The 144,179-nt window shown below is 32.1% G+C and overlaps 10 protein-coding genes, 1 non-coding gene and 3 pseudogenes across 25 annotated transcripts; 11 read left to right on the top strand and 3 right to left on the bottom strand.

Moving 5' to 3' along the window:
- The first annotated feature begins 26,477 nt into the window (after positions 1–26,477).
- LOC110650759 (cysteine-rich receptor-like protein kinase 25) lies at positions 26,478–29,380 on the top strand. The gene is made up of 7 exons (XM_021805883.2): positions 26,478–27,321; positions 27,461–27,604; positions 27,765–27,886; positions 27,964–28,174; positions 28,269–28,506; positions 28,664–28,811; positions 28,897–29,380. Exons 1-7 carry the CDS (start codon positions 26,583–26,585, stop codon positions 29,173–29,175), a joined length of 1,881 nt encoding a protein of 626 aa, XP_021661575.2. The 5' UTR covers positions 26,478–26,582; the 3' UTR covers positions 29,176–29,380.
- A 3,405-nt stretch (positions 29,381–32,785) lies between these two features.
- Positions 32,786–44,317, top strand: LOC110657476 (cysteine-rich receptor-like protein kinase 44). 4 transcript variants are annotated; one of them, XM_058130419.1, is made up of 7 exons: positions 32,786–33,880; positions 34,021–34,143; positions 34,226–34,437; positions 42,931–43,141; positions 43,245–43,479; positions 43,612–43,762; positions 43,852–44,317. In XM_058130419.1, exons 1-7 carry the CDS (start codon positions 33,064–33,066, stop codon positions 44,155–44,157), a joined length of 2,055 nt encoding a protein of 684 aa, XP_057986402.1. In that variant the 5' UTR covers positions 32,786–33,063; the 3' UTR covers positions 44,158–44,317. The 4 variants fall into 4 exon arrangements, with proteins under 4 accessions (XP_057986402.1, XP_057986401.1, XP_057986400.1 ...); XM_058130418.1 differs by lacking the exons at positions 42,931–43,141; positions 43,245–43,479; positions 43,612–43,762; positions 43,852–44,317 and adding exons at positions 34,570–34,780; positions 34,876–35,110; positions 35,239–35,389; positions 35,480–35,902 and having other exon boundaries at positions 32,844–33,880; XM_058130417.1 differs by lacking the exons at positions 32,786–33,880; positions 34,021–34,143; positions 34,226–34,437 and adding exons at positions 41,234–42,212; positions 42,347–42,460; positions 42,544–42,752.
- Positions 44,318–47,693: 3,376 nt separating this feature from the next.
- On the top strand, positions 47,694–57,457 carry LOC110652961 (cysteine-rich receptor-like protein kinase 44). 8 transcript variants are annotated; one of them, XM_058130413.1, is made up of 8 exons: positions 48,030–48,212; positions 48,301–48,709; positions 48,816–48,938; positions 49,022–49,233; positions 49,405–49,615; positions 49,722–49,956; positions 50,085–50,235; positions 50,325–50,746. In XM_058130413.1, exons 1-8 carry the CDS (start codon positions 48,183–48,185, stop codon positions 50,628–50,630), a joined length of 1,677 nt encoding a protein of 558 aa, XP_057986396.1. In that variant the 5' UTR covers positions 48,030–48,182; the 3' UTR covers positions 50,631–50,746. The 8 variants fall into 8 exon arrangements, with proteins under 8 accessions (XP_057986393.1, XP_021664274.2, XP_021664273.2 ...); XM_058130410.1 differs by lacking the exons at positions 50,085–50,235; positions 50,325–50,746 and adding exons at positions 56,747–56,897; positions 56,992–57,440 and having other exon boundaries at positions 47,694–48,709; XM_021808582.2 differs by having other exon boundaries at positions 47,694–48,709; positions 48,819–48,938.
- A 4,370-nt stretch (positions 57,458–61,827) lies between these two features.
- On the bottom strand, positions 61,828–63,601 carry LOC110657454 (polyphenol oxidase, chloroplastic-like; annotated as a pseudogene).
- A 4,012-nt stretch (positions 63,602–67,613) lies between these two features.
- Positions 67,614–70,497, top strand: LOC110657478 (cysteine-rich receptor-like protein kinase 25). 2 transcript variants are annotated; one of them, XM_058130415.1, is made up of 7 exons: positions 67,614–68,559; positions 68,749–68,867; positions 68,957–69,144; positions 69,227–69,437; positions 69,553–69,790; positions 69,880–70,030; positions 70,119–70,497. In XM_058130415.1, exons 1-7 carry the CDS (start codon positions 67,850–67,852, stop codon positions 70,416–70,418), a joined length of 1,917 nt encoding a protein of 638 aa, XP_057986398.1. In that variant the 5' UTR covers positions 67,614–67,849; the 3' UTR covers positions 70,419–70,497. The 2 variants fall into 2 exon arrangements, with proteins under 2 accessions (XP_057986398.1, XP_021670390.2); XM_021814698.2 differs by having other exon boundaries at positions 67,614–68,636; positions 68,754–68,867.
- Positions 70,498–72,259: 1,762 nt separating this feature from the next.
- LOC110657481 (cysteine-rich receptor-like protein kinase 8) lies at positions 72,260–76,526 on the top strand. The gene is made up of 7 exons (XM_021814699.2): positions 72,260–73,040; positions 73,398–73,514; positions 73,662–73,852; positions 73,938–74,148; positions 75,414–75,651; positions 75,739–75,889; positions 75,992–76,526. The coding sequence occupies exons 1-7, from the start codon at positions 72,260–72,262 to the stop codon at positions 76,286–76,288; spliced, it is 1,986 nt and encodes a 661-aa protein (XP_021670391.2). The 3' UTR covers positions 76,289–76,526.
- A 3,369-nt stretch (positions 76,527–79,895) lies between these two features.
- Positions 79,896–84,052, top strand: LOC131170370 (cysteine-rich receptor-like protein kinase 8; annotated as a pseudogene).
- Positions 84,053–85,974: 1,922 nt separating this feature from the next.
- Positions 85,975–88,960, top strand: LOC110641354 (cysteine-rich receptor-like protein kinase 10). Its single transcript, XM_058130402.1, has 7 exons — positions 85,975–86,952; positions 87,170–87,286; positions 87,390–87,580; positions 87,672–87,882; positions 87,985–88,222; positions 88,306–88,456; positions 88,567–88,960. Exons 1-7 carry the CDS (start codon positions 86,181–86,183, stop codon positions 88,870–88,872), a joined length of 1,986 nt encoding a protein of 661 aa, XP_057986385.1. The 5' UTR covers positions 85,975–86,180; the 3' UTR covers positions 88,873–88,960.
- A 1,101-nt stretch (positions 88,961–90,061) lies between these two features.
- LOC110641355 (cysteine-rich receptor-like protein kinase 10) lies at positions 90,062–94,556 on the top strand. 3 transcript variants are annotated; one of them, XM_058130406.1, is made up of 7 exons: positions 90,062–90,890; positions 92,587–92,727; positions 92,855–92,976; positions 93,183–93,393; positions 93,505–93,733; positions 93,813–93,948; positions 94,021–94,556. In XM_058130406.1, the coding sequence occupies exons 1-7, from the start codon at positions 90,731–90,733 to the stop codon at positions 94,339–94,341; spliced, it is 1,320 nt and encodes a 439-aa protein (XP_057986389.1). In that variant the 5' UTR covers positions 90,062–90,730; the 3' UTR covers positions 94,342–94,556. The 3 variants fall into 3 exon arrangements, with proteins under 3 accessions (XP_057986389.1, XP_021648739.2, XP_057986390.1); XM_021793047.2 differs by having other exon boundaries at positions 90,092–90,890; positions 93,502–93,733; XM_058130407.1 differs by having other exon boundaries at positions 90,747–92,271; positions 93,502–93,733.
- A 1,648-nt stretch (positions 94,557–96,204) lies between these two features.
- On the top strand, positions 96,205–99,501 carry LOC110641353 (cysteine-rich receptor-like protein kinase 10). 2 transcript variants are annotated; one of them, XM_021793042.2, is made up of 7 exons: positions 96,209–97,186; positions 97,508–97,648; positions 97,780–97,901; positions 98,065–98,275; positions 98,384–98,621; positions 98,701–98,836; positions 98,908–99,501. In XM_021793042.2, exons 1-7 carry the CDS (start codon positions 96,355–96,357, stop codon positions 99,238–99,240), a joined length of 2,013 nt encoding a protein of 670 aa, XP_021648734.2. In that variant the 5' UTR covers positions 96,209–96,354; the 3' UTR covers positions 99,241–99,501. The 2 variants fall into 2 exon arrangements, with proteins under 2 accessions (XP_057986383.1, XP_021648734.2); XM_058130400.1 differs by lacking the exon at positions 97,508–97,648 and having other exon boundaries at positions 96,205–97,234; positions 97,750–97,901.
- Positions 99,502–100,417: 916 nt separating this feature from the next.
- LOC110641361 (cysteine-rich receptor-like protein kinase 10) lies at positions 100,418–104,223 on the top strand (annotated as a pseudogene).
- A 4,837-nt stretch (positions 104,224–109,060) lies between these two features.
- On the top strand, positions 109,061–112,316 carry LOC110633810 (cysteine-rich receptor-like protein kinase 10). The gene is made up of 7 exons (XM_058130401.1): positions 109,061–109,992; positions 110,144–110,278; positions 110,403–110,524; positions 110,641–110,851; positions 110,974–111,211; positions 111,520–111,670; positions 111,761–112,316. Exons 1-7 carry the CDS (start codon positions 109,185–109,187, stop codon positions 112,091–112,093), a joined length of 1,998 nt encoding a protein of 665 aa, XP_057986384.1. The 5' UTR covers positions 109,061–109,184; the 3' UTR covers positions 112,094–112,316.
- An 18,007-nt stretch (positions 112,317–130,323) lies between these two features.
- LOC131170702 (cysteine-rich receptor-like protein kinase 11) lies at positions 130,324–133,371 on the bottom strand. The gene is made up of 6 exons (XM_058130403.1): positions 132,413–133,371; positions 132,161–132,220; positions 131,878–131,999; positions 131,570–131,780; positions 131,169–131,406; positions 130,324–130,758 (listed from the first exon to the last, which is right to left on the bottom strand). Exons 1-6 carry the CDS (start codon positions 133,227–133,229, stop codon positions 130,539–130,541), a joined length of 1,668 nt encoding a protein of 555 aa, XP_057986386.1. The 5' UTR covers positions 133,230–133,371; the 3' UTR covers positions 130,324–130,538.
- Positions 133,372–141,674: 8,303 nt separating this feature from the next.
- On the bottom strand, positions 141,675–141,781 carry LOC131170914 (small nucleolar RNA R71). The gene has a single exon (XR_009141678.1). It is a non-coding gene; the product is annotated as a small nucleolar RNA R71 (small nucleolar RNA).
- Positions 141,782–144,179: the final 2,398 nt, after the last annotated feature.

Below are 144,179 nucleotides of genomic sequence, written 5' to 3'. Positions count from 1 at the left end.
CTATATTCATTTGAGATAGATTTAATTTTTTTTTATTAGATAAATTTATATTTATTAATTAAAAATAAATATGAGATTCTCGAGATTTATTGAGTCTTATTTTTTTCTCTTATTAAAATTTTTTTATAGTATTTAAATAAATTTTTTGACTATTTAAAATATAATATGCATATTTAATTTCTTTAAGTTAAAATATTTTTATTTTTGTTATATGATATCATTTATTTATATAATTTCTTTAAGTCTATAATTTCTTTAAGTTATAGACTTTATATATGATTTTTATAAAAATCATTTTTATTTTTTTATTAATAGAGTTTAAGATGTTTCTTATGCGGATCAAAATTTTTAATATTTGTGTAAATATAAATTATTATATTAATAATTTAATAAATTTAAATTTAAAGTGAATTATTAACATTTTTTTATACAAGTGATTAATTATTTTTAAATTTTTTATTAAATTTTAATCATTTATTACATATTTAAAAATTGAAATTATATAAATTAGCTCAGCTTTACAATTCAAGGACCCTCCCATGTTAATATAATGTATTTAAAATAAATAATTTTAAAATATTTTGTAATCAAATTAAATTTTAAATAAAAAAATTAATTGATAAAATAGATTTTTTTTAAAAAATCAAAATTTCCATCTCACCGACTAGAATAATCCTATTGGATATAGTTATCATACTTTTTAATATTAATATTATTGTTTGTAAATATCGTAAAATTGTTTTGAAGTTTTGTATTTAAAATATGTTAAATTAAAATTAAAGTGTTTTTTTTTTAAAGTACTAACTTATAGTTTTTCTTTTCATTATTTATTGTGGTCACTAGTGGAATCTATTAAATATATTTTTATTATTAATAAATACTGAGTGTAATGGTAAAATTTAATAAATTTATAATGATGGAATTTAAATTTAATTATTAAAAAAATTATTGAAAAAGATAATATGAACTCTGAAAATATTAATCTTTTATAAATAATAAAATGGAATACCCTTATGAATAAGAAGCATGCTTTTATTTTTAATTTTATAAGAAAAGATGAATATAACTTATTTTGTTCAGGAAATATTTAATAATTTTGTCATTGAGAAATGACTATTGACTATAATAGTCATTTCTTACGATAGGATTATTAAAATAAATATATAATTATAAATTTTGTTATATAATATCATTTATTTTATTATTTAAATAAATATATGATTTTTATTTGTTATATTATATTTCTTTTAATATGAAAATAAATAAAAATTAAATAATATAAGAAAAATGTAAATAATAATATAATATATATACATTCTCTATGTAATATGGAGATATATATATAAATTAAGAAATGAGTAAAATAAACTTTTATATTAAAGAAGTAATAATTATTTGAGAATAATTTTAATTTACAATTTTTTCAACTAACATAATAAGCATTCGGATAATTATCATACGCAGCTATTTAATTTTATGCATATTTTTATTCAAGTAACTGAACTTTAATTTTTTTTCATAATATTTATTAAACTTTAATTTAATTTCATAAAAATTATTGTGATTGAAAATTAAAATTCTTTATACTAATTTATTGACCTGTTAATTATTTTATAAATAAAATTACCTGATTAATTATTACTGATGGACCATAAATAAAAAAAAAAGAGAGATTTGATAGTAAAAGAAGTAGCTAAATATAATTTATGTATCTTTTTTTTTTTTTAAATTAATAAAATAAAATAATTTTAATTATAAAATAATTAACAGATCAACATATTAAATTAATTTATTAATTTTTAATTTTTGATCGTAATAATTTTTTTTTTAAATTAAATTAAAATTTAATAAATTTTATAAAAAAATTAAAATATAACGACTTTTAAAAACTACCCAAAAAGTTGAGTGATTCTACATCATGGTGGTGGGTGTGAAACTATTGTCAGCTAATTCTGTAATCCGAACACGTCTTCACGCTTTGACAAGTAAGATTCCTTGTTAATTTATGCTTTTGTGGACTCAAAGATGATTGGATCTTTTCCCCGACATATATATACTCCACTACGACTTGTGGGACCGCCCCACATCTTGACCCCTAGCAACCATAAAAAAAGGCAGCACCATACATTTACGTTAGGTCTGTCGTTAGAAATATCAATGGATAAAGTTTTCGTGATTATTTAATTTGATTAAATTTTAATAAAATAAATTTAAATAGTGAATAATAAATTTAAAATGAATTTAAGTTTAATATTTAATATTTTTAATGAGTTTGGATTGAATTTAAATTTTATATATTAGTTATTTGTTATTAAAATTTATTTATGTGAATATTAAAATATATATTATTTATAATAATATTTATAAATTTTTATATATTTTATTTTATATAAAATAAAATTAAAATATTTTATAAAATTATTAAATTTTAAAAATATAAATTATTAATAAAAATAATTTTTTATATAGATTATTAATTAAAATATATAATATTAAATGGATTCGAATATTTTTTCGGTAATAATAATTAGATTTAAGATGAATTCAGATTTTAAAAATATTAATCAAGTTCCAATTCGAGTAGAATGATTTAAGTAAGTATTGTACCATTGTCATCCCTCTCTGCCATCCTTATGTGGGGATTTAAAATCAAATCCATTTAATTCAAAATTAAAATTAATTAAAATCAATTTTTTTAATTAAATTAAATTAATGGATTCAATTTAATCATATTTAAAATTGAAATCAGATGTTTTTCATTTAAAAAAAATAAAGATTGAATTAAATGAAAATTAAATTAAATTAAAATTAATCAAGAATTATTTTATTTATTTCTAAATTTTTTAATCCTTTACATTGAATTCGCTGATTCTAAATCAAAATCAGTCTGAACAAAAATAATGGCAGGTCTATATAGGCCTCCTGCCATTGAAAATGAATTATGAGCCACCATTTGGGTGGAAGACTTACTTTTTGATAATAACACATGCAAAACATAGGAAAATAAAAATTAATAACAAAACCCAAAATCAATAACATGTTCCACCTTCTCAACTACCTGCTTTGATAGATGAAGTTGAACTTGTCCTTCGAACATTTATTTAATTTATTAGTTATTAAATTCCATTAAATTTTATTTTTATTTAATATAAATAAAATTTATCAAAATGTATTTTTAATTATATTATAAAATTAAAATTTCAAGTAAAATAATTTTTAAGTAAAATATTATATATTGCAATTTAATATATATATATATACTAATTTCTATTTTAATAATCTATATAATTTAATAAAAAGATTTATATATATTATAACATATGAACAGTAAAAATTATTATTATTATTATTATTAAAACGAGAACAATATGTAGTATTTATAGATAAAAGTAATTGATTATTAAAAAAAATTAATATATATATACTAATTTCTATTTTAATAATCTATATAATTTAATAAAAAGATTTATATATATTATAACATATGAACAGTAAAAACTATTATTATTATTATTATTAAAACGAGAACAATGTGTAGTATTTATAGATAAAAGTAATTGATTATTAAAAAAAATTAATATACTTTTAATATCGAATCAAGATCGCTATCTTTGAATTGAGAAATTTCACCTTATCAATTTGAATTTGGACTAAAATATATTATTTGAATATTCTAAATGAAAATTAATTTGGATTTTATTCAAATTTCATTTAATGATAAGTTTAAAAAGTAAATATTAAAAAAATATATTTTTTTTTATTCATAGAAAAATGGGCTCTTTTTATAATATAGAGAGTGGGTCCTATATAATTATAAGGGATGATGCCATGTGCACTGGGTATACCTAATAATCTCTCGTACAATTACTTTTATTTGAGTATTGATGGATGACGAATCCACTAGAAATAATTCCGACTCTCTAAAACTCAAATAAATTGCAGTTAGGGTGAGTAGAGTCGAATCCACAGTGACTGATATTTTACCAATTCTCTGAAAGCCAAGTAAACAAGATAAAATTAAAATGGGGGGGATTTATGCAAAATATAGATAAATTAAATTAAACAAATATAGATTAATAATGAAAAATCAAATTATGCAAACATCTAGCAAGGGCAATCTTAGTCAAGTTCAGAAGTTGATCATCGACACAAAGAATAATCTTAAAACACTGCAATGGATTGGTTATAATTATTGAAAACGCTTATAATAACCTAATCTTTCCTTAATTTTAGATTAATAGGTCATGTGCCTATGATTAACCCCTTATTAACAAACAATCCTGACATGCGCCTAGGATTCAATACGCTAATATCATAAAGAACTAGAAAGAGCTGACCCTAACCAATAAGATCAACAAGCGTGATTGTTCATATTAAATTATATATTCCTATAACACAACCTAAAAATCTGGGTATAATCAAATCATGTTACCTGCCACTTATTATCAAAATATCTAAACAATTATAGATTTAGATATTCAATTGGCGAGTTAATATCCTATCAATTGCACAATGAGCTCTTATTGCGCAATCAATAAAATAACAATAAACAAGGATACAGAGAATATATATGTAGACACCATATTTTGGTTGACCCTTAAATGCATAACTTAATATACAATTTTCTTTTAAAGTTGTAAATTGAAATTTCAAATGTTTTCTTGAATGAATTTTTCATCTTAATGTTATCCATCTCAACTGATGACCCGATCACTGGCCGCCTTTATGAACTCAGCAATAGTTTGTCTTCGGAATAACTCGATCTAACATTCAAGTTAGGTTATTTTCCGATCTCTTTGTCTTTATCCGATGTGTTTGGATCGATATTGGATCTTCGGATCATTTGATCTTACATGCTATTGTTTTTCGATCTCACTTTATTCAAATACCTCAAAATTCCAAATCTGCGTATAGTTTTGTGATCAGGCATCTCATTCGAATTGTTCAAATATTTCTCAACAAAGCTAAGGTTTTATCTGATCTTTAAATAATGATTCCAACCCTAATAAGCTCAAGTCATTTTCAAATCTTTACAATTCTCACTCTTCAAATGTTTCAAGGTTTCAGTCAATCACAACACCGTCCGATCTCATGTTCACGTGTAATGGTTTTCTGATCTCTTGAAGTGGCCTGATGTTTTATGATTAATAACCAGTCTCAGGTTAATGTTCAACTTTATTCAATTGATTAAGAGTTAATTCTATTCAGTATTTAGGCAATTTGGTTTGGATGTTTTCTGATCTCATCAAGAAAATTGAGCATGAAAAAGACTTAGATTCATTTCAAAATAGAAAATATACAAATCATTCGGCAGGAGGGTCTCCCCTAACCTGCTCTTCAGGTACATTTTCATCATTCCCTCTCTTCTCTCAGGCTCCTCCTTGCTATCTTCTTCTGCTCTCGGGATGAGGTCCTCCATCCAGGAGAAGTCTTCCTCAGGATAGCGCTTCACAAGCTCGACCATGGACCGGGACAATGGTTGTAGAAGGTTCAGGTCGCTCACTCGGTCTGGCCACTTCACCTTCGTTCGATGTCCACGAGATGTGAACAGAAGGAGGACTGACAGCTCTCTGACCGTAGGTATCACTCATTTTCGAAGATTAAAGCTTATTGGAAAAATAAAATTGGTTGGAAAAAGATTAAAGCTCTTACCGGAGTATAAAACAATGCCGGAAAACTTTAGAAGGTAGGAAAGAACGTAGTAGTTGCTCAGAGAATCTCAAAATGGCATAAGTAGGCAAATGGCCAACACTCTCCCCTATTTATACTTGTCCGAGCATTAAATGCTCATGTAGCCCTAAGAGACGCATCGGTTAATGGGATTGAACTGTTATGATGACTCATCAAAGGTGAATTCTAGAAACGTGGTAGGGAGATCGGATGTTTAAAGAGCGGTCAGGAGAGATCGATCCATGAGTTTGAATTGTGAAGATCAAATTAGACACAGTCATAAGAGATCGAAAAATAATGCAATAATAAAATAAAATAAATAATCAATTTTGAACAAATAAAACTTCATTTCATTTCCAAAATGTCATATTACATCATTTAGGCGATCCCTTAAGATTAACAATTACAAATTTCCCTCCACTACATTCTACCTATCTTGTTCCTGCGGATCGAACCACTCCTGATTTCAAGATGTCGTTCAAGAGATACGTGGAGATCGGGAGGGTAGCTCTCGTCAACTATGGCAAAGACTACGGGAAGCTCGGTGTCTTCGTCGATGTCATCGATCAGAACCAAGCTACGATCTGGACCCCCAAAATGGTGAGGAGCCAAATGAACTTCAAGAGGTGGTCACCAATATTAAGATTGAAATTAGCGGTCCTCTTGTCAGGGATCGGTCTGCAAGCCATACTAATGAGCCGATCCGAGATTGGCGCGGTAGTCAGTTTTGACCTTGATAGGTCAATTAGTCCAGTTCCCTCACCATCATCAGATGATGCCCTCATAAACCTCTGATCACTGGAATTGCTCATTTTTAGGAGATGAACAAAGAAAACATTCAGAAAAAGATTATGGCGGTTGTCATGAGAAGAATTCTTGCCAGAAAAGCCAAGAACGGAAAAATAAAATATTGGAAATTCACCAGAGAAGGAAGGTTGTGAGTATGCAAAGGACAAAATTCTTCTGCATATATATAGGGCCTTGGCATTTATTGCATGCAGAACTCGAAGCGGTTCATCGGTAATCGAAGAATTAATTGCTTTAAGAGGTGAGGAAGGGATCGAAAATTAAGATCGGGAAGAAAAGAGATCAGATGCAGAGAAAGCCGAATTGAGAGATCGAAACAAGAGGCCTCAGGTCTACCAATCATAAAAGAGATCGGCCAAACTGAGAAATCACCTATAGGGATCAGAAGGCTTAGAGGATCAAAATCACCTTCAAGTTTGTAAGATTAACTCCTCACCATCGGATCTCAAATGGTTAAAGCAGCCCAGTACATCTCAATTTATACCATTGATCACACTTGTAAGGACAGATTTGAGACCTTTAGATCAAAAGTAAATAACTAATTCAACACCTTTGGCTCCCAGCCCTTGGATCTATTTTGTAAGGCAGAATTTCTGATCGTTGGATTAAAGAATGAAAGGACAGAGATTCTGAACCAAATCCTGACCCTCAATCTTGATTCTCTTTAATTCTAAGACATCAGATCATGTACTTTTAAATCCAAGCCCTCCATCTCCTCCTGCTGGAATCCTGACCCTCTGTTTTGAGTACCCATCTCCTATAAATACCTGCATGCAATGTTATGGAGGTAGCGGTGATTATTAAGGAAAAACCCTGAAATTTTGCTATAGCTTTATTTTCAATCGGAAACTCTCAAGGTTCCTAGAGACTTTAGAAATAAGTTTTCTAAAGAATCTTACCACGGAAGTTATAGGCCTGGCAATCCATACCCTGAACAACCGCGCATGGTCTTGAAAACTCAATCACCGCCTGTCAAGAAGATCTCATTTTCAATCATTTGTAACTCCTCAAAGTCACCTTACCGTCTCAGTTTTAGTGGCTCCAGATACACGAAGACATCGGTACCAGCTTACTCGTTATTTCAGCCTTTTCCACAGGTAAGTGCTCGACTTATCATTCTCAAAAGTTCATGACATAGTCTTTGTTAGATCCTTCATCACAACAAGTCTTTAGAATAAATTTACGTCGAATTGGACTTGTTTCTCCTTTTTGTGATGTTGGCGAGTTTTACCTTTTATTTTTATGTCATCCTTAATTTCTTTATGTTATTTCGTGTAAAAAAAAAAAAAGAAATATAATTCAGGATACTGACATTCTGTAAGTATCGTAAGGGGTACGGATGGGAGAAGACAAAGTGGAGATTCCCGATCAGGATAAAAATGATTAAGAATAGTACAGACAAATTGAGAGGTTAGCCACTCAGGCTAGCTCTGGAAAACAGGAATGGGGTCGGGATTCGAAATTAAGCTAGGACAGGAAACCTCCGAAATAAGATGTCTAGAAGACTCCAAATGAGGAGTCGTAATAAGCTGAGGAAAGTTCGGTAAATAAATCATGAGATCAGAAATTAAAAGTCTGAGATAATATGAGAAACGAGAAGCGATGCGAGTGATGCTCTCATATCTAATAGGGTTAAACAAGTTCGGTCTCACGACCGAGACCTTTTAAAATTCACTTTTAACGAATTAGAAGAGATCCGGAGAAAATCCTTACCCGAATTCTCTTAATAAAAATCCTAATATGTACATTTTAAGAGATCGGGAAAGAGTCCTTACCCGAATTCTCTTAACAAAAATCCTAATATGTACATTTTAAGAGATCGGAAAAGAGTCCTTACCCGAATTCACTTGGTAAAATCCTAAATAAAAAAAAAAACATTTTAAGAGATTGGGAGAGAGTCCTTACCCGAAATTTTCTCAGCTAAAACTCTAACAAAAACATTTTAAGAGATCGAGAGAGAGTCCTTACCCTAATAAAAACCTTTTAAGAGATCGGGAGAGAGACCTTACCCAAATTCTCTTATCTGAAACCCTAACAAAAATATTTTAAGAGATCGGGAGAAAGTCCTTACCTGAACTCTCTTAGCTAAAACTCTAATAAAAACATTTTAAGAGATCGAGAGAGAGTCCTTACTCGAATCCTCTCAACGAAGGTTCTAATATATACATTTTAAGAGATCGGGAGAGAGTTCTTTCCCGAAATCTTTTCAATCAAATTTTAACACCTAAATACTGAGGTGCATAACATGAGCCGAAAATCCCCCTCAGTCATTACGAATCTTTAGGAACCCAAATGACATCTCTTTAGAATTAGAATCCCAATTCAAAGCAGAAAAATAAGATAAAATATGTAACAAATCAAATAAACCAAAACACCAATTTACCGTAGGGTCATCCCATGTACCCGTGTTCTTGGGAAACCCAAAATGGTGAGATATTAAATGCTCCTTTTGTCAATAATAAGGACCGACATCATGACTCCAACTCCCCCAAATTATCAATCGTAAGTTATTAAGAGCACATCATTAAATTTGTCGACACTCGTTAAGAGACGAGGTGGGGTGCCTAACACCTTCCCCACCCGTGAACGGACTCCGAACTTAGAATCTCTATTTCGGAAGTGGTTTTTATTTTCAGTAATGGTTTCCTTTAATTTCCCTTAAAATTAAAGTGGTGATCCTCACTTTTTCCACTTCGGTGAGAATCATCTGGCGACCGCAAAACTCTTGCGACAGCTTGGTGACTCCACTAGGGAGATAGACCAAAATAACCCTGTCTTAGAAGTCCAAAGAGCAAATTTAATTTTGTGCTCTTATGAATCGATAATTATGGGGGTTAACTTATAGAATTAGAAGTTTTAATATTTTGATTATTACTATTATCTCTAACAGTTTTGTTTGTTTCATTTATTGCAGTAATCCTCGTCTAAATTCCCTGGAATAAGGAAGAGGTAAATGTGTTTCTTTACACACTGATCACCTACACGATGTCCTTACACATTTTAGCCCTATACCCAAGCTCTCTCACCCTTTAGGGAGTAGGAGGGAGTCATGTAGCGGTACCCATGGGTTTTTACCCCGTTAGTATCTATGAAGACTTCTGCTCAGATTAGAACTTGTTTCACTTATTGTGATACCCGTGGATTTTTCCCGTTAGTATCATGATGGTGAAATGAGGCTCTACTGTTTAGAGTAGGAACAATTTGGGGACCTGTGGCTTTAGAAAATTAGACCTTGAGCTAAACCGTCACATTAGTCAGAGCCTATAATAAACCATCCTTGAGGGTAGGACCATCCAATTAGATAGTACCTACTTGGGGTCATGGTTACCCTATTTTAGGACAAAAGGGACATGCTTGCTTTCACCTTACTCTGTTTATATTTTTTTAAACTTCTCTTAAATAACATGAGGGTAATTTTGAATCACGTTGCCAGGATAATCTAAACACCTTCTTACTTTGATAGGTGTATAGACATTATCACGCAAGCAGTATAATTCAAAAGTACCTGAATTTACTCTGTTAACTTATTCCCTCCGCAGGTATTATAAATTGGTTTCCGTCGAGGGTAAGGAAAACTTTAAAATGGCATCTTCGAGCTAGTCAGCCGAAGAGGTTTCAAAATAGAAACAGGATACTCAACGAAGATTCAAATCAATCCATGACTCAGAATCCTTACAGACTGGCGTGATAGAAGTAGAAACCTATCCGTTGCCTCCATTAGATCCTAGTAAAATTGAGTTCAGCACAGCCGGTTTCGATGACTTATTAAATAGTTGGAAATCATTGCCCAATCATGCCTAGACGCAGTTCGAGGAAAAATATGAGAAGATTGCCTCTCATGTTATCTACTTGAAATCCCAGTTATAGAGTATTTTCTTTCAATGATGTTGATATGACACCCACGATAGAGGAATACCAGAAGCTGCTGGAGATCCCTTATGTAGCCCAGAATCGTATCTATCTCCACCTTGATCACAGACAGACATGGAAACTGTTCGCGCACATAATAGGAGTCCTAGCAGAAGAAGCTAAAGTAAAAAAAAATCGTTAAGGGAAACTCGTATTGGTGGCCTTGGATTTACATTAAGAAGCATTTGGACCAGTATATTTAGGGTAAGAGATGGGATAAGGCTTTATCAGTTCTAGCTATGGGGATTTATGGACTGGTTTTATTCTCTGGACCTTTGGAAATTGTAACTCATAATGTCATGAAATTGTTTTAGGCAGTGGAAAAATAGAATGTCAACCCAATACCAGCCATTCTCGCTGAGACCTTCTTGACTCTAACATATTGCTGGCAATAGGGTAAGGGAATCATTAAGTGTTGCATCCAGTTGCTATATTTTTGGATCCTCAGTCATATCTGTCCACTAGAAACTAAGGGTCTAACCTGGTACTCTGATCAGCCCATTATTGAAAAGATGGTAAAGTTAGTAATAAGTTAAAAGGATGAACAACAATGGCAAGAGCAGATTCTAAGTTTTAGTAGTCACAATTACTACTAGAGGAAGTTGTGGACTACGGGCCAACCCATCTTGATCATTACAGGAGGTCATCATTTCCTACCATTGGTGGGGTCAACCGGATGCACGAGTTATATCCCAGCCATGGTAATGAGGCAATTAGGCTTGACTCAATTCATTCCCAATATTGAAGGATTTCGTCAAACTCATTTCTATCATGAACTAAGTAGAGAAGACAAACTGAAAGCTTTGCGCAAATCCTGGGGAAAGGTGATCTTGATGGAACGGTCACCTAAAGGGCCGAGTACAACAGAGGAATATTCCCTATAGAGAAATAGGAGAGACAAGGAGTATTGAATTTCCAAACTAAAACGGTCCAGGGAAAGCATATCTCACCAAGAAGTCTGTTTGGAAGAAGTTAATACTGGATTGGGTAGTCCTCTTCAAAGTTCGACCATTGAGAACTAGCAACTGAAAGAACGCATAAAACAGTTAGAAGATCAACAACAATGTTGGAAAAGGAAGTAAAGAGACTTAGAGAGGAGATGACGGTAGAAGAAATGGAATATGAGGGATGGAAAGCCCAATGGGAAAAAGAAAAGGCTTCGCTCCAAAGCACAGTAAAGGAGAAAGAAATACAAAATGGTAAATTACGAGAAAGATTGGAATATCATGAGATATTGGTGGAAGAATACAAGCAAAAAAACAAGAGGAGGAAGCTTGAGCTTAAGGATCAGGCACAATTAATCAAGGATATCTCAAAAGAATGTGCCAAGGAAAGAAAGGAGAAAGACGGACAAACCACCCTTTATCAAGAATTGTGAGGGAATGTCAACCGGTTAGAAAAGATGATAGCACAAGGGAAACAAGAACTGTTGCCTGAATCCGAATATGCTTTAAAGATATTCAACCCTGCGAAACAAGAAACAAGATTGTATGAGTATCTCAAAAGATGTCATTGTATTCTAAAGAGCCTTCCTGAGCCTAGGCAATAGCATAATACTATGTATTCTTTACGAATAATAAAACAGTATTCTGGAATCTTGAAACTTATGAATGAATAGTATAACTCTCGTGGGATTTATCCTTGTTAGAGCTATGCGAAAAGACGTATGCGCCATATGAATAAGTATCATAACCATGCATATGCCCCGTCATTCACGGTTGGATTATCGAATGATGCCATTATAAAAGTAATGCAATTTACCCTTGGCTGACACCATTTTGGCAATTACTTGTCGCAATATCCTTTGATCGGCCAAAACTTTGGTCACCATAAAATTATCTGTAGAAATAAAACTGATAATGCACTCTTTTCCACAGGAAACCAATATTGCTCCCAAAGCAAATCCAATCCAACAACCAGTTGTACCACGAAGAGTTTACTTAACAAGATCCCGAACGAAGAGGATAATGGAAGAGCAAGAACAAGTGTAGAACCTACAGGGGCAAGTTTCAGAATTAAGGGAATAGATCTCAGAGTTAATGAAGATGATGAGAGAAAGGTCCCAAAATAAAGAAACCAACCGACCAACACCGGAACCAAATTTACCAGAAATTCCCCCACTTACAACAACAATTGATGCTTATGCCCAAAAGCTTCATGACCAAGCCTGAACTTCTTTCACCTTCCAAACTCCCATTCCTGACCTAACAATTACCTTCAATCCAACATTCCCAAGTAGTGAATTATCTGTCTCTTATCACCAGGCTGTCCCGAATGCAGAATTTCATCCTTCAACACCAATCCCTTCTGTTCACCCTATAACCAATTTTCTAACTGGGGGAATAGCTCATGCAATAGGAGGAGAAAATAGAGAGAAAGAAAATGAGAAGTTCTCTGCTCTTGAGGAAAGACTAAAAGCTGTTGAAAGGTTAAATATGTATGACTCAATTGATGTATCTTCACTGAGATTAGTACCAGATGTAGTGGTACCGCCAAAATTTAAAGTCCTGAAATTCGACAAATACAGTGGAAGCTCCAACCCACGCTTCCATTTGGCCACCTACATAGCTAAGATGTTCGCTCTTACAGAAGATGACAGACTCTTAGTACACTTCTTCCATGAAAGCCTTACAGGGGCAACCTTACGTTGGTGCATACAATTGGATAGGAGTAGATTACGCTCATGGAAGGATTTGGCTGATGCTTTCCTCAAATAATATAAGTTCAACTGTAATGTTGCCCCCACACAGAGAGACCTCCAAAACCTGGTGCAGAGAGAAAGGGAGAGCTTTAAGGAGTATGCCCAGAGATGGAGAGAAAAAGGCAGCTAAAGTTTATCCTTCGGTGACAGACAATGAACTCCGCTCTCTATTCATTGAGACCCTGAAGGCCCCATATTTCAATTTAATGATTGGGAATACCTCAATAGTTTTTCTGATATCATTCAGATAGGGGAAAGGATTAAAGCAAATCTCCGATTGGGGAGATTATAAGAAGTAGTAGGGGAGAGTTCTGTGAAAAAGCCTACCAATTTTGGGAAAAATAAGGAAGGGTATGTGCACTCCATTTCAAAATAGACTCACCTACCGCCACAAAATAATTTTCGCCCGTACACTCTAGCCCAAAGTCCATACCTTCCAGCCCAAAACTCAATGGTAGCAAATGTTCCTCCTCCATTCCTAAATTATTCTCGCCCACAATATCCTCCCTAAGCTGCCTACAATCCCAGATCATCTGACCAAAATGCTCATTTCAGACCACCTACTCCTCAACCTGGTCCAAGATCATTAAGGAATTCTGATCCACCGTTACCACTCCCACTCAGTGAAATTTTCCATTACCTGTTGGGTATCAATCAGATAGTGCCCATCCCACTAGACCCCGTCTAGCTTATTTTGGATTTATCATGGTTTGAGAAGGAAATTTTCCTTAAGATTCTAGCTTGCTTAAGGATGTCGCTAATTGGCTAACTTGGTTCTCCAAATTTTGCATGCTTGTCCTTGTCTCCTGTTGAAATTACGGAGTGTTAGTTGTAAGAGACTAAACTATATCCTCGAGAGACATACCTGATTTTGAAGAATTTTGTTGAGGTGGGGTAGGTGGTCTATGCTGGAAATGTTGGAAATTTGGTGCTCTAGACCCATAGCTAAAATTAGGATGATCTCTTTACCCCGTATGTATTTGAATATGGGTCATACTTCCTTTGTGGTGGGCTAGGAAAATTCCCAATGGCATTTGCTTGTTTAGGGGCATCTTCTTGCAAAGTGGGGCACATATCCGTGGTATGACCGATATAAACACAAATCCCACATGCCTTGGCTTATTGTACACTCCCTACAACCAAATTGTGATCCAAAGAGGTTAGTTGATTTAATTTACTCTCAAGGGAAGACACATTATCTCATTAACCCTTCTTAAGGGTTCTTGGCAAACCCAAATTGTTGGGAATTTACAGCCATGGTGGAAATTAAATCACGTGCAGTTTGGGGTGTTTTGTTGACAATGGCTCCTCCACTTGCGACGTCCATCATCTTCCTCTCCATAGGTAGCAATCCCTCATAAAAATAATGTATAAGGGATCGGTCTGAAATTCCATGTTGAGGACAGCTTGCACACAATCTCTTGAACCTCTCCCAATATTCATGGAGGGTTTTCGTGTCCCGTTGCTTAATACCACAAATGTTTCTTCTTATTCCAATAGCTCAAGAGGCAGGAAAGAACTTATCGAGGAAAATGCTAACCATACCTGTCCATGAAGTAATAGTCTCAAGAGGTAGATAAAATAGCAATTCCTTGGCTGCATTAGCTAGAGAAAATGGTAAGGCCCTCAGTTTAATTTGCTCTTTTGTTACCCCTTATGGCTTCATAGTTGAAGAAACTATATGAAATTCCTTAAGATGTTTATGAGGATCTTCATTCTCCAATCCATAAAAAGCAGGCAGCAAGTGGATTAAGCTTGATTTCAACTCAAATGGAGCATCCAAATTCGGGTAAGTTATACATAAGGGCTACCAGTTGATAGGAGGGGCTACTAGCTCTCTTAAGGTTTAATTTTCATGAGCATTCTCTTCTCCTTGATCAGATTCGCTGGAAGAATAGGGTGGTTTAGGGGCTGTTTCTTCTTTAGCGGCTATAATTGTAGATGAAGATGCTTGTTTTCTTAATTTCGCTTCTTTTCTCAACCTCTTGGCTGTTTTCTCTATCTCAGTATCGTATTGGAGTTCACTTGTACAATCAGACCTGGTCATCAAAGAATAAAATCAATTAAAATTAGTCCCCAACAATGGCGCCAAAATTTAATGGGTGTCGAATCCACCAAAAATAATTCCTACTCTCTAAAACTCAAATAAATTACAGTTAGGGTGAGTAGAGTCAAATCCATAGGGACTGATATTTTACCAATTCTCTAAAAGCCAAGTAGACAAGATAAAATTAAAACGGGGGGATTTATGTGAAATATATATAAATTAAATTAAACAAATATAGATAGATAATGAAAAATCAAATTATGCAAACATCTAGCAAGGGCAATCTTAGTCAAGTTCAGAAGTTGATCATCGACACAAAGAATAATCTTAAAACACTATAATAGATTGGTTATAGTTATTGAAAATGCTTCTAATAACCTAATCTTTCCTTAATTTTAGATTAATCGGTCACGCACCTATGATTAACCCCTTATTAACAAACAATCCTAGCATGCGCCTAGGATTCAATCCACTAATAGCATAAAGAACTAGAAAGAGCTAACCAATTGTTAGTAGTATACCCTAGAGTATATCATTTTGTATGTATCTTGTACATATTTTATTAATAAAAAGGCAATTTCACTTTTCCGTTTACATAATACATTTATGTGTAATTGAAAAGGTCCATTGATATTTTGTTAGAAATTCTATTCTTAAGTTGTTAAGAATATAAGTGATAGTATTTCTAGAACAAAGTATCATAAATTGGTTCATAATTGAGGATACTTCATAAAGGACATGACTTATCCAGAAAGATTGTAATCATGTTTGTTTTCAAGGTATTTATATGAGATATAAATAAGATTGAGTGGTGAGTCTCATGCCACATAACAAACATGTAGGCACTTATACATGATAAGTAGGCCGAACCAGTGATGCTTATAACAAGCACATGGAGTTTACTCTTGTCAATGCATTGTCATTTATCATATCAGTGCATATAATCTTTAGACCTGAGATAACACAGTTATCTTGTATATAGGTGGTTTGAGTTTGATACTGCTTTCATACTTGTACTGTGTATGGGTATATGGGCATGTGTTAGCTCCTACTAGTTATATATGGAGATAGGTGTTGATCAAGATGGAATCCATTACCCTAAGTAAGTAGGGATAAAATCTTATGTTCATTTAATTATTCTTGATATTTCAAGTTCCTGGCCAGGATAGACAGATTTAGTCAGAAAAGAGTTTCTGATAAGAAAATCTAGTTAATGAAGAACTGAAATTAAAAGAGAACATAATGTTCATAGTAATTGGGGTTTGACATTAACCATGACTCTAGCTCAAATTGGGATTTTGTAACGGAGAGATTCTAGTGCATGGTAACATATGATTAAAGGTTCATTTAAGATATTCCTTATTACTGATTGGGTGGCCATGGCATACTATGCTATGTGTCAACCATGGTCAATGAGATGCCTGAAATGATTTAGTAAAATCATTTATAGTAAGAAAGAGTTCTAATGATATTAAGAGTTAATATCATTTCTCATTGCAAATAAGTAATGAGCCTAGTAAGTCATACATCTACACAGGCTAATCACCATTTAAAATGTGATTTAATTGATTAATTAAAGAGTTTAATTAATTAATTAAAGAGCTTTGATTTGCAATAAGATTGCAAAGTCCCTAGCATGACTTGAAACCAAATCTAGGTTATTGGATGTATAGTATAAATTAAATTTATATTTAATTTGATTAAATATGAATTTAGTTATGAAAAATTAATTAATGAAGATTAATTAATTAATTTATATTTGATATAAATTGATTTAAAGAGGAGAAATTATAATTTTGGGTTGAGAACTCAAATTAAAAGGTAAGGGCAAATTGGTCTTTTCACATGGTGACTCATGGCACCATGAGATGGTGACACGTGGCACCATGAGATGGTGACACGTGGCACCATGCCACTTGTCTTCCTATGATGGAAGATCACATGTTATGATTTAAATGGAGCTTGACACTTGGCTTCATAGGATTAAATCAAGCAATAACAATATGGGATCTTGTGATGACATGTGGCAAGGAGTTAGTGAGAGTTTGACCTAAGTATATAAAGAAAAGTAATAAAGAAAAAATCACTTCTCTCTCTTTTCTCTCAAGTTACCGTCACTTTTGGTGTCTCCTTCTCCTCTTCAATTTCTCAATTGATTCAAAGGAAAAAAAAAAACTTTGATTTCCTCTTGAATTAAAATTATTAGAAAGTATTTCTAACTCCCAATACATTCTTACAACCTTCACAAAGCATAAATCCCATCTCAAAATTGGTTGACAAGGCTTGAGAAGCCAATCTAGGGGCTGCCATTGCAATTTTGGTGTGTGCTTATGGTGGACAGACTAGAGGGACAACATTTGGGGTTCTAAGTACATCCTAGGAGTTGGGATTGCATCAATTGTGCATCAAGAGGTTAGTACCTAAAAATCCCTCTTTTAGTTAGGGTTTAATTAAATTAAATGTTGATTCATAATTTTTAATGACAAATGAAATTTTAATGCATGCTAAAATATATTTTGGTATGCAATTGGGCATTGGAAATTGATTAGGATCATAAGACACTTGGTATGGTGCATGTAACCTTAGAAATAATTTTGAAATTCAAGGTTCTAATGCCCTTTAATCCATATTCCACTCCTTCAATTGGTATCAGAGCCGCTATATTTGCCATTAAGATTGTTTATGAGGATTAATTGTGTGATTGGATCAAATTTGGATTGATTTGAAGCTGGTTTGGGTGCTCAAGAGGGTGTGTTGGGCGAGATACACACCCCAGGGGCGTGTTGGGTTTTGGGCTTATTTTTGGGCCCATTATGCAATTGTTGTATATCTTAAGGCCCATAATTAAGTCCATACCTAATTAAATTATTTAATTAAGAATTTTAATGATACAATTAATTTTTGAAAATTGTTTTCAAGGTATTAAATTTAGAAAAAGTTTTCTAAATTTAAAATTATTTGAATGAGATTCAAATTTAATTTTGGTTGAATATGTGATATTCAATTTATTTTAATATGTATATTTTATTTAATTGTTAAATTTTATTATGCATGATGGATGATCATGGGCAATAAAAGACCAATGTGATTGGATTTATTTCTTTTATTTTTCTTTTGGATGTAAAATAATTAATTTTATTTTAGTGGCATGTATTATAAATAATATAATAATTTAGGTTGTAATTTCATTTATTTGAGGACTTTAAAGTCCATATTCTTGTAAACTCGCCTTGGTATGCTAAGGATTACAATGTAATTGGATTGCAAGAAGAACAATAAGGTAAAGAGCATTTGTGGGACCAGTGGGAGGAAATCAAGATCAAGGGTTGATTATGTACTCCTTCAGCAACTCTTGTAAAATAAATGAATGAAATACACCTAGGAATGCCCTGATTCAATTCTTGGTGGCTCAGAATTGAATCCCTTAGAAAGTCCTTGATCATACCATATTATTTGTTTATCCATGTATGCATGAGATGTGTATGAATGTATGCAAGTATATGATATATGCATGCCAATTGGATAATGTGCAAAGTGAGACCATAATAGTAATTAGGCCGACCACAAAATCTTCCAAGTAAATGATTAAGTTGGTAATGGTATAATTATGGTAATTATATCATGGCCCTCTATTGAGGCAATTATTTTAAGAAATTTTAAATACTTGCATTATTAGCTATATAAGCTTAGAAATAATGCATTAATTTAAGAGATTTTCTTAAGAATAATTGTTAAGTATAAGATGTTGTAATTATGTAAATAGTTGGTGGCCAATAATGGATGTGCCTGAGGAAATTAAAATTATTTGCATGTTTACTGGCTCAATGGGATCAACTTAACTAATGCAAGATAAATCAATAATGGATGTGCCTGAGATTTTGAGCATTAGGGGCTAAATAAATGATTGAACCTCATATGAGATGTGATGGGCAAGGAGTTGCTCACTTATAGTTTATTGTAATTCCAATAATGGATGTGCTTGAGGATGATCAATAAGACTATAAGAATTCAGTCACCTACTAGAAATCCATCCAACTAGGATTTTCGTTTTCCACTTTGGAAGTGTAGGATTCGCCAAGTTAGTGGGAGGACCAATTTGATTAAAAGACCATAATCATTTTGGTTAATTATTTGATACATTTACTAATTAATCTAGTTATTTTTTACAGTTAATTTTTCTGATAATAATGAGCACACAACAACCACCACCATCCAATATCCTTGCGAGCATACTTGATCACAATAGGTTGATGGGACCTAATCTTTTTGATTGGCTTAGAAATTTAAAACTTGTCCTGAACCTAGAACGTATTGGATATGTTTTAGATTCAAAGGTTCCTGATCCCTTACCTCTAGAGGCCACTCAAGAGGAACTAGACACTTTGGACAAGTGGAAGGAGCATGATATGAGAGCCAAATGTTACATGCTTGCTTCTACGATTAATAAGTTATAAAAATAGCATGAAAATATGCAGAATGCAAGTGAGATCCTCCTTCACCTGCAAGAGTTGTATGGTGAGCACAGCAGGAATGCTAGGTATGAGATATCTAGACAGCTATTTCGCATGAGGATGTCTGAAGGACAGAATATAGGAGATCATGTCCATAAGATGATTCGGCTTATTGAGCAGCTGGAACATCTTGATTTTCACATGGATTTCCAGCTGCAGTCGAATCTGATCCTTCAATCCCTACCTGAGTCATTTGGGAATTTTGTGACAAATTTCCATATGATAAAGCACGTGTGTACTTTGGCTGGGTTGCTTAACATGCTGGTTATTGTCCAAAAGAATATGCCGGGCAATAAAGGAAAAAAGGTGGCTTTGATTGCATCTTCTTCTTCTGCTGGAAAGTCCAAAAAGAAGAAGGGAAATAAGAATAAGAAACCTTAAATTCCTAGACCTTCTAAAAAGATAGCCATACATAAGGGTAAGACCAAAGCTGACAAAGGTAAGGAAAAGTGTTTCCACTACCAGAAGGATGGGCACTCGAAAAGGAACTGCCCAAAGTATCTTGCTTCTTTGAAGGACAAGAAGGATAGACCTTTAGAAGGTATGTCTCTGTCTTGTTATTTAGATTCTGATGATACCCATAGTTCATCTGCAACTTGGGTTTTAGATACTGGTGCTAGTTCTCATATTACTATTGATATGCAGGAACTAGTAAGTAGTAACAGCTTGCAGTCATGAGATATTAGACTCAGGGTTGGCAATGACTCAACTGTTGAAGCTTTAGCCATAGGATCTAAATCTTTATACATGAATGGACATGTTTTGTATTTAAATAATGTTTTGCATGTACTTGATGCTTTTAAAAATATCATTTCTATATCTAGTTTGACTAGAAATTGCTATGAATTTCAGTTCACAAATGATGTTTGCAATATTTATTTTAGAGATAAATATGTTGGCTCTGGTTATATACATGATGGACTTTATTATTTAGACAATAATGTTAAATACAAATCTAACGTAAGCAATCTAAATGAATGTAATGCCATGATGAAAATCAACTCAAGTTTAAAATATATTTGACACTTAAGATTAGGTCATGTTGCAAAAAATAGGATTGCAAAGCTGGAGAAAATGGAGATTTTATCCTCATTGGGTTCTGAACCTACTCCAACTTGTGAATCTTGCTTTCAAGGCAAAATGACGAGATCACTTTTTGTTACACAAGGGTTAAGAGCTGAAAATATTTTGGAATTGATATATAGTGATGTATGTGGTCCATTTAAGGAAATGGCTAGAGGCGATTTTCATTACTTTATTACCTTTACTGATGATAAATCAAGGTTTGGGTATTTGTATTTGATGAAATATAAACATGAATCCTTTGAAAAGTTCAAAGAATTTAAATGTGAAGTAGAAAATCAAACAGGAAAAAGTATTAAAACTCTTCGATCAGATCGTGGAGGTGAATACTTAAGTACTAAATTTGATGAATACTTGAAAGAGCATGGCATTGTCTCTCAACTGACTCCTCTAGGAATGCCACAACTGAATGGTGTATCTAAAAGGAGAAATCGTACCTTATTAGATATGGTACACAGTATGATGAGCTATACTGATATGCCAATCTCCTTTTGGGGATTTGCATTAGAATCAGCTTTGCATATTCTAAATAGGATTCCATCAAAATCAGTCTCTTCCACACCTTATGAGATATGGCATGGAAGAAAACTGAGTCTTAAGCATATTAAGATTTGGGGTTGTCCAGCTTATATTAAAAAGCTGAACACTGATAAATTGGAAACCAGACCAGAAAAAGGTCTATTTGTTGGATACCCAAAAAAAAGTTTTGGATATTATTTTTATTTGCCTGTATCACAAAAGGTTATGGTAAGTAGAGATGCCATATTTCTTGAACAACAGTTTATTCAAGACGGTGGCAAAGGAAAGCAAATAGAGTTAGAATTGGAGAATTCTGACCAACCAACAGATCAAATGGATATATATCCATTTAGTCAACCTACACCTATTGATGAAACATCTACAGTGATTCCTCGCAAATCGACCAGGATATCTCACCCACTAGTGAGATATGGTTTTCTTCCTGAAGATGAACAAGATTTGTTTACTCATGAAAAAAAAGATCATGGAGATGATCCTCATACCTATGAAGAAGCTATATCAGATATAGATTCTTCAAAATGGATTGAAGCTATGAAATCCAAAATTAATTCCATGCATAAGAACCAAGTTTGGGACCTTGTTGACCCACCTGAAGGTATTGTACCTATAGGGAATAAATGGGTTTTCAAGAAGAAAATTAGTTTTGATAGAAAGGTAGAGACCTATAAAGCAAGGCTAATTGCGAAAAGATTTCGCCAAAGGCAAGGAATCGACTATGAGGAGACTTTCTCGCCTGTTGCCATGCTTAAATCAATTAGGATTTTATTAGTAAAAGTTGCATACTATGATTATGAGATTTGGCAAATGGATGTCAAAACAGTTTTTCTCAATGGAAACATTGATGAAAACATTTTCATGGAACAACCTAGGGGTTTTGAATCCCAAGATGGTTCCAAAGTATGTAAGCTAAAACGATCTATTTATGGGTTGAAACAAGCTTCGAGGAGTTGGAATATCCGTTTTGATGAAGTCATTAAATCATTTGGTTTTATCAAAAATATGGATGAGCCATGTGTATATAAGAAGGTTAGTGAGAGTGCTGTCACTTTCCTTATTTTATATGTAGATGACATTTTATTGATAGGTAATGACATAGGTATGTTGACAACTGTCAAGGTATGGTTGTTAAATACATTTTCCATGAAAGACTTAGGGAAGGCAACCTATATTCTTGGAATTCGCATCTATAGAGATAGAGAGAAAAGAATAATTAGTTTATCCCAAAGCCTATACTTGGAAAAGGTGTTAAAGAGGTTTAACGTGCTTGATTCTAAGAGAGGATTGTTACCAGTAAGACATGGTATCCACCTTTCTAAAGAGATGTCTCCAAAGACACCAGAAGAAAGAGATAAAATGGCCAGGATTCTATATGCTTCGACTATTGGAAGTTTAATGTATGCAATGTTGTGTACTAGGCTAGATATTGTATATGTTGTTAGTTTGACTAGCAGGTTTCAATCCAATCTAGGTTTGGAATACTGGATAGCTGTCAAGAATATCCTAAAGTACTTGAGAAGAACTAAGGATTTATTCTTGATTTATGAAGGTGGTGACTTGCAATTGGATGGTTATACTAATTCTGATTTTCAATTAGATATCGATGATAGAAAGTTTACCTTTGGGTTTGTGTTCATTTGTAATGGAAGTGCAGTCAGTTGCAAGAGTTTCAAACAGAGTACGACTACTGATTCCACTACAGAGGCCGAGTACATTGCTGCATCAGATGCTGCAAAAGAGGCTGTTTGGATAAAGAAGTTCGTGACAGAACTTGCAGTAGTTCCTTCTATTGAGTCAGCAGTTCCTCTCTACTGTGACAACAATGGAGTGGTCATACAGGCTAAGGAACCCCGGTCTCACCAGAAATCCAAACATATAGAAAGGCGCTACCACATTATCAGAGAGATAGTTGGGCGAGGCGATGTAGCCATGCAAAAAATAGTATCAGCCGAAAATCCAGATGATCCATTCACAAAGCCTATGTCACAAACTCAGTTAGACCGACTTCTTGAGAAGAAGGGTCTAAGATATTGTAATGAATGGCTCTAGTGCTAGTGAGAGATTGTTAGTAGTATGCCCTAGAGCATATCATTTTGTATGTATCTTGTACATATTTTATTAATAAAAAGGCAATTTCACTTTTCCATTTATATAATATATTTATATGTAATTGAAAAGGTCCATTGATATTTTGTTAAAAATTCTATTCTTAAGTTGTTAAGAATATGAGTGATAGTATTTCTAGAACAAAGTATCATAAATTGGTTCACAATCGAGGATACTTCACAAAAGACATGACTTATCCAGAAAGATTGTAATCATGTTTGTTCCCAAGGTATTTATATGAGATATAAATAAAATAGAGTGGTGAGTCTCATGCCACATAACAAACATGATAGGCACTTATACATGATAAGTAGGCCAAACCAGTGACACTTATGATAAGCACATAGAGTTTACTCTTATCAATGCATTATCATATATCATATCAGTGCATATAATCTTTAGACCTGAGATAACACAATTATCTTGTATATAAGTGGTTTGAGTTTGATACTGCTTTCATACTTGTACTGTGTATGGGTATATGGGCATGTGTTGGCTCCTACTAGTTATATATGGAGATAGGTGTTGATCAAGATGAAATCTGTTACCCTAAGTAAATAGGGATAAAATCCTATGTTCATTTAATTGTTCTTGATGTTTCAAGTTCTTGGCCAGGACAGACAGATTTAGTCAGAAAAGAGTTTCTGATAAGAAAATCTAATTAATCAAGAACTGGAATTAAAAGAAAACATAATGTTCATAGCAAATGGGGTTTGACGTTATACATGACTCCAGCTCGAATTGGGATTTTGTAATATAGAGATTCTAATGCATGGTAACATATGATTAAAGGTTCATTTAAGGTATTCCTTATTACTGATTGGGTGGCCATGGCATATTATGCTAGATGTCAACCATGGTCTATGAGATGCCTGAAATGATTTAGAGAAATCATTTATGGTAAGAAAGAGTTTTAATGATATTAAAAGTTAATATCATTTCTCATTGCCAATAAGTAATGAGCCTAGTAAGTCACACATCTACACAAGCTAATCACCATTTAAAATGTGATTTAATTAATTAATTAATTAAAGAGTTTAATTAATTAATTAAAGAGGTTTGGTTTACAATAAGATTGCAAAGTCTCTAGCATGACTTGAAATCAAATCTAGGTTATTGGATGTATAGTATAAATTAAATTTATATTTAATTTGATTAAATATGAATTTAATTATGAGAAATTAATTAATGAAGATTAATTAATTAATTAATTTATATTTGATATAAATTGATTTAAAGAGGAGAAATTATAATTTTGGGTTGAGAACTCAAATTAAAAGGTAAGGGCAAATTGGTCTTTTCACATGGTGACATGTGGCACCATGAGATGGTGACACATGGCACCATATGATCTTGCCACTTGTCTTCCTATGATGGAAGATCACATGTCATGATTTAAATGGAGCTTGACACTTGGCTTCATAGGATTAAATCAAACAATAACAAGATGGGATCTTGTGATGACATGTGGCAAGGGAGTTAGTGAGAGTTTGACCTAAGTATATAAAGAAAAGTAATAAAGAAAAAATCACTCCTCTCTCTTTTCTCTCAAGTTGCCGTCACTTTTGGTGTCTCCTTCTCCTCTTCAATTTCTCAATTGATTCAAGGGAAAAAAACTTTGATTTCCTCTTCAATTAAAATTATTAGAAAGTGTTTCTAACTCCCAATACATTCATACAACTTTCACAAAGCATAAACCTCATCTCAAAAATGGTTGACAAGGCTTGAGAAGCCAATCTAGGGGCTGCCATTACAACTTTGGTGTGTGCTTATGGTGGACAAACTAGAGGGATAACATTTGGGGTCCTAAGTACATCCTAGGAGTTGGGATTGCATCTATTGTACATTAAGAGGTTAGTACCTAAAAATCCCTCTTTTAGTTAGGGTTTAATTGTATTAAATGTTAATTCATAATCTTTAATGGCAAATGAAATTTTAATGCATGCTAAAATATATTTTGGTATGCAATTGGGCATTGGAAATTGATTAGGATCATAAGACACTTGGTATAGTGCATGTAACCTTAGAAATAATTTTGAAATTTAAGGTTCTAATGCCCTTTAATCTACGCTTCCACTCCTTCACCAATAAGATCAACAAGCATGATTGTTCATATCAGATTATATATTCCTATAACACAACATGAAAATTTGGGTGTAATTAAATCATGTTACCTGCCACTTATTATCAAAATATCTAAACAATTACAGATTTAGATATTCAATTGGTGAGTTAATATCCTATCAATTGCACAATGAGCTCTTATTGCACAATCAACAAAATAATAATAAACAAGGATACAGAGAATATATAAATATTGCAGAATTTAAAGAAAAGAATTAAGGTTAGACCTCCCAACTTGAATGAACCTTGACTTCGATTAACCTTTACTAGATCAAAGAAGAATTAGCCACACATGGCTTACAAAACGCGCAAAAGAGAAAATAAAAGGAATTTTGTAATTTCTGGAATGATCCCCTAAAACCTGCGTTCAGCCCCTATATAAAACATAAGAAGTCCTAATAAAGGGAAAATTCTAACTAACTTTGGAAAAGAGAGAAAAAGTAGGCATAAATAAAGGAAAATTTAAAATACAATCTTTCCAAATTTGGGCATGAAATCAATAAAAATAGAATCTTCAGTCGTGCATTTGACTCTGCCTCTGCTCTGTATCCACGCGACCTTAAGCCGTGGGCACGGCTTAATGGATAGATTCTGAAAACTGGCTCATAACATGCGAAATTCCAGCCAACAGTTCAAATATTCACCAAAAAATCTAAAATCTCCACTTTTGCAATCATTCACCGTCACCTAGCCAAAATGCACGAAACCAAATAAATTCCAACATATTTATTCCAATATTTTCCCAAAATATTAAGTAAAACCAATAAAATATATGCCTATTATGCACATTATCAAGAATAAAGTATATTATTTTTTAGTGCACTGAATATACTCTATAATTTGCCATTTATTATATGTTTCTTCCTCGAACAACCACAAGGTGCACGAACTTTCCTACTTGTCACAATCACAATGTGCACGATTACTTTCTTCACGTCAAAATTTGCATACGGTGAAACACGATGGCACTTTGTGATTGAGGTGTTGAGCTAGCTTTATTACCAGCACTCTATTCAATCCAAATATCTAAACTGATAGATGTAGATGGTAAAATCAAAATATTTGAGTGTCTAAATATTCATGTTTCATGATGTTGAAATTCTTTGCATTTCTTAGCTTGCTTAGCTTGCTCAGCCATGGAATTGAAGCTACCAAAGATCCAGTTGAGCTCTTGTGCCCAGGCACCAGTACTGTCACCCCAAACACCACTTACCAAGCCAACCTTGATCTTGTCCTTTATTCTCTACTCTCCAACGCTACAACCAAAAATGGGTTCTACAAATCCAGTGCGGGCCACAGACCCTCGGACATCGTCTATGGCAGTTTTCTCTGCAGAGGAGATCTCACAACCGAAAATTGCAAATATTGTGTGGCAAATGCTACTAAAGATATGGCCCTTGGCTGCTCTGGGCACAAAGAAGCCATCATTTGGTACGACCACTGTATGGTACGATACTCCAACAACAATTTCTTCTCCATCATGGAGCTGAAGCCTTCTGTTATCAAGACGAATGGAGAGAATATATCACGCCCAGATTTCATAGTAAAACTGCGAGATATAATGAATCAGTTGGTTTCCTGGTTGGTCAGGCACTCTCAGTCATCGGACAAGAAGTTTGCCACTAGGAAGGATAAATTTGCACTGTTTCAGTTGTTCAGCTCTGCGGAGTGCGTACCTGATATCTCTGCATTTAATTGTTCAGAGTGTTTGAGAAAAGCCATTTCATATCTTCCAAGTTGCTGCAGTGGAAAAATAGGGGGTAGGATCTTACTTCCCAGTTGTTCCATTCGGTACGAGACATACTCTTTCTATAGCAGCCCAGAAGGTATGGAGCTATACACAATTCCATTCGCTCTGTACTGTCTTGGATTCAAATTCCATTGATATGTAAATCATTCTGCAAAGTAAATTTATTTTTCTGTTGAATCTCCTCATTTTTTTTCCCTTGGGGTGGAGGCATGCAGCTCATGGTCGCGCAGCTTTGTTGCGAATCATTGGTGCCGTTGCTTCTTCAGCTGTTGTTGCGATGGTGGTTTTTGCTGTAGTTTACAGGTTCTTTAGAAGGAAAAGGTTGAAGAAGTCCAGCAGTAAAATAGATGAAATAATTGGTAATTAAACAGGAAACAAATAATAAATTGCAATTTTATGCAGACTCAAACTCAATACCTAATAGTTTGGAAAATGATTAAGCATCCAGCTAAAGCTGAAGATATCTATACATTATTGCTGCTATTTCTAAATTTTGGCGTAATTTTTTTGCGTGTGTAGATCGGAGTGAATTTTCAAATATAGAATCTCTGCAGTTTCGTTTGAGTGCAATTAAAGCTGCGACCAATAACTTCGATAATCGTAACAAGCTAGGTGAAGGGGGATTTGGTTCTGTGTACAAGGTCAGTGAATTCTCTGTTTTACAAATACAAGCATCATAGTTTATAAGTTCTAACATAAGTTTTAAATGCTTTTTCAGGGTACCCTTCCTAACGGACAGGAAATAGCTGCCAAGAGGCTATCTAAATGCTCTGGGCAAGGTGCAGAGGAATTTAAGAATGAAATTGAATCAGTAACCAAGCTTCAACATAGAAATCTGGTAAGGTTGCTAGGACTCTGCTTTGAAGGAGAAGAAAAGATACTTGTCTATGAGTTTGTGCCCAACAGAAGCCTGGACTACTTTTTATTTGGTTAGCAATTAACCCCGTATATGCATGATTTTCACCATCTATTTGATTGAATGAATTGTATAGTTTTTGTGCAATCTAACATGAAATTATACAGATGCTGTAAGGAAGGATCAATTGTATTGGCCAAAACGATACAAGATTATTGTGGGAATTGCTCGAGGACTTCTTTACTTGCATGAAGATTCTCGGCTTAGAATTATACATCGTGATCTCAAGGCTAGCAATGTATTGTTGGATGGTGACATGAATCCAAGAATTTCAGATTTTGGGACAGCAAGAATATTTGGTGTAGATCAAATTGAAGGAAGTACAAATAGAATTGTTGGAACATAGTAAGTTACAAATCCTTCTTCTAAAATCAGTATTGCTTAATGTTATATGCTCTATATCATATACCTGTGTACGTAATGACCAAAAAAAGAAAGTGATCAGATTGCTAATGAGGATTGAAAATGTTTGTTGCTGCTTTCTGACGATTTCATTTTGCAGTGGCTACATGTCTCCGGAATATGTAACATTCGGAAACTTCTCAGTGAAATCCGATGTTTTCAGTTTTGGTGTCCTAATTTTAGAGATTATAAGCAGCAAGAGAAACAGCAGTTCTAAATCAGAATCTGGTGAAGGCCTTCTAGATATTGTGAGTGACTTTTTCCCCATTTTCAAGGATAGAAGATACTGTACATTCTAAAAACTTAAAATGTGACTTGGTTGAACTTCTATAGGCTTGGAGATATTGGAGAAATGGAACACCTTTGAAATTAATGGATCCAGCTTTAAAAGAATCCTGTTCCATAAATGAAGTGATCAGAGGTGTCCACATCGGTCTGCTATGTGTTCAAGAAGATATGGAAGATCGACCAACAATGGCAGCGGTAGTTGCTATGCTCACTAGTGATACTACCAGTCTACCTTTGCCTCGGCAACCTGCGTTCACCAATTCTAGTGATGTAGAGTCATACAAGCCATGTTCTACAATCTCAGATCAACTAAATACTTGCTAGTCAATTGTGTATTTATATATAGATACTGCAAGTGAGCGTACGCTCATTCCTCTGTCTAATGAAAGGGTAAATAGAAATCTAAAGTGTGGCCCTTAGGGCATTGGCTAAATTGTACAAATGTTAGATTGAGCAGGAATCAAATAATCTTAGGATTGGTATATGCATGATGTTTTAATGTGATCGTCCTTGTTCTCATTTGGGTTCATATTGTCAGAGTAAACAATGTCATCCCTTTACATGTGAGTCTCATCATATATATTATAGTTTGGATTCATGACGAATTAAGTTTAAGTAAGAATTTTCTACCAAATTCATAGCTTCATAATATAATTTTTTTATTAAAAGGCAAGTCTCAAATTAGATTAGATAGAATCGAATCAAATTCATAAACAATTTATTCATTTATTTATTTGATGTGTATCACATGGTATTGGATTTGCTTTTTTTTGTGCCATTTGCTATTCTCTTTCCTTGTGGGACAACGAGCAGTCTGCTAATGCTTCCCTTTTCGATTAAAGGATAGAAGTGCAACATAAAATTAAATTTATTTATTATCTATTTTGAAAAGTGACCATAACATCTTTGCTCCTTTTTATGACAATAATGGTACTCAACTTTTTCAATATTTGCACATTTGGAAATCTTGGAAAACTCTTATTGTCAGGAATCAAGTTCTCCCTCCCTAACATGTCATAGCTTTAAATCATCTAGAGGATTTCATTTTTGCTTTTAGTGTTTTTATCATGGTTTCTGTTATGGCACCTACTCTTGGACCTTCAGAGCCTCAAGGTTGGAGACCGCCACCTGAAGGTTTTCTAAAAATTAATTTTGATGCTGCCTTTCTCTTCTCAAAACAATTCAGGGTGTCATAGCAGCTATATGTAGAGACCACCTAAACAATGTTATAGGTTGATTGTGCAAAGGCTTAAATGTTGTTCTTAACTCCTGATAGCCGAAACTTTGCCATGTAGAGAAGCGATTAGTTGGGCTTATAATAGAGGCTTTCGTTGCATTTGGTTTAAAGGGGGTGCTGTTTTAGTTATTCAATCTTTAAATGGGTGTTCTCCTCCTCTGGAAATCTCTAGTCTGACTGTTGATATGGTTTGCTGGTTTCTTTTCAGAAATTAGTTTTCATTTTGTTAAACAAAATTATAATTGAGCCGCTCATAGTGTGGTCATCAAAATAATGCATGGTACATCCTTCACTTGTAATCAACGGATGCAAGTTAACTTTGTATTAGACTCTATGCCTTGTTAATCAGTGAATCTTTCTTTCGACCAAAAAAAAAAAACTGATCTAACCTCTAAATAATTTCAATTGAGGAGTTTGATTTTGAATTGAGAACCTTAACAATTAACACTGTTTAGGGTCTCTGCATTGAAATTAAAATTGAAATTTATAAAATCAATTAAGATTAATTTGAGATCATAATCTTTATAACATCAATTGAAATCACCGATTTTCCAACTCAAAATTGGCCAATGATAAATCAAGGCTATATGGCAGTAACAAAATTAATTAATTATTTTTAGTTGAATATGCTTAACTTGCTATTTATTCGATAAAATAAATTTTATTTAACATTATTATTTAAGCCACTATTAAAGAAAGTATTTATTTTTACATTACATTTAATATATTCTACTCATAAAGTCTTCAGAATAGCTAAATTGCCTTTACAAGCTACTTTTGTCCATAAAAAAGAATGCTTTTTAGAAAGCAGATAATGGTTTACTTATTCTGCAATCTTTTTCCTGTTTTCAGTCAGCGACTGTTGTCCAGCATGCTTTGAGGGGGAATACCTCAGCTTTGCAAATTGCGATTAATTATATTATATTATATGATTTTTACATGCATGCTCCAACTTGCTAGTCTTACCAACCGTTTTCATATTTTTCAAGTTAAAAAATACCATTGATTATCTAATAGGATTACAGATGATCTTATATCCGACCTCTGTTTTGATCGAAAGTTTGATGAAAAACCCAGCTCCCAAAACAAATTTTTCTATAATCTTTATTTTTTTTTTTCCCCGATTTTACTCCAACCACCGTCTGCTCTCATTTCAACTTGCAGTATTTCTCCTTTTCAACAAAACTTTTCTCAATTTTTCGTATCGTGCTACTCTTTTCTCTCTGGTTTACAGAAGACCCCGCTGGTGATTGTCTGCATGAGGTAGAAGTTTTCATCTTTGGGAGGGCAACCACACATTCAATTGGGAGGAATTTGGAAGGAATCGTTGGGCATGAATTTGTTGACCCACTGCAAGTACTCTGGAATTCCATATTTCTCAATGAATTTTGCTTGATTGCATCTTCCCCAAATCCATTTTTTGGGTTCTTTAGATTCCTAACTCTATTAATTCCCCGTATATTTTGGCAAAAAAATACTTTAGAAATATTTTAGCAATTGACATCGGTGGACTGAAACTAGAGTTGCTAACCACTATTTCAAACTCAGAAGAAACAGATGCAATCTTTTCATGAATGTCGATTACCCGTAGACAATTGAATGTCGAGGCGTTAGCACCCAATTGGCCACGCCTTTGACTTGTGCTCTTTAAACAACACAGTAGAAACTGTTGTGTGCACACATGTAAGGGAAAAATTATACAATGAAAATGTGCGTACTTCACCGTAACTATTGATTATAACGAGTCTAACCATTAACTATAATGATTCTTACTTGAATCTCATCATAATAAATAATTATAATAAAATCGTTATATATATATATATATATATATATATATGTTCCACTGGATAAAAATTCCAAGTAAGGGAATTTCTCATCAATTCCAATGGGCAGTTTCTGGGCAGTTTCTATGGATCATGATTTTCTTTATGAGCTCCTGTTGTAATTTATTGAGTTCAGCTCATGCTAGTTTCATAGAAATTTCAATTAGATTGCGGTCAACTTTGTTAGTTGCAAAGTTGGAAAGTTTGGTTATGTTCACATTATTTTCTTTCTCCTGTCCATTAATTGATTTGTTATACTTCTAAACGTAACTTCAAAGGAAACATCATAACTTATATTTTTGTCTATTAAAAGGATATCTTGATTAGCGTAAGAAATAGAAAAAAAATAAAATCTTTAGTTTTAATTTTTCTATTTATTTATTTTGAAATTAATGCATAGCTTATCCATAAAATACTTTTTCTTTTTTCAACTGAAAATGTTAAGTAGCATGGTCTTGTCAATTTTCTTTTATATACAGAAATGCAAAATAATTCATGTTGTAGTCCGTTATAAAAACAATTAAATATAACTCAATATTATGATAAAAATAAAATCTGGAATCTCTTAATTGACACTGAATATGATAAGTGTATGATATCCCTATTTCGTTTAAATTGCAAATTCATTTAAAATTTTTCTGATTGATTTTAAATCATTTGAAATAAATTCCAACAGTTCCGAAACCATTAACATGGGAGAGAATTAATATTAATAGAAAATTTCTTCATTAATATTTTAGAAAAGTCTAATATATATTATATTTTTTTCACTTCCATCACCATCCATTGGTTGTCGCACAAGTCTCCCTTCTAGCATTTAGATTTTTCAATTTTCCACTGGGACCATTTCTCCTCAGCATTTTCTACTTTCTTTCCCACCTCATTACTCAGAAGATAATTTCGCTTGACTTGACTTGAGAAATGACCCCTTCGCCCAGCTGCCAACGGCCTGTATTTGCATTTTTTCGTATAACAGTCTCATAAACCTTAATTAACCAGTAAACAGAAAGGGCTTCCATATATGTGCTCCCACTGCTATTATAACTAGTGCGATGTTGATTACATATCGAGAAAGAAAGAGGGGGAAATAGCAAAATAGATTTTTTTTTTTTAATCATCTTTGTCGAGCAAACGAATTTGATCCACCAAATGATCCCCATTAAAATTTCCTTAGTCTTTCCCTTAATCTTGCTTGGCGTTACCATTACCTCTGAAGCGCAGCCCACATATCTCTATCATATTTGTCCAAACACAACCACTTTCAGCAGAAACAGCCCCTACGAGGACAATCTTAAAACCGTCCTGTCTCAACTTTTGTCGCCCGCACAACGCCTCAATGGGTTATCTAATACACCTTTTGGGAAAGAGCCAGATGTTGTCTATGGCCTCTCTCTATGCATTGGAGATCTTAGCACCGACATCTGCCAAGAATGTGTCTCCAATGCGACAGAGAAGATTGCCCAACAATGTCCTATCGAGAAAGAGGCCATAATATGGTATGATGAATGCTTCCTGCGTTATTCAAGTCAATCTATCTTATCCAAATTGGCAGAGCGCCCTGGGTTATATATGTGGAATACACAGAATGTCTCAGACCAAGAACGTTTTAACGAGCAAGTGATGATAACCATGAACAGAACAGCAATGAAGGCCGCAGGTTTTCCAAAAGGTGCTATAAAATTTGCTGTCAACGAAACAAATTTTACCACGTCTCAAACACTGTACACCCTCGCGCAGTGTACACCGGACCTAACCGAATCCGATTGTCTTCAGTGTCTTCAGACAGCTATCTTACGTTTGCCAGATTGTTGTAGTGGAAAGCAAGGAGGAAGAGTATTGTTTCCGAGCTGTAATATTCGGTACGAGATTTATCCATTTTATAACGCAACCGGATTTCATAGTGAGGCAAACACTGAAACTGAGGTCACTGAAGCACCCGTCTTACCTCCTCCACCTCCACCTCCAGGTTCAATAACAAGACCTGAAACTAAAGTTGAAAAACGAAGAGGAATTGAGAAATAATTAATTAGTAATTATCGTCTTCTTTTTTAATTCGGTTTCTATATCTTAAACTATGATATTACAAAGCCAAAATATTCATTTCAGGAAGGAAAGAAGGCGAAAAAGCTCAGATTAAAGTCATTGCAAGTACTTCTGCAGCGGTTTTAGTGTTAGCGCTATTCGGTTCCTCCATTTATGCCATATGGAGAAGGAAGTTTCTTAAAAAGGGTACGGGGAAATTCTTTCTAGCTAACAAGATATCACAACGATTATATTACCTTTATTTATATTAACAAAATGATTACTGCAGAGGAGAAAGAAATTAGCCAAGAGGTTCAATTACTTGACTTGGGAATAGGAAGAATTGGAGTTGACACTTTAAGTAAAAGTACTCAAGAAGAAGAGATGCAAATGAGCTCTCAGGATTTTCCTATGATTCCGTTTAATATTGTATATGAAGCAACGAAGCATTTTTCTGGTGAAACCAAACTTGGAGAAGGCGGGTTTGGCCCAGTTTACAAGGTAAGCTTGATTATTAACTCGAGCATTAACTCTCAGCTTATCAGATCGCTAGCTTCAATACTTACAATGATAATTTCGATAGAAATACATCCTTGTTTTTACAGTGCAATATTAATTGAAAAATGCTTCCAGGGCACATTCGTAGATGGCAAAGAAGTGGCAGTTAAGAGGCTCTCAACAACTTCTGGTCAAGGACTACAGGAATTCATGAATGAAGTCACTTTAATTGCCAGGTTACAACACAGAAATCTAGTCAGGCTTCTAGGATGTTGCCTAGAAAAAACTGAAAAGTTGCTTATCTATGAGTATATGCCCAACAAAAGCCTGGATCGCTTTATTTTTGGTTCGACTCTTAAACTCTATACGATCATATACTGGAAATTAATGGAAGGTAGAAAAGGTACTTACTAACTTGAATTCTGTGCATTTGCTTCTCAGATTCAAACATGGGTTTACTTCTTGATTGGCAAAAACGCCTTTGCATCATCAATGGGGTTGCCAAGGGTCTCTTGTATCTGCATGAAGATTCTCGACTTAGAATTATTCACCGTGATTTAAAAGCTAGTAATGTTTTGCTCGATTATGAGATGAACCCGAAGATATCAGACTTTGGAATGGCAAGGATTTTTGGGGGAAATGAGAACAACAGTACAAAAAGAATTGTTGGAACATAGTAAGTGTGAACAAAGCTTTCCTTCTGTAAACCTTCCTTCAAATATATTCTAATTCTAAATGATGAACAAAACTTTCATAAATTTAATTGGTAGCTAATGTTATCTAGTTTCCCATGAATTCAATCAGTGGATATATGTCTCCAGAGTATGCTATGGAAGGACTTTTTTCAGTAAAATCAGATGTTTTCAGTTTTGGAGTTCTGATCCTAGAGATGATTAGCGGGAGAAGGAACAACCGATTTTATCTTTCAGAGGAGGGTGAAAGCCTTCTTACTTATGTACGTTCCTATCCCTTTCTTTCTCTTGAATGAAAGAATACTAATATTATCATTTGGAATTGAACATTTGGAATTCCATGTTATTTTTAGGCATGGAAATTATGGTCTAAAGGTGAAGGACTGGAATTGATGGACCCGTCACTTGTGAAGTCAAGTGTGGCGGCCGAGGTGCTGAAGTGCATCCATATTGGATTGTTGTGTGTGCAAGACGACCCAGCAGAGAGACCTACTATGTCATCCGTTGCTGTCATGTTGGGAAGTGATACCCTAACGCTTCCTCAACCCAAACAACCAGTTTTTTCTATTGGGCAATTTGTTGCAAGATCAACTCCATTTTCAAGTTCCAAAATTTGTTCTGTTAATCAGATAACTCTTTCAAATGTATCACCACGCTGATTGTGATTTAGTAACTCTTTTCAAGTGTATATATATATGTATTGTGCCACTTCCATACTGTGTATTATTGCATTTTTAACACTTGTATAAAAATTTATTAATGCTGTTATTTATATCCATATAATGTCTAATATTAAGAATAATCTAATTAGTAGATTTTTTTTTAATTGTTTAATTAAGAAACCAAATTTTTAATCATAATCTCATTACTTTTTCTCTCTTTTCTTTAGAAGTGAGAACTTTTCAATTTAGATTAAAATATTAAATAAATCGATCAAATTTAAAAAGTTGTTTAAATTTATTAAATAATTTAATTTAATTCAATTTTATTATTTAATTTTTAAAATATTCAATTAATTTGGTTTTTAGGAAAAAAAAAAGAAAGAAAAATCCGACCAGGTAATTACAAGTTAAGCACGCCATCCTCACCTCTGCACTTAATTAGCTCTCTGTTTCTTTCAAAATGGCTAACACCGCCACCATGGCCACCGCAACAACAGCGACAATCATAACGATCGAGTCCATTCTTGAACAAAAGCCTCCAAGAACACAACAATAAATCCACCAAGATTTTTGACACTGAAGTCGCTGCGTCACTGGAGTTGGGTCAGCCTGAATATGGACGTCCACACCACCAACGGGTTGTTGTTGAGTAACGATTGTTAGATTGTTAAATACTATTTAAGTTCAGAGATAAAAAAAATTAATTTATCTTTATAAATTATTAAAATTTTGTATATACGATTAATGTATAAATAGAATGATAATATTTAACTTACTTTTATAATTTATAAAACTAGAAGCTTAATTATATTTATCTTCAATTCTACGAAGTTTCGAGTTTGAGTTTAATGGGAGTTTTATATGAAAGAAAGAAAATTAATACACAATGAAATATACTATAAATGACTTAAATTTTTTGTCTGATTAGTTTACTTTCCATTTTCTTTGTCAGTTTCTGTTGCCATTTAGTCATCCAAGTCATGCTAGTTTCATAGAAATTTCAATATTAGATTGCAGGTCAAGCTTGTGAGTTGCAATTTATAAAGTTTGGTTATGCTTTTACTTTTCATTATTTTCCTTCTCTAACTCTTAACAACTATATTAGTCATATTTGTTTCCATTAGTTGATCTGTTATCCTCTAAATTTTTTTTTTTTTCAAATTCTAATCTTTAAAGGTATAAAATCTCTACCTGAGAGATTATTAGATATTTCCATTACAAATGTATCATTTCTCACAATTATATAAGACTCATTCTTTATATTATAAAGATGATCCATTTTTCTATAAGAAAGTAAGTACTGCTTTTGTATACATTGAGAGTGTTCTATAATCGCTAAATTATTAAAATAATATAATAAAATTTAATATTTTAATATTTTATTAATATTTTAAAGTGCGAATCGTTGGACTATTAAATACAATTTAAATTCGGACCGGAGATGAAAAATTAATTTAATTCTATAAATCATTAAAATTTCTTATATATCATAAATAGAGTGATAATATTCAACTTATTTTTATAATTTATAGGAAAAGAAGGTTAACTCATCGGTATATTGTAATTGTTTTTAAAATTGCGAACTCTTAAATTGAAATCTTAGGTGGAACTTATTATAAAAAAGAAAAGAGTAATGCTAAATTGATCAAATTGATTCGGATCAAATTGGGCATTATTGAAAGCCAAAAATTATAATTTTTATCCTTATATTAATGCATTAAAAATGGATAGAAATTACAACCATAATCTTTATTGTTGTTTTCTTGAAAAGTGATGTAATCCAAGTTGTCCAATAAATATATTTCTAGCAGCTAGAGTCTCTGTTTATTATTTGATAAAATTTTAATTTATTAATTAATTTATTTTTATCGACAATACAATTAATATAACATTTAAATCCAAATATTTTTATTATAAAATATTATTAAAAAAATTTAAATTTTAATTAAAAATTTTAAGTTATTCAAAAATTTATATATATCTACTAATTATACTATGTAATGTTGTAATTTTCAAATAAATTTTTAATTTTATAATATAGTTAATATTTATTTAACATTATACTAGTTAAAATTCGATTTCACTCTAGTTGAACCTCAAACTCTTAATTATATAATTTAATTGATTTTCGATCAGGTTGAATTTAAAAGCCTTGATGATTACCATAAAACAAATGTCATGCTGCTTTTAATTATTTGGCATCAAAAAGAATTTTAAATTCAAATTATTTTTATTGTAAAATATTATTAAACAAAGTTTAAATTTTAATTAAAAATCTTAAATTATTTAAAAATTTATATATAACTACTAATTATAATATGTAATGTTATAATTTTCAAATAAATTTTTAATTTTATAATATAGTTAATATTTATTTAACATTATACTAGTTAAAATTCAATTTGACTCTAGTTAAACTTCAAACTCTTAATTATATAATTTAATTGATTTTCGATCATGTTGAATTTAAAAACCTTGATGATTACTATAAAATATATGTCATACTACTTTTAATTATTTAGCATCGAGAGGAATTTGTTCATTAACTTTAGGAATTTCCAATGATAGCTAGATTAGCTTTTATATATATATATATATATATATATTCTTTTTAAAATTTGATACTTTTATATGTGTGGAGTAAGGGATGAATTTACAGGTAAATGTACAAACGGTTCAATCATTATTTAAAATTAAAAAAAAATAATACAAAATGGTTGATTTTTGTGAGAGCAATTTTTTTTTTTAATTACAAAAAAAAAAGAATTTGAAATGATTGCTTTTTTCCTCGAGCAATTTTTTTACTTAAAAAATATAAAACGAATCAAAACCATTGCATGGAAAATTTTAACATTTAAATATCACCCAATCAATTAAACATCTTTACATTATTTTCTCTCCTTTTTTATTGATATTGAGCAATTGAATAGTTATATGGTTGAATTCAACTACTATTTAATCTCTAGTTAAATAATATGAATCAATTATATATATAATTATTGTATAATTTAATGAAATATAATTAAGAAGCAATTAATAAAACATCTAGTGTTATGTACTTATTATATAAAGCACACATAGCATATTTAATTATAATATGTTTCAAAATTGATTTAAGTATCAATTGAATTATGAGGAGCAATTAATGAAAAATGAAGAATATATTATAATGTTATGTGCTAATTATATGGAGTTAATGTATGCATAGTAAATTTAATTGTAATATATTTAATAATTGATTTAAGTATACTAATTGAATTATAATAAGCAAATAATTACAAATGTATCACATATTACAGGGACATGTACTAATTATACGGAGATAAGATATACATGATACATTTAATTATAATATATTTCACAATTGATTTAAGTACTAATTTAATTAAAATGTGCAATTGATGAAAGATTTAGCGTATATATTATAGCGCAATGTACTAATTATACAATGTTAAGGTGTACATATCACATTAAATTATAATATACTTCATAATTAATTTAAATACTAATTGAATTATAATGAGCAATTAATGAAAGATCTAACATGTATTATAGTGTTATATACTAATCATATGAAACTATAATTTGCATAGCACAAATAATTTAAACATATGATTTAATCCATACGCTATTTCATATTTAATTCAATATTATATTTAAGAAAAAAATGTACACTATTAGTAAATCAATATTTTAAATATGATAATTTATATTTTTTTAATTTTTATTATAACTACAAACATGTTATTGTCTTATTGAGTGAAATTTGATAGCATTTATTAAATTGTACCATATAGTAGGGATATATATATATATAACATCATCTTTCAAAAGAAAAAGAAAAAAAAAAGCAAATATTTACATAATGCTACAAGAAATTAGGACAAAAATCATGATTTTATTTATTATTATTATTATTATTATTATTATTATTATTTGTTATCGGTTTTCATGGATATATTATGAATTAATTAATGAAATAAAAAATAATAGGCAATAAATTTTAAAAAGTTGTTTCATTGGAAATATACTGCATTGAAAACAAGCATTTTGATTAAATGCTTCAAATATTATCTTTCCCCAAACTAAAGGTTATTAATGTAATTACATTAGAACATTTAGTTAATACAATTTTAATAAATATAAGTAAAACGTCAAAAATACTATTATACCCCGGCCCTATTGATCTGCCGTGAAGCATTATTGAAAAAGAAAAAATAATACATAATGAAATATAATGTAATTATAATGATTTAGATTTTTGTCTAATTTTTTTTTTATTTTTAAAGTGTAAGAAATGAAAGTCTTGACTTTGAGTTTTTCTATCTGTTTATCTTGAGATTAATTATATTTATGGTGAAAAAATAATTAAATAAAAAGACTATCAGTCAATATGTAGCTCACTAATTATTATTTAACCCGTTAAATCTCTATTAAATAAATTTTAAAAAAAAAACTTAAATTATTTCATTTTTTTAAATTGTTTTTGAATTAGCTCCTCCCTTTCCCTGAATGAGCTGAAAAATCTGCATTCAAAAGGGAAAGAAGTCATACTTTAAGTTGGTATTCTTCTTGAACTGAATATATCAAGTAGCCAGGCATTGTCAATTTTCTTTTATATAGAAATGCAAAATAATTCATGATACAGTTGTAAGATTTTGACCGGTAGTATTAATTATTGTATCAGTTAAAATCAATTTCTTCGATATGGCATGATATTAATTGATATTTATTTTAATTAAATTAAATTAATTATATAATGATATTTGATGGACGTATCAGATTAAATCTTAAAGATATATATAGATTGGTCATCTCTCTACCCATAAGATCACATACATTCTCTTTCATAAAGTTAGAAATATTAGTCATCTCAAGAAAGTCTTTTATCACTAAAGTTTTGTATGTAAATCAAGAAGGGTCAGAAGGGAGAAATCAATTTATAAAATTAAAAAGTCTTTTTCAATTATTGCCGTAGATCTATTAAACTCTGTATTAGATATATTTTCTAGATCTAAAATTTACTTATTCAAGATTTATTATTAGAGTGATAGTTAAATTTTATATTTATGATTCATACTATATTTATAACCGTTATGATTTATTATGAATTATTTTACAACCGTCATTGTAAAAACAATTAAATATAACTAAATATTATAATAAAAATAAAATCTGGATTCTCTTGATTAATACCAAGTCGCCTCCCCCCACTCCCTTTCGTCTCTCTCTCCTAATTAGTTGTCTTTTCCGTCTCCCTTCTAGTCTTTAGATTTTTCAATTTTCTAGTATTTTAGAAAAGTCAGCAGTTCCTACTTTCTTTCCCACCTCAATAGTCGATCGGATGATAATTTCGCTTGATTTGACTTGAGAAGTCTTTCCTGTATTTGCATTTTTCCAAATAACAGTCTTATGCATACATATGTTAATTATGATGATCTTTTTCTTTTTTTTCTCAGAAAGAAAGGTGGGGAAATAGCAAAATAGTTTTTCTTTCTATTTTTTTTAATCATCTTTGTCGAGCAAAATAATTTGATCCACCAAATGATCCCAATTAAAATTTCCATAGTCTTTTCCTTAATCTTGCTTCGCGTTACTATTACCTCTGAAGCGCGTCCCACATATCTCCGTCATATTTGCTCAAACACAGCCACTTTCGCCACAAGCAGCACCTACCAGGCCAATCTTAAAAATCTCCTCTCTCAACTTTCGTTGCCCGATGCCCTCACTGGGTTCTCTACCTCCTCTTCTGGGAGTTACCCAAATGATGCCCACGGCCTCTCCCTATGTTTTGGCAATCTTAGCACGGACATATGCCAAGAATGTGTCACCTTGGCGGTAGGGGAAATCGTCCAACTATGTCCTATCGAGAACGAGGCCATGATATGGTATGCTGATTGCTTCCTGCGTTATTCAAATCAACCTATCTTACCCGTCAGGGTACCGGACCCGATGATATATATGTGGAATACACAGAATGTCACAGACCAAGAACTTTTTAACGAGCTATTGGAGAAAACCATGAACGAAACAGCAGAGGAGGCTGCAGCTGCAGCTGCTTCAGTTGCAGGTGCCCCATTACGACGTAAAATATTGGCTGTCAAAGAAACGAATTTTACCACGTTTCAAAACCTGTACACCCTCGCGCAGTGCTCACCGGATCTATCTGACGTCTTTTGTCTTCAGTGTTGTCTTCAGTGTCTCCAGATAGTTATCGCAAAATTGCCAAACTGTTGTAGTGGAAAGCAAGGAGGAAGGATCTTATCTCCGAGCTGTCACATTGGATATGATATTTATCCATTTTATAACGCAACCGGATTTAATCGGGAGGTTTATCCAACTTATAATACAACTGTGGTCCCGGCTTACCCTCGTCCTCCTCCTCCCGATGAAATACCTCCAGGTTCAATAACAAGAACTAAAGGTAAACAGTTGAAAAATGAAGAGGAAATGAAAAATAATATATTAGTAATTAGCGTCATTATCGTCATCATCCTTTTTAATTCCGTTTCTATATTTTAAATTATGATATTACGATGCCAAAAATGTTCATTTCAGGAGGCAAAACAACTCAGATTAAAGTCATTGCAAGTACTTCTTCAGCGGTTGTAGTCCTAGTGCTCTTCGGTTCCTTTATTTATACCACATGGAAAAGGAAGTTTCTAAAAAAAGGTATGGCGAAATTCCTTCAACCTAGCAGGATATCACAACGATTATATTACCTTTCTTTTATATTAACAAACTCTTTGCAGCAGAGAAGAAAGAAATTAGCCAAGAGGTTCAATTACTCAACTTGGGAATAGGAAGACTTGGAGTTGATCATTTAAGTAAAATTACTCGAGAAGAGATGCCAATGAACTCTCAGGATTTTCCTCTGATACCGTTCAATATCATATATGAGGCAACGAAACATTTTTCTGATGAAGCTAAACTTGGAGAAGGCGGGTTTGGTCCAGTTTACAAGGTAAGCATGGTTATTAATTGACCATTATTGCATCTAGCAGAAAATCACACAACAAATGCACGGAGCTTGTCAGATCGCTAGCTCCAAATTCCCATACTTCCACAAAGAAAAATGAAAATATCGGTAGACATACATCTTCGTTTTTACAGTGCAATATTAATTGAAAAAATGCTTCCAGGGCACATTAGAAGATGGCAAAGAATTTGCAATTAAGAGGCTCTCAAAAACTTCTGGTCAAGGACTACAAGAATTCATGAATGAAGTCACTTTAATTGCCAGATTACAGCACAGAAATCTTGTCAGGCTGTTAGGATGTTGCCTAGAAAAAAATGAAAAGTTGCTCATCTATGAGTACATGCCCAACAAAAGCCTCGATGCCTTTCTTTTTGGTTTGATTCTTTAACTATATACTACCTGTTATCATCTACAGGAAACGAGAGGTAGAAAATGTACTTTGCTGATTTGAGTTCTGTGTGCATGCATGCTTCTCAGATTCAAGCCTAGGTTTACATCTTGATTGGCAAAAACGCCTTGGCATCATCAGTGGGGTTGCTAGGGGTCTCTTGTATCTGCATGAAGATTCTCGACTTAGAATTATTCACCGAGATTTGAAAGCTAGTAATGTTTTGCTCGATTACGGGATGAACCCGAAGATATCAGACTTTGGATTGGCAAGGATTTTTGGAGGAAATGACAACAACAGTACAAATAGAATTGTTGGAACTATGTAATTATGAACATAACTTTCCTTCTCTAAACCTTTGTTCTTCAAATATATTCTAAATGATGAACATAACTTTCACAAATTAAATTGCTACTTGCTAGCTAATTTTATTTAGTTTCCCTTGAATTCAAACAGTGGATATATGTCTCCAGAGTATGCTATGGAAGGATTATTCTCAGTAAAATCGGATGTTTTCAGTTTTGGAGTTCTCCTGCTAGAGATGATCAGCGGGAGAAGGAACAACCGATTTTATCTTTCTGAAGAGGGTGAAAGCCTCCTCACTTACGTATGTTCCTACCCCTTTCTTTCTCTTGAATGAAAGGATACTAATATTATCATTTGTAATTGAACTTTTGGAATTCCATATCTTTTCAGGCATGGAAATTGTGGTCTAAAGGTGAAGGATTGGAATTGATGGACCCATCACTTGTAAATTCAAGTGTGGTAGCTGAGGTGCTAAAGTGCATCCACATTGGATTGTTGTGTGTGCAAGACGACCCAGCAGAGAGACCTACTATGTCATCTGTTGTTGTTATGCTGGGAAGTGATACCTTGACACTTCCTCAACCCAGACAACCAGTATTTTCTGTTGGGCAATTTGTTGCAAGATTAGCTCCATTTTCAAGTCCCAAAATTTGTTCTGTTAATCAGGTAACTCTTTCAAATATATCACCGCGCTGATTGTGATTTAGTAACTCTTTTCAAATGCATCATTTGTTGTTATTCAGCAAACTTATTCAATACTTTACATAATTCTTGTAATATATATATTTAAAATTGTAGCTTGGGGGCTAGTTTGCAGAGCACATTCATATTCGAAAGCCGATAGAAATTTCTTAAAGAGGATTCTAGCAATACTTTCTCACATATTCTCTTTATACACTTTATATATATATATATATATATATATAAAATTGATCTAAATGTTGGAAAAACAGAGGAGATGAGCAAAATTTGTATTTCATTGAAGACAAAATAAAACTCTCTCAAACACAATATAAAAAAGACAGAGATGAAGAGAAAAACATATTTATATATTAAAATAGAGGATATATAACCAGTTATATTTAAAACAAGAATTTTTTTTTCTTTATTTTGGTAGCTTAAAACTCCTTTCTCAGCAGCTCACTTTTTCTCTTTGCTCCACTCTCAAATTCAACAGCAAGCTCTTCTTGAAACATTGCTTGTTTTAGCCAACATATGCCCATACTTAGATATGGTTATATTTTTTTTCTTTTACACAATAATTTTAATCTAATTATTATTCAAAAATTATATCAACTTCCTATCAGATATGATATGAAACATATTTTATGATTTAATAAAATATTATTTTTACTAATTTGAAATCTATTTGTGATTTATAATTCTTTTTCCATATTAATAAAATATTAATGCTGTTGTTTACATCTATATAATGTCTAAAATTAAAAATGAATCTCCTAATAGAAATTTTTTTTAACTTTTTAATTAAGAAACTAAATTTTTAATCATAATCTCATTATTTTTTCTCTCTTTTTATTTAAAAGTGAGAACTATTCAATTTAAATTAAACTATTAAATAAATCCATCAAATTTAAAAATTTGTTTAAATTTATTAAATAGTTTAATTTAATTCGATTTTATTTTTTTAATTTTAATATATTCAATTAATTTGGTTTAAAAAAAAAAAAAAAAAAAATCCGACCGGTAACTTACAAGTTGAGCACGCCATTCTCTCCTCTGCCCTTGGCTCTCTGTTTCTTTCAAAATGGCTAACGCCATCACTACCGCCGCTAACACCACCACCACCAACAACAGCGATCACAAGGATCGGAGCCTTTCTTGAGCAAAAGCCATTAAGAACACAACAATAAATCTACCAAGATTTTCGACACTGAAATCGCTGCACCACTGGAGTTGGGTCAGCCTGAATATGGATGGACCACTAACGGGTTGTTGTTGGGTAACGATTGTGTGAGCCTTGGGTCTGGCTTAATGGGATTCCAGTCTCTTCATTTGTCTCGGATGCTGATTTGAGTTGCCTTAATATGCTAGATTCGAGGTTATCATCTAATTCGAGCAAGAATTTATTTTTTTTTTTTAATTTTACACATTTCTATTAAATTCATCTCCATGATTGAGGAAAATGTTTTAGGTTTTCCTAATTTCCTCTTATTTTGTTTGAGAGAAAGTAGAGTAAGTGATTTCTTAATTTTCTTTAAATGGAAAAGATATCTTTTCCTAATTTTCAATTTAATTTTTTATAATTAACTTTTAGCACATTCAATTGAATTTTAATCTATTCAATTTGATTTTTAGTATTGATTTATCAATTTTACTTATTTTTATATCAAAATAATTTATACTCAGCAACACCTTCTTCCATTGTGAATTCATTGGCATCTTCCTTCCTCTACGGTGAACCTAGTACTCCCTTGCCGATGGTGTAAATGAACCGAGCAGAGTTAAATATCCATAAGCTTAAATTGGCCTCGTTTAGAAAATGAATTCTAAATTATTTAAGTCAAATCAAACTTTTTATCAAACTAACTCTTAAGCTATTTATGAATAACTCGACTCATTTACATAATTAGTTTTAAATTTAGAGGTATGAAATTTAAACTCCATAATTTTGATTAACTTTCATATAAGAAAATTTAATTTTTGTAAAAAAATAAATTTTAATTACAAATAACTATATTTAATAAATATTATATATATATATTAATTATAAATAATATATTATTTTTACAATATTTATATATAAGATAATCTATATTTATAATATAATCAAACATAATAATTAATATAAATATTTTTAACCGATTCATAAATTTGCGAGTCTTAACAAGCCAAACATTATAAAGTTTTAGCTTGATATGCTTATTAAACGAGCCTAAAAATTGAACTCTCAGCTAATTTTCTAAACGAATTGAATTGAGTTGAACTTTTATTGAATTGAATTGAGTTAAACTTTTATCGAAACGAATCTCGAATAGTTTTCAAGCGGTTTAGCCCAATTACACCCTACTCCACTGAAAAAAAAGTGTACAGGCTAGAAATAATCCCAGAAGCAGCATAGCTCGGACTCATTGAGTTGTGACCTTAATAATATTGAAAATTTTATTTAAAAAATTATTTTGTCATCTTAAAGTTCTTATAATTAAAGAATATTAAATACATTTATTTTCATTGGCTTTTTTAAATACATCAACAGGTCCACTAAATTCATATAATATTAGTTTTGTTTTTCTTTTATAAAGATAATTCTCACCGAACTAGCTTGCGTTTTCTTTATGAGTTGCTTGTTGCCATTAAGTCCAACTCTTGCCAGCTTCGTAGAAATTTCAATTAGATTAGCCGTGAGTTGCATGTCAATTAGAAAGTCTGGTTATGTATGTTTTCATTATTTTCTATCTCTCGTTCTTCCAACTATCGGCTATATTTTTTTCAATTAATCGATTTGCTCTCCTCTAAAATTTAACTTCAAAGGTCTAGAACCTCTGCCTGAATATAAAAAATTTAAAATTTTAATATTATATTAATTACTAAATATAAATTAATTTTATTTTTATAAATGATTAAAATTATCTATATATATTCAAAGAAAAATAATAATACGTAATTTATTTTTATAATTTGTACAAATAAAAAACTATGTTAATAATTAATTATAAAGACCACTATAGTTTTGACATTAGCCAATGAACCAAGAAAGTCTTTGCTTTCAAAATTGGAAGAACTCATACGTTAAGTTAGGCTTTTTTTTTTCTTTTTAGCTGAGCACGACTAAGTCTACGCTAGTTTTGTCGCTTTTATTTTTTCAAATAAACAAATATAAAAAATTAAAATATATATAATTATATATTTATAGATATATTCTATTATATATTTTATTTCTTATGAACGAGATTTAAATAAAAAAAAATTTCCTCAATTATAAAAACAAATAAATATAACTAAATGAATGAAAATAAAATCTAGAGTCTCTTAATTAATTCCGAGTAGCTCCAGATTTTTCCTATTTGTCTTCCGTTAGATAAGATCTCATTAGCCTTAAGTTCTATCACTATCTATGTCAAAGTTTTTATTTTTTATTTTTTAAATAATAAAAAAATTTAGGTGATGAGAAACTCTTCCGATATGAAGACAGCACATGCCATCAACCTAATTAAAAGATTACAGTAAAGTATACAGCTACCATTGGTAAAACTAGATTAATTTCACATCCATTAGTCGTCTTTCTCGTCTCCCTTCTAGGATTTATATTTCTAAATTTTCCACTGGGATCATCCTTATATTCCGCTCTGACGTTTCTACTCTCTCCCACTTCACTGGCATTAGTTTATTGACTTGCTTTGAGAAATCTCCCCTGCACCAAGCCTCCCTCATTTGATCCACCAAATGATGCCTGTCAAATTTTCCTTAATCCTTCCCTTAATCTTGGTTGGCGTTACCATTACCTCTGAAGCACAGCCCAGTTCTTTCCCTATTATTTGCTCAGACGCAGCCACTTTCACCAGAAACAGCACCTACCAGACCAATCTTAATACTCTCCTCTCTCAACTTTCGTCGTCGTCCGCATCAAGTGTCAATGGGTTCTATGCCTCATCTTCTGGGAGTGAATCAGATGTTGTCTATGGCCTCTATTTATGCTTCGGCGATATTAGCACCGACATCTGCCAAAATTGTGTCACCAATGCGACAAAGGACATCGTTGGACAATGTCCGATTGGAAAAGAGGCCATGTTATGGTATGACAACTGCTTCCTGCGTTATTCAAGTCAACGTATCGTGTCCATCTTGGCACTAAACCCTGCTTTCTTTATGTGGAATACACAGAATGTCACAGACATGGAGCGTTTTAACGAGCTACTGGCGAAAACCATGGGTGAAATAGCAAATGAGGCTGCAAATGCTCCATCGGGTGCTAAAAAATTTGCAGTCAAAGAAACGAATTTTGGGTTTCACAAACTGTACACCCTCTCCCAGTGCACACCGGACCTATCTGCCGCAAACTGTTATGAATGTCTTCAGAGTGCTATCTCAAATATTCCAAGTTGTTGTAGTGGAAAGCAAGGAGCAAGAATCTTGTCTCCGAGCTGTAATATTCAGTATGAACTATATCCATTTTATAACGAAACCGGATTTTCGCGTGAGATTTATCCTAATTATAATTCAACTGTTGTCCCGGGAGGACTTGTCTTCCCTCCTCCTCCTCCAGTTCCAGGTTCAATAACAAGACCTGAAGGTAAAGTTGAAAAATAAAGAGGAAGTGAGTAATTATCTTCATCCTTTTTAATTCAGTTTCCATATCTTAAACTATGATATTAAAAAGCCAAAAATGTTCATTTCAGAAGGGAAAGGAGGCAAAAAAACTCAGATTAAAGTCATTGCAAGTACTTCTGCAGCGATTGTAGTGTTAATGCTGTTCAGTTCCAGCATTTATACCATATGGAGAAGGAAGATTCTTCAAAATGGTATGTGGAAATTCTTTCCAGCTAACAGGATATCATAACGATTGTATTGCCTTTCTTTTATATTAAAAAACTCTTTACTGCAGAGGACAAAGAAATTAGCCAAGAGGTTCAATTACTTGACTTGGGAATAGGAAGAATTGGATCTGACCCTTTAAGTAAAATTACTCGAGAAGAAGAGATGGCAATGAACTCTCAGGATTTTCCTATGATACCGTTCAATATCATATATGAGGCAACGAAACATTTTTCTGATGAAGCCAAACTTGGAGAAGGCGGGTTTGGCCCTGTTTACAAGGTAAGCATGGTTATTAAATCGACTATTAATGCATCTAGCCGATAATCACACAGCTAATGTCCAGAGTTTATAAGGCCACTATCTCCAATTCTTCCACAGAGAAGGATGAGAATTTCCACAGATATACAACTTCCTTTTTACTTTGCAATATTAATTGAAAGATGCTTTCAGGGCACATTAGAAGATGGCAAAGAAGTTGCAGTTAAGAGGCTCTCAGCAACTTCTGGTCAAGGACTACAGGAATTCATGAATGAAGTCACTTTAATCGCCAGATTACAACACAGAAATCTAGTCAGGCTCCTAGGATGTTGCCTAGAAAAAACTGAGAAGTTGCTTATCTATGAGTACATGCCCAACAAAAGCCTCGATTTCTTTATTTTTGGTTTGATTCTTATACTCTATATTACCTGCTATAATATACTGGAAATTAATGAAGGGTAGAAAAGGTGCTTGCTGATTTGAATTCTATGTGCATTCATGCTTCTCAGATTCAAACATGGGTTTACATCTTGATTGGCAAAGACGCCTTGGCATCATCAATGGGGTTGCCAAGGGTCTCTTGTATCTGCATGAAGATTCTCGACTTAGAATTATTCACCGGGATTTAAAAGCTAGTAATGTTTTGCTTGATTATGAGATGAACCCCAAGATATCAGACTTTGGAATGGCAAGGATTTTCCAAGGAAATGACAACAACAGTACAAATAGAATTGTTGGAACATAGTAAGCATGAACAAAATTTTCCTTATGCAATCCTTCCTTCTTCAGATATATTCTAATTAATGATGAAGAAAACTTTTATAAATTTAATTCCTTACTAATTTTATCTAGTTTTTCATGAATTCAAACAGTGGATATATGTCTCCAGAGTATGCTATGGAAGGATTTTTTTCAGTAAAATCAGATATTTTCAGTTTTGGAGTTCTCCTATTAGAGATGATTAGCGGGAAAAGGAGCAGTCGGTTTTATATTTCTGAAGAGGGTGAAAGCCTCATCACTTATGTACATTCCTATCCTTGTCTTTCCCTCGAATGAAAGAATAGTAACATTATCATATATAATTGAACATTTGGACTCCAATATCATTTCAGGCATGGAAATTGTGGTCTAAAGGTGACGGATTGGAATTGATGGACCCGTCACTTGTGAATTCAAGTGTGGCTGCTGAGGTGCTAAAGTGCATCCACATTGGACTGTTGTGTGTGCAAGACGACCCAGCAGAGAGACCTACTGTGTCGTCTGTTGTTGTTATGTTGGGAAGTGATACCATAACACTCCCTCAACCCAGGCAACCAGCATTTTCTATCGGGCAATTTGTTGCAAGATCAGCTCCATCTTCAAGTCCCAAAATTTGTTCGGTTAATCAGGTAACTCTTTCAAATGTATCTCCTCGTTGATTGTGATGTTATAAACCTTTTCAATTGCATCGCCCAAAAGAATGGCAAAACTATTATTCAGCAAACTCTATTGAGTACTTTGCGTAGTTCTTGTAATATATATGTTGAAAATTGTAGCTTGGGGCGTAATTGAGGAGAAATTATTAGGTGCAGTGTTTTTAATAATTAGCGTTTAATAAATTCATGCTTCACCTTAAACTAGTATAAATTTACAAGGCACCCACGTATCTGAAAGCTTCAGGTTAAACATATTCTATCATGTTAATAAAGTATTATTTTTAAATTTTACTGATTTTAAATCTATTTATAATTTTTATTTTTTTATTTACTACATTAATTTTAGTTTTCTAATAATTTTAAGATTTTCCAATGAATGAGTTAATTAATCATAAAAAAAAAAGCCTGTAGAGCGAATTAATTAATATTTATAATGAATCGTTTTCTTCTAAAGGCAACCAAACCATTAAAGGTGCGTTGAATAGGTTCATTGACTATTGCATTTAAAAGCCGCCGTTGATTCGTCAATGAACCGCTTTGTAAGAAAAAATTATAGGCGTTTCTGAAGAGAGGTGCAATGATTTTAACCCAAGTCTTGACTTGAGTGAAGTCTAAGCTCAGTAAAGAACTACCCCACATACACTGCCAATTTAATAAAGATCCATAGACAGGTTTTTTAACATTTTATTTTATTTTATTTTTCAAAACGACTCTAAACAGTAAAAAGAAATGTGCATAAAATGAAATATGTAATCATTGAAAGGGATTTAAAAAGATAGAAGCGTTTTAATTTAAGATTTTTAATTTTAGGTTAATAAAATTTTTGATTTTAGAATTATAAATGAATCAAATTATTTAAAAATTACTTAAGACTTGATTATAAAAGCTTAATTTAGTTTAGCTCATTTAGAAAATAAATCAAGTTCTAGCTCAAATTTTAAACTCGTTTAATAAATAAGCTATGCGAGTTTAGTAGTATTTAATTAAGAATAGACTTATTAAATAGATTCACGAACAGACTCATTTATAAAAATATTTATATTAGTTATTGTATTTCATTATATTATAAATATTTATTATTTTATTTAAAAATGTTATTTAATAATAATATATTATATAAAATTATGATATAAGTAATGTATAAAATATATTTATTAAATATAGTTATTTGTAATTTAAATTTAATTTTTTATGAAAATTAAGTTATTTTTTATATAAGAGCTAATTAAAATTAATAAGTTTAAATTTTATAACTATAAATATAAAACTCATTTTGTAAATGAGTTGAATTATTTAAGACTCAATTCAATCCTCCCTTTATTCACTTATATGTATAGCTTTTTGAAAAATTATTTTATCTGTAATTATTTGTCATTTTAAAAAATTAAAAAGCATATATTTTTTTTTAAAATTTTATCTTTATCTCTACTAAACACAATTATAATTCATATTAACGAATCTCTTAATTAAGATAAAAAATAATTTAATTAAATTAAAAAATTTTATTATAATTTAAGTGATTTAATAATTTTTTTTAATCACTAAGTAAAATTTTTAAAGACATAAAATAAATAAAATAGAGAAAGTATATTACTGCGTTGATTGTGATGTAATAACGCTTTGGGATTTTTTTTTTTTTTAATTTATTTGACTGTTTTAATCGATTATGGCATTATGGACTCTGTGAATTAAAAGCAATTACATGATATTACCTTCATTTCATATAAGATAATTTATATGAATAATAAATTAATATTATAATAATAAATCAATAATGATGAGTCTTATAAAGCAGTTTAAAAATAACTTTTTAAAAAAAATTAAACTATGTTCTCACTTAGTTATTATCTTATTATTAGTTTGTCATTAATGTGTTAATCCTATATGGAATAATAAGGGTATAATATAATTTTTGATGATTTAATGGGTCTTATGGGACTGTGATTTAATGGGTTATGGGCCTATGGACTCTTTGATTTAAGTTCTCATGGGACTTTGATCAATGGGTTATGGCCTTGCGAGAAATTTTGAATTTTTTTTTTTTCTGTTTTAATGAGACGACGATGAAATCTAAATCTTAAAAAATATATAATAAATATTTATTATTAATTTATTAATTAACATTTAGTGAATTAAATAGATATATTAATTAAACCTACTCTTATGTATTCTATATTAATTGTATTACGTACCCATACAACAATTTAAGAGTATTGTATATCAGATAACTATGATTTGCAGGTAGTGCACAGTTATATTTAAAAGAGAAAAAATGATCGGACCATCTTTTTCAATTAACTTTTTCAATTAAATTTTCAAGTTTGTTTAATAATTTCTCCTTTTAGGCTTCGGCTTAATAATTTCTCTACATAAATGTTCACAAATATTTGACTGTTATCCCCTAAAACTCTATGAAAATAAAAGAAAAGTCATCAGGAAATAGTATCTTGTCATTTAGAGCATATTACAAACAGGGATTGACATTCAATCCAACGTTTTGCATTTTGATTTTTTTTTTCTCTAAATTTTAAATTTGAGTCCTATAAGCAGGATTTTTTTAAAAAATTTTAATTGAAAACCTTAATTTTTAACCCTAATCCCTGCATTATGAGTTTCATATTTAAAAGAAGCATTAAATTTATAGGATGTTTAGTTTAAATTGGCGTGAAGTCATATTCGGTAATATTAATTGTTCTAGTAGTTATTAGCTTTTTTTAATAGTTATTAACTATTAGATATTAATAATTAGTAGTTAGTTATTTATATAATAATTTAAAATAGAAGTGTTCGATTAAAATAAGCTGTTAAATATAAAATAATAGTATTATCTTATTAATCCTAATCAAAATATTCTTTCAACTTTTAAAAATTAAGAGAAATAACTTTTCATAAATTACTCTCTTAGCATTTAAATATTAATATACATGTAATATCATTAAATAATATAAATAAAAAAATAATATTTTAATTAAATTTAAAATATTAAATACTACCTTAAAAATTATTTTTAGAACCTAAATCCAATCTTTATATTCCGTAAAGTCTCCCCTCTAGTCCATTAATTCATTCGTCCCTACCAACTATCACCCCTCTCATGGCTTCCTCTTATTACAAACGTAGCGACACTTCCCGCGTCCACCATGAATCCATGGACATCTCCCATCGTCCATCACAAGCCCACTAAGCATAAAATGATTAAGTATGAACTTTAAATAATCAAACAAATGGAACATTTTATTTTAAAAGCAAAATAAGGTAAAAATATTTATAAAAGTTTGGTGACAGTCAATGGAAACACCTTTTCTTATGTTAACGTGGTGGCTCAGATCAAAAGATTGAATTAATTGGATGAGTTCAACAAATATAGCTCTAATTAATGTGATTCTGTTGAAAATCCGTCACTTATATAATTTCAAACAATATATATAAATTATTAATTAAATGAATTCAATGGTATACATATAATTATAATCAGATTAGGTACATATTTAAATATAAAAAATAATATAAATTCTAATGCGTTTAATAAAAAATAATAATAAATTCTAATACGATTCGAAATGAATTCAACTACTAGTTTTTTTTTTTTTACACATCCATCCCATCCATTGGCTGTATTCCTAGTCTTCCTTCTAGCATTTAGACTTGTTCAATTTTCCGCCGAAATCATCTCTGTATCCCCTTAGCTGTTTCTACTTTCGCCTACCTCTGATGATACTTTCGTTTGACTTAGTTCATTGCCTTGGTTTGAGAAATCATCCCTCGCTTGACATAGTCATAACTGTATCGTAAACCTTAATTAACCAGTAAAAAAGAATGCTTATAAGCAATCCCTCTGCCAATATGACTAATTTCAATCTTGATTACATTTTTCTGAAAGAAATCGAGCAAAAGAATTTGATCTGCCAAATGATCCCTCATAAATTTTCCTTATTCCTTCCCTTAATCTTGCTTGGCTTTACCATTAACTCTGAAGCACAGCCCACTTATACCTATAGTATTTGCACAAACACGACCACTTTCACCGGAAATAGCACCTACCAGGCCAACGTTAATAATCTCCTCTCTCAACTTTCAACGTCCGCCGTACGCCTTAATGGGCTTTATACCTCATCTTCTGGGAAAGACCCAGATGTTGTCTATGGTCTCTCTCTATGCTTTGGCGATATTAGCTCCGACATCTGCCAAAATTGTGTCACCAATGCGACAAAGGACATCGTTGGACGATGTCCCATCGGAAAAGAGGCCATGGTATGGTATGATGAGTGCTTCTTGCGTTATTCAAGTCAACCTATCTTATCCATCTTGGCATTGTACCCTGCTGTAAGCATGATGATTGCACAAAATGCCACAGACCCAGAACGTTTTAACGAGTTACTGAAGAAAACCATGAACGAAACAGCAAATGAGGCCGCAAGTGCTCCATCAGGTGCTAAAAAATTTGAAGTCAAAGAAACGAATTTTACCACGTTTCAAAAAATTTACACCCTCGCGCAGTGCACACCGGACCTATCTGGCTTCGATTGTCTTCGGTGTCTTCAGTTTGCTATCTCAAATTTGCCACTACAAGGAAAGCAAGGAGGAAGAATCTTGTTACCGAGCTGTAATATTCGGTATGAAAATGATCCATTTTATAACGAAACCGGATTTCAGCGTGAGATTTATCCTAATTATAATACAACTGTGGTCACGGGAGGTCCTCCTCCAGCTCCAGGTTCAACAACAAGAACTGAAGGTAAAGTTAAAAAATGAAGAGGAAGTGAGAAATAATAAATGAGTAATTATCGTCATCCTTTTTAATTCAGTTTCTCTCTCTCTCTCTCTCTCTCTCTCTATATGTATATGTATTATAAAAGCCAAAAAATGTTCATTTCAGGAGGGAAAGGAGGCCAAAAAAATCAGATTAAAGTCATTGCAAGTACTTCCGCAGTGGTTGTAGTGTTAGTGCTGTTCGGTTCCTCCATTTATGCCATACGGAGAAGGAATATTCTTAAAAAGGGTATGGGGAAATTCTTTGTAGATAACTGGATATTACAACCGTTTTGTAACCTTTCTTTTATATTAACAAACTCTTTACAGCAGAGGAGAAAGAAATTAGCCAAGAGGTTCAATTACTTCACTTGGGAATAGGAAGAATTGGGGTTGACCCTTTAAGTAAAAGCACTCGAGAAGAAGAGATGCTAATGAATTCTCAGGATTTTCCTATGATACCGTTTAATATCGTATATGAAGCAACGAAGCATTTTTCTGATGAAACTAAACTTGGACAAGGCGGATTTGGCCCAGTTTACAAGGTAAGCTTGGTTGTTAATACTGCACTACTAATGCATCTGGTAGATAATCACAAGCCAATGCACAGAGCTTATCAGATCGCTATCTCCAATACTTCCACAAAGAAAAATGAGAATTTCATTGTGCAATATTAATTTAAAAATGCTTCCAGGGCACATTAGAAGATGGCAAAGAAGTTGCAGTTAAGAGGCTCTCATCAACTTCTAGTCAAGGACTACATGAATTCATGAATGAAGTCACTTTAATCGCCAGATTACAGCACAGAAATCTTGTCAGGCTCTTAGGATGTTGCCTAGAAAAAAATGAGAAGTTGCTTATCTATGAGTACATGCCCAACAAAAGCCTCGATTTCTTTATTTTTGGTTTGATTCTTGAACTCTGTACCACCTACTATCATATACTGGAAATTAATGGAAGGTAGAAAGGTACTTACTGATTTGAATTCTATGTGCATTTGTGCTTCGCAGATTCAAACACGGGTTTAAATTTTGATTGGGAAAAACGCCTTTGCATCATCAACGGGGTTGCCAAGGGTCTCTTGTATCTACATGAAGATTCTCGACTTAGAATTATTCACCGGGATTTAAAAGCTAGTAATGTTTTGCTTGATTATGAAATGAACCCGAAGATATCAGACTTTGGAATGGCAAGGATTTTTCGAGGAAATGACAACAATAGTACAAATAGAATTGTTGGGACATAGTAAGTATGAACAAAACTTTCCTTCTATGAACTTTTCTCCTTCAAATATATTCTAAATGATGAATGAAACTTTTGCAAATGTAATTGCTAGCTAATTTAATCTGGTTTCCCATGAATTCAATCAGTGGATATATGTCTCCAGAATATGCTATGGAAGGACTTTTTTCAGTAAAATCAGATGTTTTCAGTTTTGGAGTTCTCCTTTTAGAAATGATTAGCGGGAGAAGGAACAGCCGATTTTATATTTCAGAAGAGGGTGAAAGCCTCATCACTTATGTACATCCTATCCCTATCCCTGTCTTTCTCTTGAATGAAAGAACTCTAATATTCTCATAGATAATTTAACATTTGGATACCAATATCATTTCAGGCATGGAAATTGTGGTCTAAAAGTGAAGGATTGGAATTGATGGACCAGTCACTTACGAGGTCAAGTGTGGCGGCTGAGGTGCTAAAGTGCATCCACATTGGATTGCTGTGTGTGCAAGACGATCCAGCAGAGAGACCTACTATGTCATCCGTTGTTGTTATGTTGGCAAGTGATACCCTGACACTTCCTCAACCTAAACAACCAGCATTTTCTATCTGGCAATTTGTTGCAGGACCAGCTCCATTTTCAAGTCCCAAAATCTGTTCTGTTAATCAGTTGACTCTTTCAAATGTATTGCCACGCTGATCGTGATTTAATAACTCTTTTCAAATGTTTCATCTGTCATTGTTATTCGACTGTGTCCATTCAATACTAGATATAACTCTTGTAATATATATGTTGATAATTGTAGCTCAGAGACTAGTTTAAAGATGAGATTGATGTTGAAACTATTTTTTTAGAAAAATATCATTAATTTGAAAAAATAATTTTAAAAGGTTGTTGTATTGTTTTGAAATTTTTTACTTAAATATATAAAATTTTAATAAACCGACAATGCTCTCAACTCATCATCCTCTATCACTTAACCTTCGGAGATGGCTTGCTCGACGGCACCAGCTACAAGGTCCGGTCCTCCGAGCTTTGGCGTGTGGCTCAATTCCTCAAACAAATCCTTCTAGGAGATAGCCATTAAATTTGTCATTGAGAGACCAAAGAAAGGGAATACCACTAGCTTCAAGTGTTTCAGCTAGACCAAGCCACGATCAAGTTGGGCTTGAAATCAAACTGAAATTAGCTTGATTAAATTCTAAATTGAAACAATTAACGGTTCATGATTTTGAATTAGAACAAAATCGTCTTGGAGGAGGGCTAGTCCTAGTCTCCCTTGAACCAAACTGAAATCGAAAAATTAAGAATTTTTAGACATTGAATTGTCTCAATTTGAATCAAAGGGGAATGGAACATTTAATTTTTAACTATCATATCATCACTACTTCTTTCGCCAAAAGATCCATCCATTCTGGGGAGAAATTCTGAATTGTAACAGCACAGAAAAATTCTTGATTAAAAACTAAAGACAAATGATGTGAAACCAGGCATGGAAGACAAATTAAAAACTTATGGATAACTAAAAATATTCTTGATTATTCAACAACTATTGAAATGCTTAATGTGCGAACTCTACAGAGGAAGTAAAACCTTCCAAAATAGGAAAATCCTGAATCACAAGTTGGGAACCAAGAGCTACTTGCAGAAAGAGAATAAACAAATCCTAGTACTTTAAATCGAAAAGCTCAGAAACAGAATATATCCATAGAAAATATATCCATTGCGGCTTTTGGATTTTATTTTGTGAGGTTCTGTTCAAATGGGTCAAATCTCATTATTAGATGGAGTGATGGACCCATTCTGGTCCTCATATTCAGTTGTGACCTTAACATGGAAACTTCCTTAACAGGTTTTCTCTTTACTTTCATTTGGCTTTTTCATGAGTGGGACAAAATCCATAGCCAAATCAATAGAAAACAATTGAGGCCTTTTTTTTCCAACTCATGAGCAGTTCAATTACCTAATCGCTTGATAAACAAATTCTTCACATTAACATCATCATCTAGAATGGTATCTATCTTCTTGGTGGTTTAGCATGCAGTTCCTGGGTTTGGCCGAGTACGGGTGGTTTCGGCCTACATGCTTTCCGTCGGGTTGTTGCCTCTACAGGGGAAGATGGTGCGCTGCGGCTGCAGCGAAGGAGCTGGAACTCCAGTGCGGGTTGTTATCCGATCTTGCCTACGGTTTGTTGTTTGGGTTATATGGTCCTATGAGTAGCGTGGCCACGATCCCGCTTCAAATTGAAATCGAACTGGATTTAGAACTGATTGGGTCAAAACCAAAATGAAACCGGTTAAAACAGGAGCTAGCTTTGAATCGGATCGAATCATTTTATCGTTTGGTTCATGTTCATATATTTTCAAAAATTGTGAATAGGCAATTACAAATTGGATTGAATTGACAGTTTTGAATCAGATCAAATCGACGATTTAAATATAAAAAAACTCAATAAATACCTCACCCTACTCTTAATTCATTAATATAAATCTTAAATTCTCTATACAATTATTCTACATACTCTCTTTAATTTTTAATACTCTCTCAATTTCTCTCAAATTTTCTAAATAATTATTTTTTACACTCTTTTTAATTTCTAATACTCTCTCAATTTCCCTACTTTATTATTTTATATACTCATTAAAATTTTCAATATTATCTCAATTATTCTATTATTATTTTATATCCTCAATAAATTTTTAATACTCTCTATTTTAATTTTTTTTTATCTCTTTTATACTTTTTTTAATTATTAAATTATCAAGCAAATTTTAGAAAAAAGACAAGCAATAAAATTGAAAACTTTGATTCTTCTAAATCCCAAGAGGATATACAGGCAAAATTAAGTTCATGAACCTTCTTTTAGTTTCTTTAAAAAAATTACTTTTATCTCTAATTTTTTAATTAAGTCCAAGTCTTTTCTTATTAAATTTTTCTTAAAGATGAATTAATTTCATTCTTTTTTTCTTATTTTATTTTGATGGAAAGATTTCTAAGAAAAATTGAAATATTTTTACAAATATAACTTAATTCTAAATCAATAAAATTTTTCTCTTATTTTTTTTTTATCTAAATTGTCCCCAAATTGCCCTCCAAATAGTTTGGAACCGTCCTTTTTCGAATTACCTTTCAAACCGTTTTAAACCAAGACTTAAACCGAAATCGATGATTCAGAAACCACCTTCCAAACAATTAAATGACGGTTTAGTTTAAATTTATGATTTCATTAAATATGAATCAGTGATTTAGAAATTGTTACAAGCTATTCCTGAACTGTGACTGCTCCTATCTACAGGCCTTGCTTTGTAAAAAAAAAAAAAAAAAAAAACCCCTTGAGAGTTGCTAAGAACAGAAGAGATGACCTGGTACGATTCGCCTTCTAAAATTACAGAAGCAATCCAAGCCTCAGTTGAAATTCTAGAAACCCCTATAATATTAGTTTTGACTTAGAATTTATATATATATATATATATATATATATATATATATATATAAAGTTAATTCTCACTGTTTTGTGGCAGGTTGAATCAGTTGAATGAATGATCCCAATCAATGAAACATTAACATCTGATCACATTATTTTTTTAATTAATTGAAAGTTACTAATTGACTTTCCTGCAATCGACACATAACTAGTCGGTTGTGCTATTGTTTATTTCAAATAATCACCCAATTATAAATATTAATATTTAAATTTTAAATCAAACAAATTATTTTTAAAGAAAACAAATTATATATTGAAATTTAACTATAATTACTTTGATTATAATTTATTTATAAAATTTATCAAATTACTAATTCATATATAATTTAATACATTGTTAACTATAAAAGCAACAAATGCATTCAAGTAAACATAAAATATTTGAGAGGATGCTCCCCAAGTAACTAAAACTAAAAATTATTAAAATCAAAGTTAAAAAAAAGTAAATGTACTCAAATAAAATGTAAAATAAAATGTAAAAATTAATTAATATAATATTTATCTATTAGAAGTAATTTTTATATTCAAAAATCAAGACAGCTGATGGATTAAAATATTTTACTTTTACTTCTCATTATAAAACTAACAAATGGATTGAAGCATCTCTATTTGGCAAGTGGGGAAGTCATTATTGTGAGTTGATAATATTCTACTGGCCTACCATGTTCAATTAAAAAAAGGTAATGAAAATAACAAATGGATTTTTTTTAATATATTTAATATAAATTTAATTTTATATAAAAATAAATTAATAATCATTTAATTAAATATTTAATTTTATGTAATAATAAATTTAATAATCAATAAAAGAAAGCATCAATTTTTTTTAGAATAAAGACAGCTTTATTAAGTGCCTGTTTAGTTTATCCGTTGAATACAGCGGATAGTTAATAGCTGATAGCTGATTTATGTTTTGTGTTTAGTAAAATTATATTTAACTGTTACTATTGATATGTGAAATTACTAATAAGGGTATATATCATATAATTTATTTTATTATTTAAATAAATATAAAATTATAAATTTATTATATTATTAAATTAAATAAATATTATTAAATTAATATATTATATCATTTATTATATTATTAAAATAAATATATAATTATTAATCTATCGCATTATATCATTTATTTTATTATTAAAATTAAAAAATAATTATTTTAAAAAAATAAATTTAAAAATATAAATAAAATAATAAAATAATTATTATTGTTAATAAAAAAAATTATAATTAATTTTAAGTTTTTAGATATAAATAAATATTTTATATTTTATGTTATTAATAAAAAAAATATTTTAATAAAAGTTGAAATAATGAATAAAAAAAATAAAAGTATTAATAATATTAATTTTTAAGTTAAATAAAAAATAATAATATGATCAAAATAAAAAATCAAATCAAATCTAAAAAAAAAAATGATATAAATAAAAGATTTGATGAGTACCAAATCGATTACTCAGAAGTTATCAACTTTATTTTTTTAAATTCTTAAAACACTCAAGTTCACTTGATGGTGTCTATCCAACAGGTGAACCAAAAGTGTTCACATCAGCTAAAACAAAAGCTAAAAGGCCTGGAGGAACATTCTCCATCTAGGTTTGAACAGACCCAACAGCAGAAAGCCTCTTTTGCAAGCTGGAGAGCCACAGGATTCCCCATCCGACGAACAAAGAGGAACTTAACCGAGTGCAGCTGTGAACCAAGATCATCCTTAAAAGGAAATTTTGTTTTTCTCATGATCATCAGTCTTGAACAAATTCAATCTTGATACCACCAATTCTAACAAGATCCTTACCGTACCTAGGCACCAAAGTCAGCACTACACTATCATCATCTTCAGCACCCAAATCCTCCAACAAATCTGTAATCCCTAATCTCAAACATGTCTTCATTTTATTCCCATGCTTTTGTACATGAGGCACATTCACAAAGCTTCCTGCAAACTCAGACTTGTCTGGTCCACTAGGTGAATCATGCTTATCATTTACATACACATCAAACTTCACCATTGCATTTCTTTCAAGCTCTATCCCATCGATCACTAAAATTTCCTCTTCCTCTTCTTTCTCTCTTTGGCTTCTTGATTTCTTTGGCCTCCTAACCTTTGCGCTTATCACTTAATCCAACACTAAAGGGAATGAACTTATTGGTGTCAAATTTTGTGTTTCAACTGCTTGAGCTACCTGGCCATGTTGATGAAAAACCTTGGCCACTTTCTTGATTAACCTTCTTGGTGTTGGCTTGGATTTCAGCCAAGGGATATCAACTTCTTGATAAGCATATCCCAGTTTTTTATAGTCAATACAGTCCCTAACCTTTACACGAACAAGTTTGGCATTCTCATCGTAAAAAAGAAACGCTTCATCAAGCCAATCAAGATCAGTGATTTCAATTCGCTTGCCTCGTAATGTCTTCCATATCGCCCACATTCGATCAATGTTGGAGTGATGAGCAAAAAACACTGGATCTCTCCCAGCTGAGTAGAAAATTCCCATGTCTTCACAATTTCGCTGGGTGTTGTCCACAGCCCAGTTGTGTATTGTATTGTGTGGGACCTGCTCATTGGAACAGGGTCCAGGGTCTGGACGATGGCCGGCAGGGTATGAATATCCGAGAAAGAGCTTAGCAGTCTTGCCATTAGAAAGTAGAAACCATTTGCCTATACATTATGGTAAGATTGATAAACACTTGAGCTTGGTTTGATGTGGGGTTTTCGGTGCCATTGTTGTCAAGATCAACTAGTGTTGGTGGCTGGTGATTCTTGTTGCGGTAATGGTCATAGAATGGTGATTTAAGGTTAGCATAAAGGGTTGGCAATCGCAGTCCTTCAGGGGAATCCTAGTTCCAATAAGGCAAAGCGAAATTTGGATCATCAATCAGTTTTCCCAAGATTTTTTCATGGAAATAGAGATAGTGTCTATGAAAGGGAAAAAAAAGCCACGAGCTGTGAACTTGATACTTTAAGTCTGGAAATCCTAGTTGGTGATAAGCGCCATCACAAGAAGCGCAATGAATATTCGCTTGTTGCTTAAAGCTACAAGGATCATCATCAGGGAGAGCTTTCATGAGCTCAATGGCTTTGGAGTACTTGGCTATATAAGCATCATCAACCAAATGAGCTGCGGGTCTAATGCGCAATGGGGAGTTTGAATAAGGAAGCTTAAAGTCTAATATGTTTGTGGATGGTGGAGGACAGCAGTTGATGGGTTTGGCACCATGCGGTAAGTGTACTTTGCCACATTTGGTTAGGTCTGAGGCTAAGATTGGCTTAGCAAATGGGTCACCAAGAGTGGTTGCACCACAGAGTCCTCCTAGGCCAATGAGTACATCTCTCCTAGTGACAGGGTTTTGGTGATCATCAATTTTGGCTTTGCAAGAAATTACCCTGGGAACATAGGGATGGTTTCGGCTTTTGGTTATAGAAAGTTCAGATGTGTTTGGGAAGGAGAGGCAGAAAAAGAAGGAGATAGACATAGTAGAAGGTGCAGTAGTGGTGGAAGGAGAGAAAGAACCCATTCTTGGTTTGTGCGTACGTTGATGATAGGGAGGCACTAATGATTAAACGAAATTCCCAATGCTTTTATAACGAAATGGCTGGGCTTTCAGACTATTTTTAAATACTAATTTTTATGAATATTTTTTCTTTTACAGATATTTGAAGATTATTAAAATAGATAGAATAATATCTAATCTCTTATATTATAAGAAAAATAATTAATTAAGTTAATAATTTTTAAATAATGCAAAAATACTCTATATATACGTATTGCCAACTATTCCAAAGTTTACAAAGATTAACAGTAACAGACATCATGTGAGGAAATAAGAGCAGGAAAATTCCAAGTTTTTGAAGATATTGAAACATATATCAACAATTGAAATTCAATTCATTTCTGCTTTGATATTTTAATTTCAAAATTTTCAAAAGGGGAAAATTTTAGTTTTCTATATCTTAGAACTCAGATATAAATGATCTATTTAATATTATTGTTGGACTCGTTGAAAAAAACATTTTTCTTTAATTTGATATGTTTTCCATAGTCTATCTAAAATTTTATATAAAAATATGAATGAGAGAGCAAATTTGTGAACCTTTTTATTATTTACAACGTTAAAATTTTAATTTCACTCAAATAATAATAATAATAATAATAATAATTTAGCATATATACATATACTTCACTTTTTGCTTCTTTTCTAATATGATGATTTTGAGATCAAGACTAACTCTTTGGTTTGTGCAAGTATTTGTTGATTAATTCTTTCTAGGAAGAGAGGTGGACTTTAGGTGTGTTTAGATTTAGTAGTTTTTTATAAAATAAATATGTACAAAATTGAAAATTTTAATATCAATAATGATAATAATAATTTATAAATTATACATTTATTAGATAAGTTTTGAATTCTTTTATGAAATCATGATTTAGGTTTAGCATTGATAATGGAGTAATTATTTTTGTTGGGAGAATAATGGAAGGCGCTTCTTTTTAGTTTCCACAATTAAATCTTCTTCTATTATATAGCTTAGCTAAGCTCATGCACTTGAATTAATTACCCTATTGTTTCAGCCTTCTTTGTTTGGTGTTAACTAATTAAGCTAAGTTCTAACCTTTAATTGCACTTTATTAGAAAAAGTATAGTATTGCTTACCCATGAGAAATCATTTTCTTCTCTAGCTTTTAGGGTAGAGGAAAGGGGTTGGGGGAGGATCATTGAGTGCTAGTTCTGGTTCCTTGTTCTGATCATGACAGAGCTCACTACTTCAATAAATATCTTATAGGGTTTATTACTCATAAAATATAGGGCTCTATTTGTAAATAATTATAATATTTAGAATCAGTTTGTAAAAATATAAGGACTTATTTATAAATAATTGTAATATTTAGAGTAATTTGTAAAGTATGAGAACTTATTTGTAAATAATTGCAATATTTAGAGATCAATTTATAAAAATATAAGAACTTATTAAGGATCAATTTATAAAAATATAGGGATGAATTGTTAAAAAGAATATGAAGTTTAAATCAAAGGACTAAATTGTAGATTTTACTAAATTTCATAAACTTAGTTGTTTCATATTGAAAATATGATAAAAGACATTTTGATAGTTTTACTAAAATTAACGGAAAATTAATAGTAATCTTAACGACAATAATTAATTTATTAGTTTATTAAAATATATGTCAAGAACTCAATAAATAGATTTTAAAAATTAAATAATTAAGAGGGTATTTAGTTTAACTTATGAGTCAATCAACTTTACTTATAAGCAGAAAGTTATAAGTAAATGAAGGTGTTTAGTTTGACTACTTACTTTTTACTTTTGACTTAAAATATATTTTTTAACTTATGAGTTAAATTAAAAATAAGTAATTAATTATTTAATAAAATTACTTTAAAATAACTTTTAAATAGTTTAAGTGTTTAGTTAAAAGGTGTTTAAAAGTAATTTAATTTATTGAAATTACTAAAAAATATATATAATTAAGTATTATAATTATTAAAATGAGGATATTATTAATATTTTTAAAAATTATTAAGATAATATAATATTTTTTTATTAAAAAGTAATTTTAAAATAAATAAATAAATTATAAATAAAATATTCTTATTTATTACTTTTAATTTATTTTAAATAATTTTTTTTAATTTATAAATCAAATTAAATGCTAATATAATTACAATTTTACTTATAAAAAATTTTTTTAAAAAAAAGTTAAAAAACCTACACACACAGACATACATCAAATTTAAAATGCAAAAAAAAAAAAAAAACAGAAGAGAGAGAGAACAGAAAAAGAAAAAAAGTGTTAATAGTTGGTGTTCGAGAACTTCTGGACAAGCACTACAGCAATTTCATGAATTAAAAAAAAATAAAAAAAAAAAACAAAAAAATGGAATTTGGATTTTTTCATTTTTTTAGATATTAGATATATATTATATGTATATACTATTTTTCATGATCATACGAGATTCACTCTTCATTTTCTAAGAAAAGTTTACTCTTTTATGAGGGAAGAAATTAATTTTTAATATTTTTAGTGTATATAATAATTAGCCGTCGTTCTGGGCCGCATACTGAGCAGTGATCGTAAAACTTCCTTTGCAGGTTTTCTCTTTACTTATCATTTGGGCTTTTTTAGGAGTAGGACAAGATCCATCAAACAGCCCAACCAATTCATATACCCTTATAAATACGGGTTTGTGACGAGCATCATCAGCTTAATTGATGAATTATATTGAATCATATTTTTTTTATTATTTTAATTTAATTTTTAATTTTATTTAGAGTCAAATTAAAATTGCATTGAATTTTTACTGGATTGAAAATTAATTTTATACATAAAAATTTTATATAATATATATATATATAATTTAATATTATCCTTTCTCTCTATATATTTTCTTAAAAAAAATTTAAGCATAAATATATTAAATTACCTAATAAATTTAATATATTTATACTTAATTTTTAATTATATATATATAACTTAATTATTTTTAAAGGTTATATAATAAAAAAATAATTAAAGCTTAATTATTTTTAAAGGTTATATAATAAAAAAATAATTAAAAGGGATTAATATATTAACTATTAATTTTAAATCTTAAAAGGTAATTCAAATATGGATTTCCATAACAATAATTGCATAAATTTATTGAAAAAACTGAAATCTAAATTGAAATTAGACGAAACTAAATTAGAATTGAAATATCTACGATCAAACTTAATTGAAACTAAAACATTAAATATGAAGAAAAAATTTCTATTTAATCATTCTATTTTAATGAAATTAACCATTTTGTTCTCCTAATTTTAAAAATACATTATTTAGTTTTTATATTTTCGTTTCATTTACTCTTTAATGTCTCCAGTTATTTTATAAATTAGTTTGAATTTTATCTAGTCCTTGATAGTCTCTCTATTTTCTAAGTTTTTAATTATTTGGTCCCATAATAGTAAATTTTTTTTCCTTTAAATGCATTTATTAATAAAAAATTTTATGCAAACAGGGCGGAGGGATTAAAGAGTATACAAAATAAAAATATGAAAACTAAATAATATATTTTTCAAAATATGAGGTGAAATAATTATTTTTTTAAAAAGTAAAAAGGTTAGTTAATAATTTTTTTAAAAATTAAATTAAAATTATATTGAAATTTTAGTTGAATTCCACAAATCCTTATAATATTAGTTTTGACTTAGATTTTTTTTTTTTTTATGAAGATAATTCTCACAGTTTTGTTGGCACATTGATTCAGTTGAATGAATGATCCCAATCAATGAAACAGTAACATCTGTTTTTAATTAATTGAAAGTTACTAATTGACTTTCCTGGAAGCGACACATAACTAGTAGCTTATCCTATTGTTTATTTCAAACACTAACACTTCTTAGAAATTACACCCAATTGAAAATTCCTGCTAAGATTATTCAGTTGCCCAATATTGTTGACCCTCACAAGTTTGTTAGCCCAAATACAATCTTTAAAACCGATGCAGAAGCAAAATTGCAGACAAAAAGAGGTATTAGCTTGCCTTATAAATTGGATATATAGTGGTCCAGAAGTAAATCCTTTGGAAAAATAATGGCTATGATTTTGACCAAATTCTAAATCACTCCAAGAAATTGCCCAATAACTGAGAGAATATGAATTGATTATTTGCATATGCGCTAAAGTCAAGCTCAACAAGACAGAATGATTTCGGTTACAAATTGGCTTAATTCAGGACATTGGCAAATCACTCAGAAAGGGCAAAGACATGGGTCTGTTCAAGAGGGTTGCAAAAATCTTTCAATTGCTTTTGCTTTATTTTTGGGTTGCTAACCTTGTTGATTTTGCTCAAGCTGATCCTCCTTATCCCCTCTGCTCAAACATTACTAATCAGAACAGTTCATTTCAGAGCAATCTGAACAGCCTCTTGGATTCTCTTCCCTCAAATGCTTCTATTTCAAAGCTTTATGATTCCTCTACTGGACATGACCCAGATAGAGTCTATGCTCAATATATGTGCCTCAACTATGTAACAAATGACACTTGCAGCACCTGTTTAACCTTAGCAACAGATCATATCAGGCAATCCTGTGCAAACAATACAGAAGCAGTTGTATGGGAGGAGGTATGCCAATTACGCTACTCGAATCGAAGCTTCTTAGGCCAGTTGGATGTTTCAGGCAATCTTGGATTAGATAACAAAAAGGATGTTTCAAATCCACAACAGTTCAGATCTATAGTGAATCAAACAGTGAGTAATCTGATCAAGAAGGCAGCATTTAATAAGTCTGCTAACATGTATGCTACTGGAGACGTCTCCTTCATGGATGCAGAGAAACTGTATGCTCTAGTGCAGTGCACTACAGACTTAAATTCAGCTGACTGCAATACCTGCCTTCAGGTTGCCTTAGCAAACCTTTCAAGTTGCTGCTCTTCTTCTCGTGGGGCACGCCTTCTTAGCCGAAGCTGCTATATAAGGTATGAGTTATACGCCTTCTATAATGGCGAAACTGATGAATCTTCAGCTTCTGCACCAAATCAGGGGACGGGGAAAAGTAAGTGGTTCTAAATGGTGTAAAGGCTCAAGATTGCATATAATCATTCTTTTTTTTATTAATTGAGAAATTTATATTAATGTACTAAAAGGGATTTTGTTCTTCACCTAAGTGCAGGCAAGCAAAGCAAGATATTGATGATTATAATCCTTACAATAACATCAGTAGTTCTGGTGGTTGCAGTCTTGTCCCTTTTCTGCTGTCTTTCTATGAAAAAGGGAAATAAAAAAAGTAAGGATATATGTTACAATAAAAACTTCTTGTTGGTTTCCTTTCTTGTATTGATACCCTATTTGACATCATGACTGCTTTTTTCTCAGGGAAGAATGAGATTTCAAGTCAAGAAGTTCAATTGCATAGCATTGCTGAGAACCAAGATTTTCAAGGAAGGGATGGCCTTGGAGCTAGGGAATCTGGGTTTATAGATTTGGCATCCATACATGCAGCTACAAATAATTTCTCCGAATTGAATATGCTTGGACAAGGAGGTTTTGGCCCTGTTTACAAGGTAAAAAAAAATCTGACTGTATTTTTCGGGCCTAAACAAGTTTAAGATATATTATTTTACTCTAAAACTATGATTTTTGAAGGGCATATTGACTGATGGAAAGGAAGTAGCAATCAAGAGGCTTTCAAGTTTCTCTGAGCAGGGCACAGAAGAGTTCACAAATGAAGTTCTGCTAATAATGAAACTTCAACACAAAAACCTTGTTAGGCTTGTCGGTTTCTGTGTTGATGGAGAAGAAAAGCTGCTTGTCTATGAATTCATGCCTAATAGCAGCCTTGATGTTATCCTTTTTGGTTAGTCCTTTTTATAAATTAAATCATTTGGAAATTTTAATTTAGTGTTCTTGATCTTAAAATTTTATATTGATTATGAACCTTTACCTTCATTTCTGCTATAAATTGTCTGTAGATCCCAGGAAACGTGCTCAACTGGATTGGTGCAGACGGATTAATATTATAAACGGGATTGCAAAGGGAATTCTTTACCTTCATGAGGATTCTCGGCTTCGAATTATTCATCGAGACCTAAAACCTAGCAATATCTTGTTGGATAATGATATGAACCCAAAGATTTCAGATTTTGGAATGGCAAGGATTTTTGCAAGCACAGAAGGAGAAGCCAATACTGCTAGAATAGTTGGAACTTAGTAAGTACCCTTCAGCCTTTTCCAGTATGAAGTCCTTCCTTTCTTTAATAATCCTAACCATTTCTTTTTTGACCCATTTAATGGAATAGTGGATACATGGCGCCAGAGTATGCTATGGAAGGACTATACTCCACCAAGTCTGACGTTTTCAGTTTTGGAGTTCTCTTGCTTGAGATCATAACCGGTAGAAGGAATAATGGATTCCAAAAATCAAAGAATGTTCCTAACCTTACAGCATATGTAAGTTTATATTATTGGTTTAAATTAATTACTCATAAATTAACCTTGCTAGATATATAATGCTTACACCAGCAAAATTATGAATCAGGCATGGCATTTATGGAACAGAGGAAATGAGAAGGAGTTGATGGACCCATTGTTGAGTGATTCGTTTTCTGTTGATGAGTTCTCAAGATACATGAATATCGGATTATTATGCGTTCAAGAAGATGCTTTTGACAGGCCTACCATGTCTTCTGTTGTTTTGATGTTGAAAAGTGAAACTGTAACTCTTCCACAGCCTGAAAGGCCTGCCTTTTCTGTGGGGAGATTCACAGGCCATGATTCTGCAAATCCTAATGATTGTTCCGACAATGGTTTAACCATTTCTTGTGCTTTGCCTCGGTGATGAAACTGATGCATTAGTTGTAAAAAATATTAACCAACCTGCCTGATATACGTAAATTTATCTGTGTTTCAATTTGAAATTATGGGACTCATTCTTTTTTTTTTTAATTTTCTTTTATTTAACAGATTCAAATTTCGAGTCTCCACTCTCTAATTCTATCAAAAATGAGTTGAACATGAATAACAAAAGCATACCATGTGATAAATAATAGTGATTGAGCATGTTATAAATGGGTACAAAACCAGGAAATATAAAATAATTGGGAGAAATGTGCGATCCTATTGGACGGTGCAGGAGTTTGGATTCACAGGCTGGTTCCAGATTACACCCCCAAAAGAACGTAGTATAAACTTGATTTTGAGATATGTGAAGATTTAGAAACACAACATGTGCAAGTTCTATTTTTCTTTATAAAAAAATTATGTTTTTTAAAAGAATCTTTATTATTCCTAGAGTCCTCTTCAGCAAGCTTGACTTAAAACTATGGGTAGATCCAGTTATGGTCTGGTTTGCTAATTATTTTTTTTTTAAATTAAATTGAAATTAGATTAATTAGTTTTTTTATAATTTTAATTTAAATTATAAATAGACCTACCACCATTCAATTTAATTTAAAATCAGATTAAAATCTTTTTTTATCTCTTTTAAAAATAATTTAATTTTAATTAAAATAGTAATATAAATTAATAAATTTTAACTCAGGAGTCATCTTCAAGGGCAATGACATCTGAGGATAAACGAAGTGCAACTTGATTCTTGGGATTTGATACACCAAAAGATTTCGAATTCAGATTAAAAGAAAAATAAAGGTCAAATTGGGTTTACTTTAAAAAGAAATGATTAAATTTTACGAAAAGGAACATTGTATAGAATAATAATAATAATTTTTTTAGTACTTCAAATTAGGGAATAAAGCATTCTGAATTTCATATTAATAATACTTTCTTTGGAAATTTTTATATGATGAACAAGTGCCCCATGAAATAGTTTATGCCAAAATATAGTCAGCGACTTAATAATTATTTTGATTATTATCTTAATAAATATTTCTTTGTTTCTGATTAATAATTTTCTGTTTGTATACTGTTGTATTATTAAATGAGCCACATGAAATGGCTTGTATTTCAATTAATTTTACGTCAAACTCTATGGATTTGTGTCAGGTGCCTGTAAAATAATATGGAACAGTTGCCTGGAATTCTTTGTCATGTAATTTCCTGGAGAGCATGGCCGATAAAAAAGAAATTTAAACAAACCTTGGTCATCATATGTAATTATATATTCTAATTTTTCACCCACCATTGTGTCAAAGAATTCAAATTTCTTGAAATTTAAATCCCAAGTCTTCAAAGAAAATGGAACACAATACATGCTTCAATTGTAAAATTTGTGTAAATGAGACAAAATACGAGTAAAACATTTCATTATATATATATATATAATCTATGCAAACTCTCAACATTCAAATTTCAATAGGTTTATTTATATTCTTTCATACCGTATGAGAGTATTGACTAACATTGGGCTAAATCTTTGTGCTAGCATCACAAAATTCACAAAAAATATGGGTGTTGACTTATCATCATATCAACGCCACGTGTTCATGATATGTCAGCCTCAGTTAATAATAACGGTTTGGACTGGGGCATTTTTTATGCTTTTCCCAAAAATCGCCATAAAATTTTGTTGGCTTTCTTGGGAAGTTTCCGTGTAACCTGTGACATGGCCATAGAAAATGAAAGATGATGCAGCAGCAGCAAATTTTGACTGCTCTTGCCACCAGTTTTAACCACACCCTTATCGCTTAAATTAGTGATCCAGTGGGATCTGAAGATGAGAAAATGGACAAAAATGCACTTTCAGCTATGCTTCTCTTCATCATAATATTTTTGGTGCTATCTACACCCAGTAAAGGTTCAGATCCTTTCTACACAGATTGTTCAAATGGTACATCTACTAGTAACGATTCTCTCGACAGCTTATTTGAAAACAACCTCAATCTGTTGCTTGAGAACTTAACTTCCATAACTCCATTAACGGGTTTCTACAACACTTCTATTGGAGAAAACCCTGACAGAGTCCATGGCCAAGCACTTTGTAGAGGAGATACCAATGCCATAACTTGCCAAACTTGCGTCAAGGCCGCAGGTCAACGGCTTCTGGAGGCTTGCAACAGCAGAAGTGCAATTATATGGTATGAATTATGTCAAGTCCGATACTCTATCCAGTCATTTTTCTCGATGCAAGTTTACACTGGAAAGTATGTGGACCGGGAAACTCAAGGGAAAAATATATCCAATCCAGATCATTTTAATGAGGTTTTGATGTATCTATTGAGAAATATCTCAAATGAGGCTGCATATGATGCTTCAAAGCTGATGTTTGCAACTGGGGAAGTGAAATTTTCGCAGGAGGAAACAATATATGGTCTTGTACAGTGTACCAGGGACATCAAAGAAGCTGATTGTCTTAGTTGTTTGAATCAAGCTTTTGGAGATCTTCATGGATGCTGCTATGCGAGTCAAGGTGGAATTATTCTCAGCAGAAATTGCAACGTGAGATATGAGCTGTATAGCTTTTACGATGCCTCAGGAAATTTATTGACGTATCCTACTTCAAAAGGTACAAGAACTGATTTTTTATTTTCATTTTTTTTAATAGATAATCTGTCGATAAATTGAATCTTCCACATTGAAACTCATTGTTTTACAGCAAGAAATAATAGTACCATTTTGTGTGTTAAATCTTTTAAATTATCGCCCATTAATACAGCCCCTTGTTTCCTTTAAATTAGGAACCTGAATTCTAAGAATTTTAGAAGGATCCCTGCCTTTCTAGTTTCAGCTGTACATGTTTAGAGCAATGTTTATGGTTAGTAGTGTTCCTTTGGTTGATCTAGTTAAGGAAATCTATACTTTCAATCATAAGTTTTAGAGGGTTAACCAGAATTAAAATGCAGTTCTCTGCTTTGCAAAGCAGGGGATAAATGGCAGGGGTGGATGATTGCGCTTGCTGTGACTATACCAACGCTTGTACTCATGGTTCTCATTGGGTCTTGCGTTGTCTATCAGAGACAAAAAGGAGGACAAGAAGATGGTAAAAAATCATCCTTTGTTACATTAGCTTCCCTTCTTTTTGTGTCCATCAGAGAGTTGGAGTTCTTTCTGAATGGTCTATATTCACTTCACAATTTACAGAACCATAACTCGAGGTTGTTTCTTTTCCTCTTATTCTTTTTTGAAGATGAGAAAAAAAGCCAGCTTGCATTATTACAGGAACTGGCAAGCCCTAAAGCGATCTCGATGACACAAGCAAGTGAGTTGATGAGTTCTGAGGAACTACCTTTCTTGGATCTATCTATTATAAGGGCAGCTACAGACAACTTTGCAGATACAAATAAGCTTGGGCAAGGTGGGTTTGGCTCTGTGTACAAGGTAAAATCAATTGTTTTCAGTGAAAGATGGCTTCAGAATTCGTTTCCATGGATTTAATTTGTATTCTTGACTGCAAAATTTTCAGGGTGTGTTACCAGATGGAAAGGAAATAGCAGTTAAAAGGTTGTCAAGGAAGTCATGGCAAGGGTTAGAGGAGTTCAAGAATGAAATCATACTAATTGCAAAACTTCAACACAGAAACCTTGTCAGGCTAGTGGGATGGGGCATAGAAGAAGAGGAGAAACTGCTCATATATGAGTTCATGCCCAACAAGAGTCTTGATTTCCTTATTTTTGGTCAGTTCCATCTTTCAATTTCTAAGATTTATTTTTTTTTTTTTTTTGTTTTTTTTTATTTTTTTAATTTTTTTTTTTTTTTTTTTTTTTTTTTTTTTTTTTTTATTTTTTTTTTTTTTTTTTTTTTTTTTTTATTTTTTTTTTGTTTTTTTTTTTTTTGTTATAATTTTTGCCTCTGCCTCTTTTGCCTCTCTCTTTTCTCTTTCTACCTTAAATCTCATTTCAAATCTTTCTCTCTCATCTTTCTTTCTATTTAGTCTCTCTAGCTTGTAATTAACTAACTAACTAACTGAGCTTGTTTAAAAAAATGAATCTTCAAGAGAAGAGAGAGATTTGATTTTTGCTTTTTCCCTTCAAATATTTTTTTTTTTTCTTTTTCCATTTTTTTTCCTAAATCCCTCTCCCTCCAAGTCAATTTGATTGAAATTTTTTAATTTTTATCATATTATTTTTTCACATTTTATCTCTCTCTTTATCTCCTTTATCTGCAATTCCTTATTCAATTCAAGACCTATATCTATCTATCTATCTTCTCCTCTCTCTCTCTTCCTTCTTCTATAAGCCTTTTCTTCTTTTCTAGTTTCACATGCCAATGCATATGATATTAGACATCATGATAGTGTATGAGTGAGGAGAGGAGAGAGCTTCTTAATTCTTTTTTTTTCCTGCTTAGAATAGTAAGTAACAGATGGATTGGATAATCTTTGTGGAGGATCCCCCCTTCCCCTTCTCCTCCCATAAAAATCCCCCCCTTTCAACAAAGCCTTCATTCTTCCCACCCCCCATTGATAATTTTCACTATTAGTTGGAGAAAAAGAGAGAAGCTCAAATTGCTTGAAGCCATTTTTAACAGATTTTTTTTTTTTTTTTTTTGTTTTTCTTGTTTTGTTTCTCTCAAAACTCACAATCCCTCTAGCTTTATGGGAATAAAGTGTCGGTTGTTTCAAACAAAGAAGTGGAGAAAACTCACATTTCATTACTTCAATACATATGCATATATAGCATTACAAAAGGTGCATCAGATCACACATTTAGTTACTGTTTACATCAGCTTTTCTACCTAAAAACAAAGAGCCATACTTGGCCATACTTAGCCATACTTCCAAAACTAAAAAACTAGACAAAGTACATTAAAAAAAAGATCTAATTTCTGCATAATGTAATAGCAAAAATGTCACAACTATCATCATAAAGTAACAAAACTTGTGCATATTTTAGTTAATATCAATATAGATTACATATTCAAAAGGATGCCCACATTTTAGATTCTGAAAGACGCACACAAGTTGATTGGAAGACGTATTTCAACATTATTGGTGGAATAGCAAGAGGACTTCTTTATCTCCATGAAGATTCCAGGTTTAAAATCATTCACAGGGACTTAAAGCCTAGCAATGTATTATTAGACCATGAAATGGTTGCCAAGATTTCAGATTTTGGCATGGCAAGGATTTTTGGTGAAAATCAGAACACATATATTACTAGAAGAGTTGCAGGAACATTGTATGTAATATTTCTTTTTTGTTTCATTTGATTTTGCTTGTTATTAATAAAATTTCTTGATATAGCTAATGCTTATTTCCAAAACAGTGGATATATGTCTCCAGAGTATGCAATGGAGGGACTCTTCTCTATAAAATCTGATGTTTTCAGTTTTGGAGTTATAATACTAGAGATTATAAGTGGAAAGAAAAATAGTGGCTTTTACCTCACAGAACTTGCCCCAAATCTCTTAGCATATGTGCGTATAAACCTCCTCTCAATGAAAATTTCCATTCAAATAATTTTTAATTTTGAAAATAATTCTATCTCTTTCATATGTTAATCCATTTTAAATTTGCAGGCATGGCGATTATGGAATGAAGGAAAAGAACTGGAATTTATAGATCCTTTATTGATGGAAACAACTCCAATAGAAGAAGTTGTGAGGTGCTTACATATTGGACTTTTATGCATACAAGAAGATCCAGAAGATAGACCTACCATGTCATTTGTACTTGTACTATTGGGAGGTGAACCAATTGATCTTCCTGAGCCAAAACCACCTGCATTTTTTACAAGTAAAATGGTTTCAGTTAATAGGCCTTTGACAACTGATCCTTCTGTGGATCAGATAGATTCTATTATCTTACCAAGATAAACATTGATGACATGAATGATTTGTTGGTGTAGCAGGATAGTGAATCAATTATACACTAATGTTTTTCTTTTCAAAATTTTTGTTTGATGAGGTCAGCTAACCAGTACTCATCAGATAATACTTCTTTCTTCTTTCTTTTCATGGAGATGAGGCATTAGTTGTTGGACATACTTGTAGAGAAGGCACTTTATGTGTATAAAACATTTAAGTGCTTCAATAAGTGTTGTGCCATTGGTCCTATTAATTTGATTTTAGTGTTGTCACTGATAAGATTTTTTGCAATATTTGTAGTTAGAAGATGACCATAAAGCCAGTGAGAAGGAATTTTCTCCTAGCAAAAATGCCTGACATTGCAAACACCATATAATTAAAGAAGACAAAAACTAGGGATAAAGATCGTAGGAATTGGAAAGTGCTCCATGGCCCATGGGATTGTATAGAACCAGATAACCTTCACTTCAACCCATGGAAAAAAAGAATGTCTCCTTGCTTTTGACATGTGATTCCTAATAATCATTTAGTACTAAATGAACTTTTATCAGTTACCTTGATTTATAACGTAACTATAATTTAGTGTCTAAGATTTGACAAAATCTGCAATGTAATTCATGTGTTTTCAAAATTAAGTAATTTTGTCTCTTAGAGTTGACATAACCTATAAATTAGTCCTTACCATTAGAATTTGAATTAAGTTACCATTAATTATAGTAAAAATAGCTAAAATACCTTTAACTCTATTTTCAATCTAAAAATAATTTAGTCCCTAAGATTTTATTTTATTGACAATTTAGTCTTGGAGATTTGATTAAACCTATAAATTAGTTCCTGTAATTTTAATACCAACCAATTTAGTCATTGACATTTTAATAAACTTACAAGTTAGTCCTACCGTTAGAGTTAATTCTCCATTAAATGTAGCAAATATACCAAAATATTTTTGACTCTATTTTCAATATGAAAATAACTTAATCATTAAAATTTTATTTTAATAACAATTTGCAGTCATATTCATATTTTTTCTTTTTTTTTGTTAATATATAACAACATAATATAATATATGAAAATATTATAAATTGATTAATATATATATTTAATAAAATGACAAATAAAATTTTACAAAATTATAATGGCTTATTTATAAATAGTTAAAATATTTAAGGATCAATTTGTAAGATACATAGATGATTTTGTAATTAATCAAAAATTTTAAGGACCTTAACATAATTAGTCTATATTTTAATAATTTAAATTAAATATTTTTAATTTATATTTTAAAAAACAAGAACTAAATTATTAATAAAACAAAACCTAAGGGACTAAATTATTAAGAAAATAAAACCTTAGGAACTAAATGATTTTCAAATTAAAAATAAACAGAATGGTATCTTGGTATTTTTGCTAAAATAAACAATAACTTGATGAAATTTTAATGGCAGTGATTAAGTTGCAGGTTTTTTTTTTTCAAATTTTAAGGACTAAATTGTTTAATTTTAAAAATTAAATGACTAAATTATAAGTTTTATTAAATCTCAGATACTAAATTATAATTTACCTTAAATTATATTGTCCACTAAATCCATTTCTTGTCTCCTTGTAGTCCGCATCATAATTACTAAACCTAGCCCAGAGCTTAACTTGACTAAAAGATTAAGTGATGAGCCAGTATTTTAATTAATAAATCAACTATTTAATCAGTGAGTCATTAAAAAAATTAATTAAATATTACACCTATTAATATAATTAAATAAGTTTAATCAATCAAATTTTATTTTTAATTAGTATTTCAATATTTATTAAATTATATTTACTTATATCTTAATAATATTTTGATATTTTATACAAAAATATTAAAAATATTTAAATTTTAAATATTTTATAATGAAAATTTATAATTAATATATAAAATAAAAATATTTTTTAAATAAATAATTATCTTCTTAATATTTATGAAATATTAATTATATGTTAAAAATTTTAAAAAATAAACGTATCATTTTATAAATTTCCTTGCATTACTACAAATGAAAAAGATAATAACTAAACAAAATCTTATTCATTGACAAAGTATAAATTTAAGTTTTAAATATTAAATATCAATAATTGATTTTTTAAAAATTTTTAATTTAAAAAAAAAAATTAGCCGGGTCAATGGGTCACAGATCACCGATTCAATCACAGAGTCAACCATTTTTTTTTTGGGCCAACTTTTTGTCTAATTCAATGAGAGAACCGATCCAAATTTATGTATGGGTTACCAATTTATTAGGTCAACTCACTAGGCGAGTTTTAGATTTTATAACACTAGTCTGCAGAGTATGATGACATGGATTTAATTAAGAAAATATGACTAAATATCTGCGCATTAGGATCAGCCCTTGACTTTGGTGTTCAATTAAACTTTAAAAAGAAAACATATTGTTGTGTAGTGTATAAACTATAAAAAAGTAAAGTAAATAAATTGCAACATAGAGCTATATCGACGGACATATCATATTTACTCTTTATCCCAATTACATGTAAAAAAACTTTTATTACATAACTGCTCATAGCAAATATATTAATCAGTGAGAAAACATATTCTTTCTTGGGTAAAAGCAATTTTTCTCAATGGGCAAAAACCTTTATTGCAATGGGCTGAAACGAAACCTCCTTTTATGGTGAGCCAAATAATCTTTTATGATAATGAATCCACTCAATTTAAAAATAACACAATAATATGAGTTTTACTCTATATAAAAAATATCTAATTGAGGAATATTTCTCTAACTTAAATTAGAAAAAGATATCTCTCAAAATCTAACACCAATGAATCAAGAATATTAAATCAAGGCTTAGTAATAATGGAGACTTGAAAAATCAAAGTCAGCTGCAAGGGAGAAGTGTTTATTAAGAAAACAAGATTAATTTGACAGGAACTTGGAACCTGCAGAATATTAGTTATCTGGGCATTAACCTAATAACCTTTCAAACTGACAACTGAAAACTAAGTACTCCAATTGAACAACTCCCCTGAGGAAAACCATACAAAATTAGTATTCGAATTGGCAGGTAAATCCAAACTGTCAACTATCTCGTAGTCGCTTGTCACGTTTTTGTTTCTACAATATCCAATGCCATTACCTATATTAATTTGATAATTAATCTCTGTCAAGAATCATTTTTTAGTATCCACCATAGACAAGTTCATTTGCCCGATCAATGATCTAGACTTTTAACTTAGTCATCCAATCAGTACTAAGTGGTCCCGTGGGTGGCCTCTGGATCAATTAAACAACAAATCTGTGAGCCAGTTCTTGCTTGGATTACATATGAATTTAATTGAAAAGGACGGAATTTAATAGTCATCTAAATATTAAAAAAATCATAGGAACATCTCTGGGAAAGTTTCAATTATGTATATACCATGTTAAATTTTCTAAAATGAATGGGAAAAACAATTTATTTCTGGTCATTATGACTATATAATAGTCTTGGTCATCCTGCAAATTTTATCTAGTGGATTTCAATGCCCTCTACTAGTTTTGCACTTTTCCTTGATCCAATTTTTGTGCAAGAGCTCTGTGTCTTTTGGTTAATTACTTATCAAGTGTGCTACCAGATAAGGAAGATGGGCAAAGATTCTATGTTTCTCTTGATCATACCCTTTTTAAGGATAAGTTTCAAAAACTGTCCCTAAACTTATATAGTTATAACACTATAATCTTTTAACTTTAAAATGTAACATAAAACTTCCTAAATTTTTAAATTTTGTACAGTAAAATCCATTTAACTTTCAATTACTGATTTTTCAATTACAAACTGATGTGAATAGCTCCCGCATGGCTCTTGGTCAACATTTTTCTTTTCTCTCTTATGTAAAGTGTAAAATTATTCTCTTTACGCATGAAAAATTATTCTGTCTATAGAGAGAAAAATGATTCAATTTACACATGGCTTGAGAGAGAAATGAGAAATACTGACTAAGCTTCATGCTGGAACTGTCCAGGTCAGCGTCTAAATGAAAAACTGGTAATTGGAGGTTAGAGGGACTTTACTGTGCAAAATTTGAAAGTTGATGGGTTTTATGTTATATTTTTAAGTTGAGGGACTGTAATGTTGGAACTATATAAGTTCAGATATAATTGTCAAAATTTATCCGCCTTTTTTATTCTCTTTAACGCAACTGCAGCAGAACCTCTTCATATTGATTGTAACAATGATGCAAGTAACTACACGCTTAACAGCCCATTTGAAAAAAATCTCAAGCTTCTACTTCAGGCCTTTCCTTCCAACACTTCATTAACAGGATTCTACAATACCTCTATAGGTGAAACTCCAAATGAAATCTATGGCCAAACACTTCGTAGAGGTGACGTAAACGCTGCAGTTTGTGAGAGTTGCATGGTAAATGCAAGCCAAGAAATCTTGAAAAACTGCAAGAGTAAAGATGCAATCATATGGCTTGATTTATGTCAAGTCCGATACTCATTCCACATGTTTTTCTCGATGCAAGTTTACACTGGAAAGTATCCAAACTAGGACACTCAGACGAAAAATATACCGAATCCGGTTCAATTTAGCCAAATTTTAGCGTACTTACTGACTAACCTGTCGAGCGAGGCTGCCTTCAATCCTTCCAGTAGGATGTTGGCAACAGGGGAAGTCAATATTTCTGTGGAACAAACCCTATATTGTCCTGTTTACGTTCAAAAAAACAAATATATGGTCTTGTACGGTGCACTAGAGACATATTAGAAGCAGACTGTAAAAATTGTTTAAATTCTGCTTTGGGGGATCCGGATGCCTGATGTTACGGCAAGCAAGGTGGAATCATTTTTAGCAAAAACTGTGACATGAGGTTTGAGATGTACCCTTTTTATAATGCGCCAAGTAATTTATTACCAAACCTAATTTCACAACGTTAGTAATCAATATATTGAGCCTTTTTTCTGGCAATTTTTAGCATTTTTGTTTTGTACGCGGAAAGTAAAATTATGACCACCTAAAAGGTGCTAGTTAGTCAGAACTTCAATTGTGTCATTCATGTGTAACATTTGTTATGCATCTTCCGTTGGCCCTTGAAGCATTCCATTTACTGAAATATGTACTATTTGAGGGGTAAAATGAAATGAAAGTTAAGGTAGTGCTCTGTTTTTGGAAACTGGGGATGAAAGGAAGATTTGGTTGTATATACTTGTTGCTTGTATTCCAACAATGATTCTTGCATTCTTGCAATTCTTATTGGGTCTTGCGTAATCTATTTGTGGAGAAAAAGGGAAAAGAACAAGGTAATCTTTTAAGTGGGTGAGTGAGTCCTTCCAAATAAAGTAATTTGACCTTAAAAATACAAAAAAAAAAAGAAAGTTGCAACTCTGCTCGCTTTTTTTTCTTTGCAGACGAGGAGAGAGCACATCTTGCAATATTACAGGAGTTGACAACCTCCAAAGGAGTCATATTGACCCAAAAAGGTGAATTGGTGAGTTATAAAGATATGCCTTTCATGGATTTGACCACTATAATGGCAGCTGCAGACAACTTCTCTGATTCAAACAAGCTTGGGCTGGTTGGGTTCGGTACTGTCTACAGGGTGACACCACTTTTTTTCGGTTTAATGGTTTAAATAATGTTTCAAAGCATAAAATTACCATCTCAAAAGCCATCTTTTTTATTTTTATTTTTAGGGAATTTTACCAGATAAGAAGGAAATAGCAGTTAAAAGACTGTCAAGGAAGTCATGGCAATGCTTGGAGGGATTCAAGAATGAAATCACATTAATTGCAAAACTTCAGCACAGAGATATTGTCAGGCTCTTGGGATGTGGCATAGAGGGAGATGAAAAGTTTCTTATATACGAGTTCATGCCCAATAGAAGTCTTGACATGTTTATCTTTAGTCTGTTCCTACTCTTTTTTCACCAATAAGTTTACAGATTTTGTGTATGTTAGCTCAGTACAATTCATATGCTTTAACTTTCTACTAATTCCAACTTCTGATTCAGAAATACAGGTGCAGCTCGATTGGAACGCATGTTACAACATAATTTATGGAATTGCTAGAGGACTTCTATATCTTCACGAGGATTCCAGGCTCAAAATCATTCACAGGGATCTAAAGCCTAGCAATGTATTGTTGGATCATGAAATAGTTGCCATGATTTCAGATTTTGGCATGGCAAGGATTTTCAGCGAAAACCAGAACACTGCTAACACTAAAAGAGTTGCAGTAACATAGTGAGTTCACTGCTTTCCTTGCTAGGAGATGATTTTTGTCCTAAAATTTCTAGAATTATGGTAATGCTTATATTCATTTGTAGTGGATACATTGCTCCAGAGTATGCAATGGCAGGACAATTCTCAGTGAAATCTGATGTTTTCAGTTTTGGTGTTATACATTTTGAGATCACAATTGGGAGAAAAAATAGTGGCTTTTGCCTTACAGAACATGCCCGGACACTCTTGGCATATGTGTGTGCTAATACAATTAATTAATCATCTCTTTCCTTTAGAAATTTCATTTCAGAATTGAAACTATCTACGGCTGCAACATAATCCATTTTAAATGTTAAACTTGACAGGCATGGCTTTTATGGAATGAAGGAAAAGAACTGGAATTTGTAGATCCATTGTTGATGGAGACAACCCCAAGAGAAGAATTTGTGAGGTGCATATACAATGGGCTTTTATGCATACAAAAAGATCCATCACACAGACCCACTGTGTTATTCAGTGACGGAGGCAGAAATTTATTTGAGGGCGTCCAATTAAAATATGTAATTTATAAAAATAATATACATAAAATAGACATAAGTTAATAAGAGAATTTCTAATAAGAAGTTAATAAGATATTATAAGTAAATTACAATGATTAACGTTTGTTTTTTATTAACTGAAATCTAATTAACTATAATAATTTCGTTGTCAATAGTTACAAATATATATATTTCAATGTACTTCATTAAACAATAATTTAATAATTCATCTTCTGATTTATTATAAAGTGGATTTTTCATGTAACTAGTAAGATTAATGATCAAATTTTACTTTGACCATTCAATTTTATAATTAATAACATAAAAATATAAATTTAACATCAATTTTGTTTTATATATTGAAATATAAGTCTAAAGAATATATAGCTAATCTCTAACCACATGTTTTATTGTACAACTATAGACTTTTTTTTCTTAAAAAAAGAGACTCTTTTTTTACTATTATACTTTTATTCCGATTATAACTATGATATATATTGTACTTTTTCTCCTGATTAAAAAAAATACAATTAATGATGCAATTACAATGATAAGATGTCAAGAATCTTATCCCCAAAAAGAATAAAAACTTTTTTCTCCTTATAAATAATCGGAGACAAAATAAATAAAAAATAAAATAACCTATGATTACCTCTAGACTAAAAAATGAGTTATTTAATCCACCAACTATACATTAGTCGTGTAAAATAATGAGTATCAACTTATCTAAGTCTAAGAAAAGAAAAAAAAAAAAAAAAAAGATGATATTCTCATCTTAATTTAGCAAAATTACTAATACCTAAGAGATCTAGAAATTCAACGGGACCCAATGCCCAGCTTGGCCCCAACATGGCTTCACCTATGATGTCGTTGTACTATTGGGAGGACCACCAACGGCAATTGTCCTTCCTGAGCCCAAACAACCTGCATTTTCAGTTGGTAGAATAGTTCCAATTGATAAATCTTCTACAACAGTTCCATCTCTGAACACTTTCTATTCTCCAGCCTTGGTGAATATGTTTGTCTTTGTTTGTTAATACGGCATGTGACAGTAATCACAATTTAGCTTGCCTTAGAAAATGTGGCAAGCAATATATATATATATATATAAGCTTAGAATTAACTTTATATAAGTGCGCCACATAACTTAATGATAATACTTAAAAAATTGATGATCCAGATAATACTTGATTATATAATCTTATAGTTTTAACCTAATAGCTAATAGCAACCTGATTGGAATATGAAAAAATTAAATAGTGATTACTAACAACGATTTCAAAGAGAATAAATAACGTGCAATGCACATTGCAAAAAATATTAGTTAATTATAAATAATTACAGTTAAAAATATAAAAAAAATTATTTTATATTTTCATCTTTTATTAAATTCAAAAAATTATAAATATAATTAATTGAAATTAAAAATATAAAAAAATATAAAAACAAGTAATTTTAGGTTGACTTTCATCAAAATTAGTTTGATTTCGATTACACAGCTTATATATTTCAACCAGATTTCTTAAAAAAAGAATCTGATTTCAATTCTATCATCTCATGTATAACATTGGCTCTGCATCTTCCACTGGCACTTGAAGCATTCCATTTACTGAAGTACGTAGTATTTAAGGGGTAAAATGAATGAAACTGAAGGTAGTGCTCTGTTTTTGGAAACAGGGGGCGAAAGGAAGATTTGGATGTATGTACTTGTTGCTTGCGTTCCAACAATGATTCTTGCAATTATTTTTGGGTCTTTCCTTATCTATTTGTGGAAGAAAAAGGAAAAAGAATCAGGTAATCTTTTAAGTGGGCGAGTGAGTCCTTTAAAATAAACTAATTCGACCTTAAAAATACAAAGAAATGCAACTCTGCTCTTCCTTTTTTTTTTTTTTTTGGTTGGCAGACGAGGAGAGAGCCTATCTTGCATTATTACAGGAGTTGACAATCTCCAGAGGAGTCTCAATGACCCAAAAAGGTGAATTGGTGAGTTATGAAGAACTGCTTTTCATGGATTTGACCACTATGATAGCAGCTGCAGACAACTTCTCTGATTCAAACAAGCCAAAAGAACTTTATAATCATTTAGTACTAAAAGAAATTTATGATCATTTAGTACTAAAAGAACTTTATCAGTGATCTTGACATTGTTACTTCACATTTTAGGCTGAATCCCTTCCTTGGTTCTCCGTTTGTAAGCCGTACAAGTCTGCAGAGTATGATGACATGGATTTAATTAAGAAAACATTGCTAAATCTAGGATCAGGCCTTGACTTTGGGGTTCGATTAAACTTTAAAAAGAAACCTATGAATCAAGAATTTTAAATCAAGGCTTAGTAATAATGGAGACTTGAAAATCAAAGTCAGCTGCAAGGGAGAAGTGTTTATCAAGAAAACAAGATTAATTTGTTAGGAACTTTGAACCTGCAGAATATTAGTTATTTGAGCACTATCCTAATAACCTTTCAAACTTCAACTGGAAAACTAAGTATTCCAATCAAACATCAAACTGGAAAACTAAGTATTCCAATTGACTAACTCCCCATTAGAAAAACAAACAAAAATTAGTATTTGAATTGGCAGGTAAATCCGAATTGTAACTATCTACTGGTAGCTTGTCACATCTTGTTTCTACAATATCTAATACCATTGCCTATATTAATTTGATAACTATTCTCATTGAAGAATAATTTGTTATTATATACCATTGACAAGTACATTTGCCCCAATAAGTGAGTTTAGACTTTTAACTTGGTCATCCAATGAGCAGTGAGCGGTCCTGTGGATGGCCTCTGGGTCAATTAAACAACAAATCAGTGAGCCAGTTCTTGCTTGGATTACGTATGAATTTAATTGAAAAGAACAGAATTTCATAGTCATCTAAATAATTAAAAAATCACAGGAACATGTCTGGGAAAGTTTCAATTATGTATATACCATGATAAATTTATAAAATGAATCGGAAAAACAATTTCTTTCTGGTAATTATGGCTATATAATCGTCATGGTCATCCTTCAAACTTTATCTAGTGGCTTTCCAGCTAGTTTCTGGGTGATCTCTCAGTATATATAATGAAATGCCCTCTACTAGTATCTTGATCCAATTTTTGTGAAGAGCCCACTGTCCTTTGGCTAATATCTGATCAAGTGTGCCACCAGAAACGGAAGATGGGCAAAGATTCAGCATTAACTATGTTTCTCTTGATCATACCCTTTTTTATTCTCTTTAACCCAACTGCGGCAGAACCTCTTTATATTGATTGCAACAATGATGCAAGTAACTACACACTCAACAGCCCATTTGAAAAAAATCTCAAGCTTCTGCTTCAGGCCTTACCTTCCAACACTTCATTAACAGGATTCTACGACATCTCTATTGGTGAAACACCAAATAAAATCTATGGCCAAGCACTTTGTAGAGGTGACGTAAACGCTGCAGTTTGTGAGAGTTGCATAGTAAATGCAAGCCAAGAAATCTTGAAAAACTGCAAGAGTAAAGATGCAATCATATGGCGCGATTTATGTCAAGTCCGCTACTCAAACCAAATGTTTTTCTCGATGCAAGTTTATACTGGAAAGTATCCAGACTGGGACACTCAGGAGAAAAATATATCGAGTCCGGTTCAATTCAACAAAATTTTAGAGTACTTACTGACTAACCTGTCAACCAAGGCTGCCTTCAATCCTTCCAGTAGGATGTTCGCAACAGGGGAAGTCGTTATTTCTGCGAAACAAACAATATATGGTCTTGTACAGTGCACTAGAGACATATCAGGAGGAGACTGTAACAATTGTTTAAATTCTGCTTTGGGGGATCTTTATGCCTGCTGTTACGGCAGGCAAGGAGGAATCATTTTTAGCAGGAATTGTGACATGAGGTTTGAGATATACCCGTTTTATAATGCGTCAAGTAATTTATTACCAAACCCAATTTCACAAGGTTAGTAATCAATATATGAGCCTTTTTAGCATTCTTGTTCTGTCCACAGAAAGTAAGAATTTGACCTCTTTAAAGCTGCTACTTCAGTTGTGTCATCTCATGTATAACATTGGATATTCATCCTCTATTGACCGCTGAAGCATCCAATCTGCAGTATGCACTATTTAATGGGTAAAACGAAATGAAACTAAAGTTAGTGCTCTGTTTTTGGAAACAGGGGACAAAAGGAAGATTTGGATGTATGTACTTTTTGCTTGTATTCCAACAATGATTCTTGCAATTATTATTGGATATTGCGTTTTCTATTTGTCGAGAAAAAAGGGAAAAGAAAAAGGTAATCTTTTAAGTGGCTTCGTGAGTGAGTCCTTTCAAATAAACTAATTTGACCTTGAAAATACAAAGAAATGCAACTCTGCTCTTTTTTTTTTCCTTTGCAGACGAGGAGAGAGCCCATCTTGCATTATTACTGGAGTTGACAACCTCCAGGGGAGTCACAATGACCCAAGAAGGTGAATTGATGAGCTATGAAGAACTTCCTTTCATGGATTTTACCACTATGATAGCAGCTACAGACAACTTCTCCGATTCAAACAAGCTTGGACAGGGTGGGTTCGGTACTGTTTACAAGGTGACAACTTTTTTGGGTTTAACATGGTTTAAATAATGTTTTAAATACAAAATTGGAATCCCAAAAGCTTTTTTTTATTATTATTATTCAGGGAATTTTACCAGATGGGAAGGAAATAGCAGTTAAAAGGCTATCAAGAAAGTCATGGCAAGGCTTGGAGGAATTCAAGAATGAAATCATACTGATTGCAAAACTTCAGCACAGAAATCTTGTCAGGCTCTTGGGATGTGGCATAGAGGGAGATGAAAAGTTTCTCATATACGAGTTCATGCCCAATAGAAGTCTTGACATGTTTATCTTTAGTATGTTCCTACTCTGTTTTCACCAATAAGTTTATACAGATTTTCTGTATATTAGTTCAATACAATTCATATGCTTTAACTTTCTACTAATTCCAACTTCAGATTCAGAAAGACGGGCACAACTCGATTGGAACGCACGTTACAACATAATTTGTGGAATTGCTAGAGGACTTCTATACCTTCACGAGGATTCCAGGCTCAAAATCATTCACAGGGATCTAAAGCCTAGCAATGTATTGTTGGATCATGAAATGGTTGCCAAGATTTCAGATTTTGGCATGGCAAGGATTTTCAGTGAAAACCAGAATACTGCTAACACTAAAAGAGTTATAGGAACATAGTGAGTTCACTTCTTTTCTTGCTAAGAGATGATTTTAGTCCCAAAATTTCTAGAATTATTGTAATGCTTATATTCATTCGCAGTGGATATATAGCCCCAGAGTACGCAATGGCAGGGCAATTTTCAGTGAAATCTGATGTTTTCAGTTTTGGTGTTATACTTCTTGAGGTCATAAGTGGGAGGAAAAGTAGTGGCTTTTACCTTACAGAACATGCCCAGACACTCTTAGCATATGTGTGTACTAATACAATTAATTAATCATCTCTTCCCTTCAGAAATTTCACTTCAGATTTGAAACTATCTCCGGCTGCAACATAATCCATTTTAAATGTTAAACTTGACAGGCATGGCGTTTATGGAATGAAGGAAAAGAACTGGAATTTGTAGATCCGTTGTTGCTGGAGACAACCCCAATAGAAGAAGTTGTAAGGTGCATAAATATTGGGCTTTTATGCGTACAAGAAGATCCATCAGACAGACCCACCATGTCATCTGTTGTTGTACTATTGGAAGGAGAACCAACGGCAATTGCCCTTCCTCAGCCCAAACAACCTGCATTTTCAGTTGGTAGAATAGTTCCAACTGATAAATCTTCTACAACAGATCCATCCCTGAATCAGATCACACTTTCAGTTCTCCAACCTAGGTGAACATGTTTGTCTCCCTGTTTGTTAACACAGTGTAACAGTAAAATGAATTTAGCTTGTCATAGAAAGTGTGGCAAGGAATGTCAATCGAGCCTGGAAAAAAATGCTGATTGTAGTGTATGGTTGTGCCATTCTATTTCCAATTCAGGACGCAGAAACTACAAATATGATCCCAAAATAATTACAACACAATCAACAAGTGATTGGATCAGTTGACAGATAATGGCAAGGGTTTAAATTCTGAAATCGTCATTGTCAAGAGGCATCGCGTAAATAAAATTAAAAAAATAAAATAATCGCAACATAATTTCCAATATGCTTGATCAAAAATCTGTGAAAACTAAAGTTCACACATTAATGATAAATCAATTGGGCTTTACATATGACTGTTTATAAATTTATAACTAAAATAACAAAATTAAAAAAATAAATAAATAAAAATTTGTTTATTGTATATTTAAAAAAAACTACACCTCAAAAGATAATTATTGGGATTGTAGAGTCAAATATGGACTCAATTTGGATTGTATGATGTCGGTTTCATTTTTATAATACTCCTAATTTTTTTTTTTTTTAATTTGGAATCTATTTTCACATTAGTAATATAGATCGAGATAGAAAAAAAATTTTTACTTTCCTAATAAAATAAAATTATATGGTACTTATTTATCACAAATAAAATTATAATCCCTACTGAATTATATTGTATTTTATATATAATTTTCCCTTTTATTTAAAATTCTGTACCAGAACAAATCTGAAATGGAAGCAGAAGTTCTCCCTTGTATTCATAATGGAACAAGCAAAATACCCCATTTTGTATTAGTTTTGTTTTGTCGTGTTGCTTTTCTTTTTAATATAACAATTTATTAATAAGAATCAGTATAACAAATTTTTTTATAAAAATAAAGATAAACATAAATAATTAATTTTTTTTATTGAGAAATAATTTGAAAAAAGCGAAATGGTCTTCTGGATGATAGTTCGCCCTTTCTCATTTTGTTGAGCTGCTTTACTTCATCAAATACACTGATTCATAATCAAAGTAGCAAGATAATTTCCATGGTGGAAATGGGTTCTTTCAAATTCTCGCATTTTTCTTTGGTCTTTTGGTTCTCTGAGCACTCTGACTTCTTTCATTTGTTGACTTCCTTTGGCTGGTTAAGTTGGTTTCTTGAGCTTATCAATGCTTTCTTCTTGCTTCAAGACTACCCTAGTTGCGGTCATCACGCTGCTTGAGGTCTCTGGCGCTGCTTGTTTGTCCTGTTGATGCGTGGCTGTCGACGGAACTTTGTTGCTTGTGAGGTTTTTCATCAGGTTGATTTTTTTTTTAAGGGTTCTGTACGAGAGATGGACTTTTGAGTGGTTCCTTGAGTTTGAGCCCATATGCTGTGTTGTGTACTCTTCTATTTTGGGCTGAGCGAGCTTTCTGAGGCTGATTGCAATAGATGTTTAAGGCAAGCTGTTGTGGCTATGTGAGTTGTGATGTGTGTGACACCCGAGTCAATGATAGTCAAGAGAGCAGTTAGTGAGTTGGAGATTAGTTACAGTTGCAACTAATTGGATAACTGAACAACAGTGGGAGGCGGGAAAATGTATTTCTTGTATAAAGCTTGAGATTGTAGTGAGTTCGTCGATCAGTCAGTAATACAAGAAATTCATTTTCTACATTCTCTCTCTCTCATTTCCTTGTCCTCCTCCTCCTTTTCCCCTTTCTTCAATTTCCTTCCCCCCTTTCCTCTGTTTCTGTTTGGTTATGGCCTAGTCACAACATTTGGTATCGGAGCAATCTGATCCTGAGGTTTTGGGTGATCCTACTATCGTGACAATTTACAAACTGGTGAGAAAGAACAAGCAAGCTATGGTTGTTGAGAACCCAAGATTACATAATCTACAAGAGCATATGCAGTCGCTGAATAAAAAGATTCAAGAACTGAGTTTGAGGCTGTGCAAGGTTGAACAAACGATGAGTCAGACGATGGAGATGGTGATGCAGATGATGAAGGCCTCGCAAGGAAAAGGTAAAGACCCATGATTCCTGAAACTCAGTTCGATATGTATGAAATTAGGGTTAATTCTAATGAGATAAGGGCTAACAATCATGAATCAAGGGGTATTTTGCTCTGCCTAAAGGAAGGGAAAATGGGGATTCTAGTAATAACTCTCAAGGGCAAAGAGAGTTTCGGTAATTCTGGGATGAAACTGAAAGTGGATTGGCCTCAATTTGATGGTAGTAACCCTAGTGGTTGGGTTTTTTGAAACATAGAGGGCGTTATTGTTGAGAATGTTTCAGTTAAAGGAGAAAATGAGAAAGTTTATGAAGAAAAAAACTGTGAAAAAATAGACTGGAATCTTGGTGGTAGTTTATTGGAGTTGAGAACTGCAATCACATAATGCTTAAGGAGAATGCGTTTGAAATTAGGAGAAGACACAAAAAGAAAATGTGTTCCTTGTCAATGGAGAAGTCAGGCATTGAAACAGTTTGTGAAAATGCCAAAGTGAATCGCTAAGGTATTATGTTTCTTGATAAGAAGAATTCTAAGATGGGTATCTTTTTCTAGCTGCGAAAATAGGAATAAATATGGGAACAAGAATCACAATTGTAGCTGGACGTATGATGGTCTTGTGATCTTGAAGGGACAAGAATTGTAAATTTGGAGAAGAAACAGAAAGAAATTTAAATCATTGTCAATTAACACTGCATCTTTTGAAGGTTCACATGCCTTTATGCAATGGAAGTTCAGTCTTCATCATTTCGCACAACCTATGCTAGCATTCATAGACAACTGTGACAGGTGGAAGTGGCATCTTGAGCAGGATGCTACTTTTGAATATCAACCTTCATTAGAGACCCATTTCTTGAACACATTCTTGAGGACAAGAATGATCTCACAGGGGTTGGTAATGTTGTGGCTATGTGAGTTGTGATGTGTGTGATAGCTTAGTCAATAATAGTCAAGAAAGCAGTTAGTGAGTTGGAGATTACTTACAGCTGCAGCTAATTGTATAACAGAAAAATAGAGGGAGGTGGGAAAATGTAATTCTTGTATAAAGCTTGAGCTTGTAATGAGTTCATCAATCAGTCAGTAATACAAGAAATTCATTTTCTGTATTCTCTGTCGCTCTCTCTCCCTCTCCTTTCCTCCTCCTCCTCCTTCTCCCCTTTCTTCTATTTCCTTCCCACCTTTCCTCTTTTTCTGTTTGGTTATGGCCTAGTCATAACACAAGCTATTGCTTATCTTCCTGCTTGTTGCAGTGGAATGCAAGGAGCGCAGGTTCTAACTCCTAGCTGTAGCATTAGATACAAATTGTACCTGTTATATAACTTGACGGAGGTATCAGCTCCACCTCCGTCACCTCTGTTTCCTTCTCCACCTCCACCTCCTCTAATAGGACCTAAAGGTAGAGTTACAGTAATATCGCTATTTCTCTTGTTAAATTGCAGTATTGTTAGCAATTGGACCTACACAAGGCTCTGCCAGAATCAAAAGTGGTCACGAGATATAGTTTTTTTTATCAGCATAAAGCTACTTTTCAATTTAGAATGAATTTAAGTTGTCAGTGTGATTTGTGGCCAATGTATACCTTTCAACTTTAGTTCATTCATAAAATGTGAAGTATAGTAATAGTTTTGAAATGCACCCTCTAATTATTAAAATGTCATGTTATATTTAAATGATTTTGGAGAATCAAAGTATATACATCTTGGTTATGCAGATAAAAGCCATAACCCATTGGCAATAATCATCGTTATTGTTGCTTCAATCGCTGTGTTCGTTTTGCTTTACCTACTAGGATGCCGTTTCCTACGTCAAAGGGCAAGAAAGAAGCAGAACTCTACCATAGAAGAAGAAAATGGTAGGTGAAAATACTAGCTTTATTTTATGATCACTCCCATTAATTGATTTGGAACAATCATCATGCGTTCTTTGCCTATTTAGCAGTTTTTTAAGAACTAATTTCATTTGCTATTTGGATTGCGTAGATGGAAATGAAATTATGATTGAAGGAGCCTTGCAATATGACTTAGCTACCATGGAAGCTGCCACTAAAATGTTTGCAGAGGAAAACAAGTTAGGTGCAGGTGGATTTGGTGAGGTTTACAAGGTGAGGAAATAGTTCATTTTTTTATTGGTAATTAGGTAAAGTATGTGACGTGGAATCTCACATTGAAATGTGTGGTTTAATGAACTTCGACTCTCCCACTTTAATAGCTAACTTTTGGGGTGTGATTTTTCTAAGTATATAACATTATGGTGCATGTGACAAGTACAATACTTATGTTCTACCTATTGCTGAAATTAAAATTTCAGGGTACACTTCCTAATGGACAAGAAATAGCTGTGAAGCGGTTATCAAGAAGCTCTGGCCAAAGCACAGAAGAATTTAAGAATGAGGTTATACTGATAGCCAAGCTTCAACACAGAAATCTAGTCAGGTTATTGGGATTTTGCTTGGAAGGAGAAGAAAAGATACTTATCTATGAGTTTGTTCCCAACAAGAGCCTCGATTGTTTTCTATATGGTATGACCCATTTGCCCATATCTCTAGTTGTTCATTTTAGTGATATTATATCTATTTGAATCTAATTCTTTGCATCATAACTTGAATATCATATACTTGCAAACGTAGAAGAACAAGCACAACTAGATTGGACACAACGCTACAAAATAATTGAGGGGATCGCTCAAGGGATTCTTTATCTTCACGAGGGCTCTGGATTTAAAATCATTCATCGAGATTTAAAAGCCAGTAATATTTTATTAGAGACAAATATGGATCCTAAAATTTCAGATTTTGGGCAGGCAAGGATTTTTGGAGTTGATCAAACTCATGCAAACACAAACAGAATCATTGGGACATAGTAAGTTTGGAAATGTTCAAAACTTTTTCTATGTAAGTAGTACAGATTGATTCTAAATACTGTTTATGTTTAAGTGCAGTGGTTACATGTCTCCAGAATACATAATGCATGGACAGTTCTCGACAAAGTCTGATGTATATAGTTTTGGTATCTTAATTTTTGAGATAGTAACTGGAAAGAAGAGAAGTTCATTCCCAGGCGACCTCGTGGGCTATGTGAGTACAGAAATATCTTTTTGTTAAAGAAATGTGACCTATTATAAAATATATCTGGATAAATAATTGCAGGTTTGGAACAAATGGAGTCTTGGGGTGGCATGTGAAGTGTTGGATCCAACTCTGAGAGGTTCTTGTTCAATAAATGAAGTAACAAAATGTATTCATACAGGCTTACTATGTATCCAGCAAGATCCAGCTCATAGACCTGCAATGGCAACAATTGTTCTTATGCTTAGCAGTCACTCTGTTACTCGACCATTGCCTAAACGGCCAGGATTTCTCTTTGATGGTGGAAGCGAGCAGAATAAATTGACAAATGAGGTGCAGTGGGATCAACTCATGAACGTTGCACCACCCTTTTTGTCAGCTACTGAATTTTATCCAAGGTAGGTAGTGCATAAAGAAAGATGATGTCGTAGTATGAAATGTAAAAAGATGTTATTCAAATAAGGCCAAGGCCCAGATAATGGTTAGCCACTAGAGAAGTGAATGTGTCGAGCTTTCAGTCACTGTAAGTTTCGTATTGCATCGAGTATTAGGAAAAGAACAACAAATGTAATCAATTCAACATACTCATTATTAGGACATAATTAGATTGCAGTTTTAATGTTTGATCTGCTTAATAATTGTTAGGGCAGGTAGAATTAACTGCCCTGAGATCTGGGAATAGTTAAATAAGTGCCACGTGTTCAGGTATTGCTAAGGGATGTTTGTAGGGGAATATTCGATCTCTACGACCTTCCTACTGCTAAGATCGCGACTTCCACTGCTACATCTACGACCTCCCTTGGGGTATTTGTAAGCAAAACGAGAACCAAGTGCTCCGATGCTTATGTGAGAAAGGTAGTAAACGCCAAAAACAAAGTAAATGCAAGAGAGTAAAGGAGCTGGGCATTATCAGAGTTAAGGAATGAAAATATGCTTAATACTTACAGAGAATATACCTGTCTTCCAGGTATATATTATATTATATAAGTAGGTTTCATATGTATGTATATTAGGTGTGATTAATAATCTTTCAAGTGAGTCTTAACATCTATTTCATATTATTTTTAGAATTGCTGTTAAATTTTTTTTAATATATTAATAAAAATATTTTTCAAATATATTTGTAAAAATATTAAAAATAAATTTAATATATTTCAATTATACAAATATTAAAATAAAAAAATAATTTTTAAAAAATATTTTGAAAAAATATTACTTTTAACATGACTTGAAAAATTCAATTTCAAAATGTTAGAAAAGTATATATATGTTTAAAATAAAGGCTTTATTTGACAATATTATTTTACTAACTATTACCAATTAGATATTTATATAGTGATTTAAATAAAAATATTTGATAAATAATTATTAGATTAATTGTTAAATGCAAAAATAGTCGTATCATTTTGTTGATCCTAATTATAATATTTTCTCAATCTCTAAAAGTTAGGAGTCACCGTGAATTATTCCCTCAATATCTAAAAGTTAATATAAACAATATACTACGGAACAATATAAACAAAGTAGATAGTGGCCTTGTTCGGTAATAACTTTTAAAGAAACATTTAGCATTTTGACTCTAATCAAAATATTATCTTCCTTATTTATATTGTTTAGTGATATAGTATTTATATTAGTATTTATAAGTTGAGAGAGTAGTTAATGAAAAGCTACATTTCCTAACTTTTAGAGGTTGAGGAAATATTTTAATTAGAGTCAATATGATAATATTATTATTTTTACATTTAACAGCTAGTCCAATAACTATTTTTATAAAATATTTCTATTTTAAATCGTTATATAAATAACTAACTACTAATCGTTAATATTTAACAGTTAATAACTAGTAAAATAGTTGATAGCTACCAGAACAATTAGTATTGTCAAGTAAGGTCAATATTTTTATTAGAATCAAAATGCTAAACACTAACTTAAAAGCTAGAGCCAAAATATTGTTTGTCATTTTATTTCCACTACATGACAGTGAAACTACAAAAATGATCCAAAAATAATTACAACATAATATCCCAACGATCTAAAATCTGTGAAAACTAAAGTTCACTCGTCATGATAGATCAATTGGGTTTAAATATGAATATTTTGAAATTTATAAACAAAATAACAATTTAAAAAAAAAAATTCTAGTTATATATTTAAAAGAAATTTTGCATCAGTTTTATTGAGCTACTGCTTTGCTTTAGCTTTTTTGGCTCGTGTTTCCGCCCATTATCTCTTTCTCCCAAAATCAGTTTGACCCAACTCTTACTTTCCCCTCTCCTGAGAAACACGGCACAGAATGGTCGGCGGTGCCTTTTGACCTCCCACCACTAATTCCCCATTTGATATTTATATATCACCAACCGTCCTCCCGTAATAAACACATTGATCCATAATCAAAGTTGCAAGAGAATTTCCATGGTAGAAATGCTTACTTTCAAATTCTCTCTGGCATCTGTGTTTGTTTTCTCCCTCAGCTTTAGGATCATAATTATTTCTGAGGCAGCAGGTCCTACTTATGTTTATCATTCCTGTCCCAACACAACAACTTTCACTACAAACACCACATACCATTCCAACCTCAATCTCCTCCTCTCATCTCTCAACTCCAACACCACTCGCAAAAATGGATTCTACAACACGACCGCAGGCCAAAACCCAAACACAGTTTATGGCCTTTTTCTTTGCCGCGGTGACTTAAGCACACAAGTCTGCCAAGATTGTGTCACCTTTGCTACCCGAGACATCGTTCAACGATGTCCTGTGGAAAAAGTTGCCTTCATTTGGTACGATGAGTGCCTTCTGCGTTACTCAAATCGGTCCATCTTCTCCATAATCGAACAAAATCCGATGCGAGCATTATATAATACGCAGAATATAACCCAACAGGATCGTTTCAACAAGCTAGTAGCAGAAACCATGAAAGATGCAACAGCTAAGGCAGCCAGCGCTATTTCAGGTGCTAAAAAGTTTGGAACAGAAGTTGCTAATTTCACGAGCTTTCAGACACTTTACAGCCTCGTGCAATGCACACCAGACCTATCTGAGGCTGATTGCAATAGGTGTTTAAGGCAAGCTATTGCGTATCTTCCTGCCTGTTGCAGTGGAAAGCAAGGAGCGCAGGTTCTAACTCCTAGCTGTAGCACTAGATATGAATTGTATCCGTTTTATAACTTGAAGGAGGTAGCAGCTCCACCTCCTTCACATCTGTTTCTTTCTCCGCCTCCACCTCCTCTAATAGGACCTAAAGGTAAAGTTATAGTAATATCGCTATTTTTCCTTGTTAAATTGCAGTATTGTTAGTAATTGGACCTACACGAGCCTCTACCAGAATCAAAAGTGATCACTAGATATAGTTTTCTTATCAGCATAAAGCTACTTTTCAATTTAGAATGAATTTAAGTTGTCAGTGCGATTTGTGGCCAATGTGTATACCTTTCAACTTTAGTTCATTTTTAAAATGTAAAGTATATACAGTAATAATTTTGAAATGCATTCTTTAATTATTAAAGTGTTATGTTAATTATAAATGATTTTGGAGAATTAAAGTATGTACATCTTTGTTATGCAGATAAAAGCCATAACCCATCGGCAATAATCATCGCTATTGTTGCTCCAATTGCTGTGTCCGTTTTGCTTTTCGTATTAGGATGCTGTTTCCTAAGTCGAAGGGCAAGAAAGAAGCAGAACTTTACCATAGAAGAAGAAAATGGTAGGTAAAAATACTAGCTTTATTTTATGATCGATCACTCGCATTAATTAATTTGGAACGATCTCCAAATATTCTTTGCCCATTTAGCAGTCTTTTAAGAGCTAATTTCATTTGCTGTTTGGATTATGCAGATGGAGATGAAATTATGACTATAGAATCCTTACAATATGACTTTGCTACCATAGAAGCTGCCACTAGCATGTTCACTGAGGATAACAAGTTAGGCGCAGGTGGATTTGGTGACGTTTACAAGGTGAGAAAATAGTAAATTTTCATTGGGAAATTGTGTTTTCATCATAATTACATTAAAATGTGCGGTTTGAACTTTAATAACTAACTTTTGGGTGTGATGTTTCTAAGCATATAACATTTTCCTGCATTGTTCTAACCATTACTGAAATTAATTAAAATTTCAGGGTACACTTCCTAATGGACAAGAAATAGCTGTGAAGCGGTTATCAAGAAGCTCTGGGCAAGGCATAGAAGAATTTAAGAATGAGGTTATATTGGTAGCCAAGCTTCAACACAGAAATCTTGTCAGGCTATTGGGATTTTGCTTGGAAGGAGAAGAAAAGATACTAATCTATGAGTTTGTTCCCAACAAGAGCCTCGACTGTTTTCTATATGGTCTGACCCATTTGCATATATTTTTAGTTGTTCATTTGAGTGATATATTTATCATATCTATTTGAATCTTATTCTTTGCCCCTTAACTTGAATTTTATGTACTTGCAGACCTAGAAAAACAAGCACAACTGGATTGGACACAACGCTACAAAATAATAAAAGGGATCGCTCGAGGCACTCTTTATCTTCACGAGGACTCTCGATTTAAAATCATTCATCGAGATTTAAAAGCCAATAATATTTTATTAGATAAAAATATGAATCCAAAAATTTCAGATTTTGGACTTGCAAGGATTTTTGGAGTTGATCAAACTCATGCAAATACAAACAGAATCGTTGGGACATAGTAAGTTATGAAATGTTCAGAATATTTTCTATTACAGTAGGACTGATCGACTCTAAATACTGTTTATTTTTAAGCGCAGTGGCTATATGTCTCCAGAATACGCAATGCATGGACAGTTCTCGACAAAGTCTGATGTATATAGTTTTGGTGTCTTAATTCTTGAGATAGTAACCGGAAAGAAGAATGGTTCATTCTCAGGCGACCTCATGAGCTACGTGAGTGCAGAACATATATCCTGACCTGGTGTTTCGTTAAAGAAATGTGACCCATTATAAAATATTTGCAGGTTTGGAAAAAATGGAAAGATGGGATGGCATTGGATGTGTTGGATCCGACTCTGAGAGGTTCTTGTTCAAGAAATGAAGTAACCAGATGTATTCATATAGGCTTACTATGTGTCCAGCAAGATCCAGCTGAAAGACCTACAATGGCAACAATTGTTCTTATGCTTAGCAGTCGCTCTGTTACTCAACCATTGCCTAAACAGCCAGGATTTTTCTTTGATGGTAGAAGGGAGCAAAATACAGTGACAAAGGAAGTGCAGTTGGATCAACCTACGAGCGTTTCGACACCCTTGCCCGTCGACGAAGCATCAATTACTGAAGTGTATCCTAGATAGGCAGTACACAAACAAAGATGATGTCCTAATATGATCTAGAAAATGAAGATGTTAGCCAAATAGGCCCAAGGCCCAGATAGGAAGTCCTTTCTTCTGGTAAATTAACATTATAGTATGGCAAAGCCCATCAGCGATCATGCAATTACTGGCTTGATTTGTCAAAATTGCTAAGTTTACTTTCTACTGGATCTCTATTGATATGATTGAGATTCACATGTACCTTTTCTAAGTATTGGTTAAAAATGCTCATATTGACCTTTAGTCACTATGGCTTCTTATAACCTGTTATATTTTTAAGCTGAATCGTTATTTAAGGCACTTTTAAAATTTATAAAAGCTAAAAATAAATAAGTAGTGATATGGAGTTTTTCATTTTAATACTTATAAATTAAATGTTTATGAGTTAGTTTAATTAAGTATTTTATTATTTTTATTTATTTTTTATTGTATTCATTCTTATATCCAGGTTAAAAAATTTATTTTACTATAGTAATTTAAATAAATTATTTATATTAATTTTAATAAATTTAAGAATTATTTTTTAAATTTTTCATAAAATATCTATCTATATAATATTTATTTATTTAATTTAAAAGTAAATTATATTGTAATATGATTGATATATATTTTTATAATATTATAATAAAATATTGAGTTAATATAATTTATCATTGGGGAAATAATTTAACATTTTTTATATCATTTCAATAATAAATATACTTATAAGCTGATATTTACTAAATGTGTATCAATTAAACACTTTAATTAAATATGTAATTATTTAAAATTTTGAATGATTGTAAAATTTTGTTTATAAGTAATTTTTTATAAGTTAAGCTAAGTATTTTCTTATTACTTGTTTGATATTGTGATTGGATAATTAAAATTATTTTTTTTAGTCAAAAATATCATTTTAAATATTATTAAAAAATAATTTTAAAAAATAATTTTATTATTTTAATATTATTATAATTAAAACTTATTTAATTTAATTTTTAATCATTTTTAATTTCGCAACACACTGCAGCCCCAACCGTAGAACTAGGCAAACCATTAGTCTAGCTACCTGACTAAACCAATTTCCACTCCCAAATTCCCTTATTTTATTAAAAGTGAAGACTTTGACTTGTTTGACTTATCCCACATAATAAGTTGGGTTCGCTGCTCTTGTCCACATATTTTCATAAATTTCAGCACCAAACCTAATTAATTAAGCTCGCATTTTCCTGAAGGAGAAAAAGAAACAAGAAATTAGTGATGAAATTGATCCTTTCCCTCGTAGAGCAATAGAATTTGATCCACCAAATGGATCCTATTAAATTATCCATAATCCTACCCATGTTGCTCAGCCTTTCCATTACTGCCCAAGCACAACCCCAGTATAACCGGCATATTTGCTCAAACACAACCACTTTCCCTAAAAACAGCGCCTACCAAGCCAATCTAAATACCCTCCTCTTTGTTCTATCCTCCAACGCAACCCGCAGTATTGGGTTTCACATCACCTCCGCCGGCCAGAACCCCAACACTGTCTACGGCTTATTTCTCTGCCGCGGTGATTGTAGCCCCGATGTTTGCAAGGATTGTGTCTCCTTCGCCACCCAGTTGGACCTTGTCCGACGTTGCCCCGTTGAGAAAGAGGCCTTAATATGGTACGATCAGTGTCTTGTGCGTTACTCAAACAGGTCATTCTTTTCCACCGTGGACCTAAAACCTACGGTATGTATGTGGAATGTGAATAATATCACTGACGTAGGTCGTTTTAAAAATCTGTTGAATACCACCATGAGAGATGTGGCTGCTGAGGCTGCAAGTGCTTCATCAGGAACCAAGAAGTTTGCTGTTAAAGTAGTAGATTTTACGGGGACCCAGAAGCTGTACAACCTCGTGCAGTGCATTCCGGATCTATCCAAGTCTGATTGCAACACGTGTCTTCAGATAGCCATTCAAGATTGCCGAATTGTAGTGAAGGAAGGCGAGGAGGAAGAGTCTTGCTTCCGAGTTGCAGTGTTCGTTATGAAACGTACTTATTTTATAATGCTACTGCAACTAGGGCGTCACCACCGTCGCCTATGGTTCTTCCTCCTGCACCTGCTGGTTTAGGAACAAGAACACCAGGTAAAGTTAATTTGTACTGTTTAGGCCTTTATGGTTAGTAAAAGCTCATCTTCAAGCGGCCGGTCAATGGGAAGTGTTGGATGTTTTCATTTATTTCTTTTCATTAAAGTTCATTCAAGAATAACAAAAGATGAGGAGGTAGAAGTGGTCAAGGTACAGTTTAGAATTGAAATTGAAATGGTTTAATTTGGAATTGAAACTGATCAATTTTGAATTGATCAAAACCGAACTTTAAATCAGATCAAAACCTGTCAGTTCAGTCTAATTTTACCTCAAAATATAAATTTTCATTGTAGAAAAAGAAAATTAAAAAAAACAATTGACCATTAAATTTAATCAAAATCAAATAAAATCCAATTGAGACCGGAACCGGTACCAGGGAGACTCTTATATCAGGACCGGTTCCAGCCTGGAACTGCGCCATGGCCGACCGAAAGAGGAGGAAGTGAAATGAAAGGAATAATATGTGGAAACTGGAACGCATAAATATTTACTTATAAGTGAGAAACTGGGATTGAAAAAAAAAATAGATGTATGACGTGGAAGTCGATTTATGCAGTAAAAAGCGGCATCTCAACTGTTACAAAAGGAGCCATTGTTGCTGCAATTTCTGTCTCTATTGTGCTTTTTGGCATGGGTTACTGTTTCCTAAGGAGGCAGGCAAGAAAGAAGTACCACACTATACAGGAAGATAATGGTAAAATTTTTTCTAATTTCTTGTGCTAATTATGGAATCGCATTGGTCTTTTATGTCCTTGAGTTACTATTCTTTGCTAGCATGCTATATATATATATATATATATAAGAAAATTCTTGCCGAAACTTAGTTCATCATGGATTTAAGATAAATAAATATGTGAGACTTATAAATTTAATAGATGAGCCTTGCCATATATTTTATATTTTAAATCTATTATGAATTGGGTGTAAGATAAGAAAAATCATATATAAATTATTAAACAGCCTAATAAAATATCTGTTTGGCATTTATTTAGGTGGAAATGAAATTTCTTCCTTGCAATTTGATCTGAGTACAATAGAAACTGCTACAAAGAACTTCTCTGATGATAACAAGTTAGGCCAAGGCGGATTTGGTCAGGTTTACAAGGTGGGCAATTCAAAATCACTTAGTGATTGTAAATTTTGAGCATTCAAAGTCCAAATAACTCTGAAAATTTAAGAATTTTGCGAAAGGGCCTAACAATTCGTGAAAGTAAATTTGCAGGGCACACTTCCTAATGGGCAAGAAATAGCTGTGAAGAGACTATCAAGAAGCTCCCGGCAAGGGGCAGGAGAATTTAAAAATGAGGTTTTATTGTTAGCCAAGCTTCAACACAGAAATCTTGTGAAGCTTATTGGATTTTGCTTGGAGGGAGAAGAAAAGATTATTGTCTATGAATTTGTTCCCAACAAAAGCCTTGACTACTTTCTTTTCGGTCAGGATCTTCTAACATGTCTAACTGTGGTTTTGCTCATGAGGAATGCAGTATTTGTATTTGCACTCAATCTAACATGCAGATCTGACTTTTGATATCATGGATATGTAGACCCTGAAAAGCAAGGACAATTGGATTGGAGAAGACGTTGGAAAATAATAGAAGGAATTGCTAGAGGGTTTCTTTATCTTCATGAGGATTCTCAACCTAGAATTATACATCGCGACCTTAAAGTTAACAATATTTTGTTAGATCAAGATATGAATCCAAAAATAGCAGATTTTGGTATGGCTAGAATTTTTGGAGTTGATCAAAGTCAAGGGAATACAAGTGTAATTGCTGGGACATTGTAAGTAGGCAATTTTTCCTCTGTGTTCTGGTTACACTAGATTAGTTAAAAAGTTCTTTTGATTGTTGAACCAAAACATTAAAGAGTGAGGGATCGGAAAGGATCATATTCATGGTCTTATTTTCTTCTTCACTCTAAAAAATTCAAGTTCAGCTTCTCCTTATCACCATGTACGCTTTAGTGAGTGTTACTAGATGTGCTCCGTTCAGTACGATATTTACAAACACCTGCATAGATATTAGATAATTTTGTTAACTATTGCAAGTTTAATTAAAGATCTAATGAGTATAGTATCCACTAACATTGTTCTGCCTGTGTTGATGATTTAGTGGATATATGCCTCCCGAGTATGCATTGCACGGACTGTTCTCTGTCAAATCTGACATATACAGCTTTGGTGTCTTAGTTCTCGAAATTATAAGTGGAAAGAAGATTAGTTCTTTCAATCAAACGGATAGCGGCGATGGCCTTGTGAGCTATGTATGTATAAAGTTTTGTCCCTTCGTTGTAGCCAATGTTAACTTATCAGCACCAAGCTAGTGAAGATAGTAAACATAATTACTTGTAACTTTTGCAGGTCTGGACACATTGGAAAAATGGGACACCTATGGATGTGTTGGATCCTATTTTGATAGATTCATATTCGAGAAATGAAGTCTTGAGATGCATCCAAATAGGGTTGTTATGTGTTCAGAGAGATCCAGCTGACAGACCCACAATGGCAGCAGTAATTCTAATGCTTGACGGTTGTTCTGCAACTATTCCAGTTCCTCAACCACCAGCATTTTTTCTCCACAGCACATCAGGGCAGAGCCTCACACTGAAGGCGCTGGACTTGGAGTCCGATCAGTCTGCTAGCAAGTCAGCGCCATGTTCTGTTAATGAAGCATCAATTACTGAACTACATCCTCGATAGTCGCAAAAAAAAAACAGAGATTTCTCCAAAAACACCACTGTAGATTGTAGAATATGGAATGAATGATACTGTACACACCGCCAACTTGGAAACTTTGCTCTGTATCGGTCTGTGCTTGGCTTGGATTTCTTGAATAAAGGATTGTTAAAAACCTTTCAGCATTACATCTAACTTTTTTGTTTCCAGCATTACTAACAACAAAAGGTTTTATCGATTAGTGGAATGGTAATATTAAAAAATTGAGAACTTCTGCTATTGTGGCGGAAGCAGGCGTCACTTTTTTACTTCTGGTTCTATCGAACATGTGCAATAATTTTAAAATAAATTATTATTTAATCTTTACTTCTTAATAAAATTAATTATTTTTATTTTTATATTTAAAAAAATTATTTAATCCCTACCTTCTATTTTTATTAATTTATTTAATTATTCACCGCTTTTTTTATAATAATATTAATAAAATTATTACCTAATCTTTTTATTTTATTAAAATTAATTAATTTTATATTTAAAAAAAACATATTAATTAATTTTTATAATTTAATTTTATTAATTATTTAATCTTATAATTATTTTTTATATCTAAACTAATTTAATACTCTCCTTTTGTTTCTCTCTTTATTTCCTCTCCCTCAGGTCATTTTTTTCTTTATTATCTCTTTATTTTCCTTTTATAAAAATAATATAATCTGTTTACACGAAAAAATTATTTAATTTCTCTAAATTTTTATATAATTAAGGAAAATTAGTTTTCATAAGAGAAAACATAAAATGATATCAAAGAGAATTGAAAATTTATAAAATAATGTAAATTCAGATTTAGTCTCTATATAACAAAATTTTTATTTTTATTCAATAATATATTTTTAAAATAATATTTTTCAAGATACATGAAATAATTAATTACTTTTATTAAAATAAAGAGAATAAATAATAATATTTTTTAAAATACAAAAATAAATTAATTAGTTTGTTTAAAATAAAAATACTAAATAATAAATTGACTAGTATGAAATAATATAAAGTTTGATAGAAGAATCAAATAATTTAACAAAATAAAATATAAAAATTAAATAATATATTTTTAAAATATAAATATTGAATAATTAATTTAATTAAAATATAAAAATTAAACAGTAATTTCTCTATAATGAGATTTCATAATAATCAACTGTAAAATTATATCTACTGTAAATACAATGTTGCATTTTAATAAATTCCCGCATTCTAATGGATAATACTAATTTACTATGAATTATGAAATTAGACTAAGTTTGTCTTTGCAAAATTATTATATTTGACTTTGGTGATATGAGGCATTTTTCCATATTATTTTTAAAAATTAGAAAGAGAAACAAACAAACAAAAAGGAAATATGTACATCTAACTTTATTATTTCCAGCATTGAGCTAGAAAAAAAAAATGCAGAGAGGAAAATTTTCTCATATTATTTCCTAAGAATTATTATTTGATAAATTTTCTGTATTATAATTATGATATACTGTAACATGAATTGTGATATACTCAGTATGATGGATTTTAAATTCCATAAAGTAGCTGGTTTAAGGGTATGTTTAGTTTTATTGTTAGATATATTGTTGAAAAATAATATATTTTTAAAATTTAATATATGTTTTAATCATAAAATTTTAAATAATTAAATAATTTTTCTAAATAATATTTTTAAAAACATTTTTTTAGTATTTTAATCTCAACCCCAAATAAAATTTAAAGTGTTAATAATTCTTCAAAAATAATAAAATAATTGTATTTTTATAGTTTGCAATCAATAGTCAAAACTTGAAAGTACAATGACCTTCCATTTGACCATTTAATTGAAATAACTCTGTTTAGTTTATTCAATAATTTAAATTGGAATCTTATTCTTGAGATAATATTTTTTATTGACAAAAATTAATTTTTAATATAAATAAATTAAATTGAAAAAAATTACATATTTTCTCTTGATTACGATATCAAAGTTAAATAATTTTTAAAAAAGATTTATATAAAAATTATGGAGTCAAATAATAGTAAATTACTATCAAGTGAAGTATATTTTTTATAAAATTATCAAATCAAATACTTTATTAATACGAGATCTTTCAAATTAAGATAATTATTATTATATTTTATATAAATAATTTATCTTAATTTTTTGATATAAAATTATAATAATATAAAATTTTGATCTTTAAATTTATATTTTATATTCATTTAATGACAAATTTAAATTTATGTTTTCATAGATAAAGTTCCACAAATTATGGCCTTGTAAATTGGACTGTATACATGTACGTCAACACTTATAATTTGTGCCATTAAGTTTATTAATAGTCCCGTTGACGGCTGAATTTGCCTCCATGACTCGGTACGACCTCCCTTGCAATTGCTAAGCGTAAGCCTGACCAATATGTTTAACGGTCCCAAACAATGCAAGAGCAAAATCTCCTAATTCCAGATCAATGATTGATAATGCAGCTCATTGACAACTTGATATGATTTCTGACTATCGACTTTTTATATGACTTGATCCCAGAATAATGCGTTTCTAGTTCATCTGTGATCTACATAATCACTCTCTCTCATACTTAAATTGAACGTATCTACAGTACACAAACATCTCTCTCACTCACACTCTAAGCATCACATATTAATATTTCTCTCATCACTCTTTTTTTCTTCCACATCCACAATTATTATTACTCGCTTTCTCGCTTGCACTCAACACCTATTGTCACGGAGTAAGTGTTTGCTCACCTCAAACTGGGCTTAAATCGTGCGGCACTTAGTCAATTGGCAAAACTAAGTCAGCCTCTCAACTCAAGTAGTCTATATGAAATAGACTAGGATAGGTGATAAAGGTGAAAGTTGGTGAGAATGTGAAAGTAAAGTGAAAAACACACTTAGGAGATTTGGCAAGAGGGAAGTAATTTTATCACTCAAGAAAAGTAGCTTTACAAGTCTAAAACTTCACAAGAGAGCTAGAAATTGGCTAAGTGTATAAGGAGCTTTGTGGATCACTCTATGTATGAAAATGAGCCTCAAGACCCCCTATTTATAGTGCTTTGGCCGAGTTGGAACCCCCTTTGGCGGCTAAAATTCGAAAATTGACGGGCTGCAACTTTCTAGCGAGTGAACCTCTTTTGGGCGGGCTAGCAGCCGGCGCACACCTAGAGTCCCGTGCGCCCAGCACTCGCTATAATTTGAACCTCACCCGCCTTCACGTCTCGCGCGAGCCCAGCAGCTCCCACGCCCTTTTGAACCTCATTTCCATAAGCGTTGCTTGCCTGTTGCTCCCGCGCTCTAGTCTGGGCCTCGGGCTTGCGCATCGCACGCTGAACCTCATTTTGGGCCTATCTCGCTTGCCTGTTGCTCCCACACGCCCGATTGGCCTTCGGGCCCACGCTAAGCCTCCTGAACCTTGTTTTGGGGCGCTCCTTGGCCCAACACTCCCAATGACTGCAGTGAACCTCATTTGCTCCAGCAGCAACCCAGTTACTCTCCAGCTCGCTCGGTAGGCCTGTTTGGCTAAAAATTCTATTTTCGCCCGTATTGCCTGCCATCAACACATACTTCCCTCTTGCCCCCACAAGGTTTTACACCCGTCGAATCTCACTCTACAGGTAACCTCGCGGCAAAAGAATTGGACTTTTGGGAGCTTAATTGTGAGGGTGTCACACTATACACAGGGGTGAGCATTAGGTTCAAACTGAATCGAACCGAATTAAATTATAAAAATTAAACTATATATTTTAAAAATCAAATTGAATCAAAAAGGATAAAAAATCGAATTGAACTGAACCGCTCTATTTCAGTTTGGTTCGATTCAAATCGATTGGTTTTATTTTTTATTGATTTTTTAATTTAAACTTGATTTTCAAGTTATTTGGTCTAATTTTGACTTTGATTTGAACCTAATAACCATTAATCAATGAAATTAAATAATTTATATATATATATAATTAAATATAATTCACAAATTCTCTATAAAAATAAATCAATTCAAAAATTGATTCAGTTCGATTTGGTTTGATTTGAATATATAAAATTACTACTAGGTTTGGTTTGGTTAAACCGATTTTTTTCTCTTCAAAATCGAACCGAATCGAAATAATTAAAATTTTTATAATATAAAATCAAACCGAACCTATTAAATTTTAAAATCAAACTAATTAAATCGAATTGATTCGGTTCGATTCGATTTTTCAATTTGAACCGAAATCTACTCACCCTTACCTATGCACACAAAACACAGATTTAAACTAGATGCAGGACGGTGATGGGAATCTCCATATTTTCAAGGCACCAGATTTTTCTCGAGAAGTTCTAAAATTCTTAGAAAATTCAAGAATTGGAAGAGATTGCATGGTTGCCTTTCTTAAATTTTTGCTCAGATTTTTCTCCACGGAGGAAGAAGTTTGGCGATGGTGAAAGCACATCCTATGAATATTTCTAGAGGATTTTATTTAAACAATATGCTGATGTCATGATCCGGCGACTGGGTCAAGCTTGCCATGCCCAATGCCCCCTTGATTACTTAATAATTTATCTAGTTATTTATGATTACAAAAGTAATTGGACCAACATCAACCAATGAGGAAAAGCCAACAATATATAATTAAAAAGTTTATCAGTTAGTGCGATTACGCAATATAATATTAAAAAAATTGAGAACTCATGCGACCTTTTCACTTCGGTCGTTATCCATTGGCAATCTTTTTATAACTATTGAATTGTTGGTCAATAATGCACATTTTTACCGCACTCAACTCGATTGCTTGTGAAATTGTACTAATATTCTCCTCACCAAATTATTATGTTTGTAATTTCTGATGCCCATAGGCCATGTAATGCAAGTTTCACATAAAAAAGAAAAAATGAATCCTATTTATCATAAAGATATTCTGATGAAGAAAATTAATTTGGGTTTGACTTTGACTTGGTGTAATGAGGCTTCTTCTTCGCTTCTACACTGCTTTTCATAAATGTCATTTCATTACCATACCTAACTGACAAGGAAGGAAGGCTTTGCAGTTCAAGAAAAAACAAAAAAAAAGGAAAGGCTTTAGCTTAGCTTGCATTTTTCAGAAAGAAAATAAAGAAAACAGAACCAGAAGCAAGAATGAGCCCTCTTAAATTATTCATAATCTTACCTTTCTTGCTCGTAATCACTGTAGCACAGTCTCCGACTTACCTCTATCATTTTTGCTCAAATACAACTACTTTCACTGCAAACAGCACCTATCAGGCCAATCTAAATCTCCTTCTTTCTTCTCTTTCCTCTAACTCAACCGGCAATAATACTGGATTTTACAGCACATCTACCGGGCGGGACCCGGATGATATCTATGGTCTATTTCTCTGCCGCGGCGATATTACCTCCGATGCCTGCCAAACTTGTGTCACCTTGGCCACCACGGAAATAGTCCAACGTTGTCCCGTTGAGAAAGAAGCCATAACATGGTACGATCAGTGCCTTCTGCGTTACTCAAACCAGTCCTTCTTCTCCATCATGAGCGAACAACCTATGGTATACATGTGGAATACGCAGAATATCACAGATCAAGATCGTTTTAACGAGCTATTGTCGAACTCCATGAACGATGCGGCTACTGAGGCCGCAAGTGCTTCATCAGGAGCTAAAAAGTTTGCTGTAAACGAATCCAATTTTACTGCGTTTCAGAAACTGTACAACCTCGCGCAGTGCACACCGGATATATCCAGCTCTGATTGTAACCGGTGTCTTCAGGTAGCTATCTCAAATTTGCCGTCTTGTTGTGGTGGAAAGCAAGGAGGAAGAGTCTTGTCTCCGAGTTGCAATATTCGTTATGAAATTTACCCATTTTATAATGCTACAACGCCTAGGGCGCCACCGCCATCACCGCCTGTGGTTCCCCCTCCGCCTACAGGTTCAGGGACAAGACCACAAGGTAAAGTTGACTCGTACTGTTTAAGGTTAGTAAATGATTATTTCCAAGGCGCCAGTGGCTGTTGTTGGAAGTTATCATTTATTCCTTGCCATTATCCTTGTAGGAAAGTAAAGATTTATCTACTTAGCCTGATATTTCTCGATTTAAGCAGGAAAAAGCGGCATCTCAGCTGTTACAATTGTAGCCATTGTTGCTCCAATTTCTATCTCTATTGTGCTTTTTTGCATGGGCTACTGTTTCCTAAGGAGGCGGGCAAGAAAGAAGTATGACGCTATACAGGAAGATGGTAAATAATTATTCAATTTCTTCTTCTAATTATGGAAGCAATGTTCTTTTTTATGGTTTTGTTCTTTGCTTTTGTCGCAAAGGATTCACAGAACTCAGTAAACATGTCCTTGGTTTTTATGTAGGTGGAAATGAAATTTCAACTGTGGAGTCTTTACAATTTGATCTGAGTATGATAGAAGCTGCTACAAATAACTTCTCTGATGATAACAAGTTAGGTGAAGGTGGATTTGGTGGTGTTTACAAGGTGGGCAGTTAGTAACCATTTAATGATTGTGAATTTTGTGCATTCTAAGTCCATTAACCCTGAAATTTTAAGTAGTTTGGAGAGAGTTCTAACGATCCGTGGATGTAAATTCCCAGGGCACACTTCCTAATGGGCGAGAGATAGCTGTGAAGAGACTATCAAGAAGCTCTGGGCAAGGGGCAGAAGAATTTAAAAATGAGGTGTTATTGTTAGCCAAGCTTCAACACAGAAATCTTGTGAGGCTGATTGGATTCTGCTTGGAGGGAGAAGAAAAAATTCTTGTCTATGAATTTGTTCCCAACAAAAGCCTTGACTACTTTCTTTTCGGTCAGGATCTTCTAAACACATATCTTACTACTGTGTTTTGCTCATGAGGAATTCATTATTTGTATTTGTATTGAATCTAACATGCAGATCTGACATAAATGTTTGATTTCATGGATATATAGACCCTGAAAAACAAGGAAAATTGGATTGGGAAAGACGATACAAAATCATAGGAGGAATTGCTAGAGGGTTCCTTTATCTTCATGAGGATTCTCGACTTAGAATTATACATCGCGACCTTAAAGCTAGCAATGTTCTGTTAGATCAAGATATGAACCCAAAAATAGCAGACTTTGGTATGGCCAGAATTTTTGGAGTTGATCAAAGTGAAGGAAATACAAATAGAGTTGTTGGGACATAGTAAGTTTACAACTTTTCCTGTTTGTTCTGTTTACTCTAGATTTATGAATTTTTCCATAGCATTAAGAATGAGAAGATAGCATTATATTCATGCTCTTATTACTTCCATCCCAGAAAATTCAAGGTGAGCTTCTTCATATCAGCATACATGCTTTAGTGAGTTTTAATTAATTAGTTGATATGCCCTGTTCAGAATAATATTTACAAGCATCAATTAGGTTAATTTTGTACTTATTGCAAGGTTCATTAAAGAAAATTTTTTGGTTTGTCTTTTTACCAACATTTCTCTGTCGGTGTTGATGATTTAGTGGATATATGTCTCCTGAATATGCAATGCATGGACAATTCTCGGTCAAGTCAGACATGTACAGCTTTGGTGTCTTAGTTCTCGAAATTATAAGTGGAAAAAAGAATAGTTCTTTCTATCAAATAGATGGTGCTGATGATCTTGTGAGCTATGTAAGTTTGAAGTTTTTGCCCTTTGTGGATTAAATGGAGGCCTAAAGCTAGCTGCAACTACATAGGCATAATTACTTGAAACTTTTGTAGGTATGGAAACATTGGAGAAATGGGACACCTTTGGAAGTGTTGGATCCAGTTTTGATAGATTCACATTCAAGAAATGAAGTCTTAAGATGCATCGAAATAGGGTTGTTATGTGTTCAAGAAGATCCAGCTGACAGACCAACAATGGGAACAGTAGTTCTTATGCTTAACAGTTATTCTGTTACTCTTCCAGTGCCTCGGCAGCCAGCATTTGTTCTCAACAGCAGATCAGGGCAGAGCTTAACATTAAAGGCGTTGGAGTCGGATCAATCTACTAGCAAGTCAGCGCAATGTTCTGTTGATGAAGCATCAATCACTGAAGTATATCCTCGATAGTCACAAGATGGGACTTCTCCAAAAATAAACCAATGGAACATCGCTCTTTAGTTGCAGATTGCCATCGTTATATATTTAAATCTTTTTTCTGAAAGTATTGGAAATGTTTTACTCTGAATAATAGAGGAACTTTCAGCTAGGTGATCAAGTTAATTTCAACGATATTCCTAGCCAAAATTGCACTGAAATACTATATCATCAAAAAGCAATTTATTTCTCTGAATGCAGAATGTAACCAAATAAAAATGCCTAGCATTTTCTGGCAATTTACAGAGCCAAATCGTTTTCATTGTGAATTCTTGACGGGTGATAGTCCAAAAAGACAAGCTGTAGAATATGAAATAAAACTCTGCAAAACCCCAACTTGGAAACTTTGCTAGGATTTCTTGGAAACATCGGATTTTTAAAAAATTGTCAGATTTTTCATAAAAATAGAAAGAAAAATCTGTGCGTGGATGAGAGTAGATTAACATTTGAATGTTCAATAAATATCATCACTAATGATGGACCTAGGTATTGACTTGAAACATGCCTTACCTTCCACGGCAAAGAAGCTTAAATTCTACGCTGAAAATTTCCAACCGTAAATCCATCCTTTATATGTGGCCGTGTGAAACTGTGTAGAGACATGGTGAAATAGAATCGCCCTTAGTTTTCTCATTTCTGTATGCAGAGCATGTTTCTTTTTCTCTGTGTTAGGTCACGTACGCAATAAAAGCACATGTGGGGTGAGATGGAAGTTGTCTTCCATTTGTGTCCCTTCGGTCAACGGATTGTCTTTTGAATTGCAAAAATTGAGGGCTCTTTCGAGTATGATAGCTCCCTTAATCTTGAGATCAGAGTAATTATTGATATTTTCAATTTAATCAAACTCTATAAAAAGGATCTATCACTAAACCTGTGATATCTAATGAGATGAATCATTAGATAATATGTCATCGCCTTCTATAGCACTCTGAATAGAAATAATATTTAGATTATATTGGTGTAAAGATTTGAATCAAGTGGGATAAGGCCGAAGTCAACAGATTTGTCTTTTGTGCTTCCTTCTTCTAGCTTTCTGATTTTTCAACTTTCTAGCAATTTAACTAGGATTCATTCAATCACACAAAAAAGTTAGAAGCAAATAGCAAGTTTGCTTTGAAGCAGATAGTAAGTATGCTTTGACTGCTACTATGTGTTTGAAAGGAGGAAAGTGGGGAGGACAAGTCAAGGAGGGTTAAATTTACGTATTTATCCCCATAAAAAATTTTTAAAATGAAAAAAAGTTAAAAAAAAAAATTTAGAGTTTTATTGAAAAAAGTAAAGAGAAAATACTCAAATTTTATTCCTCTATAGTAAAGTTGAAACCTTTCTGTTTTCTTTCCTTCATATTATTGTCACATTGCTTGGTTTCTAATTTTAAATTTATATTTTTTATATTTCAGAAATTTATTTTTGTAATAATCCGTTTTATAAAAATATATAAATCGATAAAAGTATAAATTTTTATTTCACATGAGTAAGGCCTAAAGCAATTAGAACAGAGGAATTAAATTTTATTTTTGAAAGTACAAATTTTCAATATTATTTTATAATTTAATTTTGCTATTAAAAATAAAAAAATTTAAAAATCATTGGATGCATGAAGAATACTAAAATTACATTCATAAATATATGCATTCCCCTTCATTAACTCATGAGCTGGGTCAAAACTGTAATTGTTCAAACCCATAATTTGATTTAAACTGTGCCTGAAAAATTATGTAGTTCATGATAAATCATGGAAATATGATTCCTTTTAATCAAAATAGTAATTTGATTTTACATGAAAATAAATTATTTATGTTTAAATTAAAATATTAATTTTAATGTTAATCAATTATTTTTTTTAAATGTAATAAATTGTAGCTTATAATAAATTAAACTTATAATAAATTAAGTGAAAATAAAATTTAAAAAATATGAATTAAAAATTTCATATCCCAAGAGTGCTGATTTTTTTTAGGTGAATTTGGATTTGGTAATATTAAAATTTTTTCATATAAATAATTATGAAATAGAGATCCAATTTTATTAAAACTCATTAAAAACAGTAATTCATATAAAATAATTTTATTTTTTATTTTAATTATAAAATATAATTATAAATTTTCAGTAAATATATAAATTTTATCATGCCCATTTTAATCGATTCATTGTTCTTTAATATATATATATATAATTTTAAATTCTTAATCCTATTTTTTACCATTTCGTTTTTAATTTACAAGTTTCATTTAAAAAATAATTTCAAGTTATTTTTTAACTCTAAAATTCCGTAGTATTTGTATTATTTTAAGAAACTCATTTCCAAGGTAATGTTAACTTGTACTGCTTAAGGTTAATAAATGATCACTTCCAAGGGACAGTAGCTGTTGTTGGAAGTTATTTATTCCTTTGTCATTGTCCTTATAGGAGGAAAGTGAAGATTTATCTACGTGATATTTCTCTATTTGCACAGGAAAAAGCGGCATCTCAGCTGTTACAATTGTAGCCATTGTTGCTCCAATTTCTATCTCTGTTGTGCTTTTTTGCATGGGCTACTGTTTCCTAAGGAGAAGGGCAAGAAAAAAGTCTGATACTATGCCGGAAGATGGTAAAATAATTATTCAATTTCTTCGACCAATTATGGAATCGCAATGTTCTTTTGTGGTTTTGTTCTTTGCTCTCGTCCCAGAGAATTCACAAAACTCAATTAACATTTCCTTGGTTTTTATGTAGGTGGAAATGAAATTTCAACTGTGGAGTCTCCGCAATTTGATCCGAGTATGATAGAAGCTACTACAAATAACTTCTTTGATGATAACAAGTTTGGTGAAGGTGGTTTTGGTGATGTTTACAACGTGGGTAATTAGTAATCATTTAATGATTGTAAATTTTGTGAATTTTAAGTCCATTAACCCTGAAAATTTTGGAAAGGTTCTAAGTGAATTCCCAGGGCACACTTCCTAATAGGCGAGAAATAGCTGTGAAGACACTATCAAAAAGCTCCGGTCAAGGGATAGTAGAATTTAAAAATGAGGTGTTCAACACAGAAATCATGTGAGGTTGACATTTTCTTCTAAACATCTTATTATGTGTGTTGAATCTAAAATACGTAGGTAGATAGACCAGTATTGTCACGATCAAACCTATGGGCCGGACCGGCATTAGGACCTTGGCCAGTCTAGAGTCTCCGAGGCTCATAGTAAGCCTAACTATTCATTAACCCAACTCTAAGGCCCATTTGGACTCAATTTTAAGAATTCAACCGGACAGAGTCCGGACATAAAATAGACCTTTCAACGGAGAGTTTTTAACTCACTGGACCTGTAAACACATTATATAATCAATCATTCTTTTGTGGTTTTGTTCTTTGCTCTCGTCCCAGAGAATTCACAAAACTCAATTAACATTTCCTTGGTTTTTATGTAGGTGGAAATGAAATTTCAACTGTGGAGTCTCCGCAATTTGATCCGAGTATGATAGAAGCTACTACAAATAACTTCTTTGATGATAACAAGTTTGGTGACGGTGATGTTTACAACGTGGGTAATTAGTAATCATTTAATGATTGTAAATTTTGTGAATTTTAAGTCCATTAACCCTGAAAGTTTTGGAAAGGTTCTGACAATTTCCCAGGGCATACTTCCTAATAGGCGAGAAATAGCTGTGAAAGGACTATCAAAACGCTCCGGTCAACACAGAAATCTTGTGAGGTTGACAGTTTCTTCTAAACATCTTATTTTGTGTGTTGAATCTAAAATATGTAGATAGACCAGTATAGAAATATTTTGCTTTTAAAGTGGAGTCGTGAGATATTCAGGAAATACAGTGGATTAGAGTTTGAGAATTGAGTAATTGTATTTTATTTTTTTGATTATAATAAAATTTTTTATACTATATTATTCATGAATATAGATCTTATGGTTTAATTACGTAAATTTAGTGTTATTCTTTTTTTTTTTTTTTATATTGCCTGATTGTATGTTTCTTAGATTTATGTGTCTATTATAATAATAAAATATTTTATAAAATCTCCTAAATATTTCATAATAATAATAATAATAATAATAATAATAATAATATCTTAGCAAGAGATTAACATTATTCTAGCATAAAATCCGCATTCAGCTAGGCTCCAATATGAAGCACTTTTTCTGTCTTACAACACCTCTACAGAATCCTTCCATTCACGGTTGAATTATTTTATTAATTTATTACTATATATATTATTGTATTTATTTATTTCAAAATTATATGTATTATACTGTAGAATTTTATTATTTGGATTGTCATCATTTTACTTTAGATTAAGATGGTTGATTTTTTTGTTATTAATACATTTATCTAATTAATTTTTAAAAAATAAAAAATAATAAACAATTTATATATTTTGAGATTGTTAATATAAAATAAGTGTTCTGAGCAATTATACTTTATGTATTATGAGAATATCAATGTTGTATATTGGCGTTTAGCAATAAAAAAAAATAACATAAAAAAAAAAAGCTATCAAGTGGGAGACATGGATCTCTTCATTGGCTAAGCTTGTAACATAATTGGCTGAGCAAATATATATCACAGCGAATGCCAATATTGTACATTGGTCTTTAACATTAAGAAAAATGAAAATAGAAAATGGGACCTTATTTCTCTTCAATGTTGACTTTAGAATGCCTTACCCTCCACAGCGAAGAAGCTTAATTCTACCCAGAAATTTCAAACCATTAATCCGTCATTGATATATGGCCGTGTGAAATTGTGTAGACATGGTGAAATAGAATCGCCCTTAGTTCTCATTTTTGTATGCACAACAGGTTTAAGTCTTATTTACAATTGGGCATACACATTCAATCAATTAACAAATTTTATCTTAATTAAAAAAAAATTATGATAAATCCCAAATATAAATATATGGTGATAATTTTTTATTGACTAAATATATAAATTTACTCCTGAATTTTACTAAAAAAATCCCGTGGCACCTTTAACTTTTAAAACGTCTCGTAAGACACCTCAACTCCTGTTAACATGTCGTAATATATCTCAACTTATATATGAAAGTGGAATTAAGATACACTTTCAATTCTAGTCAGCAAATCGTTATGTCAGCTATTTAGTTTGAGAGTTTTAAAGATATATTAATTCTATTTTACAAGATTTAAAGTGTCTTAAAATTTTTTAAAAATTCAAGATATCATGAGATTTTTTTTAATAAAATTCAATTGTGAAATAATATATTCAACTATTTTTTATTAGTTGAGTGTGTATAAATAGGGATGGCAATAGGATAAATTTTGATGGGTATCAAATTCAACATAATTAGAATAAATTTAAATAATATATAATCAGATTTAAAATAAATTTAAGTTTGAATTTAATATTCATGATGAATTTAATTTTTCATATTAAATATCTATTACCTATATTTATAAATCTCTATATATTTTATTTTATATACAATAAAATTTAAATATTTTATAAAATTATTAAATTTTTAAAATATAAATTATTTATAAAAATAATTTTTTATATAAATTATTAAAATATATAAAATTATATAAATTAGATATTTTTTAAATAATAATAATTAAATTTTAAATGAGTTCAACTGATTAAAATAAAATTTAATTGAATTTAAGATAAATTTAAAGTTTATAAGTATTAATTAAATTTAAATTTAAATACAATGATTTGTGTGTACTTTACCGTCCCTACCCCTACGTATAAATATTCCAGAGGATGTAAGAATGCTCGTTTTTCCACAAGTTAGGTAGCTGTGGGTCCACTTTCACTTGAGTCCCTTTCCATGGGTTGTCTTTTGTGCTTCCTTTTTCTTGCTGTCTGATTTTTCAACTTTCCAGTAATTGAACCAAAGGATTCATTCAATCACGCGGAAAGTCAGAAACAGACAATAAGTTTGCTTTACTTCTACTACTAGGTTTGAAAGGACGGAAAGTGCGGAGGCAAGTCAGGGAGTATCAAATTTACGTATTTATCCCTATAAATAATTTTTTTAAAAAGAAAAATGAAAAAAAAATAAAGAGAAAATCATTTTAGAGTTTTATTAAAAAAGTAAAGAGAAAATAATAAAATTTTCTTCCTCCACGCCTTAAACCTTCTTGTGGTTTCTAATTTTATATTCTAGAAAGTTTTCTATAATATTATTTTTTTTATAAAAAATGTATTCCAGAAAAATATGAAATTTTATTTCATATGAGTAAAGCCTAAAGCAATTAGAACAGAAGAATTAAATTTTATTTTTGCGAGTGGTTTAATTTTGATATTAAAAATATAAAAAAAATTAAAAAAATTATTAGATGCATTAAAAACATTAAAATTACACTCACAAATGTGTGATTTCTCTCTAAACTATGAAAATTAAATTTTATATTTATGTGAATAAAAGAAAATTACTTCTAATATATTTATAATTTGTAAAAAAATTATCTTTAATTTTTTTAAAAAATAAAATCTTTATTTCTTTATTTAATTTTTACTTAAATTTAAATTAAAATTTTTCTTATTTAAATTTAATCCATCATCAATTTAAAATATATAATTTATAATTAAATTTACTTATTAAATATATAAATTTTAAATATTTATATTTTGATTTAAATTAGAATAAATGCAGTCAATAAGAAGACCTCGTTGGCCAACTCAAAATCTCCGCGTGTGGCCGTTGTGGGGTTGCTTAAGCTAGAATTTGTGTAAAGTTTGGTTTCTTAAAGTAAATTTAAGTGTATATATAAATTAATAAAATTAGCTATTAAATTTAAAATTTTTAATAATTTAAATACATATAAAATATTAAAACATTATATCTAATTTTTTAACATAAAAGAGAGGGCAATTTTTTTTTTTTTTTTTTTTTATAAAGGATAAACGTGGGCACGCCACTGAACAGAGTAGATGACTTCTAAGCATAATATACAGACACAATATTATAATCAAATTGGAGTAAAATTATCTAATTCATCCTTTATGACTTAGAATATATTTAGTAGAATGTAATGAAATCATAATTATATTTCATGTTTCATTATTTTGTTTGGCTATAAAAAAAAATTGATATAATAGAATTACAGTTACATTGTATTATCAATTATGCTTTAATTAATGTAATAATTATTAAAAAAAAAATCATGATTAGTTATTTTGGTTTATTTATTTCATTGTCATTACTAGCTTTGGCACAGGCCAATGCCAACACTATTCTGTCCAATTTCGAGTTGAAAGAAATTGAAGATTTCGGTTTTGGTTCGATTATAGTTCTTACTCGATCTAATTTTATTTAATTCAATTTTTTTAAATTTTTATTTTTTTTAAAAGAAAAAAATGTTGATTCAAACTGATTGAAATTGATTAGTTTGGTCCGATTCAATAGAGAGGGAGAAACTAGCTATTTCAATTCCATGATGGTTCAAAACTGATAGTTTTGATATGATTTCAATTCGATCAATATTTGATGTAACTCAATGATTGAATTTTTTTTTTCTTAAGTAAAAAAGTGGTGCGAACCGAATCAAAATGTTTAAGATTCAAGGGGGAGGGACTAGGACTGGTTCTCTACCAAAACGATCTCAGTTCAGTTTGAGCTAGTGAACAGTTGACAAGTTCTAGGTTTGATATTGCTGATTCTGGCCCGATCTGAATCACGGATTGGTCTACCGTAACACTTAGCTGCCAATCATCTAATAGTTATCAGTTCCTTGTTATTACCACCACACATAAACTAAATATTAAAATAGAAAATGTTGACCCCGTGTAGCTCAAAATGAGCATTGATTTTGATGATAACAAAACTCAAAGAGAATCTATCTAACCTAACCTTAAAGTGATGTGTAGATTCTTTGTCTTATGCATAAAGAACCTTTGAAGTTGCATCTAAGAAGAAAATATACTCAAAGGCATTCCAAGACAAATTCAAAATGAGAAAAAGACTATGGAAGCCAAGACTCAAAGAAAAGGTATGAAAAGCATAGTGTTAGAGTCTTAGGTCTTTTGTGAAAAAGAATGGATGAGAATTTAGTCATATGGAGCTCAAAAATGAAAATTTATTTTCTGATTACTTTTTCTCATCATGACCTTGAACACAACTATTGAAACATTTTTTAAAGGTCTAAATCATTTTACATTGCAAGTTGAGACATGCAGCTGTTGACTTAGTTTCCTAACTGGTTTGCTAAAATTTTCGGTTTGCTAATGTGTTTGCTAAAAAACATTAGTTTACAAACCAGTTTGCTGACTGCTCCTAAAATTTCATTAGTTTGCTAACTGATCAGAGCTGCTCAACTTCGCACAAAAGGACAAAATAACAGCCATTTTGTCTTGGGCAGTGTGTATAACGTTCCAAAAGGGTTTCAAACGGTCTAAAATGATTTGGGACTATAAATACACCTTCTTTACTTCATTTACACTTGATGAAAGCTTACATTTAAACTCCAACATTGATTTTTCATTTATTGCTTTCATTCAAGAGCTTTAAAGATTTTGAGCTACCATTGGTAAATTAACTCATCTCTTCTTTATAGTTTGATTTGTAATGAGTAAGAGTGAGTGTTGAAACATTGAATTGCATTCAAGAGAGGTTGTACAAGCACCATTGAAGCTTGAGAGAGTAAGTGCTTGAGATAGCACTTGTGAAGGTTTCAAGCTACCTTTGTAAAAGCTTGGTGTTGAGAAATTGTAAAGGGCTTTTGGTCTCTTGCCTTCAAAAGAGCAAATAGTGGAGAGAATACTCAAAGAGGGTTCTTTGAGAGAGTGGATGTAGGCTAGTTAAGCCAAACCACTATAAAAATCCTTGTGTTTGATCTCTCTAACCTTTACCTCTTTACTTTTGTGCAATTTAAATTTTTCCTCATATACATGATATTGAATGTTGGTTAAATAGATTGAGTTGATAAATTTGTGGACATATTGAGTGACTTGAGAAATTGGTTGTATATTGTATGATGAATGCTTTGTTAGATATTGCCATATATATTGATTGAGGCTTGAATTGCAACTTAGGAACACATTGTTGAAGCACATATTACTTTCATTTTATATAGAGAAGCACCTAGTTGAACAAAGCCACAATTTTTCATTAGGCTACAAGCAAGGGCCGAAAAATTGTTAAAGTCCAATTCACCCCCCTCTTGGACTATTTTGGGACAACAAATTGGTATCAGAGCCTGACTCTCTTGCTTAGGGTATTACAACCTTAGAGTGATCCATAATGGCTAGTTCATCTAGTAATACTGCCGGTATACCTGCACCATTAGCTGAAGGCTACTCAATCACTAGACCACCACTTTTCAATGGCACTAATTATTCATTTTGGAAAGTAAGAATGAGAAATTTCATACAATCTGTAGATATTGATGCATGGAGAATTATTAAAAATGGTCCACATGTTCCTCAAAAGAATGGTCCAGGAACTACAAAAGTTCCAAAACTTGAAGATGAATATGATGACAATGATTGGAAGAAAATTTCTATAAATGCTAAAGCTATTAATATTTTGCATTGCTCACTTGACCTTAATGAATACAATCGTGTTTCAGGATGTCAATCTGCTAAGGAAATTTGGGATAAGCTTGAAGTGACTTATGAAGGAACTGATGTTGTTAAAGAATCCAAAGCAAACCTTCTTATTCGAGATTATGAGCTATTTGAAATGAAGCCAGGAGAATTAATTGCGGATATGAGTACAAGGTTTACTGATCTTGTAAATCTTCTCAAAGCACTTGGTAAAAGATTTGAGGAAGCTGAACTTGTGAAGAAAATTCTTAGATCACTTCCAAAATCTTGGGAAGCAAAGACTACAGTTATCCAAGATACCAAGGATTTTAAAACATTCACTTATGATGAACTCATTGGATCTCTCATTGCACATGAGATGGCATATAAGAAAGATAAAGTTGAAAATGAGCAAAAGAAGAAGAAAAGTATTGCTCTCAAGTCAAATAAGGATGAAGATAAGAAAAAAGGAGTTGCATTCAAAGTTGACTCAAGTGACAACTCAAGTGCTTCAAGTGATGATGATGATGAAATGGCTGTGCTTGCAAGAAAATTTAAAAGAGCTTTCAAGAAGGGAGGAAGCAAATACAAGAACTTCTTGAAAAAGTATACTCCCAAGGATAAACACTTCAAAGATTCAAAAGAAGAAGTTGTATGCTATGAGTGTCACAAACTTGGACATATCAATCCCAAATGTCCATTGCTCAAAAAGAAGAAAGGAAAAGAAGATAGGAGCAAGAAAGCTATGAAAGTAGTATGGAGCAACAGTGAAGAATCTTCAAATGATGAATCAAGTGACAAAGAAGCTGCTCTTCTTTGTATGATGGCACTTGAAGAGAAAGTCGAGAGCTCACAAAAGGAAGAAGAAAGTGACAATGAGGTTTGTTGCAAAGGGATGAAGGAAAGTGAAAAATGGTATATAGACAGTGGTTGCTCAAAGCACATGACTGGTGAAAAGGACAAGTTTTCAGAAATTGCAATGAAAGATGGAGGATATGTAAAATTTGGAGACAAAGGGAAAGGAAAAATAATTGGAAATGGCACAATTGGCACCAAACCTTGTATTAAAGATGTATCGCTTGTTGAAGGTTTGAAATACAACTTGCTAAGTGTAAGCCAACTGTGTGATAAAGGCTTTGAGGTAAAGTTTACTTCTTCTCTATGTACAATCAATAACCTAGATAATGACACACTGTTAATTGCAAATAGATCTAATAATGTTTACTTGCTTGACGTGAATAATTTTGAAACTAATCATGGTACATGTCTAGTATCTCTTAATAACTCTAGTTATTTGTGGCATAGAAGACTAGGTCATGCAAGCATGCATACACTCTCAAAATTGTATAAAAAAGAACTTGTTAATGGTCTTCCTAAGATTAATTATGAAAATGAATTTCAATGTAGAGCATGTGCACTAGGAAAGCATACTAGAGCATCTTTTAAATCTAAGAATATTGTGTCTACCACTAGACCACTAGAATTGCTTCATCTTGATTTATTTGGACCCGTAACTCCTACTAGTCTTGGTGGAAAATCATATGCTTTAGTTATTGTTGATGACTATTCAAGATATACATGGACATTTTTCCTTGCTCACAAAGATGAAACTTTTGAAAAATTCACCTCGTTTAGTAAAATGATTCAAAATGAAAAAGGCTTTTGCATCTCATCTATAAGAAGTGACCATGGAACTGAATTTGAAAATCATTTGTTTGAGAAATATTGTGATAAACATGGAATCAATCATAATTTTTCAGCTCCTAGAACACCACAACAAAATGGGGTAGTAGAAAGGAAAAATAGGACTTTGCAAGAAATGACTAGAACTATGTTGAGTGAAAATAATTTGCCAAAGTACTTTTGGGCTGAAGCTGTTAATACATCTTGTTATGTGTTGAATAGAGTTTTGATTAGACCAATTTTGAAAAAGACCCCCTATGAGCTTTGGAAAGGAAGAAAACCAAGTATCTCATATTTCAAAGCATTTGGTTGTAAGTGCTATATTTTAAATAACAAGAAGGATAACTTGAAGAAATTTGATGCTAAGTCCGATGAAGGAATCTTTCTTGGGTATTCAACAAAGAGTAAAGCCTATAGAGTGTTCAATAGAAGAACTTTGGTTATTGAGGAAACTATTCATGTTTTGTTTGATGAGACTAACCCTTCTATCAGAAGGAAAAATGTTTGTGATGATAATAATGAGCAGGTTTTTGGAAAAGAAAATATAATATCAAGTCAAGAAATGGACCAAATTGATGACAAAGATGAAGAAACTCAAGGAGAAATCACAATAGAAGTCCATGATGCCAATGAAGATCAAATCAATGAAGAAATGCCAAATCTGGAAGAATTACAAGTAAATGAGCCCCAACATGATGATTTACCTAAAGAATGGAGATTCCATAGAAACCATCCTCAAGAAGACATTATTGATGATCCATCTCAGAGGATGATGACTAGAGCACAATTGAGAAGATATTTTGGTAATGTTGCTTTTGTTTCACAAATTGAACCTAAATGTTTTGAAGATGCTCAAAATGATGAAAGTTGGATTCTTGCCATGCAAGAAGAACTAAATCAATTTGAGAGAAATAAAGTTTGGAATTTAGTGCCTAGACCAAAAGATCATTCAATTATTGGTACTAAATGGGTTTTTAGAAACAAAATGGATGAAAAAGGCAATGTTGTTAGAAACAAAGCTAGACTAGTGGCTCAAGGCTACAACCAAGAGGAAGGGATTGATTTTGATGAAACCTTTGCTCCGGTTGCTAGAATTGAAGCTATTAGAATGTTGTGTGCCTTTGCATGTTACAAGGATTTTATGCTTTATCAAATGGATGTCAAGAGTGCATTTTTAAATGGTTATATTGATGAGGAAGTGCATGTTGCACAACCTCCAGGCTTTGAAAATCATGAGCATCCAAATCATGTTTATAAACTTACTAAAGCTTTATATGGTCTAAAACAAGCTCCTAGAGCATGGTATGAAAGGCTTAGTAAATTTCTCTTACAAAATGATTTTCAAAGAGGCAAAGTGGATACAACACTTTTTGTTAAGAAGCATCATAATGATATGCTCATTGTGCAAATTTATGTTGATGATATAATTTTTGGTGCTACTAACGAATCTCTTTGCAAGAAATTTTCTAAGATTATGCAGAATGAATTTGAAATGAGCATGATGGGTGAGCTCACATTCTTCCTTGGACTTCAAATTAAGCAAATGAAAGATGGCATCTTCATAAATCAATCGAAGTACATCAAGGATATGCTAAAGAAATTTAAGATGGAAAATTTGAAGAGCATGGGCACTCCTATGAGTTCAACAATTAAAATGGACAGTGATGAAAAAGGTAAAGAAGTAGATACCAAGCTTTATAGAGGTATGATTGGCTCTCTTTTGTACCTTACTGCATCTAGGCCAGACATACACTTTAGTGTTTGCTTGTGTGTAAGATTTCAATCATGTCCAAAAGAATCCCATCTAAGTGCAGTTAAAAGGATTTTTAGATATCTCATTGGCTCACAATCGATTGGTTTATGGTATCCAAAATGTGAATCATTTAATCTTGTTGGCTATAGTGACTCTGATTTTGCTGGAAGTAGACTGGATAGAAAAAGTACTTCAGGTACTTGTCAATTTCTTGGTCTTGCACTAGTTTCTTGGCACAGTAAGAAACAAACTTCAGTAGCTTTATCTACAGCTGAAGCAGAATATATAGCTGCTGGTAGTTGTGTTGCTCAAATTCTATGGATGAAACAACAGTTGGAAGATTTTGGTTTGAAATATAATCTTGTTCCAATTAGGTGTGACAACACAAGTGCCATAAACTTGATTAAAAATCCAGTCCAACATTCAAGAACTAAGCATATTGAGATTAGACATCATTTTATTAGAGATCATGTTCAAAATGAAAATATCAAAATAGAGTTTGTTGCCTCTGAAAATCAACTTGCTGACATCTTTACAAAACCTCTTAATGAAGAAACATTTTGTAGAATTAGAAGGGAAATTGGCATGTGTGAACCCTTTATTTGAAATTTAATTCATAATAATTTCATTTTGTCCAATGTGTGAATGATCTGCTGTGATATAGGTTTGATAAGAAATCATTAAAGAACATTAGCTAACTTGTTTGTGTACTCGTGAAATTAGTTTACTAAGTTGTATACTAATATTGCGTGGCTAAAATTAGTTTGCTATATCATGTACTGTTCAAATTTCAAACCAAAAGGTGATTGTTCTTGAAATTTTCTACGTGTTCACCAATGCATTTATCTTTTCACATTTGATATCATACTCTCAGTGATGTGTCAGACATGTAGAAATGTTTACTTGTGCATATAGGGATAGATAGATTTGTGTGAAATACAAAATAAAGTAAAAAAAAAAAGGGGGAAAACAGGTTCAGTTGAAAGTACAGTGAAAATGAAAAGCGCGGGACTCAAGAGGACTTAAACCCTCTGCCACACGAAACCTCCATGCTTTCTCTCTCTCCTCTGTTTCGATTTCCGACACCTCCCAAAACATACCCAATATCTCTTTCCGGCGAAACATACCCTAACTCACTAAATATCCCAAGTCTCCTTTCCTCTTCCTCTCTTCACTCATCGAAACACCATTACCAGATTACATTTTGTTTCAATGGCTCGCACCAAACGAAAATCCCCTGTTGCTGCAGCTGCTTCATCTTCCTCGTCAGCCTCTGACAATGTTCCTGTCGCGGCATTGCGAAAGAAAATGAAAGGAAAGCAAAACTTACCTAAATCAAAATTAGCTAGTGAGTCTTCAAATCCATCTAAGGGTGTCAAATCCCCTATACCGACGCCAGAAAAGAAAAAGACGGGACAGAAGCAAGGGATGGATACCCAACGAAAAATGCGTACCGTAAAATTTTCGGGTTCAGTGGATAAAGCACTGTTGGATTGCAAATTCATCAAATGGGAGAACTTTAATCAGGTAAACTTTCAATTCAAAGAGCTTTTTGAGTTTCAAGGATGGTTGGATGTGTGTGAATGTGCAAATGAGTATTACCCTAGGCTTGTTCAAGAGTTTTATAGAACCATGAGAACTGTTGATGATGAGGACAGATTTGAAGTGATTTTGAATAACAATACATATGATGTTTCTGTTGAACTGATAGCCACGGCCTTGAAATTGCCCTATGATGGAAATAAAATTTCCACACATAAGGATGTTGCTAGGGTGGCAGGATTCAATTTGGTTGAGTTTGAAAACGAGGTATTTCCTATTAACACTGCTGCCAATGAAAAATCCACCAGTACAAAAGCCCTCCAACATATCAAAATCATTCACAGTATGGTGAATTACATTTTCTGTCCTAAATCTGGTAGTTATGGTTATTTGAGTCACTTGGACATGTGTATTATGTGGCACATTGTGAATAAAGTTAGGTTGAATCTAGCTTATTTAATTTTCAAAAACATGTGCAAAGCTTATGGGATTGGAAAACTGCCGTATGCACATCTTCTGTCTGCTGTGTTTAAAGAGCTACATGTGAATGTTTCTAAGGAAAGCTCTAGGGCTGACTTGATAGTGCTTAGAGAAATACATTCAGACACTGATGGGAGAAAGACAAGATTTGAAAAGGGTGGTTCCTCCTCTGCTAAGGTTGATTCTGAATCAGCTAGTGCATTTTTGAGTGAAATTCAAGGGATAAAAGCTACTGTTAATGAACATTTTAGTTCAACAAATCAGTCCCTTGACATTCTCAGAAAATTTATGGATGTGGTTGACTATAAAGTGAGTCACTTGCTCACTCAAAATGAGGAGTTAAAGAGGTTGATTATGGATCTTCAGCAGGCCAAGGAAACTGGAGTTCCAACTAAAGTTGAGGCTGCTACTCAAGTCTCTGCTGATAAGGGAGAAAGCAACAAAGTTGAAGAGTCTCCTGCTGCTATGGCATATGAAAGTGGCCAAGTAGCTGAACCTGACCTTGAACCTGCAGTGGATGCCCATGTTGAGCATGCTAGTGACCAAGTCATTGAACCTGAGATTGGTCCTACAGCTGATGTACCTACTGAGCTTGATGGTAAAAAGGTTGTCGAAACTGAAAGTGAGTTACCAAAGGAAGGTGAAAAGGTTCTAGAATCTGAAAAAGTTGTTGAACCTTCAACTGCACCACCAGTTGAGCCAGCTGCTGTCCCTACGCAGCACCAAGAAACTTCTTTAAAAGATCACCAAGCTAGTGCTCAAACTCAGCTATCTGCAGCTGCTGCCCCTGCAGCCAAGAAAGGTAAGAAAAGGTACAAGTCCACTATGTCAAATCCATATCAGACGTTAGCTGCTGCTCTTGAACCTCCTTCTGAAGAAGATGAGCCCGAGAAAGATGATCAAGTGGCTGACTAAGCACCTCAGGCCCCTGTTATTAAACTGCCTAGGAAGAAAATGGTGCCTTCAAAATCCACTCGCAGGAGTAAAAGACTTAAATAGCATCTCATCTGGATTTTTAGTTTACTGTTTGCATATTTAGTTTACTAGTCTGTTTGCTGATATTGGTTTTTAGTTTGCTACTGTCTACCTTACTGCATTTACATTTTGGCTAACATGATTCTTTTTGGGTATTTTCTCCTGTTTCCTTTTTGATTGCTGACAAAAAGGGGGAGAATGGATGTGGATATGTGAATATGTGTTTATACTTGTGTTGATGGATATGACTGTGTTGTGACATGGAAATGTGAAAGTGTGTTGATATGTGTTGATACTTATGTTGATACTTGTGTTGATGAATATGATTGTTTTGTTCATACTTATGTTTATACTTGTGAAATTTTTTTTGAGAATATTGTGGATATGCGCATAAACTCAGGGGGAGCTTATGTACAGAAAATAGATTTCTTGGAAATTATGGGCATATATTTAGGGGGAGCATTTTCGGTATACTATACTGCTTGGATTTACATACTCACATAAACTCTCACACACTTTTATTTTTTATTGTTGATTCAGTTGAGTTTTGTCATCATCAAAAAGGGGGAGATTGTTGACCCCGTGTAGCTCAAAATGAGCATTGATTTTGATGATAACAAAACTCAAAGAGAATCTATCTAACCTAACCTTAAAGTGATGTGTAGATTCTTTATCTTATGCATAAAGAACCTTTGAAGTTGCATCTAAGAAGAAAAGATACTCAAAGGCATTCCAAGACAAATCCAAAATGAGAAAAAGACTATGGAAGCCAAGACTCAAAGAAAAGGTATGAAAAGCATAGTGTTAGAGTCTTAGGTCTTTTGTGAAAAAGAATGGATGAGAATTTAGTCATATGGAGCTCAAAAATGAAAATTTATTTTCTGATTACTTTTTCTCATCATGACCTTGAACACAACTATTGAAACATTTTTTAAAGGTCTAAATCATTTTACATTGCAAGTTGAGACATGCAGCTGTTGACTTAGTTTCCTAACTGGTTTGCTAAAATTTTCGGTTTGCTAATGTGTTTGCTAAAAAATATTAGTTTACTAACCAGTTTGCTGACTACTCCTAAAATTTCATTAGTTTGCTAACTGATCAGAGCTGCTCAACTTCGCACAAAAGGACAAAATAACGGCCATTTTGTCTTGGACAGTGTGTATAACGTTCCAAAAGGGTTTCAAACGGTCTAAAATGATTTGGGACTATAAATACACTTTCTTTACTTCATTTACACTTGATGAAAGCTTACATTTGAACTCCAACATTGATTTTTCATTTATTGCTTTCATTCAAGAGCTTTAAAGATTTTGAGCTACCATTGGCAAATCAACTCATCTCTTGTTTATAGTTTGATTTGTATTGAGTAAGAGTAAGTGTTGAAACATTGAATTGCATTCAAGAGAGGTTGTACAATCACCTATTGAAGCTTGAGAGAGTAAGTGCTTGAGATAGCACTTGTGAAGGTTTCAAGCTACCTTGGTAAAAGCTTGGTGTTGAGAAATTGTAAAGGGCTTTTGGTCTCTTGCCTTCAAAAGAGTAAATAGTGGAGAGAAGACTCAAAGAGGGTTCTTTGAGAGAGTGGATGTAGGCTAGTTAAGCCGAACCACTATAAAAATTCTTGTGTTTGATCTCTCTAACCTTTACCTCTTTACTTTTGTTCAATTTAAATTTTTCCTCATATACATGATATTGAATGTTGGTTAAATAGATTGAGTTGATAAATTTGTGGACATATTGAGTGACTTGGGAAATTGGTTATATATTGTATGATGAATGCTTTGTTAGATATTGCCATATATATTGATTGAGGCTTGAATTGCAACTTAGGAACACATTGTTGAAGCACATATTACTTTTATTTTATATAGAGAAGCACCTAGTTGAACAAAGCCACAATTTTTAATTAGGCTACAAGCAAGGGCCGAAAAATTGTTAAAGTCCAATTCACCCCCCTCTTGGACTATTTTGGGACAACAGAAAATATCATCATTACATTTTATTTTACAACTAAATATGGGAATGGAATCACAAGATCTATTACATTATATTACCCCTAATAGACTTGGTCTTAAAACAAATAGAAAGGGGAAAAATATAAAAAAAATTAGAGTTACTTCCATGCTCCAATATTTTTAACGTGGTCCTACCTCTGAAATTGAACACTGATTAACTGAGAGTTGGGAAGAGCAGCTTTTGGATTGAGTACCAGACATAATTGTTGTATGGTGGCCATACCTACGATATGCAGGTTTTGACAATGCAGGGACAAAGAACAGCACTACCAAGCATGAGAACAACCGAAGCCATAGTTGGCCTTTTTGCTGCATCATCTTGCAAGCACAGCAATCCTATTTGGATACATCTCACTATATCATGTGTCGAAGCAGCTCCTATCAGAATAGGATCTATGATATTTGAAGCAGTCCCACCAATCCAATTATCCCATGCCTACACAAAATTCAAAAGAAATATGCATATGATCTTTTTAATTATTTTTGTTTAGATTTGCCCATATTCAATAGCCAATGTAACGGAGAAATATAGAAATAAAAATATTTTACTTACAAAGGTTATAAGGTCCCCTTCTCCTTCTTCCCCAATACGGAATTTATTACTCTTTTGGCCAGTGATAATTTCCAAAATCAATACACCAAAACTAAAAACATCTGACTTCACTGAGACGATTCCGTTAAATACATACTCTGGAGCCATGTAGCCACTGAATCCAACAATTAGTCAACTAATTATACTTTATAATAGTCGTAAACACTTCATGATTATAAACAAATTGTTTACTTTGTTTCTTTTTTGTAGGATTTATTAATGATACTAAAAAAAATAACGGTTTAATTTTAATAGCAGGTTATCATTGCTGCTAAAAATTAAGAATTTAATGTCAAAGTAAATTAGCAGCAAGTACCAATTGCTACATAAAAACTTTGTAACTAAAGTTGTTAACAACACTTAACACAAATATTTGGTATTAATTAATATTGTTAATATCAAATTTCTAATAAGATTAAAATTAATACCATTAAATTTAATATTTGTTATAGCAAGTTGATAAGTGATGGAGGAATACAGAAGTGTTGTTACAACAATATGTTTTAACTAGATTCTTATACTTACAAGGTTCCCACAATTTTGCTTGTAGCATCCTCAGATTGATCTATGGGAAACAACCTTGCTGTTCCGAAGTCTGAAATTTTAGGATTCATTTTTTCATCTAGTAGGATATTACTGACTTTGAGATCACGATGAATAATGCGAAGTTGAGAATCTTCATGAAGATAAAGAATTCCTCGAGCTATGCCCACTATGATTTTATAGCGCATGTTCCAATCCATTAGTAAACGCTTATCTCGATCTACAAATTCACAAACTTGCATGGTCAATTGTTTTATTTTTCTTTCAAGTTATTGGGCCCTAGTGAAGGGGAAAGAAAATACTGTAGCTTATATAAGGATGCATCAGAATTATTATTAATATGAAAATGTTAGCAAATAAATTAATGGGTATTTCAGGAATACCGTATATGAAACGGTCGAGACTTGAATTTGGAACATATTCATATATGAGAAGCCTTTCATTTCTTTCAGAACAGAAACCCAAGAGTCTAACCAAATTCCTATGTTGAAGTCTGGCCACTAGCATGACCTCGTTCTTAAAGTCAACTCTTCCTTGCTTAGAGTTTCTTGTTAGTCTCTTTACAGCTACGACTCGTCCATTCGAAAGAACACCCTGACTCATATCATCGAAAAAAGGAAGAGATGCAAATCAAAATGAATAAGGAATTTTACTAACTGACATTCTTTCTCATATATTGCGGTTAAATTACCTTGTAAACAGTACCAAATCCACCTTGTCCAAGCTTATTATGATAAGAGAAGTCATTTGTTGCAAGTCTGATAGTCTCAAAATTGAATTTCGGGCATTCTGTGCTACTATTTTCATCCAAATCTTCACGAGATCGATGAAGAATTAATATGTATACAGGTAACATAAACACAACTTAAATAATCATTTCACAAGATTCAAACTATATCATATAGAAAAATGATGATCTTTTAGTGAATCCAAGTGCTATGCAATAACAAAGTAACTAATAAGTTAAAACTTACCTTTGGTTTCTTGCTTAGGCTTCCTGTAATAGAAAAGGCTGCAAGTGAGGGCAACAAGTGCTGCGAAGATAATTGTAGGAACAGTGATGATTACAACAGTTCAAGCAGATGTAATTCCATTCTCTGTCCAGGCCAGAAATAAATATTCATATGCATATATATGCTTGAGTCAAAATGAAACTGAAAGATTAATTATGGAGTGAAGTGATAAACAGTCCTATCGCTTTTGGCAAAGATTTTTTGTGGGCCTACCTTTGCTTATTGTATTATTGGTTGAGTGGGGAGAAATACTGACTGGAGGTGTTGGAGTCGGAGCATCAGCAATAGAATTATTGTAGAATGGATACAAATCCCATCGGAAAATACAGCTAGGTGTATAAACCCCACCTCCTTGCTTCCCATGGCAACAATTGTTATATTGTACCACTGCCTGTCCTAGGCAATAGTTGCAATTACTTTGGGAAATATCAGGAGTGCACTGCATCAACGCGTATATTTTCTGAAAGGGTGTTAAATCTGCTTCTCTAGTTGCAAACTTCACCTTGGAAGAGCCCATGGAAGCTTTTGTTGATAAGCGAGCCATCAAATTGCTCCATATCTGATCAAACTCTTCCATATTGAATTTGATGTCACCGGTATTATAGAAAATTTCAGGAGGGTCTATCTCCACTCGTCCAAAAATCGAGCGGTTTGCATATCGTATGATGCAGTTATCTCCCGCGGCCCACCACGAAATTGCTTCTTTCTGGTTAGGACACTTTTCAATTAAATCTATCATTGTTGTATTGACACAATTGGAACAAGCTTCTGATGAAGAGTCTGCTCTGCAAAGCGCCAGACCATAAACTTCATCTGCGCCTTGTCCTACTGTGGCGGTGTAGAAACCACCATTTGCTGTGACATTTGAAGCTAGAGAAGAGAGGAGAAGACCCCGGTTTTTTGCGTAGGTACTATTGGTTGTGAAGTTTCCTGTCTGATAACATCGCAAGGCATTGGTGAGGTAGATGCTTATAAGAAAATGGAACAGGAGAGATGCGATATTTATATGGCTGACTGATCGATTATCCATGGTAGTTTCTCCAAATCATTAAAATAGGATGCTGGAAAAAACTCGCATTTTGATATTGCAGACAGTGGAAAGCAATTAGCCAAATGCCCAAATTAAGCGCTCAAGAGCTCAGATCTTTTCCATGTATGGTAGCACCAGCCCATTAAATTTTTTTTTCTTCATATTATTATTTGAGGAAATTATTAAAAAAAAGTATCATGCATATATTCAGACCCTTCACATTTACTTTGGACATAAACATTTAAAATACAAAATTTACATATATGAGTATTTTTTAGGTGATTCAATGTCGAAATAAAAAATAACTCTGATATCAAGTAGAAAAAATGAGTAGAATTATAAGAGTTTTACTTTTCTTATCTTATTCCACATCATGCGGTACAATAATTATTAAAAGAAATTATTAAAAAATTAGCATAATGCTCATGTTATGTATGGGTATTTTATACTTTTTATTTTTTAATTTAAATTTTAATTACATTTTAAATGAGAAAAGTTATTATTATTAAATTAATTTTAAATTAAAATTTATCTTTTATTTAATTTAATTTAATAAATTTTTACCTGTTATAATAATAAATTTTTAATTAATTTGTGATATAATTAACTAAAGTACCTATTTAATTCTTTTTATGCATATATTAATAGTAATTTCCATGATTATTTCATTTAAAATGTAATAAAAGTATTTTATTAAAAAAATAATTTAAATTTCATAAAATATTTATATTTTATCTCATAATTTATATAAAATTAATATTTTTTAAATTAGAGAAAATAACATTGTTTTAAAAATATATAAATATAATATTTTTTTGTTATTAATATAATAAAAAATATTAAATTACTAATAATAAATTGAATTATTTAATTTTAATAATAATGAAAGTATGTAACATTATTATTAGTTAAAAATAACATTCAATTATATTATTTTTTTAAATACTCCATCTAAGTGTAAATGTTTTTTTTTTATTAATTTGATATATTTTTTTATAAAATAATTATTTGACAAAAATGTTATAAATATACATAAATTTATAATATAAAATTAAATACATTTCATAAATATTAAAATTTTAAAATATCGTCATTTTTTATTAATATAATAAATATTAAAAATACATATTATTTTTTAAAAGATAGATTTCATAATTTAAATATTGTAACTTTAATTTTTATTTGTAGCTAAATTTTCTATGTAATTATATTTATAATTTATCTTTGAAATTCTATATAAAAATATAGTTAAAAGATAATTTTTATATAAAAATATAGATATTTAATTAAAATTTAAAAATAATTTTATTGAAAATTAATGACAATAAAATACAGATAATCAAAATATTAGTTATAATATATAATTTAAATAATATATAATCAAATTTGAAATGAATTTGAGTTTGAAATTTAATATCCACGACGAATTTAATTTTTCATATTGAATATCCATTAACTATATTTATAAATCTTTATATATTTTATTTTATATAAAATAAAATTTAAATATTTTATAAAATTATTAAAATTTTAAAATATAAATTATTTATAAAAATAATTTTTTATATAAATTTTTAAAATATATAAATTTATATAAATTTAAATATTTTTTAAATAATAATAATTATATTTCAAATGAATTCAAATAGTTAAAAATAAATTTGAATAGAATTTAAGGTAAATTTAAAATTTATAAATATTAATTAAATTTAAATTTAAATACAATGATTTTTGTGTACTTTACCGTCCCTGCCCCTACGCATAAATGATTTTTGTATATTGGTGTTTAGAAATTAAAAAAAAAAAAAAAAAAACAAAAAAAAGCTATCAAGTGGGAGACATGGATCTCTTCACTGGCTAAGTTTGTAACATAATTGGCTGAGCAAATATACGTCACAGAGAATGCCAATATTGTACATTGGTCTTTAACATTAAGAAAAATGAAAATAGAAAATGGGACCTTATTTCTCTTCAATGTTGACTTTAGAATGCCTTACCCTCCACGGCGAAGAAGCTTAATTCTACCCAGAAATTTCAAACCATTAATCCTTCATTGATATATGGTAATAATTTTTTCTTGCCTAAATATATAAGTTTACCCCTGAAATTTATTAAAAAAATCTCGTGACGCCCTTAATTTTTAAAATATCTCATGAGATACTTCAATTCCTATAAATTTCTCGTAAAATATTTTAATTTATATATAAAAGTAGAATTAAGATACATTTTAAATTCTAGTCAATAAATCATTATGTCAGCGCATTTGGAGTTCACTCTATTTAATTTTAGATATATTAATTATATTTTATAAAAGTTGAAATGTGCTTTGAAATGTTTCAAAAGTTTAGCAAGCGGTGAGATTTTTCTTTTTCTTAAAATTAAAGTGTGAAATGATATATTTAATAAAACCTAACTAGGACGAATTTGGATAATATATAATCATGTTTGGAACGGGTTTATTTTTTCATGTTGAGTGTATATTACCTATATTTATAAATTTTTATATTTTTTATTTTATATAAAATAAAATTTAAATATTTTATGAAATTATTAAATTTTTAAAATATAAATTATTAACAAAAATAAATTTTTTATGTAAATTATTACAATGTGTAAAATTAGATAGATTTAGATATTTTTTAGATAATAATAATTAAATTTTAAATGAGTTTGAGTAATGAAAAATAAATTTTAATTAAATTTTAAAAAAAATTAAATTTTAAAAATATTAATTAGACAATGGCTTTTGCGGACTTTACCATCCCTAACCCTACGCATAAATATCCTAGAGGATGCGAGAATTTTCGTTTTTCCACGAGTCAAGTAGATGTGGATCCACTTTCACTTGAGTCCCTTTCCATGGGTTGTCTTTTGTGCTTCGTTTTTCTTGCTTTCTGATTTTTCAACTTTCCAATAATTGGAACTAGGATTCATTCAATCACGAAGAAAGTTAGAAACAATCAATAAGTTTGCTGACTAATTCATAAAAATGTAAACCATTCTTATAATTTAAAGACCCAATTATATATATATATATATATATCAAATTGACGTATTTATATCCCTATAAATATTTTTTTTAAAGAAAAATAAAAAAATAAAGAGAAAATTATTTTAGAGTTTTATTAAAAAAGTAAAGAGAAAATAATAAAATTTTCTTCCTCCACGTCTTAAACCTTCCTGTGGTTTCTAATTTTAAATTTATAATTTTATATTCTAGATAGTTTTCTATAATATTATTATTTTTTTTTTATAGAAAATGTGTTCCATAAAAATATGAATTTTTATTTCACATGAGGAAAGCCTAAAGCAATTAGAACAGAGGAATTAGATTTTATTTTTGCGAGTGGTTTAATTTTGTTATTAAAAATGTAAAAAAAAAAAATTATTAGATGCATTAAAAACATTAAAATTACACTCATAAATGTGTGGATTTCTCTGTAAACTATGAAAATTAAATTTTATATTTATGTGAATAAAAGAAAATTACTTCTAATATATTTATAATTTGTAAAAAAAAAAAAAATTCTTACCAATGGGCGTTTGGTGTGAGTGGTTTGGCATTCTTATCTTTTATGTAACATCCCGTGTGGAAAAGGAAGGTCTCAGCTGGAGCGGTCCTCTGGGAGGGCAAAACTCGCTGGTGCCCTTGTCCAAATGGGGAGGCAGGAATGAACCGAATCATACATTAAAATGGGGGAAACTAATTACTAGAGGCTCCTTTTGGTGGAATAACTTGGAGAGTTGGAAGAACTCTAGGGTTAAGCGTGCTTGCTTAAGAGAAATCCTAGGATGGGTGACCTCTTGGGAAGTTCTCCATTCTACCTATGGGACAAAACTGTGAGGCTTATAGCTAAAGTGGACAATTCCTCTAGTGGTTGGAGCAGGGCGTTACATTTTAAGCGAGATTAAATGTTTGATCATCGTGAATAGAGACGATACCATTAGGAGTACTTTACCTCTTAGTGGGCCAACTCCGTGCCAACAGGATTAGCCCTGATCTATTGGGCTGGGACATCTGTGAAATATATATAAAAAAAATAATCTTTGAGCAGTCAAAAGTCGATCACGAATTAGTCGAACCTTCTCTGAAGTTAATTGTATCAACTCTTGTCTAGTAAGCCTTCTTTCTCCAACTTCATCCCAACAAATCGGTGACCTACACTTTCGACCATATAATGCCTCATATGGAGCCATCTCTATACTTGCCTGATAACTATTATTATAAGCAAACTCCACTAAAGGCAAATGATGATCCCAACAGCCACCAAAATCCATAACGCATGCACGAAGCATGTCCTCTAATGTCTGTATGGTCCTTTCTGACTGTCCATCCGTCTGAGGATGAAAAGTAGTACTAAAGTCTACTCGTGTTCCTAAAGCTTCTTGGAATTTCTTCCAAAATCGAGAAGTAAACTGAATACCACAATCCAAGACAATGGAAACTGGAACTCCATGAAGACTAACAATCTTATTTATATACAATTGTGCAAGTTTAGCAAAGTCATATGTAGTCTTCACAAGAAGAAAATGAGCAGATTTTGTTAATCTGTCCACTATCACCCAGATTGCATTGTAACCACCTCGTGTACTAGGTAGACCCACAACAAAGTCCATGGCAATATGCTCCCAGTTCTACTCAGGAATAGGCAACGACTAAAGTAACCTAGATGGTCTCTGATGTTCTGCCTTAACCTGTTGACAAGTCAAACATTTAGCAACAAAGTCTGCAACATCCCTCTTCATGCCACCCCACCAATAATGCTCCCTTAAATCACGATACATCTTAGTTGAACCTGGGTGTACTGTGTAAGCAGAATGGTGTGCCTCCTCCATGATTTCTCTTCTCAACTCATAAACATTGGGGACACAAAGTCTAGTGCCATAACGAAGAACTCCATCATCATTTAATATGAACCCTTGACCTTGGCCTTGATGAATACTATCTATAATCTCACACAACTTAGAATCCCTCTTCTGAGCAGCCTTAATTCGATCAATCAAGATAAGCCTAACTTGAAAATGTGCTAAGAATGATCTAGCCATGATTTCAAACTCTACTCCCTGATCTAGCAACTCATGCAATTCACCAATCAGAAGCCTCCTCTTGGTAGATATATGGGCTAAACTACCAGAAGACTTCTTGCTTAGAGCATCAGCCACCACATTAGCTTTTCCAGGGTGATACTGTATGGTGTAATCATAATCCTTCGGCAATTCTACCCTTTTCCTTTGCCTAAGATTAAGATCACGTTGATCAAAAATGTATTTGAGGCTTTTATGGTCAGTGAAGATTTCACAAGTCTCACCATACAGATAGTGCCTCCAGTTTTTTAAAGCAAAAATTACTGCAACCATTTCCAAATCATGAGTTAGATAATTCTGCTCGTGCCTTTTCAACTGACTAGAAGCATATGTAATAACCCGTCCATGCTGCATCAAAACATATCCTAAATCAATTCTAGACGCATCACAATATACTGCATAACCCCCTGATCCAAACGGAAGGGCTAACACTGGTGCTGTAGTTAAACGAGTCTTAAGCTCTTGAAAACTTTTTTTCACAAGCCTCAGACCACTGAAATTTCACATTTTTCTATGTCAACTTAGTTAAAGGTGCTACAATATGAAAGAAGTCTTGAACAAACCGTCTATAATACCCTGCTAAACCCAAGAAACTATGAATCTCTGACAAAGTTGTGGGTCTAGGCCAATGAAGCACTGTCTCAACTTTCTTCTTATCAACACACACCCCATCCTTAGATACTGTATGGCCTAAGAAAGCCACACTATCCAACCAGAACTCACATTTTGAGAACTTGGCATACAGCTTGTGTTCCCGTAAGGTCTGAAGGACAATTCTCAAATGCTGCTCATGTTTCTCTTTACTCTTTGAGTACACTAGAATATCATCAATGAACACTATAACAAATTGATCTAAGAAAGGCTTGAAAACTCTATTCATGAGATCCATAAAAGTGGCTGGAGCATTGGTAAGGCCAAAAGACATTACAAGAAATTTATAGTGTCCATACCTAGTCCTAAAGGCCGTCTTGAGTATGTCTTCTTTCTTGACCCTCAATTGATGATACCTGATGCATACATTTTGCATAGTCATTTAGGTCTAATTTCATAACCATTTTTATTTGATTATTAGTCATTTTTAGCTAATTTCATTAGTTAATTAGTTAGTTTTTCATAATTGTCGAATTTTGGATTAATTTGTAATTTTTACTTTGTTTTGTAGGAAAAATGGTGTTTTTGAAGGACTGAAGAGAAATTTTGCCATTGAGGAGTGACTTCTACAGCCAAAGATGTCAAAAACAAGTTTTCAAGCTGAAATATGCATTGATCAAATTGTGCATAACTTGCCGCATAAGCTATGCAGATCTGCATAAGGAGAAAAATCACTGTTCCAGAACCAACCGAAATGTGCATAAGGAGACTGCATAGCTTATGCACATTCTCGCCTCCCTTATGCACCTTCACGGAATTGTGCATAGCCTATGCACCAAGTCATGCGATCGCATAAGTGAACCAGAATCGTAGCGCATAAGGGACTGCATAACTGATGCAGTCCAATTATGCAGTCCCATAAAGGGTTCATTAATGAGCTTGCATAAGATTGCCTCAGATAATTCTTCCTAGAACATAACATTGTATGGCTCCATGTCAGAAAAATGCTATAAATAGTCTCATTTTCCCATTTTAGAGAGGAGAACAAAAGGAGCAGAAAAGGAAAGGGGAGGAGAGGCAGAATTTGAAGAGTCACTTTCACCTTCCACACCATTTTCAACCAAGATTTGCAGATTTCTTTCTTTTCTTACATTTTTCTACATTTCGAGTGTTTAATTTCTTATTCCTTAGCTTAGATTAAAGCTTTATTTCCATTTAAACTCAATATATCTTGTAAGCATTATGGATAGTGAGTAGTTTTACTTTGATTATGGAGTAAGGGTTGTAATATTTGAGATATTTTGTGGATTTTGATTGGGTAATCCATATTTTGTGGTCTTAATGAGTTTTATTCATTTCTTGTGTGCTTAATGACATGCTTAGTGTAGGATCCCATTAAGTAATGTTCTTAATCCATGGTTGAAGCACCGAAAGGAGAAGGCCTTGTGATAGATAATCAAGAAATTGGACTTAATTAACTTAGACCTAGAAATAGGCTAAGGATTAAGAGGATTCACAGATTAATTAAAGAACTTAATGGGTCTTAATTAATTCTAAGTCCACGAAAGTAGGATTAGTTTGATTAAGACACTCTTTGTCTCACTCGAAAGGGTATTCAAAGGATTTAAGAATTAATCTCCTTAAAACCATAAGTTTCACAAAATTGGATAACCGATTTAAAATCCCAAAATAGCTCGAATATGAAATCCCGAACTCCGGAATCGCCTTTTTATCATTGCTAATTTTCAATTGAATTTACTTACTTGCCATTTTAAAATCTTGCCATATTTCAATTTGCTCCTTTCAATTTGATGCAATTTTAGTTTAATTAATACATTGATGATTAGAATATTAATTTTGCACATATAGATTTCACATTCTCAATACCCATCAATTCATTACTTTAATTTCAAAAATATTTCGATTTAGTCAACTTTTATATTAAAAATTCAATCATTAACTCAACTCCTCATGGGAACGATATCTTTACTGTATTACTTGTACGACCCGTGCACTTGCGGTTGGGCCACATCAAGTTTTTGGCACCGTTGCCGGGGAGTTGTTTTGTTTAAGATTGAATTCTTGATTATTTTAGTTGTTTATAGTTTTATTTTTGTTAACTTTTCATTTTGTATTTGTTTGTTATTTTTCAGGTACTTCTAACCTTTTATGAGAAGAGCTAGAAGCACAAGTGACACATCCTTACCGTTTAATCCTGAAATTGAAAAGTTTTGTAAAGCCAACAAGAAAAAAACCAGAAGAAGGAAAGAAGCATTGAGAGAAACTGAATTAGAAGCAGACATGGCTGATGAGAGAATTAGAATTGGTGTTGGTAATATTGGAAATGATCGAAACAATGAAAATGAAGCCCAAGGGGAAGAAGTTGTTAATGCAAACGTGCCTAGGGGAAGTATGATGGATCATGCTTTTCCTCGTTTTGATGACTTGAGGGAGAGCATAGCAAGACCAAGGATTGATGCAAATAGTTACAAGATGGATTTTGGAGTTCTTCAAATGATTCAAAATTCTCAATTCGGAGGTCATCCTTCAGAAAATCCTCATGCACATCTGAAGAAGTTTGCTATGATCTGTGACATGCAAAAACAACCTGGAGTGTCTGATGATGCAGCAAGATTGAAGCTATTCCCATTCTCTTTGAAAGATAGAGCATTGGATTGGCTTGATTCTTTATCTCACAACTCCATTACAAATTGGGAGCAACTCACTAATGCATTTCTTGCACAATATTTTCCACCTGGAAAAACTTAAGAACTAAGGAATCAAATGACAGCTTTCAGACCAAGAGAGGATGAAACTCTATATGAGTCATGGATGAGATGGAAGGAATTAGAGAGACAATGCCCACATCATGCCATTGCAAAATGGATGATAAACCAGAATTTTTACACAAATGTCACTCCTGCAATTAGAGGGATTATTGATGCTCAAACAGGAGGAGAATTTATTATGAAGCATGAAGATGAAGCTTATGAGCTATTGGAGAAAATTGCAAAGAATACTCATCTTTGGAGTAGTCCGAGAGGACCAGCTCCAACTCAGAAGAGACAAGCTGCTGGAATGTATGATCTTGACCCATTCAACATGATTAATGCAAAATTTGATGCACTTACAAATGTCCTTGCTAAGAAGATGGAAGATTTAAGTATGTTGGTTAGTTCATCATCATCAGCTGGAAGTTCACAACAAGTTGCTTATGCAGAGGAAACTACCAGCTGTGGAATAGATTATGGAGAACAAGCAGCATATGTTGGTAATTATGGAAACAAGCAAATGGGGAATCCTTACTCTCAAACTTACAATCCAACTTGGAGGAATCATCCCAACTTTTCATGGGGAAATCAGCAAAGTCAAGTTCCAAATCAGAATTTTCAACCACAACAGCAAAGTCAAGTTCCATATCAGCAAAATAGGCAAACATTGCCTAATTTTCAGCAGAAAAATATGAATCCTCCACCAAAACAGCAAGAACAAAATTCCACCACTGAAGCTTTATTGCAACAAATTCTTGCTAACCAAAATAAGCATGATGAGGAGATGAGAGAAATGAAAGCAAGGCTGGAACAGATGCAAACACATAACAGAATGCTGGAAAATCAGATTGCACAACAAGCATCTTCCTCAGGTGCTAAATCTTTTGGGAAACTACCAAGTCAACCAGAAAACCCAAGAGAGCAATGTCAAGCTATTACTTTAAGAAGTGGGAAAGTTGTAAATAATGATGGGAGTGAAAAACACGAGAAGAGTGAAAATGATGAGAAGAGAGAAAATGAGAAAAATACTGATGAGAGTGAAAAACAAGAGAGTGCAGAAAAATGTAAAGAGGAAATTGAAGAGAAGGAAGAGAAGTATATACCTCCTGAGCCCTACAAGCCACAACTTCCCTTCCCACAAAGATTTCACAAAGCCAAGCTTGATAGGCAATTTGGGAAGTTCTTAGAGGTTTTGAAGAAACTTTACATAAATGTGCCTTTTGTTGATGCTCTTTCACAAATGCCCTCTTATGCCAAATTCTTGAAAGAAATTCTTTCAAACAAGAGGAAACTTGAAGACCATGAGACTGTAGCTTTGACAGAAGAATGTAGTGCTATCCTTCAAAGGAAGCTTCCTCCAAAGCTTAAGGATCCAGGGAGTTTTTCAATTTCATGCCACATTGGGGAGTCATGTTCTACAAAAGCTCTATGTGATTTAGGGGCTAGTGTTAGCCTTATGCCCCTTTCCATCTATGAGAAGCTCAACATGGGAGATCTAAAGCCAACCCACATTTCTCTTCAGTTAGCTGACAGATCAATCAAGTATCCTGAAGGGATTTTGGAGAATGTGCCTTTGAAGGTTGGAAAGTTCTATATACCTGTTGACTTTGTCATCTTGGACATGGAGGAAGATTCTAATATCCCAATCATCTTGGGAAGACCCTTTCTAGCTACAGCAGGAGCATTGATTGATGTTAAGGGAGAAAAGCTTACTCTTAGAGTTGATGAAGAGCAATTGGTTTTCAATATTAATAACTCTATGAAGAAGCACCATTCTGAAGCTGATACTTGCTTGAGAGTTGATATTATTGATGAGCTGGTTGAAGAACATTTCAGAAAGAAATATCCAGAAGATCCACTTGAAAATTGTTTGGTTCATGGAGGATGCATAGACTATGACAACCCTCATGTGGCTGCATATGCTCAACACTTAGAGGAAAGTCCACCATTCATTTCTGCTCCAGTTTTTCAACTCACACAAAAGGAAATAGCAGAATCTAAGCAACCATCATTCAAGGAAGAAGATGCACCTAAGGTAGAACTTAAGCAACTTCCTTCTCAGTTCAGGTATGAATTTCTTGGCACTAATAACACTTATCCAGTAATTGTAAATGCAAACTTGAGTACCTTGGAGGCTGATAAGTTGTTAAGAGTGTTGAGACAATTTAGGAAAGTCTTGGGATACACCATAGATGACATTAAGGGAATAAGCCCACACTTTTGCATGCATAGAATCATTTTGGAAGAAAATTGTAAGCCATCTATTGAACATCAGAGGAGGTTGAACCCAAATATGAAAGAAGTTGTTAAAAAGGAAATTTTGAAGTTGCTTGATGCAGGGATCATATATCCCATCTCAGACAGTACTTGGGTGAGCCCAGTACATGTTGTCCCAAAAAAGGGTGGAATGACAGTTGTCAAAAATGAAAATAATGAATTAATTCCCACCAGAACAGTGACTAGTTGGCGAATGTGCATAGATTACAGAAAATTAAATGTTGCC

Source organism: Hevea brasiliensis, chromosome 11 (assembly GCF_030052815.1).
Source record: "Hevea brasiliensis isolate MT/VB/25A 57/8 chromosome 11, ASM3005281v1, whole genome shotgun sequence".
Taxonomy (NCBI): domain Eukaryota; kingdom Viridiplantae; phylum Streptophyta; class Magnoliopsida; order Malpighiales; family Euphorbiaceae; genus Hevea; species Hevea brasiliensis.
Note: the sequence above shows the minus strand (reverse complement) of the source record. Positions and strands in the feature narration are given on the sequence as shown.

Excerpts from the sequence above, each read along its gene's own strand:
- LOC110650759 (XM_021805883.2), top strand. The coding sequence starts at position 26,583 with ATGATGTTGAAATTCTTTGCATTTCTTAGCTTGCTTAGCTTGCTCAGC. Across the intron at positions 27,887-27,963 it reads GATTTGGTTCTGTGTACAAG|GGTACCCTTCCTAACGGACA; the intron begins GTCAGTGAATTC and ends ATGCTTTTTCAG. Across the intron at positions 28,812-28,896 it reads GTGAAGGCCTTCTAGATATT|GCTTGGAGATATTGGAGAAA; the intron begins GTGAGTGACTTT and ends GAACTTCTATAG.
- LOC110657476 (XM_058130416.1), top strand. The coding sequence starts at position 41,333 with ATGATCCCAATTAAAATTTCCATAGTCTTTTCCTTAATCTTGCTTCGC. Across the intron at positions 43,142-43,244 it reads CCTCGATGCCTTTCTTTTTG|ATTCAAGCCTAGGTTTACAT; the intron begins GTTTGATTCTTT and ends CATGCTTCTCAG. Across the intron at positions 43,763-43,851 it reads GTGAAAGCCTCCTCACTTAC|GCATGGAAATTGTGGTCTAA; the intron begins GTATGTTCCTAC and ends ATATCTTTTCAG.
- LOC110652961 (XM_058130408.1), top strand. The coding sequence starts at position 54,444 with ATGCTTATAAGCAATCCCTCTGCCAATATGACTAATTTCAATCTTGAT. Across the intron at positions 56,622-56,746 it reads AATAGAATTGTTGGGACATA|TGGATATATGTCTCCAGAAT; the intron begins GTAAGTATGAAC and ends GAATTCAATCAG. Across the intron at positions 56,898-56,991 it reads GTGAAAGCCTCATCACTTAT|GCATGGAAATTGTGGTCTAA; the intron begins GTACATCCTATC and ends ATATCATTTCAG.
- LOC110657478 (XM_021814698.2), top strand. The coding sequence starts at position 67,850 with ATGGGTCTGTTCAAGAGGGTTGCAAAAATCTTTCAATTGCTTTTGCTT. Across the intron at positions 69,791-69,879 it reads GCTAGAATAGTTGGAACTTA|TGGATACATGGCGCCAGAGT; the intron begins GTAAGTACCCTT and ends TTAATGGAATAG. Across the intron at positions 70,031-70,118 it reads TTCCTAACCTTACAGCATAT|GCATGGCATTTATGGAACAG; the intron begins GTAAGTTTATAT and ends ATTATGAATCAG.
- LOC110657481 (XM_021814699.2), top strand. The coding sequence starts at position 72,260 with ATGGACAAAAATGCACTTTCAGCTATGCTTCTCTTCATCATAATATTT. Across the intron at positions 73,853-73,937 it reads GGTTTGGCTCTGTGTACAAG|GGTGTGTTACCAGATGGAAA; the intron begins GTAAAATCAATT and ends CAAAATTTTCAG. Across the intron at positions 74,149-75,413 it reads TCTTGATTTCCTTATTTTTG|ATTCTGAAAGACGCACACAA; the intron begins GTCAGTTCCATC and ends CCCACATTTTAG.
- LOC110641354 (XM_058130402.1), top strand. The coding sequence starts at position 86,181 with ATGGGCAAAGATTCAGCATTAACTATGTTTCTCTTGATCATACCCTTT. Across the intron at positions 87,581-87,671 it reads GGTTCGGTACTGTTTACAAG|GGAATTTTACCAGATGGGAA; the intron begins GTGACAACTTTT and ends ATTATTATTCAG. Across the intron at positions 88,223-88,305 it reads AAAAGAGTTATAGGAACATA|TGGATATATAGCCCCAGAGT; the intron begins GTGAGTTCACTT and ends ATTCATTCGCAG.
- LOC110641355 (XM_021793047.2), top strand. The coding sequence starts at position 90,731 with ATGGTTGTTGAGAACCCAAGATTACATAATCTACAAGAGCATATGCAG. Across the intron at positions 92,977-93,182 it reads GATTTGGTGAGGTTTACAAG|GGTACACTTCCTAATGGACA; the intron begins GTGAGGAAATAG and ends TTAAAATTTCAG. Across the intron at positions 93,394-93,501 it reads CCTCGATTGTTTTCTATATG|AAGAACAAGCACAACTAGAT; the intron begins GTATGACCCATT and ends TTGCAAACGTAG.
- LOC110641353 (XM_021793042.2), top strand. The coding sequence starts at position 96,355 with ATGGTAGAAATGCTTACTTTCAAATTCTCTCTGGCATCTGTGTTTGTT. Across the intron at positions 97,649-97,779 it reads TACCATAGAAGAAGAAAATG|ATGGAGATGAAATTATGACT; the intron begins GTAGGTAAAAAT and ends TGGATTATGCAG. Across the intron at positions 98,622-98,700 it reads AACAGAATCGTTGGGACATA|TGGCTATATGTCTCCAGAAT; the intron begins GTAAGTTATGAA and ends TTTTAAGCGCAG.
- LOC110633810 (XM_058130401.1), top strand. The coding sequence starts at position 109,185 with ATGAGCCCTCTTAAATTATTCATAATCTTACCTTTCTTGCTCGTAATC. Across the intron at positions 110,525-110,640 it reads GATTTGGTGGTGTTTACAAG|GGCACACTTCCTAATGGGCG; the intron begins GTGGGCAGTTAG and ends GTAAATTCCCAG. Across the intron at positions 111,671-111,760 it reads CTGATGATCTTGTGAGCTAT|GTATGGAAACATTGGAGAAA; the intron begins GTAAGTTTGAAG and ends AAACTTTTGTAG.
- LOC131170702 (XM_058130403.1), bottom strand. The coding sequence starts at position 133,229 with ATGGATAATCGATCAGTCAGCCATATAAATATCGCATCTCTCCTGTTC. Across the intron at positions 132,000-132,160 it reads GCCTAAGCAAGAAACCAAAG|ATTTGGATGAAAATAGTAGC; the intron begins GTAAGTTTTAAC and ends GATCTCGTGAAG. Across the intron at positions 131,407-131,569 it reads TCTCGACCGTTTCATATACG|ATCGAGATAAGCGTTTACTA; the intron begins GTATTCCTGAAA and ends GTGAATTTGTAG.